The following is a 144,179-nucleotide window of genomic DNA, read 5'->3' on the forward strand; positions in this document are numbered from 1 at the left end:
ATACTGAATAAGCAGTCGCGGACAGACGACTAGGAGTGGTCCTCCAGCTTGGGGATGTGGGTAAGGCTAACAACCTCATCCTGTAAAATAAGGCACTTCTTCAGAAATATTCACAAAAGCCTCGGACAAGGACTGATAACTTGGCACGACCTCAGCAAAAGAAAATGGACATGAGTTTCGATACCTAGATAGTATTATTAGTAATGGTATGAAATTTGAACATGAAATAAAAGCAAGGATACGAAAGGCGAAAGAAGTGTTAAATACTATTTTGTGGGACCTTGAATAAAGAGTTGTGAAAGAGACTCATAAAATGCTTCGTGTGAAGTGTTGTATTGTATGGGTAAGAAACACGGACATTACACAAAAATGATGAAAAACAACTTGAAGCTTTGAAAATGGAGGTGTGGAGAAGAATAAAGCGAATTAGCTGGGTCGAGCAGAAAACGAATGAAAGGGTGTTAGAAATAGTGGAGAAGAAAATAACAATTTTAGGTATTATTAAGAAGAGGAAGAGAAGCTGGTTAGGACATTGGCTAAGAAGAAACGGTATCATGAAGGACCTTTTGAAAGGTATTGTGGAAGGAAAGAGACGGAGGAAACGAAGGAGAATACAATTAATGGACGATACCAAAACAGAGAAATCGTATGTGAAGACGAAGAGCTTAGCGGAAGACCGTGGTGTATGGAAGTTTCTCAGTCGCAGCAAGTGACCTGCCAATAATGGCAGAATACCTATTATATATATACACACGAGGGCTATTGCGAAAGTCATGGCAACTATTTTTTTCTCGAAAATGGTAAAGAATTTTAAAAATTCTGAAATATTCAAATGGAAGATTAGTTCATATGTAAACATTACATGTATTGAGATGGATGAATACACACACCACTATAAAGAAAGCACGAGAAAAAAAGACGAAAAAAGTTTTGTCGTTCCAAAAGTGTTTCTGTCAATTGCAACTGTACACTATAGTCAGAGCCGTAGTTAAGGGCGTTGGCTCCGGGCGCTGATAGCAAGGAGGCGCCGAACGAGCAAGAAGAAAGAAAAGATGTCGGAAAAGAGTAAACGATGCGGCGCCTTTTTTTAAGTCAATATTATTGTCGGCTTGAAAAGAAATACATTTGTTAATTTTTTTTTTTTTTTTTTTTTTTTTACTCTCTATGCGAAAGTTATTCATTGCGATTTGTTAATGACGATGTGATACACAAGGTGTCAAGTAATGGCGTATAGTGTACGCAGGAGCGTTTTCAAAATCTGAAATGGGCAAAGTCTGAAATAAATGTTCAGCGTTGTGATGGTGATGAGTTTGCTTAGTTAATAATGGTTTTCTACCCAATCGGATAAATCACGATGGTGACAATGAAGATATGAACATGAGAAGAATGAAGAGAGACACGCAAGCTGCTGTTTGCAGGGGAATGTTAAAAATGAAATGGAATAATATATTCGAAATCGTATAGCAGAAGCTAAAATAGTCAGAACTTAACCCAATGAATTTCATCTCTTTCAAACACTAATCACTACCAGTGATCTTTTTTTATTCCATTGACATATGAAATGCTTCCAATTTAAAGGAATTTATTAGGATCACTTCTTCATCAACTAGTTGTATCGCCAGGATGTTTTTCTGTGCAAATGTATCAGTTGTGCTCTGTTTTTATTTATCTACATACATACAAAACATAAACCTTCTGAATTTGCGTTATATTTCACAAAATATTTTTTACCTTAAAAGAACTAACTCGATGGTCTATAGAACCCGGAGGTTCAATGTTGCGTTCTTAAAACATCTCCAATGATTTCTGTCCTTACCCAACTGAATCCAGTTTCTACTTTGTATGCCTATTTCTGCCAGATCCATCGTAATATTGTCTTCCCATGGGCGCCTAGGACATTTTTTGATTGGATTTCCAGTCAAAATTTTGAAAGTGTTCCTACTTTCTTTCATTCACGCTACATGACTATTACGTTTTGTTCAGGAATTTGGTATTATTACTTGTGATTGATGAAAGTATATTTTTCAAAAAAGAAAAAGAAAGAAAGAAAGGAAAATAACGTAATGTTAACTTATAATAACTTGTGTAATTTATGCCGGTATTCTTGAGTGTCTTAGAACATGTTGATTCCCGTTTTCCTTGCAAAGATATCTATTAAATGCTGCTAGTCAGAATTCGTGTGATTCAATACTGCTGTTACGGAAAATTTTCAGGAAGTGAAGAATTTAAAATGAATGATACTTTTCATGGAATTTTCAGTTGGGAAAAAATATGGAAACGAAAGAATTGCAGTATTTGTATCGTTAGCAATTCATGCGTTTTGACCCATTTAAACTTAATTTCTTTCCTCCCATTTTCCTATGCTTCGGGAAGCCACTAAGCAGTAAATTCGAGTTTCATACATTTGAGAAAAATTACTTTAAAGGCTTACTATTTTCTATATTGGATGATTATTAGAATAATTATTAAATTCAAAACTTCTAAATTATGGGATAACGTATTTTTAAAGAAAAGAGTTATTTTTTTAAGAGAAAAGTTATTGCTAACACAGATTTTCTATTTACTCAATTATTACTTGTTGAATGTTAATTATTTTCTATATACAATATTCGGATTTGTTATAATAAAAATTTTCACTTCTTCGAAAATTCTTTTTGACTTCACAAGTAGTCGTAGAAGTTTAGTAATTTTATTAGAGGTAAAATAATTTCTCTTTTGAATATAAGAATAAGCCTTGTCCAGCAATGAACCACCCACTTCGGTCGTAATTATTCTCAGTCGTGGGGGAGTGGAATTTTCCTTCTCTCTCCTTTTATAATTCTATATTATAAAGGGGGAGGTGGGTTGAGGTCCCTTCCCACGGGGCTGTGGATAGTGGGGGCAATTTAAAGGTTATATATGTGTCGTCTACACGTTACATAGTCTAATTGTAGATTGCTGGTTTTGTACAAAATAGTTGTCGGCAATTATGTAACTAAGGGGGAGGGGGAAACGGGGCTTATGCCACGGCCGCCAGATTGTGGGGGGGGGGGGGCAAAACTGGGCAAATATTTATTTTCACTATAAGGCAAGGGAAGGAAATTTAGCGAACGAAAGATCATTAAAAAAATACCTCAGAAACTTAACAGGATAACAACGACTCTCCAAACTTATGATCATCTCTATAGAGCGTAAATTAGTTTCAATGCTATCTTTTAAGGACATTGTAAAACTTTCTGCATCCAAAAGAGCCCGTAAAGTTAAATTTTAGTTCCAGCTTTTTATGTTTTCATTTAACTTACATCGATTTAAGAAATTTGCAAAATGTTCGAGTATAATACTTGAGACAACAGTTTGACTGTTTGTCATGATTAAATATTATATTCTAAATTGTGAAGGCACATAAATATTTCCTGCTTGCTTAAACATATTGGGCCTTATGCAGAGATGTTTTGAAGTGTTATTAGAGCCATATTAAAGAGTTCGACTAACGTATGTTTCCTGCAGTAGTCAGGCTTTTAGTATTACTCTAATCACATGTCAAAACGACTCTGCATAAGGCGGATTAAAACAAATTACACATTAAAGTGAACACACACACACAGAGAGAGAGAGAGAGAGAAAGACAAAAATAGAAAGTCGTTTGGGATACGACTATGTGTAAACAATAGAAACTTGTCTAATTTTTTCTTGCAAACAGTCGTATCTTGAGTTACGGCAGCACGAGAAAAGTTTAATTATCTACAATTGAGATACGACGAGCATCAAATTGCTTATTCCACAGTTACATTTAGGAATTTAGATACGGCTATTAAAGATAATTATAGAGCTCCTAAAGAGGAATTCGGGGCTAGCGTTAACTCAAAAATCGATTTTTTTAAAGATACGACACTTTGCAAACAAAGGGACGATATGTCAACCTTCCACGTCATCGAACTCCGAATTTCGAGATCCTCCTTCCCAAGTCTTGCTACCACCACCACTATGTCCTCCATCTGCAAGACGTGGTGGATGTATCAGAGTTGTTGTTTAAATTTTTGACATGGTTCAGACGCAACGAAAGAAGCAAACACTCGTTCCAGTCATGCGAATGATGATCAACTTGAGAGTAATTATGCCTCTTGCGTTCTTTCTGGTATAAAATTTATTGAAGATTGAAGCGGTGAGAAATGGATCCAATACGTACAGTGTTTTGAGTGGTGACATGAAACATGCACTGGATTAGATATTGTTGAGCGTTATGTTTGTGATTTGTGTAAAGAATAGATAACATATTGCTCAGCTCGAGATAGCTCAGTAGTGCTCAAATAATTCTAAATTGTTAATTGTTCTGACATAAAAGTGGATAAAAAAAAGCGCGTAGTACATTTTTATTTTAGTTATTGTTCGTCTATTTTTATTAGTTATGTTTTTGAGATCCGAGAGTCCACTTTATCCGACCATTTTGGAAACGGGCGAAACTCGACATTTTTTATTTAACAAGGAATAACTGTAAAGTTAATACAACATAAGTGAAATTGTTGTGTTCAAACATTATACAAATAAACAAAGAATTGTTTTATTATAATATTATTCAATACATGTGTATATTGACAAATTTTTGTTTAAAAATAAAAATGGGGGTCCAAATTACCCGCACTTCCTCTATATTGAGAAACGTAACATTTTGGTATGCATTCAGGAGATGCAGATGAATCTGTAAACAGGAGTAATTGTGAGATTTAAGTGGTATGAGTCTCGTCATTATTAGTGTAAAAGTTGATGCAAAAGATTAACAATATGAATCAGAACATAAATTAGGACACTAATAATACAACTGAGAACATTAGTATTCTATCAGAGCAGGCACGTAGCCAGGGTTTCGTGAGGGGGCGGGGGTCCGTGACATGAAATACTGTGGTCATCACAACTCGGGCTCGATCATTCTAAACTATTTTACTGGAACATATATTGGTTCGTTCAGCCAGGATTTCGTAACGGGGGAGGGGGGGCGTGACATGAAATTCTGAATGCCCAGGAGCTCGATCAATCTAAACTACTTTACTATCAACATATATTGGTTTGTTAGGACAACAAAATGAAGATATGTTGGTAAGTATTTGGTCTAGGAATTAATTCGTGCGGTTGGTACGCACACATTGAAGCTGTAGTACAAACACAAAATACATAAATACCTTAAGAAAAATATTGTCCATCGCTAGCCACCACTTTCGCCCATCTGCCAGGCAATGTACGGATTCCGTGGCGAAAGAAGTCCTCATCCTTGGAAGCGATCCAGTCAGAGACCCATGTTTCGATATCTTCTGAAGAAGTAAACCGCTGTCCAATCAAATCGTTGTTCATGCAATCGAACAAGTAGTAGTCCGAAGGAGCAACGTCTGGTGAATACGGCGGGTGTTGTAAAACTTCCCATCCGACATTTTCTAAATAGGTTTTGACCGGTTTTGCGACATGTGGGCGAGCGTTATCATGTTGAACAATAAGTTTATCATGTCTGTTCTCCCATTCTGGTCGTGTTCTGGCCAGAGCTTGCTTCAAACGCATTAATTGTCGTCGATAACGTTCTCCATTCATAGTTTCACCCGGTTGCAGCAGCTCATAGTACACCACACCTTTCATATCCCACCATATGCACAGCATAACCTTTGCACAGTGAATATCTCGTTTTGGTTGTGATGGACCTGGTTCACCTGGTTTCACCCAGGCCTTTTTTCGTTTAGGGTTCTCGTAATGGATCCACTTCTCATCACCCGTAATAATTCGATGCAGAAACCCCTTTCTGCTCTGTCGTTGAAGCAGCAATTCGCAAATGGTTTTTCGTCTTTCAACGTCTCTGTCTTTCAATTCATGTGGAACCCAATGTGACATCTTTTGAATCATTCCCATGGTTTTCAAGCGTTTGGAGACTGTTGTTTGATCAACGCCTAATGCTGCTGCAAGTTGTTTCTGCGTTTGACACGAATCCTGCTCGAGCAATGCTGTCAATTCTTCGTCTTGAAATTTTTTTTGGCTGTCCAGCTCGCTCTTGGTCTGCCAAGCCGAAATCACTACTTCTAAACCGTGCAAACCACTTCTGACACGTTCGCTCAGCTAGAGCATGGTCACCATACACTTCCACCAAAATACGATGACTTTCAGTCGCACTTTTCTGCATGTTAAAGTAATGCAGCAGGACACCCCGCAAAAACACTTTATCAGGCACAAATTGCGCCATGTTCACTTAACTACAAACTGGTGTTGTTGACGCTTTAATCCACTGCCCTATACTACGAACGATACGCGATGACAGGGGTTTGCAACACATGTGTGGATACACGGAACTGTGGGACGCTCCGTTCGTTGCGCCATCTCTTGTCCACCCGCACGAATTAATTCCTAGACCAAATATTTTAATAACAAACTATGAAGAAATCTCGACTAAAATAATTAAAAAATGTATTGAAAAAGATTTTAGCAATATTAACATCCTTCCTCTGTTCATTCAAAAATAACAATTTTCCTTTCATTATGACCCCAACTATTATAAAAAGTATATATTCACTATTATAAATAGTACGTACTCAATAATGTCGTAAAATATTTTACATCTGCGTTCCTTTCTCTGTTGAATCAAATATTAACAGACTTTCTTTCCATATAAATTTTTGTTTTATTATTCCGTCAACTAATGTCTGTTCCAATGACAGGTTAAAGGAGCAGTAGAAAATTGTTTTTGAAATAACATGTTTGATACTGCAAGGATGCGATGACGAAAATTTATGATAAAAAATGTCCACGCTGTTACACAACGACACTTATGCTTTCGGAAGCTTGAAATTTCCCTGACTAGTAGCAGAAATTCTGGGAATTCCGCAACTTTTCAAGAAATTCTGAGAATTCCGTAACTTTTCTAGTAATTTCAAATTCCCTGACTCTTCCAAGTTATCTCGCTCACCTCGCCACCATGTACTTCAAGTAATGCAAATCTCTTCATAAGAAAGAGTAACCAAAAGCTTCCTGATTTTTAAAAGTTTTAAACGCGATCCTTCTTTTTCTCATTTCATTTTTTTCATCCTTCCTTATTTTCTGGGGCCGCGGTGGCTCAGTGGTAGAGCGTTCACCTCTGGTGCTTGGGGTCCCGGCTTCGATCCCAGCTCCCGCCAAGTGAACTTTGTGGTGGACAAACACCGTGTGCGTGGGTTTTCTCGGGGTTCTCCCGTTTCCTCCCACTTTCTTCATTCCACCGTTTCATTCATTACTCATCATCACCGTCTCCTTTAGCCTAACCGGCATAATCGTGGGACGTAAAACTCAAAGATTTCATTTCATTTTTTCCTTCCTTATTTTTTGATTTCTGGTCTCGAAGGGGGTCCGGACCCCTCCCTTGGCTACGTGCCTGATCAGAGTAAGTAAGGAGTGGAAATGATAAAGTTGATCGAATATGTCAGCAATATATAGGCCTAAGAAACAAAGAAAACATTGAAGCCAGGTGAATAGCAGCCAATGATGTATAATTGTTACGTTTTGATATATACACCGACCTTAATGCAACTATCTCACAATATTGGAAAACGTCTTTCGGTCAGACAGGAAAACTCTTCAAGTGTAAGGCACAAATGGGTTGGATTTCCTACGAGGTATCCCGTAACATTTTTCCGATGATAAATTCTAAGATATTTCCTAGGATTTATCTCATAGTGTATAGCAGGCCATAAGACAATTGCTACACTACTGAAAGAACTGTCCTTGACACTAGCAACCAATAACGTGGAAAAACAAGTTACTAACTGACCTTTTCCTACACAAACTCATTTTATTTAAGTTCTCTTTTCCTTGAGAAGTATTGCATACTTGACAGATAACAAAAGATTCTTCTAGTAAATGCTACACTACACTTTAATATGGTAAGGAAAGTCACTGGCCATGTTGCAAGATAATCTAGACCAGCGTTTCTCAACATGGGGGCCGGGACCCCTAGGAGGTCGCGAAGATAAGTGGAAGAGATAAATATAACTAGAATCTAATACCGGAATATTTTTTAAAATATTATTTTGAATTTTGTTCTGATAGGCATATTTTTATTTTTATATATTCTGTTAAAAACAACAAAAAATAGATCTATTAAACATTTTCAACAAGTGCAGAGTTGTTTAAAAATCAATTTAGATGAAAGAGGTACGATATGAAACTAATGAGAACTGCATATTGAAATACCAGGAAAATACGAATGCAACAAAACTTGCACATTAAAATACAATTAAAATTGAAAACTAGTGAGATACCTGAGCATGATGTGATTTCAGTAGTGTGGCAATGTCCGGTCCAATTTTCGTGACACACATTATCAAGTCATTTAAAATACTCAATAACTTTTTTTTTAACAACTATCAAGTTTTTTTTAACCAAAATCAGAAATCACTTTATTTTTTTAATCATATGACTCAAAATTAAGGGAGTATTATGAAGTATTAAAACTTTCAAACTGCCTCCATTTTGAAACAGTATGACGAATCTGATTCGATATTTGTAATTTGAATGAACTGACCAAATTTCGTTTTAATCCATTCGGTTTTAGGGAAGTTACTGTATGCACTATATACAAAAAATGGATTCTACTATTATAGAAATAGATGGATATCGTGAGATCTCCGCAATAAAAATCCCACACAAGCTTATGACAAACCAGAAATTATAAGGGGTCACTTGCAAGAAGATGTGATAAAATGGGGGTCGTGACAGGAGTTTGGTTGAGAACCACTGATCTAGACTCACATTCTCCACATTTACGAGCAATAAGCAGAGCCGCAGCTAGAGATTTCGGGTATTCCACCAAGTTCTGCGATATCATATGAAAATTCTATTAGAGGATCTGAATGAGACAGGATATTTTAAAAACTTTTATAGGGAAAGAAAGTCTGCATAAGGAAAGTAATGACAACGGTGAACTTTGGAACATCCAAAAACCTTATCGTGAAGAGTACAAAATTCCCACATCGTGACGTTCATAAATACACATGGGCTTCACAAGATGGAAGAACACACAACCAAATTGATCACGTATTAGTAGATAGAAGAAGATAGTCTACCATAATTGATGTTCGTTCGTTCAGAGCATCTGGCTGTGACACTGATTACTATCTGGTAGCCGCGATAACAAGAGAGAGAGAGAGATTATCGTTGAATAGAGAGAGGAGAACCAGGCGAGAAGGGGATACCGGATTTAAGTGTCATAGATTCTCGTTTTTAGGTTTTGAGAGCACTAATGTTGAGGATACTTGGGTTCAAATTAGGGATAGTATTAAAATTTCAACAAGAGAAAAATTGTGGCACGCGGAAATACGTAGGAACAAATCATGGTTCGATCAGGAATGCACAAACTAACGGAGAAGGGAAAATAGACAAAACTACTTTGGCTACAAAATCCGAACGATATAGGCCCTAATTACTCGTACACTAAATTTTGTTGACAATAGACGAGAAACTTCCAAAATATTTAGAAGAGAGAAACGCAACTTTTTGACAGCATAAATTAATGAACTTGAAGATAATAGTAAAATTAAAAATTCGAGACGTGTTCAAGGGTATCAACGAATTTAATAAAGGATATCAACCTCGCGCGTATATATTACAGAGACGGCGGAATAATTCTTACTCATACACATAGCATCTTGAATACATGGAAAGATCTCTTTGACGATTTGCTTAACACACAGCCAAAAACTAAAGTTCGTGGGGAAAAGAAAATGCACAAAAAGAAAAATGAAAAGAAAAGAACCATACATTTCAGACTCTAGCCGAACAGAAGTAGAAACTGCTGTAAATCAATTAAAGAAATACAAATCTCCGGGTGTAGACAAAATTCCGGCTTAGGTGATTTTAGCTAGAGGGGAAAATTGTGGAAGAAGTTACACACTCATTCTCCTTATCTGGAACAAGGAGGAATTCCGACAAAAGTGAAAAAGAATGAATCATTGTTTCAATTCACAAGAAAGGCGACAAAGCGGATTCTAATAATTTTCGAGGGATTTCTATTGTGTCAACATAAATCGTCTCAAACATTTTATTAACAAGATTAATCCCATACGCGGGTAAAATTATTCGTGTGCATTTAGATGAAATCAATCAACTATAGACTAGATATTTACCATTCGACAAATACTCGAAAAGAAATGGAAAAACAATACTCCGGTACATCAGTTATTTATTGATTTATAGAAAGGCTTACGATTGTGTTAGAAGATAAATTAATACAACATTCTTGCAGAATTTGGAATACCTAAAAAGCTAGTTAAATTAATTAAGATGTGTTTAAACGAATCCCAAAGTAAAATCTGAGTAGGAAAATCCTTGTCCACGAGCTTCCTCGTCGAAGATGGCTTGAAACAAGGAGATGCGTTGTCGAGATTATTATTCAACCTTATTCTGGAGTACGCTATAAGGAAAATCAAAGATAGAAACCAGGGCCTAGAGCTGAATGGTATTCAGCAGGTTATGGCGTATGCTGATGCTGTAAATCTGATAGGGGATGATAGGAGAACAATAGAAAAACATGTAGAGACATTATTAAATGTTTTCAGGTTTAGAAGTAAATGCAGACAAAACTAAATACATTGAAGGTTGCTGGGGTTGTAATATTGCAAATGATGGATGCGTCCAAGTATCAAATAATATTTTGGATAAAGTGGATATTTTCAAGTATCTACGATCAATATGATCAGACCAAAATCATATCCACGAAGAAATTAAATGTCGACTGAACGCAGGGAATTCGTGTTGTTATTTAGTTCAAAATCGTTTGTCGTCCCGAATTCTGTCGAGGAATTTGAAGGTTAAAATATATAGAAGGGTAATCATGCCTATTGTTCTGTATTGTTGCGAAACATGGTTGCTTACTTTAAGGGAAGAACGGCAATTGGGAATGGCGGAAACTTCATAGCGAGGTACGAGGTACTGCATAATCTACACTCTTTACCAAACATTGTTGGAGTAATCACATCTAAGAGGTTCAGGTGGGCAAGTCATGTTGCGAGAATGAAAGTAGGAATACTTTCAACGTTTTGACTGGAAATCCAAACGGAAAATGTCCATTAGGAAGACCTAGACGCTGATGAGAGGATAGTATTAAGAGGATATAGGAGAAATAGGAATGCAAAGTACGTAGAAACTCGATTCAATTGGGTAAGGACAAAGCCATTGGAGAGGTTTTATGAGAGCGGCATTGAACCTCCAGGTTCTATAGGCCATAGAGTTAGTTCTTTTACGGTAAAATATATTTAGTGAAATATAACGGAAATCCGGAAGTAGATAGATTTTCACAGAAAATATATCCTGGCGATACAACTAGTTGATCAAGAAGTGATTCCAATAAATTCCTTCAAATTGAAAGCATTTCATATGGCAATGAAATGAAAAAAAAAAAAAAAAACATCACTAGTAGTGATTAGTCTTTGAAAAAGACGAAGAAGAGGGTGTTGCAACTTCCCTCATTTCTTTCCAACGGTATAAGCTAAGATACCAGTTTGTGTTAGTAAATTTAATTCAATTCCGTTTTGTACCTGTCCCCTAGCCCTTAATGATGACGTCAGCACTGTGATGGTTGGACATTGAATTTGCGTGTGATCCTTAATCCTTTACATGTTCATCCCTTCGATTCTGCTTCGCTCAGAGCTAGAGTACTTAAAACTACATACAGGATTTGGCTCGTTTTGGCTGTAGTGAAGAAAAGTAATCATAAAAACATGTAGCATGTTTTATTCTATAGCATTCTATTGCAAATTCATGTTTTAATTAAATTCTCAAACGCTGGTTATCACAACTCACAGTTCCAGGGGTGTGAATTAACATTCAGGGAGAGTTCATGCCCTGGCCCCGTCTGGCAACAGGTCTGATGCTCCTCCGCAATATAAACCCGGAACCTGGTGAACGGTGTCCTTGCCTTCTAGCCTTCACGACTACCGAGGTCGGCAGTCATCTAGTTTTTAGTATTCAGATAGAAACCACCTATCATTCATGTTTATATGGGGCGTTATAATAATAATAATAATAATAATAATAATAATAATAATAATAATAATAATAATAATAATAATAATAATAATAATAATAATAATAATAATAATAATAAGTTGTACTAGTAGTAGTTGTATCATTGATAAAATTATATTGTTTGTGTAGGACACTTGAGGAGAGTACTTGAAACTGCACACAAGATTTACTCGTTTTGTCTCGACTCGACTCGAAATTCGACCCGAATTCGAATCAAGTTGAAGGAAATTTTTCGAGCCGAGTTCTCAAGTCGAGCTCAAATATGTCTGTTTCGAGTCGAGTCGAGTTTCGAAGAAAACTCGCTCCAACTCTCTCGTGCCCATCTCTAATCTCTTATATCATATAGGTAAGCCAATGTCTAATTCATTTTATTTATTTATTTTTACTATTTCTTCCGGTATCTTGTATTATTACGCCAAGTTACTTTTATGGTGCCATTCTGTATAATGTTATATTACGACAAGGATCTTATAAAATATAGGATCTGCCCTTACAACTAAATCTTGAAGCCATACGTCACAGTTTCGCCACCTCTACTCTGCCCACTCCGCCCAATAAGATCGCAGTGTTTTGAGCCAACAATCATGGCGGAAACGAAAGTAGCCAATCAGACGATGGTAGAAACGAGAGTAGCCAATCAGACTTAGCGATGCTTGGTTGTTTTTTGGTTTCATTGATTTAATAGGATGAAGATACATATGGGCAGATCCTCTATTTTATAACATCTTTGTATTACGAGTCATGCTATATCACGTGACTTAGGGGCAGTGGCGTAGTAATAGGGTAGGCATTGCCTACGGGCGCAGGGCGTTTCGGTATATAAGGGGGCGCCCCAGGTTTTTAATAAAAAGGAAGCAAATTATATAAATGGTGCCCCAAGTTTTCGCGGTCTTCATTAACGAATATGGTAAGAATAAAAATTCCAGCTCACTTTGCTTACAGTTTATTACATTTGCGTATCAAATTATTGGCATTACTGAAAGCTTGTCGAGGTTATATCACCGTATGATTAAGAAATTAATCCTTCTGTATTAATACGATATCTCTCCTATATAACATGTACTGAACTTACTAACTTTAAATTAAATTCCCTTTCGCAACAGGCTTTCAGCAATGATACAAATGCTATGACAAATAAGATCTGGATTAAAACAAGTTAAAAAGTGTTGCCATGAGGCACAGTACAATTGCCACGTACTGCGGCTACAGATGCAGGTGTCAAACACAAGCACCAATCGTCAGGAAACTGCCCGGGACGCCAACGTACGGGGGCGCCCAAATGAGCAGACCAAAATAAATTTTCGATCGTATTTTCTTATACCGCTGTAATAAAGTGTAAAATATAGGCTAAGACTAGGTGGGAGGGAGGCGAAACAAAGACATTTTTGCCGGGTGAAAATTTTGCCTTCTTCCGCTCCTGATATTAAGATGATGTAATAATGTTAAATGGATGAGGAGAATACTGACCTATCTAGGCTCGAAACTCAACATTGTTGGAAAGTAATACTTAGCTGATCTTTTCAAATACCGATTGCAATATTACTTACAATATTTTTGTAGACGTGATTATATATATTTTTTTTCAGTTAGCGAATTTTTAGACCTCTTTTAGTGGAAAGAAAATCTCATGTTAGCATTACTGCCCAAAGGTAGTGAAATGCAGGATGTCGTGGCGCGTGGGCATAAGTTACAGATGGTCATGCATTGGCCTATTCAATGGCTGAGGGGGCGCCACTAGGGATTTTGTCTAGGGGCGCCAAAGGCCACTGGCGTCTCTGGCATGTAAAATTGGGGGGCATCGAAGAAAGTGATTAAAATGGTGCTACCTAGCCCAACCTATTTATTATCTTCGGTTCCATTTGTTACCTTTCTGCTTACCTTCACAGATCCCCTAAGGTATATCAAGAACTCTGATATTCCAAATAAATATGATTATTATTTATTTATTTATTATTCTGTCGTTAGTAAATAAATTAAATTAGAATTAAATATTGTTTATTCTGTACTTCAAAATATTGGGGGGACGGGACCCCCTCGTCTCCCCCGCCATAGACGCCTATGCCAAAGGCCATTGTTACGCCACTGCTTAGGGCATGTAGTAGACGGTATGCGGGAGTATACGGCGTATGATATACCCATCCCATAATTCTATACTTCAGTGTGTACTTGCATAAACGGATGTAATGTTGGATATATGTATGGATATAAGCCACATTTTTGAAAACGGTAAAGCCTATATCTACCAGAAATTCTAGCAATATAGGCCTATGATTGTTTAGTTCCAATGATGATTTCGGGAAGTTGTCTAAACAAAAACGTCCACGGAGCCAAGAAATTATTCGGGGCATTTCTCTGTTCATCCTCAACCTTGGTTACCAATATTTTTGCATTAATACTTTCACCCCATTCTTATGCAAATTTCGTCGCCCTCTCCGGTGAATATTTTCTGAAACCACCACTGCTTAGGGGTTTTGACATTTTTTGGTGCCACAAGTCGTCAATCAGCAAGAAATATTTCACTTTTTTCAGTAAGTTATGTCCAATTTCCCTCCTTTCCTCTCCAACATTGATATGTTTTTAAAATATATGGAGGATTATTTGGTGTGTTTCATTAAATTTATTTTCTAAGCAAAATCTTAGCTCGGTTTCAGTGGATATCCTGTTAGAGTGAAGTATGAAGATTGCATTTTTGACATCCCGGGCCACATCCGTAATGCATTTGGCAACATTTGAGGATTTCAACGTGTGAGTGTACGTTGTACATAATAATTACTGTAACGCCAACTACCGCAGTTTATGTTGAGTGGATGCAAACCGTTACGGAATGAGATCCCGTTCTGCGGTAATTAGTTGGAAGACCTACCTTGCAACACTGTGTGTATCTGGCTATACTAATGCGCGGCATGAAAGTTGAAAAGCGAATTGTTTGTGACAAAATAGTAACATGAAGATGGAAGTGTTTACTTTTCGTAATTCCTTAAAGAAAGCTATGCGCAGTGTTTAGTTTTTATAGTTTCTTAGCTTTTCCTGTAAGAAGAGGATTAATACTAACTATGATATTTTCAGGAAATAGAGTAAATGGATGTTTGATTGTGTTTGTGTCCGATGTAGTGTACTGGATTGACGGAGAAACAAGTAGTTACCTTTCTCATGGTTAAAAGATGTTTTCCAATATATCATTTTTATAATAAAATGGAAATGCACTTTTATATCTTGATACGGAAGAGTGAGAAAAATTAGCTTTTAATACTAATCAAATCAAATGTGTAAATCGTGAAGTGATAGCTTTCTTCTACCTTTAAAAATGGCAGCTACAAATGCAAATGTGGAAGAAATTGATTTCGGTATCAAAGAACTGTTGGTTCGTCTTGATCCGCTTATTCGAACTGCCGGGTCAATTCATAACATGGAAGGCATGTTGCAGTATCTGGAAGATGTAGATGAGGCTTTTCCGTATTATACTTTGATACGTTGGATTCGCAATATTATTCGGTCGAAATTGGAAAGTTTTGTAGAAAGTGAGGTAGGATCAATACAAAACGTAACAGTAGACAATTGGAGGCGGATTGCTCATGAGGTTTTTCATAAGATAGTAGAATCTCCAGAAATGATTTCCCTCATGGAAAAAATCAGGAATAACATTGAGCCTTCAGTTCAAAATTTGCTTTCAAATTTTGAAGAGGAGGTGCTTCAGGATTTCCGTATAGGTAATAGCGCTTTAGATACACCCAGATGTCAAACAAATCTGAGCTTATCCAGCGATGGAGAATTATCTATGGATGATTCGTGGAATCAAAATAATTTCATTATGCTTCAGCCAGAACAGTATGAAGAACTTGCTGAGGACATTGCAGGGCATAAACCGCAGAGGTACCGAATTGAAGCACTTCATTTACTACTGACGACTCACATGTCGGACGCCGTTTCGAGCACAAGTTGGCCTCAGATTCGGAGAGGTTTACGGGAAGCATTGTGTGAAGACAACACTGTTTTATTTTCTTTAAGTTTGAGGGTTCATGCGAAGCTAGCTATGTCATCTTCGCATGTTGCTATTAAAGAAGGTTTCCTCAACCTTTTGGAAAGTTTAACAGTTCAGTATCTTTCGAGGAAACTTCAAAATTATTTGCCTAATTTTAACAATGGCATTGATACATCTAAACCTGCGCATCAGAGGCTGGTGAGGATTACTCATCTCATATTGGAGTGCCAGAAAGAAATGCCCAAAAACTGGGTCAGATACACCGAAAGGCGCGTTGAAGAAATGATTGAGAATTTAGTGGATCTGTTAGCAATGCATACATACGAAGGTTGGTCAAAGGGCAAGATTTTGTATCCGTTTCAGTTGTTGGCAGTCTTAGATCCCGTCGCGAGTTGGAGTAAGCATTGGTTACACGGTACATATAGTCGAACGTTGCTACTAACTATGTTCTCCAAAACGTCGGCCCTTATGAAGTATTGCGTGGAAGAAGTATTCGCGTGGATTTACTCGTTCTCGCCAGAAGAATGTGATTTTCTGAAAGACCGGTTGCAAATTGTAAATAGCGACGATAATATTTCAGTGTCCGGTGAGGTTGTGAGGTACAGCATCTTCCTTCACTGTATGAACATTGTATGTCAGCTAATGCGTTATGAGAAAGGAAGGAAGCTGTTCCCCGTTACAGTTCCGTCCAGAGATGAGCCAGTGACCGTGCATCACGTGATGGTCGCCCTTGTAGAGTTCTTGAATAAGTTTGCTTGTGAGCCGAAATGCCAGGGACCTGTTAAAATGGTGACAAACGCGGTTTGTTACGTTCTCCAGCAGAGCCAAGCGGTAGGAATTCTTGTGAGTGAACGATCACTAATCACAGCGATTATGCAACCTATTCTGGAGGCCAATTCTAGTCTTTGCGAAGAACCAGCAGCAAGTGGTGACATGAAGGAGTTGTTGCCAGCTATTCAGAATCATACTGTCGAGTTTTTGGACATTTTGGTGAACTCTGAGAGCGGACTGAATTGTTTGTTGTTCAACACGAGGCGTAAAAGCAGCTCAAAAGTGAGGGATCAAGGCCCGTCGAGTATGGCGAAGTCCGTCGCGGATTTTGTGGCCGTTCTCTTGCAGAATTACGCGCACGCGAATCTTCGGATTATGAAGGCTCTTCTGAGTATTTGTTCTAAGTTAAGCGCTGATCACGAAGGCTACGCGGCGATCGAGCCCTCTCTTTTCTTCTCGGCAGTTGCCAGCATCTACAGGCAGCTAAAAGGCAGCATGAGTTTAAGCGTTTATTCATCATACAGTCAGCCATTGGTCTATAACACTTCACAGGAAATCCAAAGACAAAACACTATCTTCAAGTATATTCTTTCGTGTTTTGGAGGCATGCTACGGACTCCCAAGGGACTATACGCTGTCGAGAGGGAAGGTATTCTTCTTGATATATTTATGGACATATTTCAGCTACCGTCCGTTCCGTGGAAAAGTTCAGATCTTCGGTTGGTGTTGATGCTGTCAAGCACTTTGGAAAACGGAGCGAAGGCAATCGAGGAGGACGGACTTCTGATGGAGGAGCTCCTCAACCTCTGGAAGACCTGCGAGAAGGATGATCACATCAGGTTGCTGTCCGAGAGGGAGCAATACGATTCGCTGCGAGAAGTTCTTCAGGTTGTTGCAGCCATGGGTTCTACGTTAAAAGGTAAGACCTGCACTTGTTCAGTATTAATTATGTGTTAGATGTTTTCCGTCTACGTAAATAAGTTTCTTAAACACCAATTCTCTACTGTGAAGTAACATGTATTTTAATTTTTCGAGAGGTACCCTCATTCATATTCTGCGCGCTATATTTTCCTTGTAGGATATTTTCAATATATTTTCCAAGACATTTTCGATCGTGTGTATCGAAACCTCCTACAGCACTAAAAAGAGGAAAAACAAAATACAGTGTTGCGTCTAAATATTTATTAATGTAAAAAATTTCAATATGAATTCCTCATTTTCCTCAGCGACTGATTTGTTACATAAGAGACCCTACTGTTTTAATCAAATCTCATGGTTCCATTAGATAATGGAAAACGTTGTTGGCCCCATAGCAAAACATGTTGCGATCTGCGATCTGATCGCAGAAAATATGCCGCGCTTGTGCAGAAAAGTTTCCAAAGAGAGAGGGGAAAAAAAATAGCCAACAGAAAAAAGTATAAAGACATGCCTGCTATGTGTAGATGTCTTAAATGCACGGACGACTCCCATAAATATAGTTTGAACTGTTTTTTACGTCGCGTAAAGCGTACTTTTAACAAATACAAGTGTTTCTTGTGTAGGTAATTTTTGCAGAATCTGCAGTATTCTGAACCAGGTCTCTCGATTGCTTTGACGCATCTTTTTATCTTTCCGTATTTTGGGCTAGACTTTTCACTTCTCTAACTTTTGTTTCCTTTTTGCATCAAAACATCCAATATATTTCAAAGAAACATTTTCTTGTAGTCCTTATATCTGGAGAAATACATATAGTGTAGCTAAACCCGAACTATCACTTAACTTCATTTTATTTAATGGTAGGACAAAAAAGAAGTGTATGAATACCAAAAATTGGTTTAGGGTCCGTTCAAAAATTTTGTGCCCCTGCTGATCCAAAAACTAATTGCTCGCCAAGATCGCAGTATTTTGATGCTTTTTTTTTTTTTTGGATCATTCCTAAATTTCTTGTATTATTTGGTCCGTGGCCTTCTTCCAGGTATTTTCCCTCCATGGCTGATAATGTATCAAATCATCTTAACTTGTCTTTGAAATATTCTTCCATGCACTTCTTTTTTGTCCTACCATTTCTAGTACTTTTTCATTTGATACCTTATTCGCCCATCCCCATTTAATTTTCATCATTGTTCTATAGCACCATATTCAAAGGGTTCCGTTTTCCCCTTTCTTCTAGTGTCTGCGTCACTCTCCATACATCACATTCTGGAAACAAAATATATAAACCATACCATGGTAGTTAGTTCATAACAAAAATATAATAGCTCCAAATACACTAATGTTCCTGTTCCAACATATTATAATGATTTCTATTGTATTGTGAAAAGTTTTACAGGCCATTTAATTATGCTTACGGGTAACATGTTGACAAAACTATATCTTTCTATTAAACATTACGTCAGTAGATAGTTTCTAATAACTAAAGCTAGGAACCTTAGGTGCAAAATTTTGGAAAAAGGCGCAAATTTCAAATGTAAATATTCATACAGACAGTTCCAAAACTATCTGCATCGTACATAAGGATTAGAGACACCGAAGTATTAGAGTGAGGCCGCGCTAAGAAGAACTCTGACAACTCTCACGTGCGATCAAGCGCGATTGCCACACTTACCTTCTGTAACAATCAGGCTTGGCAAAAACCATGGTTTTTATTAAAAAAAAACAAACAAAAAACCAGGTTTTTTGGTTTAAATAATTTGCTCTATGCATTTATATCACATATGGACAGAAATAAGTTTGTTTCGCCTTGGTGTTATTATGCAACAAGCGGGTTATGCTGGAAGGGGTCACATACGCTTAAAGCGGAATCCAACCGCTTCTCGGCTTACATCCAAGGGAAACTGTCCTTCATTTGGACTCGAAACCGGGACTAATTGGCCACAACTGCAATACGTCTGCCGACTCACTCACGGACTCCTGATAAAAATACGTTGTACTGATCTTTACATACTTGTTAATATAACTATCAAGAGTCATTTCAGAAGGACAAAAAGATAAATAGTTGCAGAAATGAAACCATTATACAGATTTACATATGGACAATTTCAAAATACTGTAGAGTACAAAAGAACTAATTTAGTCCAAGTTAGTTCACTACGACTTTTATTATTCCAAGTTAAAGAAATACGACGACTTAATTTGCGTATCAGTACGAAAAGTGAATAAAAATACAAATTATTCAAGTCCACTTTGACCCATTTATACATAAATAGATAACAAAGATACTTCGGATTTCAATAAATGCCTCTCGTGCGGTTTGTATGACGCCCCCTCCCCCCAAAAAAGTACGGCATTTCGATGTGTTTTATCAATAGAAAACATTATTAGAACGAAACAATATTTAGAATTTTTCTTTGATTGCAACTGCATAATAACAATAATAAACTATAAAAAAAATCACATAAGAAACATTCATAAACTTATAAAAATAATATAAGTTGCTTTTGTAGTATAATTCCTTTGAGTAATGAATGAGGAATTTAGATCTGAATATAATATGAATAATATACGTGAGTGAAACGTGATAACCCACAAATGTGGGTCCATCAAGATTTTACGAACACTTACACTTTTACGAACATTTTTCGCTTTTTGGTTTAAACCAGTTGGTTTTTTTGAAAAAAAAACAGCTGGTTTAAATCACCTTGGTTTAAACCAGGCAACCCTGGTAACAAGGGGCTCTTTTTGTGGGAAATGAATCACTTATCTATAACAACAAAAATATTTAACATTATGCCTGACGAAAGTATCAGTCAAAAGAACACAAACAAATTAGTATATCGTTGAGATTGTTTACAAAACCGTAAAGAAAACAATTGTTACTTCTAAACACATAGGGCCTTATGCAGAGTCGTTTGACGTATGATTAGCGTCATACTAAAGGCCTGACTGCTGCATTGAAACATAGGTTAGTCGAACTCTTGAGTATGATATCGAGCTTCTGGCTAAGCAGTTTGCATACGCCTTTGACGTGGGAAACCCAGGTTCGATTCCCGGCGGGAGCTCATGTGGTTCGGATTCCACGTTAATCAATAGATCCACGTCTCTTATAGTCTCGCTGCTGAAAGAGACGTTAAACTCAAAATCAACTCAACTCTTTAGTATGACACTAAACACGCGTCAGAATGACTGCGTAAGGCTCATATGATTTTTTTTTTTTTTTTTAATTGAAAACTACTTAGGCTATAGAATGACAATTGTAGACAGTTTGATGCCGTTTATTGTAGAAATGTTACGCTTTTTTCCTAGCGTAGGTAAAGTTTTCGTCGGTTCAGCGAGGTCTTTCTGACACTTCTGTTTTGTTATTCTTTTCACAGTTGCAGGGCTGATGTGTAAAGCTGAAGCTACTCTTTCAATCACTTTATTCAATGGCGATGAGGACCGTTATTATGTTCTTTTTCGAAATATTCCCTAAGATTAAACACGAATTCCTGTGCCTGACTTGTCAAGGGCACCCCATTTCTGCACTTCTTACGCACTTCAGACATTGTGTTCATAAACACAAACACACACACACATACTAAATTTATATGTTAGGTGTATGTGAATAATACGAATACAAATGATGTTCCACTGATAAAAAAGAACGATTACACCACAATATGATAGCACAAAAAATCAAAACAACATGACAACACAAAAACTTTCACAGTAAGGAGTAGGTATAAATGCGACAACACTGTTCTGTTAGCATGGAAACAACCTAGTGTTTCCAAATGTATTTTTGTGGGTCTAAACGTATCCTCCCCTTCATATTCACTTTTTTTAAGTCTTCTACGAAAAGACAAGCATACCTGGATCATGTTCGTTACTTTCCAACTACTCAATTTCTAAATCAGTCTTTATGAAAAGGTCATTATAACAGTCTCTGTAATCTATAAACTATGTGTATTTTTAACGATGTCAACAAATTTCCTACAAAGACCATTAGAAATCCTGTAAATTTCAGCTTGACATTTGAAATCAAGGGTCATTGTCCTTGAACTACAGAACAGCCGTATACAGACACACTCTCTACAAATGTCTACCCTCTTCGCTTTCAATTCCACGAAAACCTACTCCCTGCGGCGACAGGGGGGTGGGCCGGTTGTTATTCTATGCAACACCACTTCTATTTCCGTAGCAATCTCGCCAAAGGACAGAGTCGTATCAATAAGTGGAAAAAGAAAAAAAAAATCATTATTGTAGCAATAGCGTTAGGTCTAGTGGAACTACGTTTTACTGGAATGTTGAGAAGTAAAGTGAAGTACGATTATTTTTAAAATGAATATTTCTAAATATTTCAACTTATAATTTGATTCAATCAGTGATAAAGTAATTCGATTCCTTCATCGTTCTATCAAGTGGTCGCTTTGATTCTTGTTGCTATGACAGTTCGCAACACTGTCGTCAACTTAGACGATGTTAGATCTGTCAAAGCTCAGATTATGATGGCCTTAGAATAGAAATATACATCCCAGAACACAATATGGTTAAAGATACAAGTCCAGAAAACTCAAAGCTGGTAACAGTTCAATGAAATTCACAAATCTGGAAAACTGTTAAAACAGGTAACATTTTAATGAAATGAAATAATTCAGTTTAACGTCTCACGCTTATACCCTTTACTCTAAGGGAGACAAATAATTAAGTCAAGTGAATGATAATGGAAGAATTAGTGGAAGAAGAATGCGGGGGGGGGGGGAAACAGGAATACCCGAGAAAACCCACGGGCACGATGTTGTCCACCACAAACGTTACTTAGTCGTAAGGTTGGCTGGTTTAAACCAGCTGATTTTTTTTTCTTTCAAAAAAACCAACTGGTTTAAACCAAAACCGAAAAATGTTGGAAAAAGTGTAAATTTTCGTAAAATCACATTTGTAGGTTATCACGTTTCACTCCCATATATTATTCGTATTATAATATATAGACCTAGTTTCCGGATTCCACGTTAATCAGTAGGTCCACGTCTCATATAGCCTCGCTGCTGAAAGGGACACTAAATTACAATCAACTCAACTCAACCATTCATTACTCAAAGACATTATACTACAAAAGCAGCTTTGCTTTTTTTGTAAGTTTATGAATGTTTCTTCTGTGGTGTTTTTGTAGTTTATTATTATTGTTATGCAGTTGCAATCAAAGAAAAAATCTAAATATTGTTTCTTTTTAATAATGTTTACTATTGATAAAATACATCCAAATACCGTACTTTTTTGGGGGGCAGGGAGGGGTCATATAAACTCCATGAAGGCATTTATTGTAATCAGAAGTATCTATTTACGTATAAATGGGTCAGAGGGAGCACTAGTATGGTTTCTTGTAACAAATTTCCTGATGAAGGCGTCTTTTATTGTAATACTTCCTGTAATAGCGGTCATTGGTGATATGTCAAATGGTTGTATGTTATTTTGCAGGAGTGAAGGCTCTGTTACTGGAGAAGGAGGGGAGTGAAGAGACTCTGATCGAGATGCAACATGGCCCTTCCAATCTTCCAGAGCTCCTGGATTACACGCTCACGTTCTGTGCAGAGGAAAGATACAGCCACGTGATTGATGTCCAGACTATTCATTACGTTGGACTCCTTGTGTTAAGAATTTTGACCACGTTCATGGATGTGAGTCTGTATTTGGAGAACAGATTTCAGTTGCAGGTAAGTGAACGGGCATCATTTTATTTCTTTTAAATACCAAATATACAAGAATGGATGTGAGTAGTAATAACCAATAAAGAGGGACCGTTTGTTAACTAATACTCACCTATAATAATGTGCCCTGGGAGTCTTGATAGGATTGTTACAGTCCTAGTATAATTTTGGCAACCAATCCTGTTACTTTCAACAGCTAGTTAGTAATAGAGAGCTTCGGCTTCACAAATATTATTTTACATTTTATTCAACTTAGTCCTTCATCCACACAAAACAGTACAATAAGCAATAAGTTAAATTTTAGTAAACACTACATACATTTACTCGCAAGTAGGAGTAACAATATAAACGCCGTCTGCAGTGTACTCTTAACACGCATTCCATACAGTAATGTTCATTTTTTTATTATAGTATTTATTATGGTAATATTAAGTTTCACTAATTAAGTGTTAATTATATAAGAAATACATTATGCAAGTAAACCAGAAATCATTGTGAAATGATCCAATCAACATTTAGAATTATGGAAAGAATAGCATACAATGATAACAAAAATAATTATTCAGTATAATTCGAATATAAGTTGTTATTTAAATACTTAGGAAAAATTGCTGTTGGCCGTGTGGAAATTTCACTCGATACCTGCTTTGTGTTCAGCAGCAATTGGAAGAAGCGTCTGCAAATGTGCATTACTAAGCAGGGACATGTGGAAACATTATTTAACAGGTAAACATAACTCTCAGTTGCCAATAACTTTTCAGCAACATAAGTTACATGAAATCTGATTGCTTATTTGACATTCTGAGAAAATTCCAGCCGATTGTTATATTTCACATTACCTGAGAGCGAGTGAAATGTTAAATATTATTCTGTCTCTTCCTGCAGACTTTGTGAGGAATAGTCTTTATAATTGCTGTTCACACTTTTCATGAAATTAAAATGTAGTTGCGACAAAATCCAGGTTTATTATTGAAATCACCAGATTCAAATGTAAGACTGAATTATTTGCTTTGTATTTCTTACAATTAACTATGTGCAATTCCTTTATTTAACCTTCGGTCGCTCGTGTGTAGTGACGTTTAGGATTTTGATTTCTGGGCTTGCTCCATCTATGGCCATTTAGCCCGTCATATTTTGAGGGATGACGTCTGTCGGCGAGCACACTATCCGGGAAAAGGGAAAGAAACGGACCAGCTCTCGTGCAGCAGCGTTTTTAGTAATTACTGCAACGTACGGTCACTAACGAGGCTAGTGCTGTCTGTTGTATTAATAGTTAACTAGAGTAAACCTAGCGGTCCGGCCAATTTAATCCAAAGCATTAGGATTAGGTACGTATTGTTCTGAGAAAGGAGTGTAAATGCTGCCATCCTCAGTTGATATAAGTTTAAAAGTGCTTATGTTAGTGCGTCGTTTTTTTACTCTGTTCTGGTACATTTTCAATAAACTCTACCACCTTCATTAGTCACTAAATCTTCGTGCAATTAAGGATGGGGAATAATATTTTTACGAAGTTTCGCTGACAGATGAAGATGATACTGTTCATCAAAACCGTACTGTAACACTGATGTACTGTTACACCGTACCGTACTGTAAAGGCACTTTTATACTTCTTTTAATAACGTACTCCTAGATTGTTGATAATCAGTGTATTGCGCATATTATACTATATGTTTAATATGTCTAGGCCAGGGGTTCTCAAACTTTTTCATCTCCGTACCACCTTACATACCATCAATGACATGCCTTCCACATGTGGAGAAACCCTAGTCTACGCCAACTAGGGCCAGAGGCAGTGATGATTTCAGGGGGTGGCCCTGGGGGACATTCTTCCTCGGAGATACGAAATTACTCCCAGAACGTTTCTCCGATCTTGCTCCACGTGGTGATCAACATCTTTCACTGTATTAATTCCACCCTCTATGTATTGAAAGTATCCCTGGGAGAAAGGAATCTGTAATGAATACTGGTTTGAGCTATAAACACTTAAAAGTATACACATGTAACTCTATGAAATTGGAATTTCTCAAAAGCTGACTAGGTACCAATCAATTAGAGAATGAAGGTGGTAACGGAAACGTTAAAAAGAAAAAAGAAGTTAGAAGTGGAATCTCAATTCAAGTACATTATGATGATGATCATCTACTCTCTTCTTGTTCTGTGAAAGTCAAGAAAGAAACAAGGTGCTTTGCGCAAAATTAGGAACGGAACAAAATGATTTCCTGCCGGATGAAATACATTTACCGGCCAGATTCGACCCGTGGGCCGTTATTTGGCCAAGAACAGACGAACGACAGTTGAGTGTAAAAAGTAATCGAAGATTTTGTTTGAAATTATATTTTTTGTTGCGGAGTTGAGAGGAAATAACTTTGATGTAAGACAAATCTTTCATTTTCAAAACAGCTTAGCACTCATTCATACAATGTTATGCAGCGAATATATTACTGGCATTTCTGCCTTTAAAACTATTAATATTTCCATTCGTTTTCATTAATTCATTGAACATTGTACGAATAATTCTGATATAGCTCCTAGCTCGTAAATAAGTCTTTTACAATAATGTGGGCTTATCTTGCTCTATAATTACTAATAGATGCTATAAGGTACGTCTTAATATAGAACAATGGACTTGCCTTAGTACATTGTTTTACCTTGCTCTGTTTGAAATAATGTATTTTAAATTCATGTGAATCAAGGAAAGGGAGAGTGAAAAATAATACTATGTAGGTTCTAGTCCAGGAATAATCACGTATAATTTGCAGTTTAGTTTTGTGTTTTTATTTTGTTTTTTTTTTTGTTTTTGTTTTTTTTTTTTTTTTTCAGGAGTACCTTTTAAAGCTGCAAGAGGAGAATTGTGCATCAGATGAAAACTCTCCCATTATAATCGACGAGTGCAGTCTTTTGAGGAACCAGATTCTAGTAAGCACTTACACCGTTGGAGGAGCATGTGAGAGGATCATTCCAGGATTGTCCATCTCAGAGGAGGACGACAAGCCCTCCTTCCCCTTCCCACTGTTCTCTGCCTATCCAGTGCCTAAAGAGTATTATCCAATTAATCCGATTCGAGGAACACCCAAGCGACAGGTGGAGCTGGTGAAGTTCTTGACGGAGACAAGGCACGGTCTCCATGATGGCAACTGGCTTACTCACTGCAGGAAAACTTTTAAAACTACGTTGTTATCCAGCAATGAGGAAATGAAGGTAAATCTATATCTTTTATTAAGCTTCGAGCAGGCATGTATTACGCCATTTGAGCATTTCGTCCATATAGTGTACTATTGTATAAATTACACATGGAATATATCTCAAAATACAAATATTATTGTAATATATTCGAGAGATTCTAAACTCTCTAATAGTTAGTGCCAAGGAAACTTGAATAATATTGTTTGAACCACACCTGACGCAAGTTAAAATAATAATAATAATAATAATAATAATAATAATAATAATAATAATAATAATAATAATAATAATAATTCTCAAGCTTCAAGAGGAAAGAGGAGGAAGGGAAGATTGCGTAAAGGAACCATCTCTGATAAATAAAAAAAATCTTGATGTGGAAGAGTGTAAGGAAGCTACAGTCCTTCCACTAAAGTAATGCTACAGAGTAGATTATTAGTTGAATATCGATGACTTTTTTTTTTATCGCACGAATGATGGTATGTTTTGCTGGAGAACCGGTACGTTTTGGCGTCCCGTTTTTTTTTTTTTTTTTGAAGGGGGGGGGGGCAGGAGGCAGATGATGTAAATCCGGGTCTTTCCCGGCCAAACCGGGATATCTAGGATTCCTAGCTATGTATAAGTTCAGAAATAAAAGTGTGGATGATGAGTTCCGAAATGAAAAGAAGGAAAAAATCCAAGTAGTGTTAACTAACATATAGTGGATATTTATTTCAAGTAAACTTTACGAAAGTGATGGTGTTAGTGTTAGTAACTATTATAATAATTCGTTATAGCGATGGAATTTGCATAGGTTTGTGTAACACTTGTTACACATAAGAGAATAACCGCCACAAGAATTACGTAATTTTTACTGCGTAAATTTGTACTTCCGCTTCCAATCTCCTCTGAAGGACATCAAGAGTTCCTGTGTGACTATGTGGTTAGAGTACATGTCTTTAGCGCGGTAGACCACGGTTTGACTCCCGGTAGGAGCTCATGTGGTTCGAATCCCACGTTAAGCTGTAGGTCCATGTCTCATATAGCCTCCTTGCTGAAAGGGATGTTATACTGTAATCACTAGGGTTCGAAGTTGAAGAACTAAAAAGGACCTAAAAACTGAAAAAAAAAGATGTAAAAATAAGACCCAATTTAATTAGAATTACATATTTAATGAATATAATGGTCGAGAAATACAAGCTTCTAGTAGGTTAACGGTCTGTCCTTCCACAAACTGAAGTACAAACTAAGAAAACTTCCCCATCTTCTCTCCCTCTTGCTGGAAACATTGTTACCCCTCCTTATCTGACTTGTGATTATTACAAATCTGGTCTTATCAGTCCAGTCGTTGAAGAATGTCTTATATTTTAAACTTAGTTTACTAAAGAAAAGGTGTTTAAGAGGTGGTGGAGATTCGAGTTAATGGCCAGTAAATTTATTGTCGAAAGATGAAGTGCAGAAATAAACGTTAAGACCTATGAAAAGCTTAAAAAAGACCAATAAACAAAACAAAACAAAACAAAAAAAAAAAAAAGCCAAATAAAATCTACCATTTTCTGCACTACAGTGATTCAGAATGAACTTATGTTAAGGCTCGTCTTCGGGCACTTGTAAAAAACAGATTGTTTTTTCCTCAACTTCCGGGCCCTACTAATGAGCAAAAATCAAGTACATCATAGTTTTTGCGAAGAGAGTGGTGGGCAGATACAAATGCGGAGAAAAAGTGGCAGAGAATTTGCATTGTTAAGCCGTTAAAAAATTTAAACTTCAATTTTGATGTTGTGTATATTATAACAGACCAAACTCCTTCACGCCCAGTTTTGCTTGTACTTGAATTTGTGCCGTAGTTCTGTAATGCAGCCTCCTTGGATGGAGAAGGCCCTGATGAGGGTGCTCCTTGGATGATCGTAATGAAGGTTTGGACACCCACTAAATACATTAACTATAAAGGCAGGTTTATTGAGGCACACGTGGATAGTAAAATGAAATATTTCATTTTAATGTCCCATGGTTATGCCCTTTAGGTAAAAGGAGACCATGATTAAGACAAGCGAATGACGATGAAAGAATTGGTGGAATGAGAATGTGCTAGGAAACTATAGTACCCCGAGAACAGACACGATGTTTACTTTTCCGGGGATCAAACCATGGACTCCACGCACCAGAGGTAAGTTCTCTATCACTGAGCCACCATGGGTAGCAAAGTAGATATAGGTAACATATACAGGGTGGTAAGTAACTCCACCGACAAACTTTGGGAGGCGATTCCTTATACGAAATGAAAGAAAAACGTTCTAATAAACATGGGTCGAAAAATGCCTCTTTTCAGAGTTATGATCCATTGAAAATTCGAAAAATCATTTTTCAAAACTCCCTAACTATAGGACCTATCCCAAGCGGTTTAAGGAATTACACAGGAACTGGTATACGCTCTATCTAAATATCAATGTTTCAGAATTCACCGGTACCAGCGAAACGAATGCATCATTAGTACTTAAAGGAGTATTCCTATACTTCAACTTCCTTTTCACTGTTACTTTCACCGATAACGGAAGATGGTAAAACATGGATATTTAGATAGAGTACATACTAGTTCCTGTGTAATTCCTGCAACCGCTTGGGATAGGTCCTATAGTTTCTAAGTTAGGGAGTTTTGAAAAATGATTTTTCAAGTTTTAAATGGATCATAACTCTGAAAGGAGACATTTTTCGGCCCATGTTTATTAGAACGTTTTTCTTTCATTTCGCATAAGGAATCGTCTCGCAAAGTTTGTCGGTGGAGTTACCTACCACCCTGTATATGCAAAATAAGGTCTCCTTCATCTAATTTGACGTAAGAAGTAAAAATGACAATTACAATGTAATGTATTCTAATATTATTTTGTACTTCATTGTAGGTTCATGTTCTTGTGGATCTGATAGAGCAAGTCCAGCGAGCAGGGAGTACTTTATGCGATGAGAAAGGATTCCCAAGTCTTTGTTGGCCAAATGCGGAAGAATCGGACAAAGTTGTGTTGTTTCCTGAAGATCTTTTAGGGATTAAATTGGTCGTGCGGTAAGTACGTCAGCAAACCGTTAATATTATTGAATACAACGTTTGTAAATGTTAAAACATGTTATCAGTTGATAAAGCCATACAGCTCCATAAGTAAAGACGAAAAGCGGCGCTAATCTAGTTATTTGAGACTTTGATATTAAAAAAAAAAAAAAAAAAAAAAAAAAAAGTTTGCGAATATTTTACATGCCTGTACGTAATTTTCTTACTAATAGTCAATAACAACAGTCGTATATATTAATTTTATTTGTTTATTTATTTATTTATTTATTATTATTATTATTTTTTTTTTTTTTTTTACGAAAAGAAGTCGTCTCAGCATGCATGATTCGAACTCAACATTTCCCGATTATCAAGTGAAGAGACTAGTTATTTTAAATTGTTTTGTAGCTATGGGTGTGAAGTTGATAATTTTATTTTGATTTGGAAACTGTTCGTGCAAGTCAGTGAAATAGGCCAACACTGAACAGTAAGTTAAAGGATATTAAAGTAGACACTCTTTAGTTCGACTGGACCCGGACGTGCCGGATTATCGAACGTCAAATATGGTTTTACAAAAAATAAATTACTCAAGATAAAAATGCAAACGATTAAAACATGTATTTTATGTTTTTAGTAAGTATTCTCAGACTGTCATCCAGGTGAAGATATTGATATCCAATATCTGCTGCATTTCCGTGGCTGATAGACCGAGAAGACTTACCGGCATAAATCATGTCGCCAGGAATAATTCAGTTCGCTCTTCATGTATTTTATGTGTTTGTGCCCATTCCGAAAATATGCAAACGATATAAATATTTTACAAAATATTTCTAATTCTGGCAACTGCGGGTTTAAAATATTTTTCTTTATAATTCAATGAAATTCAAATGTTAAATATATTTTTTTTATTGGAATATTCTTGTATTAATAAAAGAAGATAGTAATACAGTACAATGATATTTATAACAAGTTGTAATAAGCTGCTCTATGACAACAAAAATTCACATGAACGTTGCTTTTTAAACTAGTCTCTAATGTTATGTTAGCTTCCGTGATTAAAATCTTTTCAATAAATGTTATTACTGTGTAAGTTTCTCAGACTTGTAGTTTTGTGGGAATACTTTAAAAAAAAAAAAAAAAAAAAAAAAAAAAAAAAAAAAAAAAAAAAAAAAAAAAGCAGCTCGATTGTTGTCGGATTCCAGAATGTCCTGAACCATAGAATACCGGCTAAAGAGCGTCTACTGTATTTGGATCTTAGGGTGCTGCCGTTGAGTGGTACGACAGTAAGCCTGTTGTGCATAACATTGCGAATTTGATTCTATACTATATGTATCTTCCCGATGAGGGAACACCTTTCTCTCTTTGTGTGCTTGTTCTTCCTTCTGCCTGTTCTTCACCATCGGTTGTTTTATGTGACCACTAGCTTATGAACTATTACTCGACATCACAATTTCCACTGTATCAAGGTAAGCTTTAACATCAATGAACACGAAATGCTTCGACGGGAAGTTGAAAGTATTAGGGACCACCATTACGACAGTTCCGTTGTGTTCAGAGCAACGCGTGCTGCCTCTAGGCTTAACTTTTCCTACATAGGACATACTAGAAATCAGAACATACCTGAGAATTCTATTGAGAGCATGTCCTCTACGGAAACAGTTGTACTCCCATTGCACGTTGATGAAACATGCATATTTGGATGGCTTCTTTTATACTGATACAGACCATCACTTTACGGTTTGTCGAATTCAAAATAGTGCATGTTAAAATTTATCTTTACCACGATTTTGGGCATTTGTAGCTCTCAAACTATGCACTTTTTCCCAGAGGTCCATATGAACTTTTTCTCTTATTTTGCGGATCACTTCTTACAGTTTACAGTTTGCCGGTACAGTTTATTAACAGTCATATATATAATGAAGGTACGGAAATTCACAGATCTCATGCAAATACGTAAACTAGTTCCAGAGAGAATTATATTTTCTCAGCCTCGAAACGTCCGATACATATGCATATTTTAAAAATTTCTGTCAAGAAAAAAATATATGGATTACTATGGAAAGAAGGATGACATAAAATGTGATACTAGTAGTACATGTTCGAAATGGTGTCAATGATGATAGAAACGCACCTTTGATAGGTGGCATAAGGGGTATCACTTTAAATAGTGAAAATGTTGCCTGCTTGAAACTAAGTTTTCAATCTGAGATGCCAGCATTCAAGAAATGCGTGGCTTTGTCCTGTGATGAATATTCCACTTGTTCGCTGTTTCCCATTTCGATGGTTGAGACTTGGCGAACTGGTTGCCTGGAATACATTTTCTGAGGAATCTTACAAACTTCCTTTATTTGGTTTTAACTATTCTGATACGTACTCTTGTTAATTGTTTCAGATACGGAGTGCAGTTAAAACTTCTTCAGTCAATCCCACAGAATCATGAAAATCTCGCTCAATTGTTGAGATCCACCTACGCTTTCTTGTCTGTGAAGGGAGAAGAATTCACTGGATTTGACTGGTTCGTCGCAACAGTGTTCTTACTGTGTTCTGGTAATATTGATAGGTAAGTGATGCACATAGGTCCATAGCGGAATTTACAAGCTTGAATTCTTAAGTTTAAAAGTAAAAACATTTACGAACGCAATGTCCATTCCACAACTTCTTAGGTGATGCCCATACCAGTTTCTTAATTTTTTTTCTATACTCTAAACTACTGTTCATGTGTATTCAACAGTTTCGCGAAACAAAGAAGGAAGTTACTTTTAACCAGGGTGGAAAAAAATCATGATTTTTATTATTATTATTATTTAAATCAAATCTTTCTCCTCGTATAATACAAGTCACGAACTGAAGAAAGAACATTAGGAATTAGTATTAAATGTTAATTATGCCATTTAAGTGAAAGTATTGGGGTTGAATTTTGAATTAATACCCAATCGTTAACCTATTTCAATCCCAAACAATGTTTCTTAAGCATTAAGGAAAAAACGTACAGCAACGTTTATCAACATGACACTTTTCTTTTCACGAAAGTTACTGGTATTTGGCAGGGGCATATTATTAAAAGATCGGAACTAGCTAGCGGCACGAAATACATATAAAGTACATAAATTTCACTTAAAATTAACTCTATGGCCTATAGAACCCGGAGGTTCAATGCCGCGATCACAAAAGCTCTCTATTGACTTCTTAGCCAACTGGATCCAGCTTCTACTTTGTATTCCTATTTCTGCGAGATCATCTTAAGATTGTCCTCCCATCTACGCCTAGGTCTTCCTAATGGTCGTTTTCCGATTGGTCTTCCAGTTAAGATTTTGAAATCGTTCCTACTTTCTTCCATCCTGGCTATATGACCTGCCCACTTGGCCTCCTAGACTTGATGACCCTAACAATGTTTGGTAAACCGTATAAATTATGCAGTTCCTCGTTATGAAGTTTCCACCATTCCCGTTCGTCTTGGGTCTGAATATTCGGTTCAGGACTTTGTTCTCAAATACTTTCAGTCTATGCTCTTTCCTCATAGTAAGCGACCACGTTTCGCAACCATACAGAACAACAGGCGTGATTATCGTTTTATATATTTTAAGCTTTAAATTCCTCGACAGAATTCTGAACGACAAGAGATTTTGGACTGAATAATAACACGAATTTCCTGCTTTTAGTCGACATTTAATTTCTTTGTGAATATGATTTGCGTCTGTTAATATTGATCCTAGATATTTGAAAGTATCCACTTTATCAAAGGTATTATTCGATATTTTAACGCATCCAAAATTTGCTGGATCGTAATACTACTTCTATGTATTTAGTACATAAATTACGCCTCAAGTTTTATATTATTATAATTATTTTATTTTTTATTATTTATTTATTTATTTATTTATTTATTTATTTATTTATTTTTTTTTTGAGAGGGGATCTGGCCTCTCTAAATACGCCCCTATTATCTGGAAACAAACAAATAGTCGTGGACACAAAAGAATTTTCATCTTAAATGTCCAAGGTGATTCACCCGTTGGAATAGTTAACGATTTAAAAACCCTATGTTACGAAGAGAAGAAAGCAGGATTCGCCCGTTACCCGTTCAAAACGGGATTTTTCCTAATCATCCTCTGCATGACACTCGTTGTCATACTGTGCTTACATACATTTGAGTCTCATTGTTTTATGATTATTATCTTCCATGATCGAAAGAACAGAACAGAAATGGGTTTTTACTTATCTTTACTTTAAACTATTTTATTTCGGACTTTGATTTAAATCAACGATTTTTATTTTTAAAAAATCAAGTGGTTTAAATCTTGATTAAAATCGTGATTTAAATCAATCCACCCTGCTTTTAACATAAAGAAATTTTTCCCCAGGCGAAAAAACAGACTCAAGTCATACAGGTGCGTGAAAAACCTTAAAATTGGCACATTGTTTTACGCCTGGAACCCATGAGTATTGCCTGTTCCTCGGTTGTTTTAGTAGAAATACATTTGCAAAAAAGTCCTTTTCGCATGTTCATGGGACACACAGTCAAAACATTATCGCCTGTAAGGAAGGGCGAAGCCAGAGAATGCTGAGCAGACTCCATCGCCCCCACCCAAAATATTATTAATTTCATACTGTTGTCAAAATATTGGCTGAGTGCCAGAGTAGCTTAAGTATCAACAGCAATAAGCTTTGTATGGGACCGCGGTGGTTCAGTAGTAGTGTGTTCACCTCTGGTGCATGGGGTCCTAGGTTCTATCCCAGCTCGCGCCAAGTGAACTTAATGGTTGACAAACACTGATGCGTGGGTTTTCTCGGGGTTCTCCTACTTTCTTCATTCCACCATTTCATTCATTTCCGTCTTCTTTAGCCTAGCCGGCATAATCGTGGGACGTAAAACTTAAAGGTTTCATTTCATTTCATTGCAATAAGATTTGTATAGTTATTAATAAATATGTGTACTAAGTTCGACCATATACCTGTTGATAACTTGGCTAATCTGGCACTCAACCGGTCAAATAATAATATCGTGGATTTCATTAATATAAATAAGGTTTTAACTTGTTAAACAGCAGCCCAGTCCCCCTTTGATCTACCAACTAATATTGTCCCAGTACAGAATCAAATTTTACAAAAACCTTTAGACTACAGTGAAGTTTGCAGGCAAATATCGTCAAATCTCATTAGTATCAAGAATATTGCAGAAGTTTCATGCATATAAGCAGTCACCCCCCACCCCCCACACACGCACTGTAATCTGCCTTTGCAAGCTATAAGTACAAGCAATGCACAGTGCATGTTTATAACTCCTCTCCATAGGGGAACGGTCTGAACGGAAATGACCTTTCCCATACGATGTTTGTCCATAACAAAATTAACTTGGCGCGAGCCGGGATCGAACTAATGATCCCCACGCACCCAGAGCGCTCTACCACTGAGCCACCGTAACCTCCTTGATATCTCGGAATCCCTACTTTGAAGTTACATTGTATTTTGTGAGGGAACAATGTCATCTTGTATTCTTTGCCGAGTCTACTCAGAGGAATAATGGGCTTCTTACCTCAAGGTTGCATTTTATCTTTCCTAACTTTTCATATGTACTTTGGATTGTTGTCAGCCGGATATATAACCGAAAATATGTATTTCCGTAAAATCTTGTGAATTTAAAGTAGAAAACACCCCTACTGAGTGAATACATAAAGTATGCTGTGGTGAAGAATACAAGTTCTGACAAATTGAATTATCTTTTTATTCAGCGCTCAGAAGATTTTAAGAAAGTGCATTTATTTGTTTTATATTACTTATTATATATAAGAAGCGAAAGTACACATAAGAAATTAAAAAAAAAAAAAAAAAAAAAAGAGTAGCAAGTTTTACTAAGAAGTGTAACTCCTTTATTTATCCATGCAGTGTCGGCAAATAGTAAAGATGACATTGATTCATGTAAGTTTATAGAGGGTTTCGAAGCCACTGAGGAAGGCAAGAGAATTTGTTGAAACTGTACCGACATTTCAAAGAGTAAAATACATTCAGAAATATATTTTTCTAAATATTAAGTGTGAATCAGGTTTGAGGATTAACCCTTGTAATGAGTATATAACATATCCTGATACACGCACATACACCATCTATTAAAATATTCTAGAAAATATATATTTACTTGAAAATAAAGTTCTTTTTCTTTCTTTCTCATTTCTTGGTAATATTAGCAACAGGCAATGCATTATTGCAAATGGGGGACAATATAGGGATTATTGACGTCATTTAAAGTTCACCCCTGAAACTCTCACGTATTTTGTAAGAGAGTGGCAGTATTTTGTTCTTTTGCTTGGCAAACAAAGGAGGAGGGGGCGGATTTTCGTCAGTGTATCGGGCAGGGTTCTTACAATATTACTTTCATCATTTTTCCTGACTTTTCCTTGATTTCCAGGTACAAGACCAACCATTTTCCCTGACCCACGACATTTAATAAGATAATGGTGTACTCATGATGAATGCCTGTAAGAGCAAAATAAAGGTTTGGGTCATTGGTTTTCAACCTGTGTGCTGCGAAAGATCAGCTGTTGGACACCCTTCTTCTTCTCATTGAGTAGCCGTAACTTATGAATTCTTGAAAAAATATCAGCAAATTACTTCTCTTAATTTCGAAGAAAATAAGACGCACTCCTAAAAATTTAGTAAACAAACGAAAAAAAAAACAATACTTTAATGGAACTTTTCAACATTTCTTTGAATTGAATAAAATGAGAAAATGAAACAATAAGTTAAACTTTTTAAAATAGTGTTTAAATGTATATGCAATTGTAAGAATGTAAATTGAGAAATTTTGACAACTACTACTGATTTACCCCGAATCCTATACCTCTATATTCGTTGGGGCTTTCAGATTACTTTTAACTTTTAGATCTACCAGGGTGGATTGATTTAAATCAGTCTGATTTAAATCACGATTTAAATCACTTGATTTTTTAAATAAAAATCGCTGATTTAAATCAAATTCCGAAATAAAATAATTTAAAGTGAAAATAAGTAAAAATCCCGTTTCTGTTGTATTAGTTCGGTTATGGAAGTTAATAATTATGATACAATGAGACTCAAATGTACAGTATGTACAGCATAGTATGAAAACGTGTCATGCACAGGATGATTAGGGGAAATCCCGTTTTGAACGGGCAACGGAGCAATACTGCTTTCTTTTCTTCGTAACAATGGGTTTGGGTTTTTAAATCGTTAACTATTCCAACGGGGAAATCACCATCGACATTTGAGACGAAAATTGTTTCGCGTGCGCGTCTGCTTGTTTGTTCCCAGATAATAGGGCGTATATAGAGGGGTCCTATCCCCTCTCCGATTTTTTTTTTAAAGATTTATAATTTTAGGTGAAATTTATGTATTTCGTGCCTCAAGCTAGTTTCAATTTTTTAAAAAATATGCCCCTACCAAATATCAGTAACTTTTATGAAAAAAAGTGACATTTTCATAAATGTTTCTATACTTTTTCCTTAATGCTTAACCTTTTAAATTATATTACCTATTTTTATCCTATTAAAAATTGAATCTTCATTATTCGATTAAAAAAGTACCAATGAACCTTTTTACTTCGTTTTTTTTTCCAAGACTGACGGCACTGTAGAATATGTTACATATGCTTTCACGCCTTTCTGCGTCGAGACATAGTGTGTGATGATATCATAAATTTAAAAAGATATTTTTTTTATGCCTATTATTATTATTTTTCGGCTGGCTTACAGTTTGCATTCAAAAGACTGAAATTTTGCACACTCGTTCAGTGCACCCCTTAGTATTTTTCAGATGTTTTCAGATCTCTGCGTGAAAACAGGGAGGCCCAGAGGAAAAATGTAAATAATAATAATAATAATAATAATAATAATAATAATAATAATAATAATAATAATAATAATAATAAAATAAAAAAAGCTTTTTCCGTAATTCAGATGGAGACATATGAATGGTACCGTTTGAAACGCTGTTCTATTCTGAAGAGAATGACGTACACACAATGATCCTAGGATAAATAGGGATGTTTCAGGAAACTGTTGCCTGAGATCCTGTTTTATAAGGGAACCTGGGGATTTGGGGGATATTTTTCGCGGGCTTACATTTGCACCTAGAAGATTGAAATTTTGCACATTTATTCAATGCACCCCTTAGTATTTCCCAGTTCATTTTGAGATATGTGCGTTAACACAAGGGAGTCCAGAGGGGATCAAAATTTAAAAAAAAAAAAGTCAGAAAAAACATTTTCTCTCAAAATTTCCCGCTTCAGGGGCATGATAGGGAAATCTGAATGTTACCGTTTCAAAAGCTGTTCTATTCTAAAGAGAGTGATGTATGCACCATGATCCTAGGATAAATAGGGATGATGATGTAGCTGCTTGACTGAAAGTCTATAATTTTCCTTTTAAAAAAGCCATAATTTAAAAGGGTTAAGAAACAATGATTGGGATTAACAGAGGTTAACAATTGGGGATTAATTCAAAATTCTATCCTAATACTTTCACTTAAATGGCATAATTAGCATTTAATACTAATTCCTAATGCTTTTTCTTCAGTTCGCGACTTGTAATTTACGAGGAGAAAGATTTGATTTAAATCAAAAAAATCGATTTAAATAAAAAAAATCAACAAAAATGATTTTTTTTTAAAAAAAATCATGATTTTTTTCCACCCTGAGATCTACAAATAGTAACTTAATTGCCGTTATGATAAAGTGAAGATTTTTTTCTTTCACAATATCTTCAATAAATTTAAAATAACAGTAAACAATTCTTCATATAAGAGAGGGGGCCATAAGTTTTTCGGCCTGAAACTTAGTTTAAAAATGGTTCTAGTTCCAATGCCACAGATTCTAAAAATGTACGTTTAGCAGGCATAAGAGGATCGTGAACACCTGATTTCACTTTGTTCACGGTGCAATTTTGGGGAAGTTCAGTATCAGGACTTTCAATAAAACCTTTCACATTTTCAAATATTTTTAAAGCTCTTTCTACACAATCAATAGTTTCCGCCCATCGAACTTCACAAAAGTTTTTGGAAAACAATTTCTTCTGAATTTTCACTGTTCTTACAAAATGAAACAAACACTCCTCTTCGGGCTGGTGATACACTGAATAAGTGATAAAGACTTCGTAAAAACTTGTTGAGGTTTCATTCAACCATTAAATGTCCGCTTAAAAGAGCATCGAGTAGCACATGCAAACCACAGGATCCAATTTGTAGAAGTTTGGTTTCACTTCCCTGTATCTATATTTCAGTTTGTAGAGAAGTTAGAAACTTCCAGTTGACATTGAGTCCATCCATGCTTATTTGAACTCTTGGTCAAATCAAAACCCTTAGGGGAAGCTTCTTTAAATTTCAAAGTTACCCTATATAAAAAACAAGGAGTCAAGTACCTTGTTGTAACACTATTCAGTTGGATCAAAAAATCGCACATGCAGGTCCATTTGACCTTTCCCAGCAATTTTGTTAAACGACTCGTCAAATGCAACAACAAAATATTCACAATTTTCCAAGCTGGTTGTAAGTTTTTTTTTTTTTTTTTTTTTTTCCTGCATAAATGAGGCAATACCATAACATATAGTGTAGCTACATTTAACAGGCCCCCTGTGAAAATTGTTACTGTCTAGAAACAGTCTGAATATGAAAGCCATTGTTTTTACACGAATTGTAACTATCTTTGCAGTTGAAAATATATATATATATTACTTAAAAATATTACAAATTACTACCTGAATTCAGGATATGATATATTAAATCTTCGATCCATGCTCCAAGTTATGTACAAAAATGTTCCTAAAATGCTTCCTGAAAGGAAATGCTAACAATACTATCTGTTAGGGTACACTGGAGCATGTTTTGTCCTCAGTTTTCTTCATTGGACATCGGGATTTAAATTTTATCATATATTCTTTAAAAAAAAAAAAAAAAAAAAAAGTTTACAGTTTATTACAGTGTGAAAAAGTATTGAGTAGTAGCAAATTACCCTCATTTACTTAACAAAACTTCTACACCATTATGTTCCCAACAGAAAGAAATGCCACCTTTTATAATGAAGTGTAACAAATCAAAATATCTTCATAAATTACTTTCTTAATATTAGAAATAATGTTGTGGACAACGATACATGAAGTATTAACTATTTTACTTAACAAGTTTACATACTATAAATATAACTCTTGAAACTCAACGAAAATCATTTATTTGTAGTGCCTCTTTCGACAAATAATGGCTGGATTATTGGCTTATTTTAACAAATAGGTAAAACGGATAGTTTCATTTCCTGAGAAAAAGCCCCAATTATCCTTGATTTCCAGGTTAGCCAGGTTAAGCACCATTTTCCCTGACATTTGCCCGTCGGTTCATTTTCCCTGGCTTTTCCCTGCTCTCCAGATTTGTAAGAACCCTGATTAGTTCATACATAAATATTAAAAAATAACCTTATACTTTCTCCTTTACTTTTAACTTGTGGGTTTTTAAAAGGATATTTTAGTTAAGTAGCTATAGCTCCCATACTATTTACACGAGCAACACAAAAGGTGCCATGCATGTGCGTGTTTAATATACGTGGAAAGCGAACCTTGGGATAATTCGAAGTGTTTTCTGTTATATATATATTTCATCAAATTTTGCATTGTTAAACGGGATACGGAAATCATTTTGCCCCTCGTATCTATTAAGGATATCACAATGAAATTAGGCACACACTTGAGCTATATCTCTCAGTATTTTTCATGGTACATTGTGTTTGTGTACTCTTAGTTGGAGCTGTTCCAAAGGGCGCAAAATTTCCAGAATGAATATTGTGGAAGGGAATTTCTGGAATAATACCAAATTTCTCTTTCCACGTTCGTCAAACACGCGTGCGCATGGTACTTTGTGAAAGTTTGTCTGGTTTTGAAGAAAATGTACGAACCGTGTTGCTCGTGCGAATAGTGCTGAAGCCGTATCTAAGTAATTAAAAGCCTTAAATTTCCTTTTAGAAAGCCTCACTTTAAAAGGGATAAATGTAATACAGTGCTTATGTAAATAGATTATATCTGCGATTCAATATGGAATGTAGTAGACAGGCTGTTTCCTGTGTTGTAACCTGAACACAAGAAAGCCATTGCAGATTTAAAAAATGAATTTATTTGTTTCCAATAATAGGTGTGAATGGCAATCAACAATAAGATCACATACAGTATTGTAAAGGTTATTTGCTGTCTTCTGAATTGCTTACCAAAAATTAAAATCATATATAAAGACACGATTTTGTGATTAATAAGAATTCGTAATTTCGTTATAAAAATGTGCGTAAAGCGGGATAAAATCGATGAATAAAAATTTAATGTAAGAACACTATTTTCCTTGGCAATTATAATTAGTTAGCTTTTATTTCACCTTAATTTCCACTCATCAATCATCATGACATGAACTTATACATGACTATATTAAACAATATTTGAGTTTTTAAAAAATGACACAAATCTTGACTTATGCAAATAACACGTAAGCATTGTTTCAGTGTTTTCTGGTGTTAAATTTGTTCTTTTATCGGTATGTCATTGTAAGAAGAGAGAGCCCCCTCCACATCAACATTCAAAATTGATATGTACCATTAGTTGGAGACACTTTCCAGCGAGGGGGGCGCGGTGGCTCAGTGGTAGAGCGTTCACCTCCGGTGCTTGGGGTCCCTGGTTCGATCCCAGCTCGCGCCGTATGGACTTTGTGGTGGACAAACACCGTGCTCGTGGGTTTTCTCTGGGTTCTCCCGTTTCCTCCCACTTTCTTCATTCTATCATTTCATTCATTTCTCATCATCACCGTCTCCTTTAGCCTAACCGGCATAAGCGTGGGACGTAAAACTCAAAGATTTTATTTCATTTACTTTCCAGCAATTTCTGAATGCTCATCTAACATACCCCGTAACACTGCGTCCACACTATGCACTTCACCAGTAAATACCGTTTGAAGCTCATTCTGCATGTAAAATTTCAAAAATTCACGGTGGTCTATTTTCTCAAAAATGGGGAATTTCGTGGAATATCGAGACTTGTTTCAAATTTCGCGCTTAATCGCAAGCGTTATATAGCCTTAAAAAAAAAAAAAAAAAAAAAAAAAAAAATTAGGTTCACAACACTTTCATACAAAACTGATACATTTCGCGTTTTCATGTGTCACCAAAAAATCGTGTCACTAATCATACACATTAACGAAGTGTTCCCTTCAAGCACTTTCGCTAAACTTCATCAAATGAAAGGAGAGAGAGAAAAATAAATACTTAAAAAAATAAGTAGCTGTCAAAGGTCCAGTTAGCCTTTGATCTCCATCTTGATCTCCATATAGTGCTTTGTTTTCTAATAATTCGTTCATTCTTCATTCTCGCTTCTCCTATTGTTCCAACTCCACTTCCGTACAGATATACCGTGTTTTCCTGAAAATAAGACCTAAACAGAAAATAAACCCTAGCATAACTTTTCAGATTGCTCTACTTCAAGAATAAGCCCTACCTCAAACCTTTGATCAAAATTTATAATGCTCGTTTCTCTCTAAGCACGATACTAACGGTTAAGCTTCCAGTTGATAGGTATAGTCTTCCAGAAAATGAACCCTAATCCTTCTTTTGGAATATATATTTTCGGAGAAGCATGATAGCTGCTAATCAGTCTGACAATGATTCTTGTCCAGGAAGGAAATATAAAGGAGACAGTTCTGCAGTATGGTGTGTGATCTTGTTGTTCATCACAATTTTGTATTCCGTGGGAAACACTCAACATACCAATTTTTACAACGTTTCATACATAAAATGTAAATGATTTCATTTGCAGCGACTGCTTGTGTGCATAGTTCACTACTGCAAAACAATCTAAAGCGTACGTTGTTTTTAGGTGTCGAGGTTTCCTGCAGAAGATCGTGGGTGTATCTGTGATCCCTTATTTGTGGTGTAAGCTGGGAGAAGCTGTGAATAAGGAAAGGGGTCAGGTGATGGGCGAGTTACTCGCTGTTGTCGGCCATCAAGTGGAGCACGTGCTTTCCATTGAAGTCCCACAGGTCTTCAATGCTTTTCAGGTAAACATTTCTACTCTGTTCTTTTTGTTCAAATTATATATTTCAGTGTAGATAATAGAAGAGTAACAAAGAAGAATGAAAAGAAATAACATTTTGCTTCTTCTAGAAAGCTCAGAGTAAAGTAAAAGAAAATATAAGGTATTTTATTTTATTTTATTTTATTTTTTTTATTTTTCAGATTTTTAATCCGTGTTTTCATCACTGGATAATTACTTCCGTTGAAATTTCGCAGTTTGTGTTTTGCAAATGAGAATCGTAATTTTAATTTTCGTGCTGATGGAGTTTTCTCTCTTTTCATTTTCACTTAAAATCAACCGTTTCGCAATAGTGTAATGAAGTGTTTCTCAAACTGTGGTCTTCGGACCACAATAAGTCCTCAATGTATGTTCTTGTGCTGCTCTTTCATTGAATATTTAGTCCAAAACAGACAAAGGAGGTAAAATTCACTTGATTAAATTTTTGTTTTAAAGTTAAAACATTCAGTTTATTTATTTTCGATATTTTAACATTGTTATTTGATACTGTTATTTGATACATAATATGCTTTCATAAATAAGTTGATTAGGTGATGAATTGACTCTGCACAGTTAGTTATAAAAGAAAGGCCTCTTCTAATAATTTTCCAGGAGGTAATGTACTTAAAATAGAAGCTATATTACTTCATTGAACTAATACTGATACACACAAGAAGTGAAAGTTGCTGACTGGACCGGGACTCGAACCTGGGACCTCCGGCATACCGTTTCGATGAGTTAACCACTACGCCACCCAGTCCACTTCCCTCAGCAACCATCCACTCTCTGTGTTGCGGTCGGTGCTCACATGTGTGTTATAGAATTTACACCTATAGGGGATTCTTGTGTGGAAAAAAAGAGATTGTTTCCTACTTTCATTAGTATATAATGCTGATACGTTGTAAAAGAAAAACATTACCCAGATTGATTAGATTATACAAATAATAGATTATAATTTAAAAAGGTAAATATACAAATTCTCATGGGTCATGTTGATGAATTATTAGAAAATATCTTTGAAAGTTTTTTGAAGTGTGTATGTTTTCATTTATTAATAGTGTATAAAGTTAACAGAATGTTAATTAATAAAAGTGATCCCCAGCTGAATAAAGTTTGAGTAACGCTGACACAATGAATTTCCTCCGTACGAAAAGATAACTTATTATTCTTCAATCTGTAGCGTTTGCTTTAAGATCACTTACATTATTCGTTTTAAATAGAATCTTCCTGTGCCTCTCAAATACAATGAATGAAATAAGGAATTGTTTAAAGAAAAAAATCAGTGGTTACTTAATGCTTGTACTTCCATTACTGGTGGTCATTGAAAGCACGGAGGAGGAAACGTGCACATTGATCATAGTATTCATAATATTAAAGCAAGTGTCTAAGTAAAATCAAATTATAATCACAAAACATTTGACTCAGAAAATGTGCAGGTATATTGTAAAGTATGAATTCCATATGATTCATTTGAAAATTCTCTGTAACAAATATTTAGTAAAAGTGTCACAGGTAAATAGAGACTTGTAAGTTGATACTTACGCAAATTGTTGCTCTCACTTTTAATTTCAATTCTTTTATATTATTTGTATCACATAGTTCTCCCCTGCAATTTAAATCTAGGGGGAAAAGCAAAAGAAATGTGAAAAGAATAAGAAAGACCTGCCTAGCTGTGGAAGAGGAGTGCAGTAATACTGTAGCTAATGTGGTTGCTGAGGTTCTTTTGTCTACTGTTCATTCTAGATTATATCATAGGCAATCAAAACAAACTTTCCATCTCCCCACTTCTTTGTCATTGCAGGACGATAAAAGAAGTCGCTGATCTCTACAGGGAGAGTACTTTTTTTCTTTTTTTTTTTTTTTTTAAATATACTACCGTATAAAATTAAATTTTTCTGCAATTTACTTGTACCTGCATTGGTATTCCTTTTAGCCACTAACAAATTACTATTTTTAATTTTTGCTTTTAAAAGAACTCTTCATTTATTATTTATGTACTATAAAGGTTTGACTTTAGCCATATTTTTTAAAATTGAGTTTCTAAAAATAAGAAAACATTTGTTATGAAGTTCACTTCCATGATTCACTTTAAAGAGTCGGAAGAGGTTGTGAATCAAATCAATCGCGTTCAAATTCTACCTTTTTCTTTCTTTCTTTTTTCTGTGAGAACATTTATTTAAAAGAGGGCCGAGCGAAGCACGTGTTGTTTTCTTAGCATTTCAAGTTTGTCGTTATCGTGTTAGCACTGTGATACTTTTCCCATGCAAATTGTATTTCTCTTGGATTCCATAGTAATATGAATTAATTGTATTAATACAGTGAGTACCAATTCAACTCCCAACGCTGCCGTCGTTTGCAACTCATTTCACAACTCCGACTTCTTTGTGGTGGACAAATACTGTGTGTGTGGGTTTTCTCGGGGTTCTCCGGTTTCCTCCCACTGTCATCATTCCACCATTTCATTCATTTCTCATAATCACCGTCTCCTTTAGCCTAACCGGCATAATCGTGAGACGTAAAACTCAAAAGATTTCATTTCATTTCATTTACAATCCCGACTACTAAGAAAGCAAGAACTGTTGATTTAAATTCACCAACTGACAGACTCTATGGCCTATGGAAACCGGAGGTTCGATGCCGCATACACAAAAGCTTCCCACTGATTTCTATCCTTAGCCAACTGGATCCAGTTTCTACTTTGTATTCCTATTTCTGCGAGATCATGTTAATATTGTTCTCCCATCTGCGCCTAGACATTCCTAATGGAAATTTTGTTATTGGGTTTCCATTTGAAACCCTGAAAGTGTTCCTACTTCCTTCCATTCTGGGTAAATGACCTGCTCACCTGAGCCTTCTAGACTTGATGACCCTAATAATGTTTTTTAAACCGTGTACATTACGTAGTTCGTCGTTATGAAGTTTCCGCCATTCCCCATTCCCGTTCTTCTTTGGTCCGAATATTCGTCTCAGGATTTTATTCTCAAATACTTCTAGTGTGCGTTCTTTCCTCAGAGGAAGCGATCGTGTTTCGCAACCCATTTAAATTCACTAATTATACTAAAAGATGCATTTCTTATTTCACTAATACAGGTAAATTTAATAAAGCATTTTAAACTATGTAGAGCTATTATGGAAATTCGAGTTAAATCTTTAGATGTATTTATATAGATTCTGTCTCCGCGCTTGGAAAGAGGAACACCAAAATTCACGTGTATCAGACTACATGCATCAGCGTGATGCGGAAGGAGAGGGAACCTTGTTTTCATCTGCTGTTACCTTATCTGGAATTAACTATAGTGATGGTATGTCTCACGCTGGAATAGAGTGGCAGAGGTATAGGAACATAAGAAAAGGTTTTAATACATTTTTTGCAATATTGTTAACTTCCGTCATCACGGCTTCAGGGAGAAGTGAGATGCTGGAATTAAAAAAGGAGTGACATGGAAATAAACGTTAAAGGCACCAAAAGAATGCTAATTGGAACAAAGCTGTCGGTATCGAATATAGAAGTAGACGGGAAGAAGTAGGATAGGTGACTAGTTTTCTGTATTTGGTTAATATTGTTAGTGAAGACATAAAGTGCGAATGTATGAAATAAAAGCAAGGATAGGAATGGCGAACCAAGCGTTTTCGGTAAAGAAAATTACATTTTGTGGAACTTTGAATAAAGAATTAAGAGACTCATAAAGCGTTTCGTTTTCATTTGCTTGATTAGAGTTTAGTGTCCGTTTCAGCAGTGAGGTTATATGAGACTTGGACTTATAGCTTAACGTGAGATTCGAATCACATGAGCTCCCACCAGAAATCGAACCTGGGTCTCCCGCGTCATAGACGCGAATGCTAACCATATAGCCGAGAAGGAGCTTTGGAAATGTTTCGTGTGGGGCTTTGTATTGTATAGGACAGAAAACAGACACTACGCAAAAACAACGAAAAAAGACTGGAGGCTTTCGAAATGTAGGTATGGAGAAGAATGGGAAGAATTAGTTGGGTCGAGCGGAATACAACTGAGCGAAGTGTTACGAATAGTAGGGTAGAAAACTATTTTGGAAATAATTAAAAATAGGAAAATAGAGATTGGAACACTGGTCGAGAAAGAACTATATCCTGAGAGACATAGAGAGTAAGTTGTTTGTTTATTAAAGATGAGCGTTTCTTTTCGGCACGCGGGTTATGTGAAACGTGGATTTACATTTTGAGGTTTAATCGAAACAATCATAATGTGTTGAGTGTCCTTCAACCGGGAATTGAATCCGAGACCACGCGTGCTATCCACTGGATTACCGGTGAGGGCAAAGGAAAGAGTGAGAAGGATGATTAATTCTCAATATTGTCAGGTAATTGGTGAAATTCCTGTGTGTGTTCCAGTTTCAGCTTTTACAGTTTGATTTAACAAAATATTTGAAATTACTTTGATAACGAATCTTGTGTTACATGTGTTGTGGTTAAATCTGAAAAAAAAAATGTCTGATTTTCTTTCGTGTAGAGCTGTGGAGTGTCCATTACCGTATTGTGCCAGCAGTGGTTGAGACAGTGTTTGTGGAATGTGTTAGATTGGCCTCAGATCACCCACTTCATGGCTCTGGCCGTGCTTCATGAACCGGACTACATTGTCTACTACTGTGTCAGCCTTGTGAAACATCTCCAAGCGACCGTCCTCCAAGCAGCTAGCAATAAGAATTTATGGGAGTGCTTGAAGGTTAGTCTCGAGAAGCAACCTCTTGTCATTTTTATTCATTATACTAACTTATACAATAAGGATATTCAGCATACAGAAAAACATTTATTCAGTTCAAAATATTTCACTATATTCCATTGAGCCTTTGCGTTTGAAAGTAAGAACAAATAAAGTCTTTCTTTAAAAAGTAAATTGGTTCTGCCTAAAACTGTAGTGACATGAACTCATTTGTTTCCAGTTTACTGAGAATCACGCATTAGGTAGGCAATCATTGTATATGATACATCGTCAAGTGCATATGATGAAGTATACATGATGCAATCTGAGTTCTATTTTTTTTTTTTAAGGAGATTAAATCTGTTTTTGAGTCAAAGTAGTGGTATAAGTTTATAGTAGTAGTCATCGGTGGCTAGACCGACTGCTCCTCCCCCCTCCCTTTTCCCTGTAGAATTCTCTCCAATGATGTTTTTTTTTTTTTTTTTTCGGATTGATGCTGTTTTTTACATTCTGATGATATTCACAAATATTACATATTTTCTGTTCTTAAGATTCAAGTGATATAAAATCATCATCATCATCATAATTTTTTCCTTCAACAGCTCATAAATTTAGTTTTTCACCGTTTTTAATATACACTTGTAAATTATTTTCTTTTCTCCGTAAAAAGAGAAAAGTACGTATTGATATAGGCATTAAATTCATAAGCAATGGCTGAGTGCACTGCTTGTTCAAACGAGCAATATGTATATTATTAATATTTTAGTTTAATAAAATGAAGAAGCGAAATCTTGAAATAAAATAGTTCAAGGATCGTTTAATATACGCTTGGAAGGAATATTTCTGGTTTAAACTGGTTGCAGTGCCGATCATGTTCCGTTTCTATTATTATTATATCTATTATATATTATTTCTATTAATATAATAATAATAATTATTTCCTTTCTTACTTACTCCCAGAAAAGTATCATGCACAATATTTTATGCATTAAATATGGAAGCGGTAAAAATTTCGTCATATGTTTGAATTGTTACCTACTTCATTTAAAAATTTCTTGCTATTGAAAGCGTATAACAGTTGTGGATGGATAGGGTTCCGTTAGTGACCATAGAACGTGGAAAGCAAGGCTTCAGTGGGGCGTTAAAAACCCTTCCATACCCGGGGTCTGCGAGACCGTTATCACCGCCACTGTGGTAGCTACTTTGAGGTCATCAAATACAATGGGTTAAAGAAAAAAAACAAAAAGCCAGATATGAAGTCATAATTTTAAAATTATATTTTTAGTACTTAAGTTCGTACTAAAGATGATGTGTATGTAATACTTGACAGAAATGGTAAATCAAGCTTTGTAATCTGTAAAAATGGCAAATGAAGTTCCTTTTCTTCTGTAAATGCCCTTAGGATGCAAAATAATAAAATAGCGTTACACTAGCTGAACCTACGCTCTCTATACAGCGCATCATTCATATATGAGCATGAGTCACCTTGTTATTCCTCACATCTGTACATGTCCCTTTACAGACACAAGTGAAAGACATCTTGATAAAAATTGGCAAGAGATACCATAAAGGGGAGATTTTGTCGATGACTTTTTCAGTATCTCGCACCGTTTGCAAAATTTGAGCCTACTTCCGGTTCGAGTTTTTAATTCATATATGATCAGGGTTTTCTTTCTTCTTGCATGCAGTGTGTAATAAGCAAAAACATTACACACACAATTAATTATAATGTCAGTGATATATGGTACTCATTGGGCAAAACACTCCAAACAATAAAGATTCAACTTACTGTTAGAGTGGAGAAATGGCTATCCTTCGTGTCTCACTATCATTTGGCCATGAAATAAACACCTGAGAAGTATGCAACCCCTGTATACTACTATGTGGTGTTGGAATGTATAGTGTGTAGGAAATGATGCTTTAGTTTTTTTCTTTTTTCATTTCAACACTTTCAGTGTACCCGTAAAAATGTAATAAAAGTGGACAATCTACACAAAATTTGCAATCGATCAGTGAAAACGTCATCTTTCTAGAGCCTGTAGTTTCCGAGATCTCATTGTCGAAAGGATTGGCCACAAACATATAAACATCCACAAACGTATAGCTTAAAAGAACTCCAAAGATGGCAGCACAATTCATTTGCATTGATTTTGCAGAAGGCTTATTAAAATACAAAGGCTTTGAACAATAATTTAAAAGAATAAACTATGGAAAAGATCTCTTTTAAGTAATTTATTTAAAGTACACATACTTTAAAATATTTGTCTTTGTTATAAACGTGAAATCACAAATAACCGTAAATCAAAGGGATGAAATTAAAAGTTATAGGTTGGAGCTCAGGCGCTTTTGTTGGTTTTGTAGCATTTTAATATATAGATCATTATATCTTACCTTTATAATTAAGATTAAATCCGAAATATAAGATGGCCCACAAACTAGTTGGCAACATTGTACAGTATTTTGTAATGTAAATTTGAAATACAAACGAAAAGTTTGTTAGTTAACATGTTTGGATTCCAAACTAGCAATAGAGATAGTGCTCGAGTATGTAAGATATGCCTACGAAAGGTATTCAAAGTGACTTCTATTCTGTTAGATGCAAAGTTCAGATCTTCGCAACAGTTAAGCAAAAAAATTTGTCAGAAATTTTCACAGAGTGTGGGTTTCCAAATTCAGGTTGATTTCGTCCCTTGAAATGTTTTACATCATGAATTTTTAGGGAGTTTTTTCTGAATATCTTCGCGGGAAAATGGTGTAATGTTTGGAAAATGATCCTCGAGCAATTCAAGATCATGATTAGAGGCACGAGTTTTTCGCAATGCGCGATAAAACGAAATGCGTCAGAATTAAGTAATTTTCACTTTCTTGACGTTTTATGATTTTCTATATGTATTTTCATTGGTTTCCATTGCGCGATAAAACGTGAAATTGACAGCTTTGCGCGAAATTTCTAACAATACGAGATATAACGCGAAATTTTAAAAATACGTTTTCATTACTTTAAAAACTCTAGTTTTCCGCTGGCGGAACGGTAAAACGTGTCATGAACTGTGCATTTGGGTGATTAGGACACGACTACAGAGAACATGTTGCTCATTAGCTATCACCATCGCAGCTGGATGGGGAGTTCCAAAGTGATTATTGATTAAAGTTTGTTGTACATGCACTTACATATGTGTAGCTTCCAACAAGCAATGTCAATTGTGAATTTTTCAAGTATGGACTGATGATAAGTGACAAACGTGCAACAATGAAGGAGGAAAATGTGGAAACATGTAACATGCTGATGTTTAATTCTTAAATGCGACTTATGCCTATGTGTTTTTAGAAAACAGCAAAACTTCCGTACTCATAGTAACTTTAGTTACTTATTTTCCGCAGTTTGATTTGAAAAAAATATACATTTCTATCAATGAAATTGACATTGTCAAGTGAAATATTCAGTGTATTTTGTTTTTAGCTAATTAATGGTTTATGTTTATAGCGATCTATGAATAAAAAGGAACAATTGTATAAATGACAGGGAATTCTTGTCCACAAGAGATACTAAAGGCGAAACAGTATTTGGAAAATTCGACAAAACGCGAAATATGATAAACGAAACGCGAAATTTTCAAATTCTTAGTGCGAAAAATTCGTGCCCCTAATCATCATCATATTGATTATGGCCATGCTTCTACTACATTTGCAGCACAAACAGACGCTGTTCTTTGTTGTCAACGAACATAAGTACTAACAGGGGAAGGGGGGCTCACATAAACAATAACTTACCTCACACGAGTGTTTCATCACTGGTAGTGTGGAACGAAGTATGGGAGCTACTGCTCTAGTCGAGTAGCTACTATGCGGGTCAAACTAGAGTCTAATAAATGCTAGTGACAGGGTGTCTATCGGTCACGAAAGTATTTGGAAAATTTTGCTCTATAAAACGTCAAAGTTCACCACCAAAAATGTCTATGCTCGGCTTTAGACGCTACCAAATCGCAAGCAAAGTCGTTTTAATCGCATTCGGCCTAATTCGCACCCGAATTCGCTCTTGAAAATATTAGGAAATTTTATGATTTGGTAAAGAAAAGGTCACGAAAAAGTCACGAAATTTCATTTTGGAATTTTAGTAGACACCCTGTAGTGTCAGCTGGCTGATATTTGGGGCACATATTGAAGAAAGTATATTTACTCATATTTTCTGAGTTAAATTCTAGAACTTTATTTTTATGTGAGGTAAATTCCATTTTAAGAAACGGAGGAAAAATACTATTGTAAGTTATTGTCAGGATGTTTGTAATTGAAGATTTAGTATGTTTTACACTTATCGAAGAAATTTTTGTTCAAGAAATATAGTGTTAGTATTTAATAATCTTTTGTCAACATAGTTATGCGATCCTTTTTCTCAGGTGAATCAAGTGAAGAAGTTCCATGTGGAAGAATATTTACCTTTTATGGAAAAGCTTTCGAAGAAGTATCGACAGAGCATCCTCCAAGATATGCTGTCGCATCAAGCCAAAGACAAATGGACATATGAGCTACGAAACACATAATACGGCAGCTATTGTATTTGTTGCTGTGATCTCACTATGAACGTTTGTGATATGATTTTCTGTGTTTGAGCCAAATACGTTATTGACTGTTAAGTTGTTTTTTTTAAACTAGAACAGTGTTACCAATGTACACATAAAAAATGCATTTATTGTTAAACAGTTACATTTGCAATGAACAGTTTCATTTCAGAATGTTCGTAACCTACTCTGATACTAAGACTACCTTCTTTTCTTCTTCTTCTTGTTGTCTTAGCCCTTTCCAGTGGTGTAGTGGCAAACGTGTGCGCCTTTGGTGGACGTAGTCTCGGGTTCGATTCCCGGTGGAAGGGCACAAAAATTTAATTTCACAATCATTAGTTCCCTTAATTTAAAAGGCATAATTGTGGGATGTTACCCTAAAAAACACTGATTTTAATTGTTTTGAAATGTATTTGAGATTCAACAGGAATCTTAAGTTAGGGAATACGGTTGTTTAGTGGTACAGTGCTTACCTTTGCTACGAATGGTCTCTGGTTCGATCCTAGGCCATGAGAGTTTGTTGTAGACACCGTGAGTTTTGTAGGAGTTCTTCCGTTTCCCCCACCAACTCTCTTATAATCATTGATGCTCCGTTTTTGGCTTAAAGGAGAAAAGTCGAAGCTGAAGAAGTAACTATAGTGCTGCCAAAATGTCTTGAGCCGTGGCAAAAATGCGAACTAAAGCTCATCCTCGGCATACCCACGCGTTGAGCCAGTAAGGGTTCAGCTGTTGCTAAGCGAGAGATCCTTAGCGAAAGAGAGTGGAATTCCTTCAGTCGACAGCAGCGCTCAGAACGGAAGACTAGTTGTCAACTCAATGTGGTATATCTATAATTATAATTTGTAGTTGCACGGATCCAATTTCAGTAAAGTAAGTCATACACTCAAAAACTGTTGTGAGTTCCGTTCCCACTTTTCCTTGCATGTTTGAAAATATTCCAGAGATGGAAGTACGTCTTCGCGTAATTTTCTAGTCAATGCAAAATGATACTGAGTAACCTACTTAGTGTTTTTCAGCTGATAACTACTTATTAAATGGATAGAAAACATTTCAAAATATACGTACACAGCATTTACCTTTGTGTGTTTTTGTTGTGATGATCAACTTCGTCTTAACCCTTTAGCGCGCAGCTTTGCATATATGTAAAGTTTACTTTGAAATTGTATTGCACCGCGTAGTTTCTAGTTCGGTCATAGAAAAGGAGCTTTGCGTATCAGCTAACATGTCCTTTCACTAATGAAGTTCTGAATTTCCCGCTAGATGTCATAGCCAGTGTTGGTCTCTTTGTATTACTTGCTGCACGCGGAGTTGTCATATTGTCATCTTTGAGCTTGCTTTGCTCGTTTAGGTGAACACCTTTTGAACTGTTGATTTTTTCTATGTTAGACAGAAGTGTAATGAGTGCAAGTATGCTGACATTCCTCACGTTTTATTGGTTCTATCTAGTTTTAATGGACTTTGCATATGCGAACGCGTAACTTTGCATACACCCTATGTGCAAACTCTAAAATATCCCATAGACCACACATTATTTGCATTAGCTGTTTTTTTAAAAAAATCCTTTGTTTCCTACACAAAACCCACTCCAAATAAAAAATTAAAAAAAATCAGTTTGATCGGAAAAAAGGGTGCGTTAAACGGTTAAATTCTACTGTATATCCCGGCATAATGCATAACTGTTCTTCTTCAGGTGGTTTTCTAAGCCAAATTTGAGGATGTTGGATTATTCACGTTCTAATGTGTAGCACTTCAGTAGCAATAGCCAATTTGTAACTTCGGTATTTCACCAAACGAGAAAAGCACTGTAGCAAATTTTATTTAAACTATTCGCTGAGCAAAACAATACGTGCCTGATGAAGCAAAAATGGATGGTTGGTTTTACAATAAATGTTTTGTTCAACGAATAGTTTCAATCAAATTTAAATCTATAGAAACCAAAGCTTGTACAATGGAAAATATTATTTTATCAAAATATTTTGTCTATTTCCTATCCTCTATAAATATGACAAAAGTGTTGTTTTTATCCAATATAAGCCAATTTCTTTTTCAGGTTATTTTTACTCGTCATCTAGTAAATTATCGGAAGTTCGATCGAACTCATAATTTACTTTGACAACGGGTAACGTATCGGCAGCTCAGACTATTTCTGAATTTGATGAAGCACTGTTTTTTACATATGAGCGCGGTGGCTCAGTGGTAAAGCGTTCACCTCTGGTGCATGAGGTCCTTGGTTAGATCCCAGCTTGCGCCAAGTGAGCTTTGTGGTGGACAAACCTCGTGTGCGTGGGTTTTCTCGGGATTCTCTCGTTTCCTTCCACTTTCTTCATTCGATCTTTTTTTTTTTCATTTCTCATCAACACCGTCTCTTTTAGCCTAGTCGGCATAACCGTGGGACGTAAAGTTTAAAGATTCATTTCGTTTTTTGGTTTCTACATAATTATTCAGAGAAATTTTACAATTACGTTTTGATTTACTTATGTTTAGAAAATCCGGAATCAAAATTGGCTGGACTGGTGAGCATCTTCAACTGTAATTCATTACACGTAAGTTGATACGCAAAAAACACAAACTTCCCTACACTCAGTTTACGTTGCAAAAGGGAAAAACAAGTCATTCATCATGTTAGGTAGGGGAAGTTGTTTAAGATACAGTATCCTGTCAAATCGGAATTACCACCTCGTTATTGCTTATCTTTTTTTAGCAATTATCGACAACTGATACAAATAACTATAGTCAATTTTTTATTATTATTTAAGTACTAAAGATTTGACTTTAGTCCTATTTGTAAATTCATTTACTATAAATAACAAATCAAGTTAATTTCCATGATTCTTCTATTTAACATTTGGAAAAATTCCTTTAGCAAAGAGATAATTTGTAATCGAAAGCACATGACTAAGAAGATACGAAGGATATTCAATTTAGGTGAATTAAATGTCTATGACAAAATGCAATAAGAATTTGTTTAGCGTAATATCATCAAAACGACACCTAAGAGAAACGAATCGCAGAAGGATCTACAACAAAGTTCATAGATTACGCATTTCAATGTTTTTTTGCTTATTTCTGTTCATCTGAAGAAACTTAACCCTTTTTAATCCCACTGTTCCCAAGTGGGAACAATTTATTTTTATCAATTTTTGTCTGTAAATTATTTGTTGTGGATTTATTTCGTTTTTTTTTACAATAAGGACCTGCTACCAGCCCATATGCTACTACTAAAACCCTCTTGAGCTCCTTTGTGGCTAAACGGTTAGCGTACAGCCTTTGGCGTGGGAGACCCGGGTTCCATTCCTGGCGGAAGTTCATGTGGTTCGGATTCCACGTTAATTGGTAGGACCACGTCTCATATAGCCTCGCTGCTGAAAGGGACGATAAACTAAAATCAATAATACTAAAATCCTCAAAATATATTAAATGAGGTCAGAATCAATAAGTTTAGAAAAATTAAGAAATTCTGACGCAAAAATAACTTGGGATTAAATGGGTTAATAACATTTTATCTACGTTAGTGGCACAGATTGAATCACATCTTAGGGAGTGAACTAAGTTTCTTAGGAACGTGCAGGCACATACATAGGAATAACTAAGAGGAATACTCGTAGCAAAGGACATATTAAAGATTCTCAAAATTAAAACAGCTAATTGTGATTTGTACAGACATTTATTGAAAAGTGAAGGTACAAAATATAAAGTATTGGTATTGCAGAACGCAAAGTCACGCAAAGAAAAAACAAGCATCGGTGTCATCTGTATACCATATGAAGTAGTTTAGTTTCTGTCCTGATATTTTAGATTAATGTTGAAACCGGGAGTTCTTGTACTTCCAGTTTTAGTAGAGATGGAATATATTCTTGTGACAATGTAACGACCGTGGTTTAAACCGGAAGTGGTTCATTTGAATAGAGGGTCAAGAGAGAAGATGGTGTGTATTCTTAGAATGCTAAATCGATTCCAAAAACCTGCTGATCGTTATTTGTTAACTTCTTTTTGTTCTATGTGGACCAATATTGAAACCGGAGGTTGTAGTGAATGTCTATCACTTCCAATTTTACTAGAGAGTTAAAAATGTATAAGAAATGTATTGTTGGGATGTTTAATTGATAACACAAAAACACTTCTCGCTATCCATTACTGTTTTTGCTCTATAGTGATCAGCGTTGAAACCGGAAATGGTTGATTTGTATACCACTTCCGGTTTGAATCTCACCTCCATCAAGGAACTTTATTTCTAACTTCTGACCCTCTCCACCCTGTCCAAAATTGATCCTGATATTTCAAGTAGTTCTCGAGATGTTTGTCTCTTGGACGAATGGACAGACACAGACAGACAGGGTAAATATATAACAAAAGAGTTTTCATAAATCCAACTCTTTCAGAATTAAAATTTCAAATCCGAAGTACCATCTTCATGTATGGAGATTCCTAATCGTCAAAGTCTACAATTGTTTTCATCTATATAAACCAATAGTTTGTGGCAACATTATTTCCTGCAGTTCAAACAAGTTTAAAATCGCGGGTTGGCGAAACCATAACAACATGTGAAGATACTCTTGTCCGATAATAAGGGTAATCGTTTGTTTTCCAAGAAATATATAGAAGACAAAGACATTCTTAATTTTCAGTTATAAACGAACTGGGGCTTTTGTGAATGAAACATTGTTAGGGTCATCAAGTCAAGGAGGCTCAGGTGAGCAGGTGATGTAGTCAGGATGGAAGAAAGTAGGAACGCTTTCAAAGTCTAAACTGGAAGAGCAATCGGAAAATGACCATTAGGAAGACCTAGGCGTAGATGGGAGGTCAACATTAAGATGGATCCCGCAGAAAGAAGAATACAAAGTAGAAACTGGATCCATTGCCTAAGGATAGAAGTAAATGGAGAGGAGACCTTTTGTGAACGTGGCATTGAACCTCCGCGTTCCATAAGCCATAGAGCGAGTAAGTTAGTTAAACGAACTCAGGAAGGTGAGAACGTAATGTAATATTGGTAAACGGAAGATCCTTTAAATTCTCATTTTCATAATGTGTACCAAATTATGATATTAGAATAATTAATTAGTTTTAATGGTAGTATATAACGCAAAAAACTCAGTCTGATATATTACACAATATATAGAAATCTGCTCTAATCTGGAATCTATTCAGCAGAATCTTAACAGTAATACACTTACTTTTCTTAAAGCTTTAGAAATTTGAGTACAATGAAGACAAAATGTGTGTCAAATGATTCAGTTAATGAAAATAAGCTTTACTCTAGTGTTCGGTTCTACGTACAACTAAGCAACGACGCAAAGTTATTCATTATATATATATATAATGTCTATGGAATTGACACTAGTAATCGATTATTCACAATTAATTACAATGATGATTATGGAAGTGAGAGCCGGAACTTCAGAGACGAACGTTGACAGTTGCTTCGTAGCATGCCAGCATTCTTCCCAGTTTCGAAGGTACAACGCGAATTTTAAATTGTCCGCTTGCAAAATGTCTCGGAAGACCTCGAGGCATTCGGGGAACGTTGTATAGAATTCTTGGAAGCTTGTAGGTTCCCTAGAAAGAGAAAAAAAGTAAAATAAGTTAATCGGCTGAAGAGCTTTGAACGTCTTGTCTTTTACCTTTAAGCTCTTATTATCCGTAGATGAGTAGGCGTCGGCATCAGTGGCGGATCTAGAATAGTGCTGTCGAGATCGGTTTTTGAAAAAAGTGAAATTTCATAAAACCGAAGTGTCGGTTTTGAAAACCGCTTTTGCGGTTTTGGTTTCCAAAATCACATTTGCGGTTTCGGTTTTGAAAATCGTATTTGCGGTTTTCGGTTTTCCGAAAACCGGTTTTCTCAAAAGCCGAAAACCACAAATGTCACAAAAATTCGACAGCAGTAGTCTAGAAGGTAAATGCTGGGGAGGAGCAGCCAGACTCCAGACAATGATAGATATATCATGACTTAAATAAACTTTCAAAAATATCTATAAATAATAGCTTGAATATTTTTGCCAATCTAATAACTGAGAGGCATAGATTATATCCGCTAAGAGACCTATCTCATTTTTCAACTTTTTCAGGAACCAAGTTTAAAGAATTTATCATACTTAATTCCATTGTGTTCTTTTAACATTTATTATCTCCTTCGTCTCAGGTATATCAAGAAATTACTTCCAAAGTCATGTGATGAATTTGTTATAAGTTTTTACATAAGTCAGTATTTCACCCACTTTTAATTTTAAAAATGAGATACGCCCATTTGTCAGACATACTGTATATAATGCTTGTAAGCTCTAAATCAAATACAAGATATGTTTACAACAGACTAAAATACTATATCTCGTATGTCTAACCATTCTTACGAAGCTTTTCTAAAACCCGTCTCCGATTTTACGAAACACCATTCAGTGAAGTATTAAGAAACAAATGGGAATAAATGTTAAAAGTGGAAACCTTTTTCGGATACACTAGTAAGCAGTTTAGATAGATTTTTACATTCCGCGAAAATTTATTCAGCGGCGTATCTAAAAAGATAGCGGGGTAACATGAACTAGATCTTAGAAGGGGTTCTAAGAATTTTAATGAAAGATAGGTTTGTTCCATCCAAAATAGGTAAGACTTTCTCCGGAGGGCTACTCTGTTTGAAATTTTCTGCTCAGTCGCAGCAGAAGCATGCCGGAACACTACCTTATACTGTATAAACTTACGTCGTTTCCCTTCCGAATCATTTCTTCGGAAATTATGTCAAGAAGGATCATTTCTATCAACACGAAACAAACGCTATGGAAGTTTGCTCCTGGCAAAAAAGAATGCCTTTTCCGCTTGAATAGGTAAATATTTCAAGAAACATAAGTGTGATTGTAACGATTACGGAAAGGTTGAGAAGCGAGATATTTCATAAACTGTTTTAAGTCAAATAAAATTTAAATTTTGGTTTGGTTTCTATCGTCATTCGAAAAAAATTCGAGGTAGGGGGAGGGAGTTATCCCTGCAAGGAACAAAAATTTTCTTTTCCACGGAGGATAGATTTTTGTCACGGGGTAAATCTTGGCATTCTTCCCACCAATTCATACACTGGAATTTGCTGTATATACTAAGGGCCTATTTCTCAAAACTACCAGTCTTGTAATAATAGTGTGAAACTCTTAGAAGCTATTGGTAACAAAGATTCACAACGTAAGCGAATTATTTTGTGTACTATTTTATTAATTAAATTATTATAGAGAAATAATATTAATAAGTATTTATGTGAAATTTATACATTTTATTTTCATTACCAAATAGATTTTTTGAGGGCGCATCGGACATTTGCCTGGTGGGCCAGAGCCTACGTTAACTGTAGGTCTTATCGTTCGCAACCCCCTTAAAACTGGTGTAATGTGGGCCGTGGGGCCGTTGCCACAGCAACCACTGTTGCCATAACAACGAATCCTGTCGCTGCGCGTCAATCTACAACTGATTGAGAAAAAAAAAATCTGCAACAAAAGTGATGCACAGAAATAAGTCGTGAGTGGGAACCCTTCACCCCTGGTGGGGATGTTCATGAAGCTATCAGCTTATGCCTAATTACATTGGAATATAATTTCCATTTCTTAATTTCGAACATACTAGGTTCGATCGACACGAGAAAACTTTTTATCGGACTTCTAAAGAAAATAAAATAAAATAAATAAATACATGACCGTGTTTATTACATATAGAATTCCCAGTCACGACCCCCCTTCCAGTTTTATTAAAAAATAGAAGAAGAAGATGAAGAAAAGAAAAAAGAAGATAGAAGAGGAAAGATGTAAAGTAAGAAGGTGATAAAGGGGAAGCTGTTACTAGATATTTTAAGGAATATGGTAAAGGAAAGTGAATAATTATCTAATTGTGATCATTTCCAATAGCTATTAGGTGAATATCTGGTATTAACGTGATCAACAGTAGACACATGTTAACTCATACATCCCCGACCTAGCTCCATCTGACCCCAACTACCAAATTATCCCAATCTAGCTCGGAGATAGATGAGAAAGTTTAATTTTACCGTTTTTTCAATATTTCCAGAAGTTCTAGACTAATATTCAATATTTAAAAAATGAACGACGAAGTTGATGGCATGTTAGAAACGACCATAAAAAAAAAAAATCAGAGTATCACATATGTGTCGAAGATTTTGACTTTCACAGTTCTCTCATGATGATCATTCGTTCAGGCTACTTCAGTCCTTTTTACTTCCTTCATAGAGCCAACTTAAGTTAGTATTAACATTCAATGAGTTCAATTGATAACTACCAATAATTATAATAAGTCACATATGTATGACAAGATAATTGGTGCACTTAATACTAAACCTACATTTCACTCACACACACATTCATACAGGACAATGTATACTTCGGGTTGTATTTGGTTGAATTAAACTAACCTAACTACAATGCTATAGACATTTATTACATTTCAATAGAAGAAGATGTAGTTTGACATAACAGAGAAAAAATTTAATACATGAAAAGAATGTTTCATAAACATGCACAGAAATTCGCTACTTTCAACAAGATCAAATAACACATTTCTCTTTTTATATATATATATTTTAAAAGTTGGATTACATGAAAAAGAATTAAAACCAAAGACGAGACAAGAAAAAAATTCAAGAGTCAATATATATTTAAAACTCAGTGCAATGAATATATATCATTGCAGGAAAAGAAAAAAAATAATTGGTTAATCATTAAAAAAAAAAAAACTTTAGTAATATTTTATTGAGTCTTTGTCTCAATAGGAGACGTATCGACAGTTTTATGAGTCTTTGTTCTCACGTCGATAATAGCTCCCTTTTTTTTTTTCAACTCTCTTTACGCACTGTGGTTTGTGTCCATGAGAGTATTCAATTGTTTTTATTTTAACTATAGACAACTAATTGCTTCATATCACATATATGTATATCTATATTTCTCATTTCGTCACTCGACGCACTTTATCTAAAATTTCAAAGTTTGTCAATATTAAGGAAAACTTATCAAATCCAGTCACAGATATTGGGAACATATTTCCATATTCCGGTATTCACATTAACTTATTAAACAGATTTCAGTTCGTTGAATTTAAGATCACTAAATTTTTCCCTAGTATAGATCTTATAGTCAAAAAATTCTAGATACTGAATAGTTTGGTGTCCGACCGTAGGGGAAGGATTTGTTCCATGTTTTACTGATGGAAAAAGTCGTTGGAGGGGCGCACTGTTTCGTAGGTTGCTAATTTCACTCGCAAAGTAAATTTGGGTAAGGATTAGGGTTATTCTTATTTATCTTACGACCCGCTACTTGTTTTATTCACATGCAGTATTTAACATTATATTCCACTTTAATAGTTACAGAAATTAATAACAACTCAACAAAAAGTAATTTATGACAATTTACGCGGTAATACTATATATCACAAATAGTTGGTTAATACCGGGTGTCAAAAATCTATGGCAACCTAACGAGACCAGGGTAAATATCGAGCCCATTACATACATACTCGCATATATATATATATATATATATATTCATATTAATCAATACAATAACTTTCACTTTAATATCTATCTTAATATTTCGTCGACGTTTAAATTCTACATAACCGTTCATATTCGACAAGTATTCATATTTTATAAATATTTATATTTATTTGGCTCAAAGACAAAACAAAAACCCTGACTATCAAAATTCACCTTTTTCCTTCATAAGGTTGCAACATTGTATTTTATATGTATAAACCCGATAATCAATAATCATTTTCAATTTACTAAAGATCCGCGTATATGAAAAAAAAATGTTGGTGTTATTTAATAAGTTGACATAAGAAGTGGAAAATGCAACAAATAGAGCAGGCACGTAACTTTTAAAACTATGTAAGTACATATATAGATGTATATACAAAAAAAAATCAATGTTATTCGAAACTAGTGGGCCCAAACTATTAATACATACACACTATATGACCAATCAATAGAAATAAAAACCAGAAATCAGTAATCAATTGATATAAGTTGTATGATCAATGAATAACAAAGGTCTCTAGGAATCTAAAAGCATAGTGTACCTTCCCATCAATTTCTCCCGTGGTGGATTGAATATCGCGGAAATGGTCCTGAGTTGTGCTGCAATACCTCCACGAATTGCATCCCTCGATGTCTCAGTTAGTACATACGATTGAAATAAGTTATATGAATATTGTACGTTTTCATGAGTTTCAGAAACCAGGGGGGGGGAAGGTTAAAAATTTTTTAAAAAAAAACTCGAAGTAATAATGACACAGAGAGAGAGATAGAAAAGAAGGAAGACGAAGAATAGGGGCGCCAAAGACTTAAGTGGGAAATAACTAACGCTACAAAGACAGAAGTCGAATTTCACTCTCAACAAATCCTTAGCCAAAATATTATTAAAATGCCAAAAGGGTGGTCTACTCAAATACGTAGACTCGATGAGCGCCCTGCTGCCAAGGAGCAAGTCTGTGTCTTGTAAATAATAACTTCACAAGTTATTGCTTGTAAAATTATTATCTAGTAACCGTATCCGGCCCAAACCAACAGGGTCCCGAAAATCGTCCGGAAGGTTGGAGTAGGCGTTAATCTAGGATTTCAAAGAAAAGAAAAAAAAATCATCCGACCACTTGGAAACTAGAAGATTCCAGAATAGTAATGAAATTAGAGTAATAGCTAAGATATCCCTAATTAGTGATTTGCCAAAATTAAAAAAAAATTAAATAAACTGAATTTTGGATCGGTGATTTCAATAACCCAAACATCACCGATGGCTACCCCGCGCAGACATGCCACAGTCTGGGACGTCGTTAATTTCCCTCATCTAATTAAACTAAGAAAAGACATGAAAATACTTAAGGGGACTAGGGGTCGACGTCCGGGTACGCTAAATTTAGTAGCAGTTAATTTAATCGGATAGTCCGAACTGAGTTATATGAACACTGCACAATAAATAAATAAGGTAAGCAACAAAACAAAAAAAAATCTCGGAGAGGCTATGAATGTAAAAGGTACAACTGACCGAAACCTGTACTTTTCGATGATCACAGGAAATAGCAGTTGGTTTGCTTAATTATCATTTCTGTCAACCTTTAGAAGTAATTCCCATATGATACTACTCTATCTATTGAAAGGCTTAAGATCTGGGGCTGTTATTATGAGGTACATAAATGCAAAGTAACACACAATTCCCAACTATAATTTACTATCCAAGTAGCAAACTCGGTTGGATGAATGCACCGGTGTAGAAGTCTAAACGCGAGAGATATTTTTTTTTTCTTTCTTCGTAAACACACTCGTATTTTCACTATATAAAATTCACTAGGCCTATTCATTTAACTATAGGGGTCATCATCTCGTTCACATTATATATCATATTATTAACATTTCATTACATTCATTCATTATATACTAATTTTCGCACGAAATAATATTTTATAAACACCCTATTTCGTACATTTTCACGCAGGCCATACACATATTTACATTACGCAGTAATAAATATATATATATATATAACTATCACAATCTATCACGCTCAAACCACCACACGATCACATTCATCGAACCACGTACTCTTTATTTCGAAGCACCCAAATTGTATTTACTTTGCAGGTTTAAAAAAAAATCATACATGTATTTACGGAAAGTTAAATTGTCAACGATTAATCTATTTCTGATTTGTTGATAAAACTGAAGCAACAATGGAATTTTCTACAGCCACGGGAAAGAAAAAGAATTTAATACTACATTTTTAAACAAACAGTAACAGCATATGGGTTTTACTTCTATTAAGAAAATAGGTGTTCTTTATTTCAGCGGATTATTCATTTACTATTGGGCCTAGCAAACTGAAATTTTCAGTACAGTAAGATCTCATGCTATCTTATATGAAGGTATACTCATCCGAACCGAAAACCATGTCCACGGGAAGTAATTTGAGAATAAATGTCCAAAATCAAACAATCTAAATCACTAAGTCATGCGATGTCGTAATGTCAACAAACAATTGACTACCGAAAACTGACGCTATGGCGCTGTAGTGGAGGCATAATTTACCGTGTACTGAAATATATACTTGTACTCATTAATCAGAAGTTTAATATTTACTCTGGTTTATTTATGTTAGAAAAATGGTACTAAATTAAAGCATATTTATACACTGTCCAAATCGAAAATTCACACACTCACACAAACCTACTATCTACATACACCACTATTAGTATTATACATAAAGACAACTAACTAAACTAAACATGCACCATTTAGTTACATGCACGTTGACGAAAATAACCTAACACATTAGATTTAAAATACATTACTCCCTCGTCGATATATACAGTCGGCTCTATTTAATTTAAAGGGGGTCAAAAATGAGAAAGGTAACACTAGGTCTAATTGACCTGACCAATTGTTTACATAATGATTGCCAAAAATTGATGCCCGGGGGGCACCTTAACGAGGTTTATGGAGGGACCCTTCCCCTGAAAGGGGAAAAGGCCCTAAAACGAACAATAACTAACCCATTCCCCCGCTAGAACTGGTTCAATTTGGAAAAGGGGATAGGAGCCCTTTTAAGCTAACTTAAGCTGCCATTATTATTATTCACTTTACAACCATCAAACCTACGTACATGCGATTACTGAATAAATAATAGAAAGTCACATTTAATTAATACACGAACAACATGCACCAAACAGGTCGTAATTTCCCTAATCCCTACTTGAGTTTGAAATAAAAAAAAGTAAAGTCACTCTTTCACTGTTGTCTATTCTCGGTAGGCAGCAAACATGGCTTCCTAGCAAACAGAACTGGAATTTGTTATTTCACTGAATTGCAGCTTCTTTACCAAAATTTGCGGATTTTTCGGGCTCCTATTCTGTTGTAAATCTTTAACTATTGGATTACATTATATGTTACCTTAGTTGTCCTTGGAAATTGGAATTCTTCCCGAAAAATATGTAGCACAAAATTCACAAGCTGCTCCTTGTAGGGTGTCTTCGATTGTTCTGATAACATTGCGCCGAAAAAGCCAGAGGTAAGAGAATTCCTCCAATCAGAACGAAAACTTTAGCCGCGGAAATTACAAAGCAAATAGAAATTTGGCAAATCCAGATATAACCGGATCTGAAAGTGACTATGGACTAGTGAGAGGGGGTGAGGGAAAGATTAGGTACCTGGCCAAAATCTACATTGGTCTGAAATTAAGGAAATTTATATCCAATAACGGAACTATGTTCCGGTATGACGTCAGAATGATAAACCTTGTAACTATTCAAGTTATATATCCGTAAATGGGATTTACACTTAATCAAAATATAAATAAATATATTATACAGTGGGAATATGGTTACTAACAAAACCTTTGGGTTTATTATATTTAATTCGAAGTAAAGAGAGTAAATAAATTGTGTAACTAAACCGAAATTGAATTAAAAAAAATTACTAGGTACAGGGTGCGTAAAAAAAAATTGCCATTACTTTCAACTGTAATGGTATATTACAGTTTTCCCCGGCCCATTAACAAAATTTTGTTAGAATAACAAAATTTTGCTAATTGGGAATACTAACTAATGATGCTTGTTAAGTTAACACACTCATTCATCCCATTCAAACGTTACCAGTCACTCTAGGACAGTATATTATACCTACTTGGGGTATTGCGCAAGTAATTCACTACGTTTATCTTCTGTACAATTGAAAATCTTTAAATTTCGAAAATTGTGAGTTCCGATACTTTTTTTTTTTCAGTAGTGTTCATATAGCAATAGAACGGACAGAAGTTATAACTGAGAAATCGACAGAGACAATTCGTAAGGCTTCAGCCTTCGACTAGTATATCTGATGACATTAGGCCGCAGTTTCCCGTCTATCACTGCCATTTACTATTGTTCTAGGCTCACCGTTACCACGCACTTGCGAAGGGACTGAATTCTGGGGTCGATTTACATTATGGTTACTATTATTCTGACTATTACCGTTCTCCCCTCTTCCGTACGCCCTGTTAAAATTCCTCCTGGTGTTATCGCCCCTGTCCGGGTTCGATGCCATGTTGGTACGGTCATAGGGACGATAACTCCGGCGATTGTTGAACATGGGCCGATTCCTAAATAGTCGCTGGCCATTATTGTTGTTTTCTGAGCCATACCCACTAGGATAACGAGATCCAGCTTGGGTATAACTCAGGAAATCTGTCTGGCAACTTGCCGTTACCTTCGTCTTCGTCGGTTTTAGAATTTTTGCCTGTCGGGCGAAGTATCGTTTTGGTGGACCACCAACTTCCTTGCCGCACAAGGCAGCTAAACGTGAGGTGACCTCTCGCACCGTTTGGCACAAGTGGGACGCTATGGCCCGGGACTCATCGGGTGGAAGAGCGTTAACTATAATATCTACAAGTTCAGCCTGAGAGGGATGTTCAGCTATCTGATAATATAGTTCGATAATTTTCCAAGCATAGTCCAAGAGGGACCCATACTTGGAGCGATCATACCGGAGTGATTGTAAGTTTCTCTTTTGGAGCCGTTCGATGTGCTCATTACAATATTCTTCTTTAAAAAGAATCAAAAAATCACTAAACGTTCGGATTTGGTATTTAACCGAAGCAAACCATGCGCCCGAAGCGGCGATCAAACATTTTTCAACTATCTGCAGGCGTTCCCCATCAGTAAGTTTATACATGTCTAAATATTGCTGCAGTCTCCGCAGGAAAACTTGAGGTAACCCGTTAGTAATGTTCCCATCGAAAGTGGGAAAACGTTCAATATCCCGGAGGGAAACTTTAGAGCTCATACTATACGGGGCAGGAAAATAATCCAGTGGAATCAACGCGTTATCCTGAGCAGTTGGGGTTGTCACCGGATTTGCCACCGACGGAGTGGTCACTGAACTGAACGCTCCCATATGACCAAGAGAGGTTTTGTAATTTGTGTTGACCATGTAAGGTTCAAACTTAGGACCCACCACGGTAGTAACCGACGGTCCGGCACATCTCCTTTCCCCTCCTGGCAGCACGCTGTACGATTGTACCATTCCAAAGGTAGAGTGAGCATTTACGCTAGTGACTGTTGTAGTCACAACACTCGACTGCATCGGTACATCAAAATTACTCAACCATGATTTCGAGGTTGGCTGATGCGGGGGGCAATACATTGCTGTGTCCCGTGCATCAGGCAACACTTGACTCTTACCCGGGAGGACGTTACTTCTTTCTGGGAGAATTTTCCCTGGAGAATCGCCATCAGGAAAAGGATAGGAGATATCAGGCTTGGCGATTTGCAATTTAGTAATATTCCCCTTAATACCGTCTACTTCGGTTTGAATTCGACTAATTCTTTGGTCAACCGACTCTAGTTTAGATTCTATTGATAGGTCGGATATTACAACATTCAATCTACTTATTTCAGCCTGCTGCTGTTCAACTTTTTGTTCGATGTCACCAAATCTTTTGTTTGTACTCTCAAACCTTATATCTATTTCGTTGAATTTCTTATTTGTTTCGTCTCTGAGCTGCTCGGTGGACTGTTGGGCCCGGTATCTAACCTGCTCCAGTTCAGTAGATGTTTGCTCTTTCAATTTGCTCATCGAAGAAGCAAAGTCCAAACAGATCTGGTCAATTTTATTGTTTAATACCTCGAATCGAGCGTCGGTCTCTCGTTTCGAGGTATCAAACTTCTCATTTATTTCACGTCTCATTTCTGCATTCTCACGCCTCATTTCTGTATTATTTTGTTCCATGTTAGTGAATCTTTCGTTCATCATCTCCATCATCTGGCGAATTAATACAGACGCGTCAGACCCTCCAGATGACATTCCTTCCTTCGGGTTTGCCGTCTGATCCCGAGAATCACTTTGATTTCCACTCTTTTCCTCATCGTCGAGGTCAGATATCTCCGCTGGAGATATTTGGCCTCGGTCCTTTTCACAGTCCTCACAATATTTTTCTATTTCGCCGGTTTGAACTTTTTCTGCATTTTCAGCAGTATCGTCCAAATTGGAACAAGCAAAGTGGATCCATTTTAGTCCACAACCGGTACATCTTATAAGTCTCCGCGGGGCGCGAGATCTTTTCTCTTTTTCGTTTAATGTGCATTGAGTGCACGTGACATCACACTCGTCCTGTGACACAACCTTTTTTGTTGCCATAGTTTTGAGACACTTTACACTTTATAAAAGACAAGATATATATATCAGAAATACACATATACTATAAAATACTTATTCGCTATCCAGACAAGTATTATTCATAAATTAAAGGACTCCCATTCTCTTTCCTTCCTTGAGACCCTTCTAGCGTTTAGTTCTATTTTAGAAAAATTTTGACACTCCTTCTCTTTTTCCCCCTTAGAAAAGGAAACAAAAATGACAAAGTAGCCAACAACTCTACTTGTTTCACTTGACTATAAAATTTCTCGTATTAATTTCAATGTTGTAATCAATTCAACATGCCTTCAACCTCACTCTTTAACATTCTTAAAAAATTTCAAATCTATCGGTCGCCATTTAAACGGAGATCCGTTGCCATGGGAACAAGCGTTGCCATGACAACCATTCTTGTCGCGGTTCACCAATTCAAACTGATTGGCATGATAACTGGTATTATTCAATAAGCATTTTCAGATCCGTTACCACAGCAAACATGCGTTACCATGGCAACAATCCTGTCACGGTCGCCATTCTAAAACTGGTGTAATGTGGGCCGTGGGGCCGTTGCCACAGCAACCACTGTTGCCATAACAACGAATCCTGTCGCTGCGCGTCAATCTACAACTGATTGAGAAAAAAAATCTGCAACAAAAGTGATGCACAGAAATAAGTCGTGAGTGGGAACCCTTCACCCCTGGTGGGGATGTTCATGAAGCTATCAGCTTATGCCTAATTACATTGGAATATAATTTCCATTTCTTAATTTCGAACATACTAGGTTCGATCGACACGAGAAAACTTTTTATCGGACTTCTAAAGAAAATAAAATAAAATAAATAAATACATGACCGTGTTTATTACATATAGAATTCCCAGTCACGACCCCCCTTCCAGTTTTATTAAAAAATAGAAGAAGAAGATGAAGAAAAGAAAAAAGAAGATAGAAGAGGAAAGATGTAAAGTAAGAAGGTGATAAAGGGGAAGCTGTTACTAGATATTTTAAGGAATATGGTAAAGGAAAGTGAATAATTATCTAATTGTGATCATTTCCAATAGCTATTAGGTGAATATCTGGTATTAACGTGATCAACAGTAGACACATGTTAACTCATACATCCCCGACCTAGCTCCATCTGACCCCAACTACCAAATTATCCCAATCTAGCTCGGAGATAGATGAGAAAGTTTAATTTTACCGTTTTTCAATATTTCCAGAAGTTCTAGACTAATATTCAATATTTAAAAAATGAACGACGAAGTTGATGGCATGTTAGAAACGACCATAAAAAAAAAATCAGAGTATCACATATGTGTCGAAGATTTTGACTTTCACAGTTCTCTCATGATGATCATTCGTTCAGGCTACTTCAGTCCTTTTTACTTCCTTCATAGAGCCAACTTAAGTTAGTATTAACATTCAATGAGTTCAATTGATAACTACCAATAATTATAATAAGTCACATATGTATGACAAGATAATTGGTGCACTTAATACTAAACCTACATTTCACTCACACACACATTCATACAGGACAATGTATACTTCGGGTTGTATTTGGTTGAATTAAACTAACCTAACTACAATGCTATAGACATTTATTACATTTCAATAGAAGAAGATGTAGTTTGACATAACAGAGAAAAAATTTAATACATGAAAAGAATGTTTCATAAACATGCACAGAAATTCGCTACTTTCAACAAGATCAAATAACACATTTCTCTTTTTATATATATATATTTTAAAAGTTGGATTACATGAAAAAGAATTAAAACCAAAGACGAGACAAGAAAAAAATTCAAGAGTCAATATATATTTAAAACTCAGTGCAATGAATATATATCATTGCAGGAAAAGAAAAAAAATAATTGGTTAATCATTAAAAAAAAACTTTAGTAATATTTTATTGAGTCTTTGTCTCAATAGGAGACGTATCGACAGTTTTATGAGTCTTTGTTCTCACGTCGATAATAGCTCCCTTTTTTTTTCAACTCTCTTTACGCACTGTGGTTTGTGTCCATGAGAGTATTCAATTGTTTTTATTTTAACTATAGACAACTAATTGCTTCATATCACATATATGTATATCTATATTTCTCATTTCGTCACTCGACGCACTTTATCTAAAATTTCAAAGTTTGTCAATATTAAGGAAAACTTATCAAATCCAGTCACAGATATTGGGAACATATTTCCATATTCCGGTATTCACATTAACTTATTAAACAGATTTCAGTTCGTTGAATTTAAGATCACTAAATTTTTCCCTAGTATAGATCTTGTAGTCAAAAAATTCTAGATACTGAATAGTTTGGTGTCCGACCGTAGGGGAAGGATTTGTTCCATGTTTTACTGATGGAAAAAGTCGTTGGAGGGGCGCACTGTTTCGTAGGTTGCTAATTTCACTCGCAAAGTAAATTTGGGTAAGGATTAGGGTTATTCTTATTTATCTTACGACCCGCTACTTGTTTTATTCACATGCAGTATTTAACATTATATTCCACTTTAATAGTTACAGAAATTAATAACAACTCAACAAAAAGTAATTTATGACAATTTACGCGGTAATACTATATATCACAAATAGTTGGTTAATACCGGGTGTCAAAAATCTATGGCAACCTAACGAGACCAGGGTAAATATCGAGCCCATTACATACATACTCGCATATATATATATATATATATATATATATATATATATATATATATTCATATTAATCAATACAATAACTTTCACTTTAATATCTATCTTAATATTTCGTCGACGTTTAAATTCTACATAACCGTTCATATTCGACAAGTATTCATATTTTATAAATATTTATATTTATTTGGCTCAAAGACAAAACAAAAACCCTATCAAAATTCACCTTTTTCCTTCATAAGGTTGCAACATTGTATTTTATATGTATAAACCCGATAATCAATAATCATTTTCAATTTACTAAAGATCCGCGTATATGAAAAAAAAATGTTGGTGTTATTTAATAAGTTGACATAAGAAGTGGAAAATGCAACAAATAGAGCAGGCACGTAACTTTTAAAACTATGTAAGTACATATATAGATGTATATACAAAAAAAATATCAATGTTATTCGAAACTAGTGGGCCCAAACTATTAATACATACACACTATATGACCAATCAATAGAAATAAAAACCAGAAATCAGTAATCAATTGATATAAGTTGTATGATCAATGAATAACAAAGGTCTCTAGGAATCTAAAAGCATAGTGTACCTTCCCATCAATTTCTCCCGTGGTGGATTGAATATCGCGGAAATGGTCCTGAGTTGTGCTGCAATACCTCCACGAATTGCATCCCTCGATGTCTCAGTTAGTACATACGATTGAAATAAGTTATATGAATATTGTACGTTTTCATGAGTTTCAGAAACCAGGGGGGGGAAGGTTAAAAATTTTTTAAAAAAAAACTCGAAGTAATAATGACACAGAGAGAGAGATAGAAAAGAAGGAAGACGAAGAATAGGGGCGCCAAAGACTTAAGTGGGAAATAACTAACGCTACAAAGACAGAAGTCGAATTTCACTCTCAACAAATCCTTAGCCAAAATATTATTAAAATGCCAAAAGGGTGGTCTACTCAAATACGTAGACTCGATGAGCGCCCTGCTGCCAAGGAGCAAGTCTGTGTCTTGTAAATAATAACTTCACAAGTTATTGCTTGTAAAATTATTATCTAGTAACCGTATCCGGCCCAAACCAACAGGGTCCCGAAAATCGTCCGGAAGGTTGGAGTAGGCGTTAATCTAGGATTTCAAAGAAAAGAAAAAAAAATCATCCGACCACTTGGAAACTAGAAGATTCCAGAATAGTAATGAAATTAGAGTAATAGCTAAGATATCCCTAATTAGTGATTTGCCAAAATTAAAAAAAAATTAAATAAACTGAATTTTGGATCGGTGATTTCAATAACCCAAACATCACCGATGGCTACCCCGCGCAGACATGCCACAGTCTGGGACGTCGTTAATTTCCCTCATCTAATTAAACTAAGAAAAGACATGAAAATACTTAAGGGGACTAGGGGTCGACGTCCGGGTACGCTAAATTTAGTAGCAGTTAATTTAATCGGATAGTCCGAACTGAGTTATATGAACACTGCACAATAAATAAATAAGGTAAGCAACAAAACAAAAAAAAATCTCGGAGAGGCTATGAATGTAAAAGGTACAACTGACCGAAACCTGTACTTTTCGATGATCACAGGAAATAGCAGTTGGTTTGCTTAATTATCATTTCTGTCAACCTTTAGAAGTAATTCCCATATGATACTACTCTATCTATTGAAAGGCTTAAGATCTGGGGCTGTTATTATGAGGTACATAAATGCAAAGTAACACACAATTCCCAACTATAATTTACTATCCAAGTAGCAAACTCGGTTGGATGAATGCACCGGTGTAGAAGTCTAAACGCGAGAGATATTTTTTTTTTCTTTCTTCGTAAACACACTCGTATTTTCACTATATAAAATTCACTAGGCCTATTCATTTAACTATAGGGGTCATCATCTCGTTCACATTATATATCATATTATTAACATTTCATTACATTCATTCATTATATACTAATTTTCGCACGAAATAATATTTTATAAACACCCTATTTCGTACATTTTCACGCAGGCCATACACATATTTACATTACGCAGTAATAAATATATATATATATAACTATCACAATCTATCACGCTCAAACCACCACACGATCACATTCATCGAACCACGTACTCTTTATTTCGAAGCACCCAAATTGTATTTACTTTGCAGGTTTAAAAAAAAAATCATACATGTATTTACGGAAAGTTAAATTGTCAACGATTAATCTATTTCTGATTTGTTGATAAAACTGAAGCAACAATGGAATTTTCTACAGCCACGGGAAAGAAAAAGAATTTAATACTACATTTTTAAACAAACAGTAACAGCATATGGGTTTTACTTCTATTAAGAAAATAGGTGTTCTTTATTTCAGCGGATTATTCATTTACTATTGGGCCTAGCAAACTGAAATTTTCAGTACAGTAAGATCTCATGCTATCTTATATGAAGGTATACTCATCCGAACCGAAAACCATGTCCACGGGAAGTAATTTGAGAATAAATGTCCAAAATCAAACAATCTAAATCACTAAGTCATGCGATGTCGTAATGTCAACAAACAATTGACTACCGAAAACTGACGCTATGGCGCTGTAGTGGAGGCATAATTTACCGTGTACTGAAATATATACTTGTACTCATTAATCAGAAGTTTAATATTTACTCTGGTTTATTTATGTTAGAAAAATGGTACTAAATTAAAGCATATTTATACACTGTCCAAATCGAAAATTCACACACTCACACAAACCTACTAACTACATACACCACTATTAGTATTATACATAAAGACAACTAACTAAACTAAACATGCACCATTTAGTTACATGCACGTTGACGAAAATAACCTAACACATTAGATTTAAAATACATTACTCCCTCGTCGATATATACAGTCGGCTCTATTTAATTTAAAGGGGGTCAAAAATGAGAAAGGTAACACTAGGTCTAATTGACCTGACCAATTGTTTACATAATGATTGCCAAAAATTGATGCCCGGGGGGCACCTTAACGAGGTTTATGGAGGGACCCTTCCCCTGAAAGGGGAAAAGGCCCTAAAACGAACAATAACTAACCCATTCCCCCGCTAGAACTGGTTCAATTTGGAAAAGGGGATAGGAGCCCTTTTAAGCTAACTTAAGCTGCCATTATTATTATTCACTTTACAACCATCAAACCTACGTACATGCGATTACTGAATAAATAATAGAAAGTCACATTTAATTAATACACGAACAACATGCACCAAACAGGTCGTAATTTCCCTAATCCCTACTTGAGTTTGAAATAAAAAAAAGTAAAGTCACTCTTTCACTGTTGTCTATTCTCGATAGGCAGCAAACATGGCTTCCTAGCAAACAGAACTGGAATTTGTTATTTCACTGAATTGCAGCTTCTTTACCAAAATTTGCGGATTTTTCGGGCTCCTATTCTGTTGTAAATCTTTAACTATTGGATTACATTATATGTTACCTTAGTTGTCCTTGGAAATTGGAATTCTTCCCGAAAAATATGTAGCACAAAATTCACAAGCTGCTCCTTGTAGGGTGTCTTCGATTGTTCTGATAACATTGCGCCGAAAAAGCCAGAGGTAAGAGAATTCCTCCAATCAGAACGAAAACTTTAGCCGCGGAAATTACAAAGCAAATAGAAATTTGGCAAATCCAGATATAACCGGATCTGAAAGTGACTATGGACTAGTGAGAGGGGGTGAGGGAAAGATTAGGTACCTGGCCAAAATCTACATTGGTCTGAAATTAAGGAAATTTATATCCAATAACGGAACTATGTTCCGGTATGACGTCAGAATGATAAACCTTGTAACTATTCAAGTTATATATCCGTAAATGGGATTTACACTTAATCAAAATATAAATAAATATATTATACAGTGGGAATATGGTTACTAACAAAACCTTTGGGTTTATTATATTTAATTCGAAGTAAAGAGAGTAAATAAATTGTGTAACTAAACCGAAATTGAATTAAAAAAAATTACTAGGTACAGGGTGCGTAAAAAAAAAAATTGCCATTACTTTCAACTGTAATGGTATATTACACCCTAACGTCTCTCTGCGAGCACAAATGCAAATTTGTCAGTATAAAAAGCCAAATATATATATACAGTGAAACTTCAATTATCCAGATTGGTGAGTTTTGCACATAATCCGGGACAATTACGAAAACCATTAAAATAAGTTGTTATAAGATTTAAAAAAATATATACAAAAATCGTTTTTGTTTAGTGAAAAAATTAGATCTAATATACAATAAAAATAGTATCACTTTACTACTTTTTTCTTAATACACAAAATTTTAGTTAAAGCGTATTTAAAGGAACACTCTTAACCAAGGGCGCCGATTTCTCTGTAAATTTTTTTTGGGGGGGGCATTTAGATGCAGAAGGTATATATATATAAGTATGTATGAGGATTTTAAGACAAATTGCATTCAAATTATGCCAAATATTCTATATTCATAAATACAATAGGAGGTCCCCCCCCAGGATCAGCGCCCTTGCTCTTAACCCATTGATAACAGCACGTTTTCCCTTTGTTCCCAATGTACTTTGTAGGAAGCGATAACATTCAAAATAATTCCACCAAATTTAAGATCGATATTCAAACTTTGTCCAAAATCGAACTGAATCGTTAATCAGAAAATTATCCATACGCATTATCTACCCATCAATATATATATATATATATATATATATATATATATATATATATATAACGTCATTATTTGAAGTATATTTCTGAAGAGTAAAATTAAGTGTTGTCATCACTAAATGAAACACAATAATAAAACTGTATGGATCATTCTCTAATTAATTGAATTTATATTTGTGCAAAGTTTGATTATTAATCTGTTGAATTTGATTGAATTATTTGGAATAAAAAACGAAATGTTGAAGTGTTACCTCCAACGGTTATAGGCTACAGGCTAGGCTAAAGAAGACGGTGATGATGAGAAATAAATTGTGGAGTGAATAAAGTGGAAGGAAACTTGAGATCGCGGAGAAAAACATGCACACGGTGTTTATCCACAAAGCTCACTTGGCGAGAGCTAGGGTCCAACCAAGGACCTCATGCACCAGAGATGAACCCTCTATCGCTGAGCCACTGTGGCCCTTATTTGGATTATTGTCGCTCCGTTGAGGAAACGTACTGCCATTTATTGAAAATAGTCGAGCCTTTACACTCAGCTTAAATATAAATTTTAGCGTTAGTTTGAACAGGATTTTCAGCGAAATTTTTGCGAACAAATAAGTACAGCTCGCACTTTAGTCAGTTATTTTTTTCTTTCTTTTGAAACGTAATTTTTTATTTCCTTGTATCCGTTCGGATTAGTTGGCTATTTGGGAGGCTGGAGTTTGGATAAATGGAGTTACTGTATTCATGGGTGCGCGAAGGGAAGGGCAGGGTGGGACCCCAGCCCCCCTCTGGCTCACGAAAATGTATTAAATTTCTTAAGATTTTCTTAATACAAATAAAAAAATACCAAACGTAATATAGTAACCGGGGATTTGAGCCCCCCCCCTGCTACCACAACCACCATGTCTTCCATCTGTAACACGTGGTGGACGTGTCAGAGCTACGAGGTCTGCATGTGTTGTTACGTCCAGCCCTTTCAAACAACAAGTTTTAGCAACATCAACTAAACGTTTAAGATCAATTCGTCCGTTGAATTTTGGACATAGTTCAGACGCAACGAAAGAAGCAAACACTCGTTCCACTCATGCGAATGATGATCAACTTTCCGTTCTCTTGCGATTGTGGTATAAAATTTAGTGAAGATTGTGGTGGTGAGAAATGGGTCCAGTGCGTACAGTGTTTTGAGTGGTGGCATGAAACATGCACTGGATTAGATATTGTTGAGCGTTATGTTGATTTGTGTAAAGAATAAATAACATATTGCTCAGCTCGGGATAGCTAATTGGTGCTCAAATAGTTCTGAATTGTTAATTGTTCTGACATAAAAGTGAATGAACAGCGCGTAGTACATTTTTATTTTAGTTATTGTTCGTCTATTTTTATTACTTATGTTTTTGTGATCCGGGATTCCACTTTATCCGACCATTTTGGAAACGGGAGAAACTCGCCATTTTTTATGTAACAAGGAATAACTGTAAAGTTAATACAACGTAAGTGAAATTGTTGTGTTCAAACATTATACAAATAAACAAAGAATTGTTTTATTGTAATATTATTCAATACATGTGTATATCGACAAATTTTTGTTTAAAAATAAAAATGGGGTCCAAATTACCCCACACGTTAATAAAATACACATTTTATGTATAAAGGTATTTAGATACAGTGTTTCTTCCAGACATGTTTTTGGGGGGCCAGTGCCCCCCGGAGGAGACCAAAATAATACGTCTATAATGTAATAATAAATAGAATAGTACCAGCAGTGCCCCCCGGAACATTTTTCCTGAAAGAACTACTGTTTAGATATATATTAGATGCCATATAACATATATTCAAACCCCAAAACACGGCAACATGTTCATAAAAAAGTGCACTGTTCATAAAAAAAAAAGCTAAACACGTACAGGGCTCCATCAAACCTAAATGCCGCATTGTCGTTGCCCTCTTGCCAACCATACATTGGCATTATCGTATATAGCATTCAGACTTAAATTATCGTATACCACGACAGATTATTCTATGGTTGGCAAGCTTCATTGTATCCCTGAATGTGAATTTTGTCCTAAAGTAGTCATTTTACAGATAACTTAGAATATTTTCTTTTTTTACAAATCATTTTAAAAAAAGTAAATCTTTAAAAATCATTTTCAAAGAAGTAGCTATGAGATAAATAAATAAAGAAAAAAAATAATCCTTACTATAGGTAGAGGGCAGGCACAAGGTACTTGCTGTCCAGTCGTTGAGGGGCACATGATGCTTCCATTGAGAATCTTCCTCCGGCAGATGTCGTGGTAGACGCAGGAGCCAATGCCGTTGTCATAGCAGGGAACAGGAAGCCACGAGGTCCCTCCAAATGGAAGATCCACACGCTTCTTCATTTGCACGTCTACCTGTGGACAGAGGTCAAATTAAAAGAAGGAAAATGAATATTTATATAAGTGTAAAGTGCATAATAAACTTTTCAGTGGCATACACATGGCGGAATATTCAAGCACCCAAAGTAAGGGATGAATTCAGCGGGTAGCCCGGGGGGAATCTCCTCCCGAAGAAAATTCATTCCTCCCCGGAGAACTCCCAAAATTTCAGTCACAAACTGTAGAAATTACTTCATCCAATTACACTGTTCAACAACGAAAATGTAAATTGAACAAAATCAGCTAATTCTTATTGATTTTGTGGTGTTGATCACGAATTTGAAAGTTATTTTCGAATATTAGCTCTACTTTTCGTTTTACAGGCATGTCTAATAATAATGCTTTAAAAATAAATATATTCGCTTCGTTTGGGGTAAAATGTTACACTGATCCGGCAACACTGGAGAAACTATATGAACGACGCTTGGTTTCATTGTGTTCCTTATCTCAGTAGTGTTCTGCTATTGTTAGAAAAGACAGGTTTAGTGCAGTTATCAGCGTTTTGGGTGTGACGCTTTTCTGTAGTGCAGGACATAAAAATACAACTACAAGTACGCAAAAATACTGATGTTTCGAATGTATATTTTTAAATAGTTGTCGGAACTATTTCAAGTGACATTTTGAGGATTTCAATAGACAAAAATGCCGCGAAATTGTGTAAACAGTGCGGATAGCTTCTGCTACGTGTGTGGGGAAGTGACATTTTCCTCACAAAAGCAGACTATAACACCACTAATAAGAAAAGCCTATCAATATTACTTTGGTTGTAAAATTGGAGACCAAGATAAATCTTGGGCACCCCACATTGTGTGTAACACTTGTGCCAGCAATCTAAGAAATTGGATTAATGGGAAGGGGCGCTCATGCCTTTTGCAGTGCCCATGATTTGGAGGGAGCCAAGCGACCACATCAGAGACTTATTTTTGTATGGTTCCTTCCGTCAAGAAGGGAATTTCCACGAAGAAGCGGGCCTTGATCTATCTTAACATTCCTTCTGCAATGCGCCCTGTTCTACATGGAGAAGGACTACCTGTTCCTGACCCACCTAAAGAATACGATATTTTTTCTGATGATGATCAAGTAGTTGAAGCTCCTGAATCAAGTACTTCGAAGGACCCTACGTTTGTTGTAGAAGAACCTCCATGTGAACCACATAGACTTACTCAAGAGGAACTAAGTGATCTAATCAGAGACCTCTCGAAAAGCAAAGCCGAAATTTTAGCGTTACGCTTAAAGCAATGGAATTTATTGCAGGAAAAAGTAAATATTTCAATGTATCGGAATAGGGAGAAGATGTTCACTTCATTTTTTACTATGGAAGACACACTGTATGGAGGCATGTACAGATGTAAATGGTCTCATGAGGGCACTTAAAATTAATTACGAACCTACGGAGTGGAGGCTCTTTATAGATTCGTCCAAGGTGAGTTTAAAGGCAGTGTTTTTACATATTGGAAATGAACTTCCTTCAATTCCTGTAGGTTACGCAGTTCATATGAAGGAATCTTATGAAAACTAGAAACGTTTACTTCAAGCCATTAAATATTACGATTTTCAGTGGCTCATTTGTGGTGACCTTAAAGTAATAGCACTGTTGCTAGGTATGCAGTTAGGGTATACAAAGTATTGTTGCTTTATATGTGAATGGGACAGTAGAGATCGTGGATCGCATTACCGCAAAAGTGATTGGAGTACCAGAGAAACTCTTCAGCCGGGAGTGAAAAATGTGCAGCATGAACCACTGGTAGATCTAACCGAATTTTGCTTCCCCCTCTACATATTAAATTAGGTCTTATGAAAAGTTTTGTTAAGAGCATGAACCAAGAGGATGAGGCCTATAAGTACCTAAGAGGACAATTCCCTCGATTAAGTGATGCCAAAGTTAAAGAGGGTGTTTTCATAGGACCACAGATTAGGCAACTATTCAAAGATCACAAGTTCGACGAAATTCTCCAAGGTGAGGAGAAAGCTGCATGGGAAAGCTTGAAGACTGTTTGTTCACAGTTCTTGGGAAGACACCGAGCAACAAATTACAAACAACTGGTAGCAAAGTTGTTATTATGGTACGAAAATCTTGGTTGCAATATGTCTCTGAAACTCCACTTTCTTCATTCACATCTACACTTCTTTCCCGAAGATTGTGGAGCAGTAAGTGACGAACATGGTGAGCGTTTCCATCAAGATATTGCAGCCATGGAGGAGAGATATGAGGGAAAGTGGAGTTCTAACATATTGGCCGACTACTGTTGGACTATTGCAAGGGATGCTCCAGATGTAACCTACAAAAGGCAAGCCAAGTAAAGACGCTCAAAATAAAATAAACACAATCCTGTACAAGGGATCACTTGAAACTTTTGTCTACATTGCAGTGTAGTTCTTGCACAAAAAGGTATTTGTACATATTTTTCATGTTTTGATGTTAATACTGATTTTTATTACGGAATTGTTAATGTTTAACTTGACCACGGTTACTTTATTTTCTGTATCGCTGTGAAACTGGTATTTGCGCAATTTTGAAACAGGAAGTACAAGGGTATAGAAAGCTATAGGTTAGGGTACTTCTTAACTCCGAAGCTTATCACATCACAGTGAAATAGATAAAAAAAAGTGAAATGTAGGTTTTTACAAGGATTTTGCTTAAATGTTCTATAAATATTAATACATTTGTATATATACAGCTACTGTTGTACAAGGGCGTTTTTTTCACAACCTGAGCTAAGAAAATTCTTCTCTTATCATTTCCTTTCATATTATGCTTAAATGAATATAAAAATCGCAATTTCAAAGAATTTACATACTTTTGATCAAAATTTGTTGAACAGTGTTATTTGCTTTCTTTCCGTGCACGTGCAAACGAAATCTGATCTACAGCTTAATCCGATCCGATGGATCTACAGCTTAATATGGAATCCGAGCTACATGAACTCTCGCTGAGAATCGAACCCGGGTCGTCTGCTCCAAAGGTGAGTAGGATATCCACATAGCCAGGAGAGAGCTCGATAGTCAGCCCTTTCATTACCTCGCGACACGCATTGTGAATACATTCAACTAGACGTCATCAAAAGTCAGTAAAATCAATCGAGTTTCTTTCAAAGAAAAGGGAAGCTATCAGTATAAACCAAAGATAACGTAAAGAATGGACGTGCTATGCTAATGACAAGCAGCAATATCACGTACACATGATGTGAAGGAATTTGGTTTGTTTGGGATAACACTCATTTCCTCAATTAATATTCCAATATCCCCTCATACTAGTAAACAACACCTCGTGCTTTCAAGCAACCGACGGATGCCATCCCCGAGAGAACACGAAGAGGACTCCTACAACCCCTCCACCTCCAAAACTAGGTATAAAACCGGTCACTTCGAGCCAGACAACATCAGTCTATAAACAAAACTTTTCGTGCAACTTGCAAAACCAGTAATCACAGAACTGGAAACAGCAACTGTCCATCCAGACCAAAGGCCATCAACCAACAGAGAATTAGAAACATCACCTTCGAAACAGAAACACAACCAAACAACTCTTCTCGCCCTTCTCAGAGCCAGCACAGCAAAAGTCAACAATAAATTCGTCCAGATAGGGACCAACAACAACAAACAAGTGTAACAGAAGATTCCATCAAGAAAGTAATAGAAGCAGCAACCAACTACATAATAACATGGCTTACAACCGTATTAACTACTACAGGACATCTTCACATCACGAAATTAATATATGCACAAAAAATCAAGAAGAAAACAGCTGCTCCTAACACAGCAAGCATTCGAAGCACTCCGGAAGTACAGGGTGCGGCACGTAAAACCGGCCCGTCGTAATATTCTGGTATATTGTGTTTTTGGCAACACTTAAATAATCTACCTTCCTACCAAGAGATGGCGTGTCGAGATCGGGTCGACTTACGTGACCTGCAGCAGTCACGTGCAGCCGCAGCCAGCGAAACTTGTCGAAACCAGTTGAGAAAAAGGCCTCGTTGTGTTAAGCCGGGTGAGTGTCAGTGTGTGATAATGCCGTATTCGATACCCGAGTGTGTTGCCATTGTTGAAGGGTTCATTCTCACTGGATCTTTTGTGAAAACAAAGAATTTGTTTCGGGAGAAATTTCCAGGACGTTCTGTGCCAGCAAAAAGCACCATTCAGGAATTGATTGAAAAATGGCGGCGTACAGGATCGGTTCAAAATGCTCCCAGGAACAGACGACCATCTGTTTGCACACCTGAATTAAAGATGCAGGTGGAGGAGATAATGACAAGTAGTCCTCGAAAGTCAACCAGAAGATTGAGTCAACAGGTTCATGCGAGTGAGAGAAGTTGCAGACGTGTTTTAAGGGGACTGAAGTTAAAACCGTACCGGATAAGTGTTGTGCAAGAACTGAAGGAGCCTGACCTGCAGAAGAGGGCGCATTTCTGTTCATGGCTGTTGAGCAATGTTGCCAGTGGTTTCTTGGATCCACTAATGCTCATCATGAGTGACGAGGCGTGGTTCCACCTGTCTGGGTACGTAAATTCCCAAAACAACCGGTATTGGTCGACAGAAAATCCACACGCAATCCACCAGGTACCCTTGCATGATGAGAAGATTGGTGTTTGGTGTGCCATTTCCGCCACACGCGTTATTGGGCCCATATACTTTGAGACGATAGTGAACAGTGACGTGTATATGGGAATCCTGGAGGAGTTTTATACACACTTGATCGAAGAGGAGCGTCAGTTATGTTACTTTCAGCAGGACGGTGCAACATGCCACACATCAGCTGCATCATTGTCCCTTGTGCATGAGATGTTTACACCAGAGAGGACAATCAGCAAAGGCTTGTGGCCTCCTCGGTCACCAGACTTGTCCACGTGTGACTTTTACTTATGGGGACTGTTAAAGGGAAGAGTATACGAAACAAATCCACACACAATTGAAGAACTCAAGACCAGGGTCCAGGATGTCACCTATAGCATTACAACATAAGAACTGACAAGGGTATATATGAATCTCCTCAATCGTGCTAACATATGTGTTGAAGTGGGCGGAGGTCACTTTCAGCACCTGCTGTGAAGGCTGCTGTGAAGGTGAGTAGTCATATTCAATACATTACATTTCATTTATGTGTTGTAGTTAATCATATTCAATACATTACATTTCATTTTATGTGTTCACTTTACGGGCCGGTTTTACGTGCCGCACCTACATTCTCAACATACACGCAGTAGTAGCAGCGGAGGAAGTAGCCGATGAGGACTCAAGCACAGATAATGGACTATGAGAAGGATAAATTGCATGTTAAAAAATAACAAAACACCTCCCCAACAACACAGGTTAGTTTACGCTAACATATTCAGATAGGTTCTTACAATTTAAATTATCAAATAAATCAATAATTTATTATTGCAGACATTTTTACATGGATTTTTGTCACCCTTCTCATGTGGTTTTGCTATATAAATATTATTGCACGCAGCATGACCGATGCAGTTTTTTCCTGGTTTCCAGGTTTTTTATTCCTCTATCAAAACATAATAAAATCTTCTTTCGCGCTTTTCTATCTTCTATTTTACCATTCTTTCTTTCTATCTTACACTTTAACTACAGATAGGCCTACGCGTGTAAATGTCTACCGAATAGATAGAAACCGCGATACACACCCACCGACAGCAGCTTTAGCTTACTAATTGTATGGAGGAGAGGCATGTAGAATGTTGATTGATGCCTTACTCACTGTCCAGGGTGCGGGATTTCCCGAGGGGCGTCCTTATTTTTAACTTTTCTGTTTCTGTTTCAGAAAACATCAGTTATCAACTGGTCACACCCTACCTATGTTTCCAAGATGTACTGGGCGGGAGATACTCCTCTACCCTTACTTCTGACCTGTATCTCATTTGTCTCCGCGCTGCATCGGGTAGAAGATATTAGTCTACCTCAGAGCTGCATCGGGCGAGAGATTCCTTTACACTCAGTCCCAGCTGCAACGGATAGGGTTGTTCCTAACCAACAACACCTAAATCTCCGAGCTTCTATGGACAGAAGATCCAACTTACAGAGGGAAGAACTATTAGAGAAATTATTTATTTGTAATCTAGTGTGTAACATACATAGAAACTTTTATAATAAAAAGGTCAGGGGAAAAACACCTGTGCTATTACTATACTGGATATTACAATGTTGAAAACCGGATCTGGTAGTAGTTTTCTATCACTTCCGGTTTTAGTAGATATACTTAAGTGGAGATGGGACATTTAATTGATTGCAGAAAACCGATTCTAGCTATCTATTACGTTTTCACACTATAGTCAAGAACGTTAAAACCGGAAATAGTTGATTTCTGCCATTTCCGGGTTCAATACGGGATTAAGAGAGAAGATAAGACGTCCTCTTACAAAGCCGCTTCTATGTACGAGTAAATTGATATTGAAAATGGATTTATGTCATTTCCGATGTTATTAGACAGTTGATCGTGAAGAAGAAATATGTTCTTGAGACACTTAAGTGATTGAAGGAAATCATATCGATTAAGGCTTTTGTTCTATAGTAATTAATGTTAAAATTGGAAATGGTTAATTCTACTCTTCCGGTGAATGGATCACTTCCATCATAAAGTCGTTTCCTAACTTTTGATGCTCTACATCTGGGCAAAAATTATTTCTCCCGGACGGACAGACACACGGACAGAAAGGGTAAATATGCCAGAAGTTTTAGTAAGTCAAACTCTTAAATAACTTATGATGATGGAAATTCTTAACCCTTAAGCAGAGAGGATGAATGGTTAGTTTCAGCAAATATATTCACCATGTTGGATTAAGATAGAATAATGTTTACAGAAGTTATTAGGGAAGCTTATTTTCTTATCATATTATGTACAGACGGTTGTTTGGGTTATACACTACCGATTTTCAAAGTGCAATCACCTTCCGAGAAGCCGTGCTGCCACTGCCAGTGGTGCTCTACAGAATCATCAACTTCTGGACTATTGCCCAACATCTCAATTTCCATTGCAACCAACTACGTTGGAGCACAACTATAGGTATTGCATCTCATTCCTCGCTCCAATTTTTTTCATAGGCAATAAGAGCAATATTTTGCAAAGAGTCCAAGTAACCGAAGATCAATTGGACTGTTCTTAGGAATGTTAACACTAATGTTATGAAAGAGAATAGCAGGAATTTCCATTTCTTACTTCGTCTCATGATAAAATCGAAGGCGATAAGTGAACGCTTTCTCCATGTGGGTCCGCACTGGTTCTTGCTGGTTCCGTAGGAACGAGGGAAGTCTTTCCGATAGACTGGGATGATGATGCATTCCTAGAAGTATGGAGCAGTCAGCTTTACGTTTTTGTTCATTTTACGTACCCCCACTTCTTCAATTTTTATCACTTTCTCCCTTCCCCTACGATTTTCGTCATTTTGTTCCAAGTACAGCAATGTGGCGCTCGTGGAGATTGAAAACAAGCGGAGGTTTCAACTGGCAACGGACGCACCAGCCTCTAAGCTGTGTCACGTTCGTGTTGTGGATTCTTCTGGACTGGCAGATTACGAATTTTATGAAACACCTTAGACTGCGTTTTCTTTGATTATCTTGAATGGTTACCATTTGTTGGCAAATGTTTATGCATGCGAACGATAACTTTTGCTGTTATAACTCGATAGTTAAACATTTTCCCGACACTGTTTCAGTATTCACTAGTACAAAAAATTGCGGGGAAGGAGAGCCATATGTACCTTCCCAATAATAGGCCACTTTCGGCGGAACTCGGGCACGCCAAATTGGTCGGATATTAACCGAAAAACCATCTGCGTATATATATAAGCGAACTTCTAAATACGAAGTGAATTATCTCCATTTTCTTTGACCGATTTCTTCCCAGCAAAGTGAATGATCGACAACTGTTAAAATGAATTTACAATATATATACACAAAATCAAGCCATCTTTTAAAAACACACTTATACCAGATTTGTATCACATTTTGTATGTACCAATTTGTATCACGAGGTTGATTTTTTTTTCCTTTTGTGCCAGCATTCTGGACAGATTTTAACCTTTAGGAACAGGCTTATTTCGTAAGCTTGGATGAAGACACCAAATTTGATTAAAACCATTAAAAATGTTTTAATAGATAGGAGATCGGTTCAATTATCACCCTCTTTATTGTTCCGAAATAAGCATAAGAAATACAATTTGAGACGATATGGGTAATTAATAAATATTGTACTTACTCTAATAGGCCCTTCTACTACTTCCCTTACTTCGAGTTCCACTGCCATTTGGGCCTTCCCTGGCATTCGCAGAGGGTTTGGGGTCAACTCAATGTTTCGGATGATGATAGGGTCAAGTGGTGTGCCACAATGAGACCAACTGACCCCTGCGCTGCCGGGTGAAACTGATCTCTGAAAAAAGTAACCACTATTAGTCTATTACGAAGTATTGTTTTCCAAAACTCTTGGCTACGTTATGAAAATGTCATCAAAAATTTGTCATTGAATTCAGTATTTTAATAAATAAGAGCCTCTATAAAATATAAACAGTTTTAGCGCTATTGACGTTTTAAGATTGTTTTAAACTTCTTAGCTATAAGTAGAAAACGTGTTAAAGTAAGACTCTGTTCTTTCACATGTCTGTCTTTTTGTCACCAAATATTAGAGGAAAACTATTAGTTGCAGTGTACACTACGTGAGGGAGTTTGGCTTGGTTTTTGTGTAAATCTAAATTTTAAATATAGCATTTTATCCCAAATTAAATGCAGTACTCTCTAAGATGAATTAACATTAGAAAATAGAAGATATTTAAATGTCTATATTTGTCGAGTAGAAATTCATTTACTTTCATTTTAGAGCTGTATTTCAGGGGCACAGAGGCGCACCCAGGGTGCGTACCCCCAAAACTTCCTAACTCAACATACATTTGTATACCTTCTTAATAAAACTAGACTTGTTTAACAGGGAAATGATTGGCGTAGGATGAATATTTGATCTTACACTTCATCTGTACTCTTTCTCTTATAAAAAATAATCTAGTTCTAATTTTTTTTCTGAAAATATAGAAGGAAGTATTTTACAGTTACTTATCATACACAGAATAATATTCGTTTAGTACTACATAGATGTAATGGCTTGTAATATTGGATTTCCCCTACAGCTTAGACTCAACAGAAATTTCTGGATGCGCACCTGCACTAACAGATAATTATTTTGCTACCTGAGCACTATAATAACCCGCTAACCTCAATAGTACTGCGAGAAGTCTATAAAGCAGGGACACTATCCATAATTACTTAAATAGAAAATGAAATCTTTCAGTTTCACGTCCCATGGTTATGTCGTGTAGGCTAAATGAGAGGGGGATGATGAAGTGGAGGAATGAAGAAAGTGGAAGAATCCCGTGAAAACCGACGTACACAGTATTTGTCCAGCACAAAGTTCACTTGGCGTGAAAGGGGATCGAACCGGGGACGCCACGCACCAGAGGTAAATGCCCTACCAATGAGCCACAGCTGCCTCTACTTAAATACAGATATATGTAGAAGAGACCTTTCATTGTTCATATCTAGAACGAACTGGGAACTCCATCCCTATCTTTAGACCCCGTACATCTTGACCATAATTAAGGGTAATCCCTCAATAGCTCTTCAAATTGTGTCTCTCGTACGAACACACGGAAAGACAGAAAAGAGCTTCCACTACTAAACTAAACGTTGTTAATTAGTTATAACATAAGATGGTCTAAAATATTGATAAACGCAACGAAACTGGCCACGGTTAAAGTTCAGGCTGAACTTAATTCTGGAGCTGAAACTAAATTAATAAATAAAAATAAACTGTACTCTCGCTATAATCTCAGATGTATCATCATTATAGCTATTCTGCATTGCTGGCAGGTAACTTTCCATAACTGAGAAGCTTCCATGCTCCACGGCCCTCCGCTAAGCTTCGTTTTCACGTATAATTTTTCTGTTTTGATATCGTCCATTAATTAATCTCCTTCGCCATCTCCCTCTCTTTCCTGCCACCATGCAATCTAGAACGTCCCTCATCCATAGTTCCTTCTTAGCCAATGTCACAACTAGTTTCTCTTCACCTTCTTAATAATATTTAAAATTACCCTTGTTCCTCCATTTATAACACCATCTCATTCGTTTTCTGTTCGACCCAGCTAATTCACTCCATTCTTCTCCACACCTACATTTTCAAAGCTTCAAGTCGTTTTCATAATTTCTTCATAATGTCCATGTTTCTGACCCCTAAAGTACAATACTCCACACGAAGCATTTTATGACTCTTTTTCCCAACTCTTTCTTCAAGGACTCACTAAATAGTATTTTCTTTCTTCCAAAGGGTTCTTTCGCCTTTCGCATATTTCATTTTATTTCATATTCATATTTCATATCATTACTAATAATACTATCTAGGTATCGAAAACTAGACACCTTTTTTCTTCCCTCCTACTTCTATATTTGACACCGACCCCTTCGTTCCAATCACCATGGCTTTTGTCTTTCTAACATTTATCTCAATCCCATATTTTTTAGAGCCTTTCCTTAGCTTTTCTAACATCATATTGATTTTCTCTTCAGATTCTGCAACAAGCGCCATACCATCTGCAAATCGTATACACCTAATCACTCTACTTCCTACTGAAAAATGCTGTTTTCATTTTGTAGGCCCTTCTTCACTATCTCTTCTAAACAGATATTAAATTATGTAAGCGAAAGAAGCATCCCTGTCGAATTTTCCTTCCAATTGCAGTCTTCTCTCTCATTTTCTCCCCTATCCCAACACTTAGTTGTTGGTCCATATTGTCACGGTACGCCAAAATTCAGTAATAGTTTTAAAAATCAAAATTCATTCATTTTTATTAATTGGCTAAAAGGAAAATTGAAGTATTGTTTATAAATTAACTTGTAGTGAGAAATTAATTATGTTGCAGACAGACAGATTATAACACCAGATTACATAGTGCTTATGATTGTTGTTTTCATTAAGTAACAGACACGAGTCTGCAAGTGTCACAAGAATATAAACAAATACTGAAGCAACAAAAAAAAATGTAAACTCTGTATAAATTTGTGTTCACAATAACACATTATCAAAATTAGGTAAAATTGTGAAAATCGCAGACGTAAACTGTCTGGAGTTTTTGGTCAATGAGAGAAAATGCAGAAACTGCGGTTTCAGCACAGAGATGTATAAACTGCAGAATTTGGAAAAGAGAAACAACAAATTCGTCATAATGAAAATTAACATAAAAAGGTGATGTCGGACTGAATAGGGATCAGTCCCAGAGAATCCGTTAGGAGATCAGTTCTTGGAAACCCATCTGTAGAACAACAGCGAGTTCCAGTGGAAATTCATCCACTGTGTGGGACATCGACGACGAACTCCATGTCCAGGAGTTCGACTCCAGTATACATCGAAGGTATGTAGTAATGCATCTCTGTTACTCTCAAATTGACTGAATCGCCAACAGCTTTATTAATGTGATCAAGCTATTTTACTTAAATCGACATCACAACATCCTACACCTAACTCTACTAAAAGTAAAAGATAATAAATGCATAATTAAAGTTAAATGCCTAGATTATAATTATTTAATCTTCTTCGCATATTAATTATTGATATAGTTGACAAAGGCTCTCGCGAGGGGATTGAAAATATATAAGTTCCTTGAGTCTTCGATCTTTCCATTCCAACCCAACTTTCTTTAGAACTTCCAACAATAATTCCCAATTCACGTGGTTAAAATCCTTTTCTAGATGAATAAAAACCACATACACCTCTTTCCTTTTTTCTATAGGGTCTAAACCTTCCACTGATCACTCTTAATGATTCAATTGAATCTCTTGTACCCTTATCTCTCCTGAACCCGAACTGTTTCCCCTCAACTTTTTGATTTGTTCTTCAACACAACATTCTGTTCACAATTCAAAGCAAAATTTTTTGTGCATGAGATATCATACTAATAGTTCTATAATCTTCAATCTCTTGGGGCTTGATTTCTAAACCATCGATATCATGATCGTCTTCAGGAAGCCTTTTTGGCCACTCTGCTGTTCCATATACGTATTTCATTACACAGTCGGAACAATTTTTTTTTCTGCCCTTGTCTACCATCTTCTTAATGAATTCGATTGGCATATTATCTATCCCGATTACCTTTCCATACCTAATCTCGAATATAACTTTTTCAAACTCATCCCAAAGAAATGAAATCTTTAAGTTTTACGTCCCATGGTTATGCCGGTGAGGCTAAAGGAGACGGTGATTATGAGAGAGATGAGTGAAATGGTGGAATGAAGAAAGTGGGAGGAAACGGGAGAGTACTAAATCCTTTATCATTCTCGCCTACTTTATTTTCTACATTTATCTACTATACAGGATGTTTCAAAACAACACCGACATCGTTTGGGAGGTGATTCCTGACACCAAGATAAGACGAAAAGTATAGACCAACCTGGGTGTGCTTTCTTTCGGAGTCATAGGCTACCAAAAACATGAAAAAATGAAGTTTAAAGGTCCATAGCTTCAATACTATATGAGCTACCGTAGTCGGGTCATGATTTCACTTAGGAACTAATACGTACGCTATCCAAAAATATACGTTTTAGAATCCTAAGGTACTCACGCAACAATTTTTATAGAGGCAGTTTGGCTAGAGACATATAATTTGAAATACTCACTAACTACCTCTATAAAACTTGTTGTGGAAGTACCGCAGGATTCTGAAACATGGATAGATCCTATTCTAGTTTCTAAGTGAAGTCTTGACCCAACTACGGTAGGTCTCTTGATATTAGATCTATGGACCTTTAAAGTGCATTTTGTCATGTTTTCGGCAGCCTATAACTCTGAAAAGCGGCACCCAGGTTAGTCTATACTTTTTGTCTTATTTTGGTGTCAGGAATCACCTCCCAAACATTGTCGGTGTTGTTTTGAAACACCCTGTATAGTAAAAAATCTACATTGTTTACTAACAGATTGAAATGAAATGAAATGTTTGAGTTTTACGTGCCACGATTATGCTGGTTAGGCTAAAGGAAACGGTTATTATGATAAATGAATAAAATGGTGGAATGAAGAAAGTGAGAGGAAACGGGAGAATCCCAAGAAAATCCACGCACACGGTGTTTGTCCACCACAAAGTTCACTTGGCGGGATCAGGGTTTGAACCCGGGACCCCATGCACTACTAACAGATTGAACTGAACATTGTTTGTCTTTTCCTAACACAAAAATGTTGTGAGTTAAATTGGTAAAACTTACCTTTATGTTTGTTGTAGATTGTTCCGAGAATAGAGAGAGAACGTGATCTTGTAGTAAATCCAAGGCGTCCCAGCCGTCGACCATCTTCAGGAAAACGCATGTGAAAACAATCAAAATTACCTTCATTGCAACCAAATTCTCACAGCAATATTTGAAACGAAAAATGTCACAGCTCTGCACACTATACTTTCTCCAGATGAAGGGATGAAAGAACTGTCTTCGGAAGCACACAGTAATGAACCCAAAAGGAAATTTCACCATTAAAAAAAAAAGTTTATCTTTATTGGTTCTTCTCAAATATATTGTGATTAAGAAAAAAAAAAAAAAAAAAACTATTTCCACGATGGAGCCAGAAGTCGGTCACCTCCTAAATTCTTTACACTTTTTCCTGTTTTAAAAAAGTTTTTTTTTTTTTCATTTCGTTGTCTATGCTTGACTACAGACAAAATTTTTCTCACCCTTTCGACTTTCTTTCAACTGGAATTTCTTTCCTGTCAACAGAAGCTTATTTTTTTTTTTTTTTTGGTTTAAAGGTGACCTCAAGGTCATGGTTGAGGTATTCCAGCTCTCTTTCGTTTTTCTCCATCTTTCCGGATGAAAAGGAAAAGTAATGACCTAATTTGGTCAGACAAGAACCAAGGGTTGTGCTTTAAACTACGTTTTTTTTTCCCTGATGACTTCTGAAAAAAAGAGGACCGCATTTTAATGTCCCTTTTTCTCTTATCGTTATTGTTTTGTTTTACGGATGTTTTATGTTTCGGAAAAACCACTGAACTTTTAAGTTCTGTCTCAAGTCACGTCACAAATATGAACGAACAGCTTTCTATGGGATTAATAATTCATTGAAAAGCACTAAAAGGATAGGAATGGTTGAGCTTTTATAAAACACAGAACACTACGTTTAAGTGAAACAATGCTATACTTTAAGGGTTTTCGCCATGCGTCCCAGATATTGTTGTATTTTAATGTTTGTCGTCTCGATTCGCCTCTAGTTCTCGAGTTAAAAGGAGAAATTTCAGGAGTGTCGTGGATAAGTGTTGGGAATAATTACGGACACAATGTGTTACGGAGTACTTGCACATGCCTCAGTATTGAATGTTTGTTGTTAGTTAAGATTCTGTGCAAACAAATCATAATGAATAATGAATTACAGGAAGTGCTTGTATGTTCCCTCTTTGATGGTCTCTCTTATTATGTAAATAGATATCTGGAGATTTAGTTGGGTCAAAATTGGTAACGGAAGCTGTTATGTGAAACATAGAAGTATAGAAAAGTAAATATTTCAATATGTTGGTCATTGTAGGGACGCGGAGTGAAGGATCATACTCTCTTGTACGAAAAGCTTTCTCAATTTCTGAGTGTTGATTCATAATTAGTGGCACAGTTACAGTTTATATATTCACTCTCAAATCTAATATTTCGCTTAAGGTTAGTGTAAAGGGACAATTTTTGCCGATACATGGCACTACAGTCTTCGTATCTTTCCCATGTATTTTTTACCTTTCACGAAAATTTACAATTTCTCTTACAAATTTCAACCTAGAGACTTCAAATTTTTAGAGAAGGAACTTCATAACCTATTAAAGGGAACAATCCGTGCCGATTTTTTTATTTAGAATTTTCTTCACAGTTAAAACAATTCCATTGTTAAAAGTTTGGGTATCCATTTCAACAATCAAGCCATTTCAACAATGAAGAAAATTCTAAATAAAAAATCGGCACGGATTGTTCCCTTTAATAGGTTATGAAGTTCCTTCTCTAAAAATTTGAAGTCTCTGTTTTGAAATTTGAAAGAGAAATTGTAAATTTTCGTGAAAGGTAAAAAATAGGCCTACATGGGAAAGATACGAAGACTGTAGTGCCATCTATCGGCAAAACTTGTCCCTTTAAACCAACCTTAAGGCTTAATTCTCTCTGTCTCTTTCTTAAATTTTCTACTGATAAGCACTAGTTCAACCAGGTCTTAAGCAGGGGCGGATCCAGGACGGACTTCTGGGGGAGCGGTGGGTTGTAATATTGCTTGTTAAAGCTACTTTTAAGAGCTCCAAACTCTGGAATGGGTTGTATTTATATATATATAAAGTAAGAAATTTTTCTCTTCTTGGGGAGGGGCAATTGCCCCAATCGCCCCCCCTGGATTGGCCACTGGTCTTAAGTCTCAAACACTGTTTTACTGTTAAATGTTTCATAGTATAAAATTTATAAATTAAAGTAATTGTACGAACGCAATGAATAGAATTTAGCGAAGTTTAAAAATTCGCGATATACTCCAATAATAAATACGGTTTGAATGTTGTTGTATCAGAGTTGTAGACCTCTCGTTACTCGGAAGAATTCTCATTTCTTTTAGATGGAATTAAAAAAAAAATAATGGTCTACATTTTGTAGATACATTTACAAAACGAGGCAAGATCACAACAATTTTTCGAGAATGGAAATTAGAGAAAATCAATACAAAAGCTGAAATGAAATCTTTAAGTTTTACGTCCCACAGTCACGGGTAAAAGTGAGGGAGAACGCGGGGAGATGCCGTCCCTCCACCTCTAAAAGTATGTACGGCGTCCTCCCCAATTCCTATAAAGTTACAATGGACAAAAATAGGCAGGGGGACGGTGTGACGTCATGCCGCTACCTACCACCCCCTTACCTTTTCAGATCCACTTTTACCCCTGCCCACGGTTATGTCGGTTACGAGACAGTGATGATGAGAAATGAATGAAATGGTGGAATGAAGAAAGTGGGAGAAAGCGAGAGAATCACGAGAAAACACACGAGCACGGTGTTTGTCCACCACAGAGTCCACGCGAAAATCAATACGAGACTAGACGAGATTTCTACAAAGAATTGACAAATCCCCACGCTTGGATAATTTTTTTAAATTTTGCTTTTATACTAATTTAATGATGCCGACTCCAATGAAGTTATTTTCAAACACATCCGTCCGTGGAGTCAAGAGAAAAACTACCTGAAAGTTGGAATATATATATTTATTTATATCCCAAATTTGAAATCATTTTATAGGCATTGCATCGACTCCTAAGTTTAAAAATAATTCTATTCGATTAAGCGTCTTCAAATTAGATGACAATTGCAATTAAAAATGTATCTGAGCGGGTGGATATGTTACGAGTGCTATAATCGTTAGATCTTTACAAGACAACACAATAAAATTTTCTTTCTCTTCTCGACCCGTCTTGTGACAACAGTATAGCCAGTTATTTACTTACTGAAAGACAACAAAAGAAGCTAAGTCAAATCAAGATCTCAAAATCCTATAACAGCGCATCCAGGCCTTTCTTATAGGTCAAATATTTTATGATGTCACCAAGATTGCATCCTCAATTTCTGTATTCTATGAAAGCAGATATATCCAAAGTCAGTCTCGGGTGTGCTCGCTACCATCAATTGGGAGTTCAAGCCGCACTGATGCTAGCGAGCATGAGCCCAGTGAGCGACAAACTCCTCGGGGCAGTGTCGTCAAGCCCCAACGAGGTTAGTGAATGGGAGATCGCTTTATGCGACTGTCATTGATATTATTGAGATTGAGCCCCATTTCCGTTAGCAATGTGGTTTCTGTAATTACCTTTTTGTTCTTATCCACTTCTCTACAAATACATTCTATTAATATTCATATACCATCTCTTTCTATTATTAAGGAGGCACGGTGGGTTAGTGGTGGAATACTTGCCTGTGGTACGTGGGGTTCCTCCTTCGGTACCCGGCCAAGTAACGTTATAATGGACAACAACGTGTCCATGGGTTTCCCCATTTCCTTCCACATCCCCATTCCACCAATTCTTCCATCATCATTCACTTCCTTTAATCATCTTTGACTTATAGTAATCCATACATAATAATAATAATAATAATAATAATAATAATAATAATAATAATAATAATAATAATAATAATAATAATAATAATAATAATAATAATAATAATAAAGCGAATTCTGTATAAGAAAAAATGTAATATAAATAATTAGTAATGGAATGCAAAATGCGTCTACCGACTTCTCAGTCTATTTTCGAGTACAAAGCAATACATACACTGGAATCAGGGGGCGGATCCAGGGGGGGGCGATCGGCACGATTGCCCACCTCAGAAGATTAATTTTTTTAAAATTTTATATATAAATAAAACCCATCTTAGAGTTTGGAGCTCTTAAAAGTAGCTGTAAGTAGCAGTACTACAACCTACCGCCCCTCCAGAAGTCCGTCCTGGATCCGCCCCTGACTGGAATAGATAGATAGATACAATTTAGAAGTAGGAGAGACCGGGGACAATTGTAACAAATTTTACATTTTATTTTTTTTCCTCACACGTTTATACTCCAATAACTCTTAAAATTATACAGTGTCTTAAGTGAAGCTTTATTGCTTCATTCAATTTTTTTTTTTCATACATGACAATTTCTAATATAGAAAGTTACGAAGCATTTTATGGCAACAGATGTTACAAATGTCCCTGTGCTCGGGTCAATTGTAACAGAGGTTTGGAACAATTGTAACATGATACTTTCAATGAAAAGTACAATATATATGGCATTGTAAAACAATATATATGATTAAATAATGCTTATACTACTAATAATAATACTGATAGGTTTAACAATGGATGGGGACACAAACTAAAAGTATAGACTGCATCCTCAAATTTAAAAGTAGACCTATTTAAAAGTATACAACTTGCACGCGTCAACAAGATGCACGAATGATGAGTTACTTGTTACCGGTACCGTGCCTTATTAGCTCCAAATAACTTTTCTTCGGCCTAACTTAAACATGGACAAGCAAGCCAAGGTTAAAATATTACGTAACATAAAAATTGAAGTCATTGACATAACAATAGCGTTTGGCGTCCTAGGCAAAATTCATAGTGGCGCTCCATACCCTTAATATGCCCAAGCGCACTGCGCCCCTAGGCAATGCCTACCCTGCCTACCCTATTGTTATACCACTGTTTCAAGTCCTAATGATATTCTATTAATAGACACCCACACTGCATTTGTAACCCCTATACATATCCCTGACACAACGACGCGAACAGAGAATGCGCGCGCTACTGTGCACGTATTAAGTAAAACAAGTGAAAAGTTGTATTGTTGATTATTTCAGATGAATCAGAAAGAGAGTCTATTTGACAAATGAGTCTTTAAAAACTTATAGGCTATTTAAATACATCACAAGGAAGGAACATATTGAAATGTTAGCCTATTCTGACAGAACATCGAAAAGCAGTGATCCGCAGTCAGCCACAAACGTTTGTGAGGGTTTATAAAGAAGTTACGGGAGGCTCCATAATGAAATATGGAGTGAAAGTCTTTTCTTTCCCTATAGTATCCATAATGATATACACTAAGACCGCCAAGGATTTTTCGGGGGTTGGTTCCTCCCTACGTACTTGTGACCACAGAAAAGCATACTTAATACGTACATTGTTTTATTAATTACATCAATTGTATTATCTTCGGTCATGTCTAGTTTATTTTCATAATGGTTCAGTACAACTTAGTCAGAGACGATTGTAACGTGTTACAATCGACCCTGATCTCAATGTTACATTTGTACCCGTTCAACGGTCAGTGATAAATAACATGATTTCTCATAATTACTTTGAGTCAAACCATCAGACACAATATCCACGTTGTCAAGGAAAGAACATACATTACACACGCACAGGGTATTTGTTTACAATAAACTTATATCTATCAAGAGAAAATAAAAACAAGTTAGTTAAAAATTTACTTACCTCTGTCAAAATCACGTTTCTCTTTCTCCAGTCTTTCACACTTTATTAACGACGCTCCTTTTTTTTTTTTTTTTTTTTTGTCTCCCACATACGCCTTGCATGACTGAGTCCAATGACACGTACAAATGTTATTTCGAAACTCACTTTTACAAGTAATGGCCAATGTTACAATTGACCCACGTTACAATTGTCCCCGGTCTCCCCTACAATATTCAGAACAATAGATAACATAATTGCGCTTTTAGCAGCACAATAAACAAAAAAACGTTTGTAGTTTTTAATTTATGATATTTCTCTCAACAATTCCTTAATACCTTTTAAGGTTCCGTATTTATTTATTTATTTATTTATTTATTAAATTTATTCTTTTGTCCAATCTTATGTGGCGACGTCGCCTACGCTTCCCTTCAAAATTTAAAATTCGTCTTTCCTACAGCTAGTCGCAGTTTTTAGACACTTCACCAAACAGGAGAGCACGAGGCACGATACGTCAGTGGTAAAGCGCTTACCTCTGGCGCGTGGGGTCCGGGTTTGATTCTCGACCAAGTAAGTTTGTGGTGGACAACGTCGTGTCCGTGGATTTTCTCAGGTACTTCTGTTTACATGCACATTCTCATTCCACCAATTCTACCATCATCATTCAGTTGCATTAATCATCCGTCTCCCTTAGAATAAAGCGAATAGTCATGGGGCATTACACTCAAAGATTTCATTTTCACTTCATGAAATAGTACACATAAGGATTTGACTTACCCACTAATTAACTGTGTCTACGGTTTCATCCTTCAACAGCACTATTATTTCAACTGTTGTTACGCTACAAGTTCTACCATAACGGGAGCATGGGGATGTTAATAACGGGTATGCTCATCCAATGGTTTACAAAATAATCAAGATTCCTCTAAACGCTTTCCTGATGTGTTACATCTTCAATAATGCCAAAGAACCTCCCACATCGTCTGCTAGGAAGAATGCTAGCGCAGAACAAATTTTTTTTTACGCAGAATCTCACCTCAGGAACTTATTTCTAGTCATTTGTGAGTCGTAATTTCTGAACCTGTCTCCACAAGCACGGGTTAATATGGAAATTACATCCACTAATATGGAAACAGTGTTCCTAGAGGTATTGTGGCTTGCTCGAAATCTAGTTTGATTATTTTCGAATTCCAGGGATTAATATTATTCTTCCCCAAACTAAAAAATCTCTGATACGTCTAACTATCCTTTGCTGGTCACAGGCCGAAAATTAAAGCAACAATTATTGTCTCGAAGCTATTTGGAATATCTGAGTATATCGTACACAGTAAAAAATGGTTATGTTAATTCAACTCAATTTTAACACAGGGCAGCGGTTCCAGCGTGACTACCACTATGCGGTGTTAGTTCAACACATACCCCACGATGTTGGCGTTTAACACAGGGGTGTGTGTGTTACATCTTTAATACACAACCGGTGTTGAGCCGTGCCGTAAGCGCTAATGAACCACAAAATTACTCCCTCAAATTATGTTAAATCGCCTATATGCGTAATGTGTTCACATTATGATGAGTCTAAAAAAAAGACACTTTAAACAAGTAAAAAACCTACTCTAGTGGCAGGGGGAGGGCACGAACCACCGACCTTTCGATTACTAGCTGCGTGCAACGGAGGCGACGAAGAAAATGTCGCTTGTAGAGGGATAAATGGTTGAAGTCTTTTGAATTTGGCTAATCAGAGTGCTCCTTTAAGCCGCGTATATTCGACGATAACCGTTCGTGATAAGATAAAATCTGCTCGCCATGTAGACCTAATTTTATAGCAAAATGACGACTGTCTATTTACTTTATTTTATAGTTGTTCCATATTCACTTTCAAATGATCGGCGACAGTTGCCATCTAATAAAGTTGATGCGTTTGTTGCTTCTAGTACACAATCCCTTAGAAACAGAAGGAATAAATGCATCAAATGTGGGAGATGAATTTAGAACACCTAAATGACACATGGCTAGCACATCTTGTGCTGTTAGGGTTTCTTCAGAAACATTATGTAAAACAATTGAAAACACATCGCGCAGTTTGTATTTTGAAATTTTGTTAATCGTGTTAACACATAGGCATGTCGTTGAAATAACACAATGATTTTTTACAGTGTATATAATTGGTTACGCCGATTACAACAAATGTTCAGTCCATTACGTTCAAGCATGGCAGGTAAGTTAGTACGTATTTACAGTCTTAGCACTAGTTTCTCATTTTTACATTACTTATGTAGCAACCTTAAAAGATCGATTCAGTTTGCTTTCACCGATAATATGTTAAATATCAATATCTGAAGTATCATACCTTAAACACTGTGGCTCTGGTATATGGTGACAGTTGATTTCTACATGAATGGTTTCATAAGCGTATGTATAGTACAGAAATAACCATAGAAGTAATCATTTCAAACAGTTTACTTCACTCCCTTACTCTATTAAGATTGTTTGTTATTCCTAATGTTAAGTATCTGATTTATTAATAGGCCATTAAGCCCATTTTAGGTTAAATGAAGACTAGATACCTAAAATGGCGGACACAATTATTCTTTCTATCATACTGTATGAGATAAATGGTTAGTTAAAACGGAAGCTAGGAGAAACGATGACAGACGGGTGTAAATAAACGTTCTTTCTTGAATTTAGGAATTTTTTATTTAAAGAATTGTGATACATTCAAGGAATAGAATGTGTTTACTGCTTTCCCGTATATTCTAGTTGGAAGGAGCCAACGATACACCCGAGCTGTTTCCGCCTGTTCTTCAGTATTACCAGTAACTCATAATCTCCTTCCATCATCTTGTAATATTTAGGGTTGATTGATGTTAATTCCATTTCGTAATTATTTATCTTGTAAAGGCCCTGCAATAAACAAACAAACAAAAACGACTAAAAACAAACATTTTAAACAATATTCAACAATATTGATAACGTTTAATAAGAGAGAGGGAGAGAAGGAAAAGAAAATGTGTCTCAAGGTGAGACATATACCCGAGGATAAGAGATGGCGCTGTAAACCAGTGTTGCCAATTTGGGGGAAAAGTCGCTAAATCTAGGGGATTCGATTTCCAGGATAGAGACAAAAAAATTTTTCCGATTAGCAACTTTTTTTGGTGATTTTGAAATAACGATTTGGCGACTTACTTACAAATCTAGCGACTTTTGCGCTGCGAACAACTTGTCATAAAATCAGTAGGGGAAGGCGTTGTACCTGTGAACACTTTTAGAGTCTTCGAAATTTTGGTGCTAATATTCAGCACTTTTTTCCCAATTTTTGTCGTATATTTGAAGTGTCATTTCTTTGCTATCGGATAGAATGATTTTTAAACGTGTTACATAATTACAATAGCTTTTATAAGATAAAATAAGAACAAATCCGTTTTGTTCACAGGTACATTATGGTCGTGTACCGTTGAACAGACCCTCTTGTACCTTTGAACAGTGATAATTACATTGTTTCTGCGGCAATAATATAAAAAGGAGCCACAAATGTTAACAGTTATAAATTGCAACAAAAGGTTTAGCTATAAATAGCTCCCCAGAGTTAAAATTTTATTAATTAAATTAAAAATTGAAGAGAAGTTCTAACAAAAACTTGTGAACAATAAAGTTGAGCACATACAACTCTTAACATTATGTTATATAATAAGGGAATATATAGAAACTACTTAAAATTATAATTAATAAATTTATATCCTAACCTAACCTATATAAAATATATAAATTGTTTTAACTACTTACATTGTGTAGCTTTAAACAGTATTATTTATCGTTCAAAGGTACACGATGCATTAATGTTCATAGGTACAAGAGGGTCACCATTACGAAAAAAGTTCTCCACTGGCTTAAATATTGAACAGAAGTTAAAACTAAAAATATTACTGTATTCACCAATGATTCTACCCCAAGTTTGGACAATAAAATATCACAAGTTGCGAAAACCGAAGAGCACAAAATTCAAAAGGTAACTACAAAAAAATCTTCATTTTGGGGGTGAAAAAATTAAAAGGAACATTACTCGACACAACACTCAGCAAACAACAGTCAAACGCGTTTGTAGTGCTTTTTTTCATTTAATATTTCAAATGAATTTTAATCACTGCACCTAGATAGCTCTGAATTCGAGAAAAGCACAGGTGTTCAAAAGTACATTGTTTCAAAGGTACATTGTTTCAAAGGTACAACGCCTTCCCCTACTATTAACTCCAATCAGTTCAAATATATGTTTATTTTTCTTTTGCTTATTTGAATCAGTGCAGATGTTGACGAACTGGGAAAGTATGTAACATTTATCTCTATATTCCTGCTTTGATTGCTATTCTCTCTTACCTTCTAATGGGGACGAACTACAGCTTTTAATGTCCTTTAGTTTACAGAGCTTCTGTTTAGCCCTTAGGAGCTCTTGGCTTTTTGGGCTATTTTTGAGACTTTCAGTCAAGCAGCTACTGAATCGTCACTATTTATCCTAGGATCATGGTTCATACCTCATTCTCTTCAGAATAGAGCTGGCTTTCAAATGGTACCACTTGCATGCTCATACCATATACCAGAAGCGGGAAAAAATGTCAAAATGAAAATTTCGGAGGGAAGAATTTTTTTCTCGAACTTTGGCCCTCCTGGACCCCCCCTGTGTGATCGTAGCCATCTAAAAAAAATCTGATAAATAGTACTTGGTATACTGAATGTGTGTGCCAAATTTCAAGTTTCTATCTTGAATAGTAATGGCGGGAGAATTTTTATCAGAAATTCCCACAATGCCCCAAATCACCATAAAACACTATGATCTCAGGGAAAAAATTCCTGAGACATCCCTAATTACCCTAGGACTATAATCCGCCAATCATTCTCTTCAGAATAGAACTGTCTTTCAGGCGGTACCATTCACATGTCTCCATCATGTATCTAAGGCGGGAAATTCCTGAAAAAAAAAGGGATTTTTTGGGCAAAATTTCCCTTTTTTCAACTTTTGCCTCTCTGGACCCCCCTGTTTTTACGCAGAAATCGAAAAAAAACTTCTGGTAAATACTGCTCGGTGGACTGAATGTTTGTGCAAAATTTCAATCTTCTACGTGAAAAAATAGGCCCGCCAGAAAAAAATTTCCCTACCATTCCCCACTTTTACCCTATACAGAAGTATATTTGGATAAAAATTCACTGAGACGGCCCTAATTACCCTAGAATAATAATTCGACCGTCGTTCTCTTCAGAATGGAACGGCCTTTCAGACGGTATGACTCACGTGGTCCTATCGTGTATGTGAGGCGGGAAAATGACGAAAAACTGGATTTTTGGGGTAAAAGTATCCCTTTTTTTAACCCTTTGCCCCTCTGGTTCCCCCCCTGTTTTAACACTGACATCGGAACAAAAAATCTGGTAAATACTACTCGGTGGACTGAATGTTTGTGCAAAATTTCAATCTTCTACGTTCAAAAACAAGCCCGCCAAAAATATATATACCGACAATGCCCCATTTTTCCCTATATAGAAGTATATTTTTCAAAAAATCCCTGAGACATCCCTAATTACCCTAGAATAATAATGCGACCGTCATTCTCTTCAGAATGGAACGACCTTTCAGACGGTATGACTCACGTGGTCCTATTATGTATGTGAGGCGGGAAAATGACGACAAACTGGATTTTTGAGGTAAAATATCCCTTTTTTACCCCTCTGGTTCTTCCCCCCTTGTTTTAGCACTGACATCGGAACAAAAAATCTGGTAAATACTACTCGGTGGACTGAATGTTTGTGTAAAATTTCAATCTTCTACGTTCAAAAATAAGCCCGCCAAAAAATAATGAACATAATCTTAAAAAGGGAAAAAATACATTTTAAGATTATGACGTCATCACCTCCCACGTCTGGACGCAGGACGGTCTGAAGCCATACGTAATGTCTTCTACAATGTCTCTGGACTTGAAAAAAAAACCCGGACGAAAAAGCTCAAATAGAAGAGAAATAACGCAACGTACCATGAAAAACGCGTATGGTACAAAATGTACCATAAGATCCCCAAAGGGTTAGAGGCACAAATAATACATTACCGATAGCAAATATATTATCTGCAGAAGCGTGAGTACACCTTTTAGACCAAGACTTTTTCTAGACCTTCAATTTTGCTCGTTTTTCTAAATTCATTTTTGATTTTGTTGAAGGAAAATTGATCATAAATATATAAAAGTGAAATTATTGTTAGTTATATATGAGTCTTTGAGCCTTTCATATACGTTCTTGTAGCGTAGATAGTACTATGGCTGGAATTGATCACGTATCTTATACACACACACACCGACAAACAAACACACACACACACACACACACACACATATATATATATATATATATATATATATATATATATATATATATATATAAGAGGCAAAATTCCACGAAAAATTTTTTAGCGACTCTTCACCCAAAATTGGAGTCATTTCAGCTCCAATTTAGCGACTTTTTGTATCAACTTGTTGGCAACACTGCTGTAAGCACTAAGTATTGGGGAACTTTGCTCTTATTTTTTATTCAATTTTTACTATTTACAATTCATTACTTTGGACAATTTTATTATTTGTTACAATTTTCATATACTATATTTCATTTTCAATATGTTCATGCGCTGCCTATCCTTCTTTATTATTACATTAATAGTGTGATGATTTTATTTAAAACAGGCAAATTCGGCCATCTTGGCTCGTGCCATTTTAGTACATTTTCTTATTTCAAACAATTTATAATTAAAACAAATATAGTGACGTAGTCCACAAGGCCCTAAGGCTGGGACATCCATTATAAATCTCCCGTAAGGGAGGTAACTGAAAGAAAGGGAGAAAAAAAGATATATACCCTATCAATCAATAGATGAAATTCACTGCAAGACTGTCAGTGTAAATTCCTATGCGTAAGTTTCTAGTAAATCAGAATAGATTATTTTTTTTGTTTTATTTATTTATTTTTATTTTACGAACATAATTCCAGACACAGCTGAACGCCAGTTTACACTAGAATATCTGATAAATCTAAGAGATGATCACATAATGCAATAATAATAATAATAATAATAATAATAATAATAATAATAATAATAATAATAATAATAATAATAATAATAATAATAATAATAATAATAATAACGTAAGCATATAGTAATAATATTAATACTAAGTTAACTTAGAATATTAATCATAAAACCAGTTGTAAAATGATTTGAACGAGTCCATTGTCTATAGGCATAGAACTTATTGATTTTTATAATTAATAACTAAAAGACTGTTTCCTACCTTCTTCAAGGGGCAGGAACATTTTGAGGTATCATTGAATAAAGGGCATTCCATATGTTCCTGAAGGTTTGAACACACATCTTGGTATTTGCATGTACCCATTCTCTCGACACAAGGCGTTCTCGATTCATCCTTCCATACCGTTACGTCCATCTAGAAACACAATAACAGGGATATTAATAAATTATGATGAATGTCATTAAAGGTATCTAAATGCAATTACATTCTAAATTTACAAGTGAATTTTACAGCAGAATCATCATGGAATGTGTAGTTCCTTAATTCAAATCCAAGGTTACATAGAAGGACGCGTACTTTATGGTGGCGGCGATGGTTGTCATGCACAGGATAAGTCATTCATCTGGAAAAACTCTTGTAACTTGTATACTAATAAACGAAAATGCTGACATTTGCACAATGAAATTATCGATAGAAAGACACCATTGGACATGCTCCACCAGTGTGTGTCGTATATCCAGCAGAAAGTTTTAACTAACTAACTATGGCCTATGGAACCCGGAGGTTCAATGCCGCGTTCACAAAAGCTCTCCACTGACTTCTATCCTTAGCTAACTGCATCCAGTTTCTACTTTGTATTCCAATCTCTGCGAGATCCATCTTAATATTGTCCTCCCATCTGCGCCTAGGTCTTCCTAATGGTCGTTTTCCGTTTGGTCTTCCAGTTAAGACTTTGAAAGCGTTTCTACTTTCTTTCATTCTAGCTACATGACCTGCCCACCTAAGCCTCCTAGACTTGACGACCCTAACAATTTTGGGTAAACCATATAAATTATGTAGTTCCTCGTTATGAAGTTTCCGCCATTCCCCATTCCCGTTCCTCTTAGGTCCGAATATTCGTCTCAGGATTTTGTTCTCAAATACTTTCAGTCTATGTTCTTCCCTCAGAGTAAGTGACCATGTTTCGTAGGCATACAGAACAACAGGCATGATTATTGTTTTGTATATTTTAAGCTTCGAATTCCTCGACAGAATTCGCGACGACAAGAGATTTTGAACCGAACAGTAACACGAATTCCCTGCTTTAGCAGAAAGTTTTATTTTCACAAATGACACTACGTCAGATTGTTACATATTTTAAATCTATATTGTAATATCCTTGACGTGGTTATATTTATAAACAAGATCATGTGCTCTTCCAGTAGAAGTTGCCACATGAAACAGGCGACAAGAACCTTCATCACCAGTTGGTCATGTGATGCAAGAGAAACAGCAGCGTGACTGCTGCTCAGGAAAAGGCATAAAACTCCAAGCGTCATCTCAAACGACCTTAGTTTTGGCTGGTCAACACCCCTCTTTAGCTTGCCTGGAGCTTTGAAACATCTTAACCTAACCCAAGCCTCCTAGCTTGCGTGGATTTCTGAGAGATTCCTAATCGCAACCACCCAGCTTGCATAGAGCTTCGTGTTTTTCCACCCCGCTGAGCTTGCCTGGTGTTTTGCGGAACTCCAACCTCTCTTTGCTCGCCTGGAGCACAGAGAAATCCTAGCCCACTTCCACTTAGCTTGCGTGGAGCTTTGTGAGGATCCTTCTTTTCGCTGTCTGGGCGTTGGAACACCTACTTACTCTAATTAATTAGTGAGTTCTGTATTGATCTTAGTGATTTTGTGTTATGTTGTTTTAGAACAGAAACTTTTATAGTAAAAGTTGTGGGGGAAAATCGAATGTGTGTGTGTATGTGTGTGTGTGTGTGTGTGTGTGTGTGTGTGAATTGCTCTACCTTCTAACTAAATAGATAATTTTACAATACATTACACGAAAAAAAAGTATTAGGAATTAAGGACGATACAGTATGACAAACATCCAAACTACGGACGCCTCTACAAGAGTAATAACGCAAGAGAGACGAACGGTGTCAGTGCATATTTAAAGTAAATTAGTGTTAATTAAATTCACCATATTTAAGAATATTTTGATATATTTTGAATAAACAGAGAAAAAACTTACGAGAAATTAAACATTTATCTGTTAACAAAATACTTTATTTCAAGAAACAGGTTACATGAATATCACATGTACTCACTTCAATAGATTTTCAATAGACGTAGGAATCATAATGATATTTATAGTAACTTGTATCTTGTGTATTTTCCTACTCTCTTTGTTTCTCTGTTCAATGGTGTAAGACACTTTGCGTCAATAAATAATTTAAATTTTCTGTTAAGTAAAAAATAACTAAATTTTCTAAGAACCGTGTCGCCACGTTTGGCCTAATCCTCGTTTCGCCTAACCAATTATCTGACACTTTTATGACAGATAAATGATAAGATTTGTGTCCGCCATTTTAGGCGAAAAAAGGATCCTCGTTTGGCCTAATCCTCGTTACGCCTAAAATGGCGGACAATAAGAAAAATCGTGGAAATTCAACTAGAGGGAAATTATATAAGATAAAATTCCCTAGTATATAAAGAATTAAGAAATGCAAAATATATAGATTAATATTATATTAACTATTTTCGAGGAGTTGGAATTACCAAAACTCCTTTATGTATTTACTAGGACCATGGATATATACGAATATATATGAGTAGGCGAATAGCAAAACCCGTTAAATTCACATTTTAAAATTTGTGACAAATCGAGAAAAACTGTTTAAACACGTCATAATTGTAAAATAACATTAGAAACTAGAGAACATTAAAAAAATAAGAATAATGTGAGTGTTGGTCTGTCGAAAGCTGTATAATCACACTAGTCTGTGAATTGCGTTATTGAAGAAAATAGTTTGGATTTAACAGGTTTTGCGTACGTAAATGGAAATAATAGCTTTTGCATCTGGACGAGCGGCCATTTTTGTTGAGGCTCAAGATACAAAACCTATCAAAAAGAAAGGAAGTCAGAGTCAGAAATCAGTATTATGTCTACTAAAATATTGGGGGGATATATTATCAACTATACATTGCACAAGATTGGAACAATTAGGTAATTTTGTTCTAAATTGAAAAAAAAAATGGATCCAAATGTGCAAAAAATTGAATTATGTAACCTCCTTTCCATCATCATCTAGTAAATGGAAATCCATATCGTCGTCGTCCTCTGGTGCATCACCATTTTCTCGGTTTTCTATTCCTCAGAAACCTCTTTGTAAAACGTGAGCTTTGAGCTGCTTTCAATCGTCAAACCCTTCGTAACTACAAGCGGAGTTAATTATACCTATCCGTATACAATTCTAAACTGAATGACTATATTTTGGAAGAGTTTGTAACCTTTTATGGACTAACATAGGGTGAATATTAATTTGCCAAATATTCCAATATATGAATTTGAAATATAGCAAAACAAAATGTGCAAATGTTGAGTTTGAGCAAAACAGTGGCAGAAAGAGAATCAGAAACGGTAAATAAGTGGCAAAATTTTTTAAGATGTTGTACCAGAAGTATGTTACAATTTTGAATGATAATTGACACGAGACATTTTAAGAAAGAGGTTCTGCTGAAGCTGAAGAGACCGTTTAGAGAAGAACCTAATCCGACAATGTTCTGTTCAAAGTAAAGAGTTACCCTGAAATACAAAACAAACGACTTTTAACCATAGATAGTCCACTCACCTTGTCTTTTTGGCTTTATTTCGTTTCCAGTTTTTCATGTGTCTTGTACGTTTTCTAGACAATTTTGGTGTTGTCTGATAACAAAATTATGATCATCGCTGCTTAGAGTATCGTTTTCTTTTGATTTTGCGTGCATTTGTCTAGTAATTATTAAAGAAAAGCAAATAAGCACAGAAAAGTTTCACGAACAGTTAGGTTAAGACGTATAGTGTCTTCATTTTCAGTCCAGGGTGCGCGGTGGCTCAGTAGTAGAGCGTTCGCCTCCGGTACTTGAGGTCCCTGGTTCGATCCCAGCTCGCGCCATGTGGACTTTGTGGTGGACAAACACCGTGCTCGTGGGTTTTCTCGGGGTTCTCCCGTTTCCTCCCACCTTCTTCATTCCACTATTCAATTCATTTATCATCACCGTCTCCTTTGGCCTAACCGGCATAATGTGGGACGTAAAACTAAAGATTTCATTTTCCTTTTTTTCAATTTTCAGTTTAAAAAAAATAATAATGAAAGCACACACTTCAAATTCTGCCAAATAAAATTTCGAATGATTTACGAAGAGTTGCAATAAATATTCAGGTTACTAAACTAATCCTATACAGTACGAAACCTCAAATTGTTTGAAATATGGAATTAACCGGGTTTGATTCTGCTTTTCTCATGAGGTTATTTGCAGATTTGGGATTTAACAGATTATGAAACTGAATATGGAAGAGGGATTTAACTGTTTTTGCATCTGTTGCCATGATGGATTTAACAAGTTTTGGTAATTGGCACATATTTCAATCTCAATTTTCAACTAGTTAAAATGGCTTTTTCTACTGAATACTATTTGAAAAGAATAGCTTTCCAACTAAGGTTTCCAGACCAACCACTATCTCATTTTTTTTTTAAGTGAATTTAACGGGTTTTGCCATTGGCCTACTCATATATCCTATATATATCGACACGTTCTCTAACGATCCAAACGATTTATGGTATGGATTCCAAATCTTAAGAATAGATTTCTTCTCAGCTTGAGTCTTCTATTAAAGTAAGAACTAGTACAACTTTCGGTTTCAATATTGATTCCTAAATATTAAAAGTCGTATAGTAAATAATGAGAAATCGTTTTTGATGAGAATTCAGCTTCCGATAAACAGGTTGCATGTCTCACATTATCACTCTATTCCTGCCGTAAGTTATAGATATATTTCCGGTTTCAATATTGAATCTGCATAATTTGGAAATCTACAGTAATTTAATAATGTAAAAAGAAACTCACATGTAAGAGAACAAGGTATAAATGTTTTCATAACTTTGCTTACTGCACCGAACACCGTAAACCTTAGCCAAGACGGACACCCAACTGAATAAGGGGTTCAGCCTAGGGTGACCAAATCGCCAACTAGAAAAAACGGGACATCTTTTATTTCTGGATAGATTGCTTCCCTAAATATATATATATATATATATATATATATAGCTTATCCGTTCTCTCTTTCTGTATCTCTCACAAAAAAAGACAAATTTATACTTTTTCGTTTTAAAACCTATTGAAAAGGTCGTGGAATTAATTAGATAAGTAACTATCAGCAGCTAACAAAAAATGAAATATTTGAAAACATTACTAAAAATATATGAGCGCTCAAATTTGTCACTGACGGGATTTATAATTACTCTCAGCATCGGATTCCAAATCCTTTTATTTGCATTTTCTTACTTTTAAACATTATATCATTTACAACTAGTTTTGTTTTTTACTTTCACTTTTATAGTTCTATACTTCTGGTCACCTTTCTTAAATGGAAGTATGTTACATCTTAGTAGAGATGCAAAAAAGCCGGCTTTTTTGAATCGATGGTTTTTTTCACATAAAAAGCCGGCTTTTTTGGGAAAAAAACGAGAATTTTGGAAATTTTGGCTTTTTTCAACTTCATGATTTTTCTATCTAAATAGCTTTCTTATAGTATATTCTATAGTTAGATAAGAATTCCATGACCTGAATGTGATATTTCGCTCTGAAATTCACCATCAAGATGGATGGAGCACATGTTTTACGAATTAAAGCTAACATGAAGAATGTAGTATTTGAGGGTAATTTTAGAGGCTATTTAACTTTATTTTAACTTTTGAGTTATCGACATCTTTTTTCTTCTCTAGTTTGTCATCCATGTTTCATTTCTAAGAGCTTTTAGTACTCTAGCTTCTAGCGCAAAAGTTAAACTTGCCCGTTTTTCTATTTATCCGTCAAAGCGTACGTTTTTCAATATATGTCAAACCGTACTTCCACATTTCTGTTATACTGTAGCTGTGAAGTGATTTAGCAATAATTTTCCGGACACAACCTTGAATACCAATTTATACAAATAATCAGTAGCGGATTTAGAAAAGTACTTTAGGAGGGTTTTTTCTGATTGTTTCGTTTCCTAAAAAGTCCTAATTTTATTTGGGAAGTTTATGAGTACAGGCATAACTAATATTTCGTTTCGTTTATATGTTTAGCAATAATCTTCCGGATACAACTTTAAAAATCATTTTATACTGAGAATCAGTGGCGGATTTAGAAAAGTATTTTGGGAAGGGTTTCTTACTAATGTTTAGTTTTTTTAAACATTCGTAATTTTTATTTGACGGGAGCTTAAAGTTTATGAGTAAAGGCATAAATAATAGATATTTCGTTTGTTGCAGACATTTCGTAACTTTGGGGAACGGGCTTCAGTCCGAAAGACCGCCCCCCTAACCTTCGCAAAACCGTCACTGCTGGTAATTAGTAATAATAACGATTTAAAAACAATAAAAAAGGAAGTCGCCCAACTCACAGTACACGCACTATTTCTACATTCACAGATGGAATGAAGAAAAGCTTTGACAGAATGGTCGAATGCTGGTTGAATCCCGGACTTCCCAATAGAAGCGCAAAAGCTAATCACTCAGTCATGTTTGTTGTGCAGTTGTATTTAGCTTAACTTAAATATATTCCGTAGTCTTTTTTGGGAAGGGGGAGTTCCGTAATGATATGTTGAATCCCTCTTGTTAAAAATTCAGAAAACTTGAGGATTGGGTAAACTGTGATGATGGTTCTATAAAACTTAACTGTAGAATTTCAAGAATATACAGAACCAAAAGCTCTAGATGTGCAGTCTTTAAGTGTATCATATAAATCTAAGTATTTCTCTTATGTTTTATTTTAATTTTATTTTGTTTCAAAAAGAGGGTATGGAATATTTTGAAGTAAAAATACTACATACTATTTTGCTAGTTATTTGTGTATTCTTTAAAAAGAAGTGTTTACTTTTAGGGTTGGCTGATTTACACCAACTTTTTTTTTTTTAATAACTGGTTTAAACCACAAAAATAAAGAGAATGAAAAATGCGAATCGTGTGAACTTCATGGTAACGTTTCCAGATATCAAACCACCTGCAATAGTTTTATTTCCATTTCACCTTTTAATCAAGGTGTCCCATGTTCAATTCTCGGTCGAACCACAATCCTTCTTTCATGCGTAACCCAAGTAGCGGTTTAGGGGCCGCGGTGGCTCAGTGGTAGAGCGTTCACCTCTGGTGCTAGGGGTCTCGGGTTCAAATCCTGCTCCCGCCAAGTGAACTTTGTGGTGGACAAACACCGTGTGCGTGGATTTTCTCGGGGTTCTCCCGTTTCCTCCCACTTTCTTCATTCCACCATTTCATTCATTACTCATCATCACCGTCTCCTTTAGCCTAACCGGCATAACCGTGGGACGTAAAACTCAAAAATTTCATTTCATTTTTCCAAGTAGCGGTTCGGATGTCAGTTTAAGCGAAAGTCTTCTCCTTGATAACCTCGGTATTTCGTAAGGATGTTAAGCCTAAATATACGAAACAAACCAAATTGTATATTTCTACATGCCTAAATGCGTGTTGTTTTATAAAGAAGCCAATATTGCTTGAATATATTGATAGAAATTGGCAAAATTTATCGATTGCCTACGTAGCTTCCAACATTAGCTTGGATTGGACTTTCAATGATATCTACGTACCGGTACTAAATTTGTAATTTAATACCTCAGATTTAGCGTACTGATTATGGTACGTTGACCTTTAAATTTTACATGCAAAGCAATAACAGGATTTTCCCGTTATTGTCTTACATTTCAAGTAATGACGGGATTTTCCCAATGGCTAGGGCGGGAGATTCTCAACTTAAGAAATTTACTGACCGCACTTCTTTAAGCTTATGGGAGTTCTTCCGGCATAACCCCGCTGTTGTATAATAACATCAAGGCGAAACAAACTTAGGCTATTTCTGTGAATATGTAATATAAATACATAAAGCAAAAAATCTAAGTCAAAAAAGCCTGGTTTAAACAAAAAAAGCCTGGTTTAAACCAAAAAAGCCTGGTTTAAACATCCCCCAAAAAACGGGTTTTTGGCATTTTCAAAAACAACCACGGTTCTTGCCAATTCTGCTTACTTTTGTATATAGGAGGTTAAAAAATTCTTATTATATACATTGGTTAATCCTGTGGAATTCATAATGTAAATATGTTGAAGAAAAATTGTTTGAAATATTTTTTTCGAAATTCATAGTTTATTTTCGATGTTTTATATTATTATCAGCATCAACCAATAATTAAATGATTTTTTGTGTTATAGAGAAGCGATACAAAGTCTGTTTTATCAATTTAAAGCAGTATTTTGAAAAAAGCCCAAAATTTCCGAAGCAAAAAAGCAAAGCAGAAAAAACCGAGTTTTTTCCAAAAAAGCCGTTTTTTTTCCGAGCCCTTGCATCTCTACATCTTAGTCAAATCACGGAAACACTGTACTGTACTGATGACAGCGCCTCAATCTTCCACCGCCCGAAACAGAGAGTAAAAACTGGTTACATTTGTTCTCCATAAGACTTTCAGCCCCTTGCACTGTGGTCTGCGGAGCGGGGAGGCCTAGGAGGGAAAACAGTGCAGCCACCACATCCTATATTGCAAACGTCCTAATGACGTTCCTCAGTAATTAGACATATTCCAATATAATCACATAGCTTAGAAACTAATAATATAAATTAGGAAATTTTAGCGATTCGAAAGGTCTTTTGTACCCAATGTACGTAAATAGGGACGTTTTGGCGTCCCGGGAGAAGTTTTCGGGACACCGGGAATGGTAGTAAAAAAACGGGACAATCCCGTTTCTACGGGACGGTTGGTCACCCTAGTTCAGCCGGATAGTTAGTAGACAACGTTCGCTTCATTGTAGGGACTTCAGAAGCCGATAACCCACGAGGTTACTACTTCTTATTATATATCACTACGGTTAATGTTTTATACTGGCAACAGAATGCCGTGACTGGACCATAAAAACGAGTAGCATGGTGCGATGCAGGGCTGGCAAAAACCGTTTAAAAAAAAAGAAAAGAAAAAAGAAAGAAAGAAACAATAAACCCCTTTTTTGTTTTTTACCCGGTATTTTTTGAGTTTAAACCAGGTTTTTTGTTTAAATAATTTGCTGTATGTATTTATATCACATATGGAGAGAAATAAGTTTGTTTCATCTTGGTGTTATTATGCAACAACCGGGTTATGCTGGAAGAGGTCACATAAGCTTAAAGCGGAATCAAACCGCTTCTCGGCTTACATCCGAGAGAAATTGTCCTCCATTTGAACCCGAAACCGGGACTAATTGAAAGAAGAACTAATTTAGTCCAAGTTAGTCCATTACGACTTTTATTAGTCCAAGATAGAGAAATACAACGAGAAGAAGAATAAATAGACTTAATTTGCATATCTGTCAGAAAAGTGAATAAAGATACGAATTATTTGAGTCCACTTGGGCTCTGACCCATTTATACATAAATAAATACCAAAGATACTTCTGATTTCAATAAATACCTCTCGTGGAATTTGTATGAGCCCTCCTTTCCCCAAAAAACTACAGCATTTCGATGTATTTTATCAATAGTAAACATTATTAAAACGAAACAATATTTAGAATTTTTCTTTGATTGAAATTGCATAACAATAATAAAAAACTATAAAAAAATCACAAAGGAAGCATTCATAAACTTATTTAAAAAATACAAAAGTTGCTTTTGTAGTATAATCTTTTTTAGTAATGAATGGGAAATATAGGTCTGAATATAATACGAATAATATACGGGAGTGAAACGTGATAACCCATAAATGTATGTTCAAGATTTTACGAACACTTACACTTTTACGAACATTTTTCGTTTTTTTGGTTTTAACCAGCTTTTTTTTTTTTTTTTTTTTTTTTTTAACAGCTGGTTTAAACCAGCAAACCCTGGTGCGATGAATCTCGATTTCAATCTCATCACGCTGATAGTGATCTATAATTTGGTGCCAGCCCAACGAAATCACGTCAGGTTGGAATTGTACAAGATAACAGAGGCCATGTTGATTTATAGTGTTTTTCTGTAAGCAATGTTTTGGACCTTTGGTACCTACTATTCACCCTTATTGTATCGAAGTACGAAGATCACCAGAGTCAACTATATCTTTATTTCTGTCATACGAGTGGAAATGGAGTGTACCAGCAGGATAACCAGATCGTAACAGATCCCGGTTGGCCATCATCTGTTTGGAGGAGCATTCAAATTCTTCCTGCTGAAACAACCACCGAGAAGCCCGGATTTTAATCTCATTGTGCATCTCAGAGACTTATGCTATGGACATTCCCCATAGTATGTGAAACGAGTGGAAATTCAACTCAAAAGTTGTAATTTCAAAAGTAAGAATAAGAAATGAAATATATTTTTCATCTTTCTTTGTCAGTAACACATTGAGATGTTTGAATTGTGGAATTATCCAAAGAGCAATTTGTCAGCGGACGATTTGTCACAAATCACTCATTACGATCACAGTTGTCCATTGTTAAGTTATGAGCAAATTTAAGGATCTTTTGTTAGATCTAGCTCAAAATAGTTACAAATTTCATACGAATTGTAATTACAATAGAATCACAATCGGATGTCTTATAATGCATTAACGTTTCAAAAAAGCGTTGAAACTGGAATGAAATCGTCTGAAAGATTAGCAAAACCTACAATAAAATAACTTTAGCATCTACATAAGAAGAAACACACAAACTATATTTCCTTTAACGTACCGATTAGCAGTACCATTTGACAATATCAGATATTTGGAAACAAACTGCAAACTAAAAGTTACTTTTGAACAGCACTCACCTTTAAACAAAATTAATAACAGATGTAACTTTATGTGTTTCTCTCATCTCAAATATAGTCACTATACACCCTGTGGGGGCATTAATATTCTCAAAATGGAACGGAAAAATAACTGTACAATTGTCGAAATATTTTTCCGAAAGCAAATAGTCCTATTACAAATTAGTTATGGGAAAACTAATTTGTATTTCTCAGTTCTTCGCATAGTAGGGAATATTTTTGTTTTCGAAAAATATCCCTCCAGTTTTATCTCCACGATTTTTTTATAGTCCACCATTTTAGGCCAAACGAGGATTAGGCCAAACGAGTATCCTTATTTCGCCTAAAATGGCGGACATAAAGCTTATCTTTTATCTGTCATAAAAGTGTCAGATAATTGGCTAGGCGAAACGAGGATTAGGCCAAACGATGCAAGATCCTAAGAACATACAGGGTGGCCACAACCCGTTACCCTTTCATAAATGCTAATGTAAGTTTTCCCGTAACTCCTTGATAAATGCTAAAATGTTTTTCATTGTTTCAGATAGAGTGAACGATATCTGATACTTCCAGTTACAATATTGAAGAACATGTTATTGCAAGTCGTTGCGTGCATGAGAGAAATCACACAGGCTATGGGAGTTCATAAAGGGCATCGTGGCACAAAACCGTTACGATACCACTGCCGAATTGACAGAAGCTGTGAAACAAGCTTTTACTGAAGCTTCATCGGCAATGCTCCGCAAAATGCTGCACAGAACCTCGCGGCGTATTATCATTTGCTATGAGTATGACGGTCGACACAATGATCCTTTGGACACTTAATGATTCCTATCTTAATAAAATTCCTCGAAAGCATTGTTGTTAATGTCATTTACTTCTTTCCGTGTAGTTATTTATGAACGTTTAGGTTATGATGGTTTATGTTACTTATTTTCAGTGGTAATAGGACTTTTAGTACTGCGGATTAGCTAACCTATTGTGCACTTTTTGATAAAAGCACCAAATTTGGCACAGAGGTAGACAGATATAACATGAACAAATTTGGATGTGGAGCCATCGGCCAACTGACCCCTGGCGGCCGTGGTAGCCATTTTTCAAAATGGCCGCCATTGGACACCCGAAAGACAACATGAATTAGATAAAGTTTGTTGCTGAATGTTTTAGTGAATGTTTTGAATAAAAACTTGTCGTCTTGTAAGATATACAGGCGCAACATCTACAACAGTAATACATAACCCTTTCATTCCCATTGCATAACTATAGATACGACCACAATTTTGGAAAAATTATAAAAAAAACTTTCCCGGAGTGTCACTTGAGATACGATATTATCGGAGTGTAAATTTTGCTGCTTTTATCAGAAAGTGCATAATATGTTGAAATATCCAGCTAAATACCGGACTGTTTTAAACAATCACTAATTTGAGCTAGCTTTGAAATTTCGAAAGATGCTGCTTTTTAATACTAATTTACATATTTACTCATTCTTCTTTCTGTTTCCAGAACAATGTCGAATGTCTTCAATTCGTGAAGCCTCGTGGTGAAGAAGCAGAAACAGTACAGTCTAACTTTGGCGGAACAGCAAGAACAGAGGCAGACTGGTTATGCTTCATACCTGTATGTCAAGAAGTGAAGCAAGAATCGCTAATATGTCCATCCAGGAATACACGTAAAGACAAGGGGAGCAGCTACAGCATTCTCGCAGGATATCTGAAAAGGTTCAATGACCTGGAGCTTCTCCCGAAATCATTTCTTTTTAGCCGACTAGATGAAGGAAGTGGCGTTGAAGCAGCATTATTTGCAAACAATGCACGATACCATAAAACCTGCATGCTGAAGTATAACAAAACGAAGTTAGAGAGAGCAGATAAGAGGCAGCTGAAAATAGGCGAAGATGACGAAGTACAGAAAGCTGCTGACCACAAGCGAAAATGCAGTCTGTCACGACAATCAAGTACTGAGCCTAAACAACGAGAAGTGAAATGTTTCTTTTGCGAAGAAATTACTGGTCGTGCCCCTTTTCATGTAGCTGCGATATTCATACTGGACTCACGTGTCAGGTCGTGTGCAATAATTTTGGGCGATATAAACCTACAGATGAAACTTAACGTTGGGGACATGATTGCACAGGATGCGAAGTACCACCGCAATTGTTTCGTGAATATGTAAAACCCCGTTCGGAAAATTAAGGAAATGTTTCGTAAAAGTTCAAATGATGAACAAGCAATAGAAGGGCTTGCCTTTGCACAACTTGTTGTGTTTATTGAAGAAGTTTTAGCGGAAGGCGAGACGGCTCCGGTTTTTAAACTTGCAGACCTGGGCCAGTTATATGTTTCGTGGATGGAACAAATGTTGGGAATCAAGTATGAAGGCAGAGTGCACACGACCCGTCTTAAACAGAGACTGCTTGATTACTTTCCTAACATGTGTGTACAGCATCAGATGCGCGATGTCCTGCTTGCATTTAATGAAGACCTTGGCGATGCCTTGGCAAAGGCTTGTGAACTGGATACAGATACTGATGCTGTTCATCTGGCGCGCGCTGCCCAAATTGTGCGACGCCACATCTCCGGAGATGACAATGTGTTTAACGAATTTCCTCCAGAATGTCAACAGGATTCCGCGCCATCCGTGTTGCTTGCCCTAGTCACTATGATCTTGGAAGGATCAAGTATCAAAGACCGTAGAGAAAGCACTACACTAGCATCACTATCAGCCAACTCCTCAAATTCAGTTGTGCGAAGCACCGAAGAGTCGACATAGGCAGTACGTCTCAACCAGTCCGGCACGCCACCACGCAGGAGACGCCACTTCCCATTTATATCGGACTCATGCTACATGCACACACTCGTAAAAGGGAGCTAGCCGACAAGTTGTCACACATGGGAATTTCTATTTCCTACGACCGAGTCCTGTCCCTCTCCGCACAGTTGGGGAACAGGGCCTGCCGCCTCTACCATCAGAAGTAAGTAGTCTGCCCTCCCAAGATGAGAGGCAAAGTTTTCACCACAGCCGCAGTAGACAACATTGACCATAATCCAAGTTCTACGACCTCAAAACAGTCATTTCATGGGACTGCTATTTCGCTGGTGCAACATCCTGCCTTCCATGGAGCCGGTGTTGACCGCTACATCAGTATCCTCGGAGGGTCGAACGAAAGAGGCCTCAAATCAGTTGACCAATTGCCACAATATTATACAGACGTTCCATCCATCATCAGCAGTATCAAGAACACGCAGGTACCGGTTACCAACGTGACATCCTTGAGAGGCAACAGCGGCCTAAAGCAACATATTGAAACAGAGTGTCTTTGGCTACAACACACCCAATTAGCCGTAAAAGGAAGTTTTCCATTAGAAAACACTTCATGGGCTGCATACCACACAAGTCTACAGTCCAGTAACACAAGTCGGGCTATTTGCCCCATTTTACTACTACTATTCTTCCTGGAGAGTGCCCACACCGTCGCTATGATCAAGCACTCTATGGATGTCGTCAGGAACGCAGTGGAATATCTTAACCCTGACCAGATTCCAGTGCTTACATTCGATCAACCGCTTTTTGCACTGGCAAAGCAAATCCAATGGAAATGGTCACATGTATACGGTGAAGAGAAGTTTGTCATCTTCTTCGGAGGTCTTCATATCGAGATGGCAGCGCTGAAAACCATTGGTGAGTTGTTGCGAGGAAGCGAATGGGTGCAAGCACTGGTTGAGGCAGAGACCACCAGTGCCGGGACTGCGGATTCCTTCCTGCGGGCATCACATGTCGCTCGAACCTGGAGAGCGCATCAAGTAACAGCAGCAGCTCTCTTCACCCTGCACCAGAACGCATACAACCACTACATTGACCAGTTGCGTGACGCCAGCACCAAGCAGCTTGAGTTCGCAGAGTGGTGCCAGCAAAAGGCGGAGACTTGCCCCAAGGTCCACTACTGGGCAACTGTACTGGAATTGGAACTGACGATCTTAGTGTACGTGTGCTCTCTGCACCAAGCATCGTTTGCTATGTACGTCGATGCCCTTAAAGAACTAGCAGTGTGGTTCCATGCCTTGGATCACACCAACTACGCGCGCTGGATTCCTGTGCATCTGCGAGATATGGCGGAACTTCCGACTAAACACCCTAAAATCGCCGATGAATTCCTCGCAGGGAATTTCACAGTCCCAAAAACGACTAGGCCGTTCTCCGCCATCCCTATCGATCAGGCCCACGAACAGAACATTGCAGCCATAAAAGGAGACGGTGCAGCAGGTCTGAATGACAATCCCAGCGCAATGCAACGGTAGATGGTGGCCGGACCAGAGGTTGCCAGGCTCATCGAAGAGTTCCAGGACTCTAACCAAGAACGATCAAAAGACACAAAGCATCATGACGAGACAGCGAGTGTGCAAACTGCTTTCCAAAAAGATGTACAGTCAATGATCAAAGTGATGGAAGACTTTGGGAATCCATTTGAAGAGGATAGTCAAGATCTGTTGGTACTTGACACCAAGGAGATCGCGCCATGTCGAGCTGTAGACGACCTCCGTCGTGTATATAAAGTGGGACAAGTGCAGTTTGACAAATTTGTCAAGGAACGCCTGGTGGAGAGAATGAAACCTATACATGATCCTATCAAAAGAAACAATATCAAAATATTTGGTCAGCCTACAACAAAAACTCAAGCAAAGGACAAGCAGCAAATGAAATCCCTCAGAAACGACGTGAAACTCTTCTCTCGTCTGTATATCGGATGCCAGAACCGGGATGGAAATCTAGACGAATTCTTCAAACATGAAAAACAAGCTTTCCCTCCTGCACGGACGGCGGTGGCATCCAGTTTGTTGTAAAGAGTGATCTTTTAGTTGTCTAGAAGACTTCAGTCAGCCTAGGTCTGAAGTTCCTCCAACAAGCTGCATTGTCCTAGATGGAGCAATCATCATTCAGTTGCTGAAGCCTGCTACGGCAAAATCCTTCTAAGAATATGCCCAGCAAGTTTTTGTGCCTCATATACTCTCAAAATTTCATTAAGCCACGCGACTGGACCTGGTGTGGGACCGCTACATAAGAAACTCGTTGAAAGGTGCAGCAAGTGCCAAGCGGGGAAAAGGGGTGAGAAAACGAGTGGTTAGTAATTGAAGTATACCCGGGAACTTGGTCAGCTTCCTGAGAGTCGACGAAAACAAGGCAGAGCTGTTCATCTTCCTCTCTGACATCCTCTACGACTCATTCCAGCTTGAAGATAAGGAGTTGCTCATCACTAAAGGAGATGATGTCTTGAGAAAGTCAGCGTTTTTGGATACTTCAGCCCTGGCACCTTGCAACCACGAAGAGCCCGATACCCATATTATGTTGCATGCCGCCCACGCTGCTCACAATGGTCACAAGAAGATCCTCATCTGCACAGTAGACACTGATATTGTTGTCCTGGCGGTGGCTCTGGCACGCACCTTGAATGAGGAAACTGAAGTGTGGGTATCCTTCGGCTCGGGGAAGACTTTCCGCTGTTCGGCAGCCCATGAAATTGCTCGGGCTCTGGGTCCTGAAAAAACTCAGGCACTACCAATGTTTCATGCTTTGACGGGCTGCGTCACGGTCTCCTGCTTCGTCGGACGTGGAAAGAAGACAGCATGGACAGTGGTTTCTGAGCTCACGCAGACGCTCACTCTTCTCTCCACTGCACCAGATAGTATTAATGAAGACGCCATACATATAATTGAAAGGTTCATCATACTGCTTTATGACAGAACAAGCACAGAAACGGACATTGACAAGGCACGTCGCAAACTGTTTGCAAAGAAAAACAACGTCCAGCTGATCCCACCGACAAGAGCACCCCTGGAGCATCACGTCCGAAGAGCAGTATATCAGGGCGGACATATCTGGGGTCAGACCATGGTTCCTGCACCAACACTGCCATCACCAACCAACTGGAGTTGGATCAAGATCAGCGGCGTGTATGAACCTCTATGGACAATGCAACCTGAAGCATCCAAGATCTGCTGGGAGCTCGTCTCTTGCAAATGCCGACTGCATGAAAAAGTGCAAGTGCAAAAAGGTCAGTCTGGAATGCACATCACTGTGTGCTTGCGACGGGGAATGCTCTGAAATGTAAAATTATGAACTAAATATATATAACTTACAAATTATCTGGCATACTTTTCTTCTAAACATCTATTAAAACCTTCAGCAACAAACTTTATCTAACTTCTGTTGTCTTTCGTGTGTCCAATGGCGGCGATATTGAAAAATGGCCACCACGGCCGCCAGGAGTCAGTTGGCCGATGGCTCCACATCCAAATTTGTTCATCTTACATCTGTATAGCTCTGTGCCAAATTTGGTGCTTTTATCAAAAAGTGCACAATATGTTGAAATATCCTAGCTAAACTGCCGCACTATTTCTGACCACCCTGTAGTTAATGTATACAGTTCTTTCTGTCATGTAAACGCTTTACGAAACGCTGTTCCTTGGCTCAGCTAGTTCTTACGCTCTGAAAATGCCTTTAAGATTTTCGCATGCTTAGTACGTACCTGAACTCAGTGCATTTGTACGGACATTGATTACAGTTTTAATTATTTATTTATTTATTTTTGGTCTTGTTTTGTTGGGTATCACCTCCCGAAGCTTGCTTTTCTTTTCTACCAGGTTGTATAATTCTTTTTCGAGGATGCGACGTAGCTGCGTGAGGAACAAATAAATAAATAAAATAAATAAAAAGTAAGTACTTACGTCTAGTGACTCTGGCAAAGCTTCGAGGACATCGGTGGAAGCTGAGATGGAAAACTTTCCATCGTCTGTTCTGGTCAGCGAGAGATTCTGGAACCTTGCTTTGCTGTAGAAGCCTCCGCAGTCTCTCAGACGAGGATTGTGCAGAACCACAGGAATCTACGAAATAAATATGGTTAGTTAATTAAACATAGGAGATGTTGATATTCTTTAATGTAATGGTAGAACTAATAGGAAGAAGTTTCTACAGTTTTTAAACAATATATATATAAATTATCAGAACAATTGAGTGTTTTTGAATTTATTTCCCACACATTGCGGTCAGACAGTCTATTTGTTTTGTTACAGTTTTTTTTCCCACAGAAATCGTGGGATAACAAAACTAACTGAGATGATTGTTTCCTAAGCATGAAAACAAAAGTAATGCCGCTGTCATTTATTGTTCGGTTTCAGTAAGGTTTGGAACACTGATACAAGGGATGTATGAGAACCGTGACAGCTAGATATTTATGAAAATTGATACACTGACTACTTATGGATCGCTAATTATCGTAGTGATAGCCACTCGGTGCGGAAATGCCTTTTTTATCCGCTGTGTATAATACAGGGTTTTTCATAAAGTCTGGACGGATTTAATTCGCTTATAATTTACATATTGAAATCAAATAAAGTGCAAACGGTAGCGGAAGGATTAACTTTTTACCTGTAATCTGCACCAGCTCAGTTCATTCACCGCCACACCTCCAACTGGTGCCTCATCTGAGAACATGATGGCTGAAAGGAGAACGTCGCCATATTCCAACTGCTTGAGCATGGCGTCACAGAAGTTGAACCGGATGTCCAAATCTTCATCATGCAGATCCTGGACTATCTTGATTTTGTAACCTTTGGCCTTGATCGTCTTCTTGGCTATCTTAAACACGGTTGTCTGTGGAATTCCGAGTTCCATGGACCGTCTAGGAATCGACTTCTGTGGGCTGTTGATGATGCTTTCCCTTACCCTGCTCACTGTTGCAGGCGATGTTGGCGGCCTCCCACTTCGAGGACGGTCCAGGACGCTTCCTGTCTCCAAGAACTTAGCATGCCACTTTCGGATTGCACTCTCAGTCGGGCCGGCTTTTTGAACTCTTTGGTTAACTTTCGACACGCCAGAATTGGTGATTTTAGCTCTGCGTACCACAGAACACATTGCGCTTTCTCTTTCACCGACGCCATCTCTGATACGGTGAAAAAAATAGTCTTCTCAGAGGAGTTTTTCATTTATAATTTCTTTAAAAGACACACACACCAATACAGCTTACAACTAACTTTTAACAGTCAACATTAAAACAACAATGAAAACAACAATGGATGGAATTTGGTAAGAAACTGACCTTTGCCCTCCCTCTCCCTCTCTCAACGTGTTCAGAGTTGCCGCTTATCTAACAGTGTTGCCAAGTAAAAATTTAATCCTTCCGCTACCGTTTGCACTTTATTTGATTTCATTATGAGCATTTTTATGAAAATTATAAGCAAATTAAACCCGTCCAGAATTTATGAAAACCCTGTATATATACCAAGCAGTAACCGGATGAGGCTGTGTAGAGTTATACCCCAAAAACACCGGAAAAATGCAGAAAATGAAAAATGTGTGCAGGTAACGTGATAGCTACGGGAGGGAGACACGTGGCCAAAAATACGACAGTAGTGTTACACAAGCAGTGTTGCCATCCCAACACAAACTTATAGTTTATCAAATATAACCTATATTATTTTATGACATTAAAACAATTAGTATAAAACGTGAAAGAAAATAAGCAAAAGATGGGTCATCAGTGTTGCCAAATAAGAGAGATATGAGTCTGTAAATTCGAGAAATTATAGGGCCCGTACACTGAAACGAACAAATGTACAACAACAAAACTGGACAAGGAACAAATGTACAGTAGGGACTAAACCACAGCATGCAGTGACTAACGGGCTTGATATGTCATATCGAGTGTGCGGCTAGGATGAAAAATGTACATATTTTGCCATATTATCTATGACTTTTCTGTTGTATGTATTGACGTATTATGTTAAAGTATCTTGCGCCTGTCTATTACTGGTAACTTGAATGTAGTGTTCTGTCTTCATCGTTGTCTCATGCTAACGTTTCCTATACTCTCGACTGACACCTATCACATGTCATTAATCTTTGCGGATTCATTATGATGTACTTTCTTGTTGCAGATTGTTTGCCTTTCTTGCTACAGTTTTTCTGTACTCTTTTCAGGCGCTACGTCATCGTTTCTGTGGTTTGGAAAGGATGCAGGATTTTATAGTGTTGCATTCCCAAGACAGATCGTTTTATAACTCTCAGGAACGGTTCAAGATATCGATTCCACACAAACGCCATTTGAATTTCTGCGCTACAGGAATACTTGCTGTTCACAATTTCCCATTATGTCACATGGGCCTTCTTCTTTCTACGGTTACTCTAACATGTCTACTTTTTGAGTGAATTCTGTATCAAGCCCGTTAGTCACTGGATGCTGTTCATGCTGTGGTTTACTGCCTACTGTGCATTTGTTCCTTCTGCAGTCTTGTTGTTGTACATTTGTTCGTTTCTCTGTACAGACCCCATAATTTCTCAAATTTACAGCCTCATATCTCCCTTATTTGGCAACATTGATAACCGATCTTTTCCATATTTTCTTTCACGTTTTATATTAATTGTTTTAATGCCATAAATGATATAGGTTATATTTGAAAAACTATAAGTTTGTGTTGGGATGGCAACACTGCTTGTGAGACACTACTGGCGTATTCTTGGTCCCACGTGTCTCCCTCCTGTAAGTGTCAGGTTGAGTGCACACATTTTTCATTTTCTGCATTTTTCCAGTGTTTTTGGGGTATAACTCGACACAGCCTTACCCGGTCACTGCTTGGTACATATATTATACGTAGCGGGTAAACAAGGCATTTCTGCACCGACTGACTATCACCACAATGATTAGCGACCCACAATTACTCAGTGTATCAATTTTCATAAATATCTAGCTGTCACGGTTCGCATACGTCCCTTGTCAGTAATATTTACGAGCGAGTCATGATGTCTACGATACGCAGCGAGCAGCTGTTTCCAAAGCTGCTATTCAACACTGCACATTTCAGCTTCTTTCCCATCCAACCTATTCTCCAGCCTTGGCCCCAAGTAACTTTTTTCTTCCTCCAGAAACTAAAGAAGCATTTGCATAGTTCACGTTACACAGACGATGGTGACTTTACGTCAATCGCCATCGCTATCGAAAAAATGATTGGCGGACCACACTAATATCTTAATTCGATCTTGCAGACCTGTGGTTCTAAATTTTTTTTGAACCTACACTGAGAAAAAAATGTAGGTGGCTTACTTTAAAAAAAAAACTTACATGTGTAATTCCTGTAGTTTTTGGACTTATCGTACAGCAGATGTATAACTGAAAACACATGTTTTATAATACTTTCTGTATAAGTGTTCCATCTATAGGTACTTTCTGTATGAAACAATGTAGGAGGTCAGGATCTCACATATAGCTAATGGACGTATATAACATATAGCTGACGAAGGTCCATAAGTATATGCATGTGATATACGGGAAACTGTTAGATGTCAGACATCCTACAACGGCATGATGTAGCATCTAAGGGCAGTGACTATGTAGCATACGGATAACGTATGCTCCGTACTGATTTCTATAGTAAGCAAGAGGATACCGTATATTTGTACAATATACCGCTGTCCGAAGAACGGATTTTTCTCTGTGTAGTGGCCCTTGGATGAATGCGTATATCCTGAGGGTCCACGTTCTCTTAACCTACTTCGCCCACGCACAAGACTGAGCGTAAGATTTGGTGAAGCAGTGTAATAACCAGAAAAAGGCTTCAATTCTTCAAATCAGCCTTTAAAGTGTATATAATTTGCCTTACATTAGTCATGTTTTCCCTTATATCCCAATTCCTGCAAATGTACTTTTTTGCGTTTCTTTTCTTTAACATAAGTTGCCATCGTCAGTTCTCAAAAGAAGGGGACCAATGAGCACTTCTTTGACCGAGTCTTTTTAACGGAATCTAAATACGCATAAGAAATCACCCTATTATTATAACTATCAGGCACGTACACACAAATTTACTTCAGGAGAAGTTTAAAGCTTGGGGGGGGGGGGAGTGAAATTCAATATGAAATATATTTCAGTATAACGTCCCACGTTTATGCCCTTAAGTTAAGGGAGACGATTATGCCCTTAAGTTAAGGGAGACGATTATGCCCTTAAGTTAAGGGAGACGATTATGCCTTTAAGCTAAGGGAGACGATTATGCCCTTAAGTTAAGGGAGACGATTATGCCTTTAAGCTAAGGGAGACGATTATGCCCTTAAGTTAAGGGAGACGATTATGCCTTTAAGCTAAGGGAGACGATTATGCCCTTAAGCTAAGGGAGACGATTATGCCCTTAAGCTAAGGGAGACGATTATGCCCTTAAGCTAAGGGAGACGATTATGCCTTTAAGCTAAGGGAGACGATTATGCCCTTAAGCTAAGGGAGACGATTATGCCTTTAAGCTAAGGGAGACGATTATGCCCTTAAGTTAAGGGAGACGATTATGCCTTTAAGCTAAGGGAGACGATTATGCCCTTAAGTTAAGGGAGACGATTATGCCTTTAAGCTAAGGGAGACGATTATGCCCTTAAGCTAAGGGAGACGATTATGCCCTTAAGCTAAGGGAGACGATTATGCCCTTAAGCTAAGGGAAACGATTATGCCTTTAAGCTAAGGGAGACGATTATGCCCTTAAGCTAAGGGAAACGATTATGCCCTTAAGCTAAGGGAGACGATTATACCTTTAAGCTAAGGGAGACGATTATGCCCTTAAGCTAAGGGAGACGATTATGCCTTTAAGCTAAGGGAGACGATTATGCCCTTAAGTTAAGGGAGACGATTATGCCTTTAAGTTAAGGGAGACGATTATGCCCTTAAGCTAAGGGAGACGATTATGCCCTTAAGTTAAGGGAGACGATTATGCCCTTAAGCTAAGGGAGACGATTATGCCCTTAAGTTAAGGGAGACGATTATGCCCTTAAGCTAAGGGAGACGATTATGCCCTTAAGCTAAGGGAGACGATTATGCCCTTAAGCTAAGGGAGACGATTATGCCTTTAAGCTAAGGGAGACGATTATGCCTTTAAGCTAAGGGAGACGATTATGCCCTTAAGCTAAGGGAAACGATTATGCCTTTAAGCTAAGGGAGACGATTATGCCTTTAAGCTGAGGGAGACGATTATGCCTTTAAGCTAAGGGAGACGATTATGCCCTTAAGCTAAGGGAGACGATTATGCCTTTAGCTAAGGGAGACGATTATGCCCTTAAGCTAAGGGGAACGATTATGCCCTTAAGCTAAGGGAGACGATTATGCCTTTAAGCTAAGGGAGACTATTATTAATTTAAGCGAATGATGGTGAAAGCATTGGTGGAATGAGAAAGTGGGAGGAAAGGGGAATATCCTGTGGAAACTCACGGAAACAATATTGTCCACCACAAACTTATTTGGCAGGGGATTAGGGATGCGCACGAGACAAGATTTGTGGCTGTCTTGTCTCGAAAATGTGCTGTAAAAGTGATGTCTCGACTCGAAAAATATATATTTCTCTATTGGAAGATCCGTGTCTTGAGTCGAATTGTGTCAGGAAATCCTGTCTCGACTCGTCTCGTGCGCATCCCTACAGGAGATCGAACCAGGGACCTCACATATCAGAGGTAAGCGCCCTGCCACTGAGTGACTGTATCCCCTTGAAATGAGAATAAATCATATTAAAATTTGTAAACTTTCTCCTAAGTTTAGAGTAATTCACAGAAAAGTCGTCTAAACATTTAATGATTCTAAAGTGCATAATTGCTTTCGTACAGTAATAAGAGAAAACATTCTAACAGATTGTGAATCTCAAACGGCCCCTAAATAGTCTATCGGCTCCTAATCGCCCCATTTTGGAAACAAGAACGCCTCCTGGGGGAGGGTAACGCCGACTTTGAGAACCATTGCTGTAGAGTTTAGAATGCTTGTAGGCCATGAATCTTTAAGCAGAGTGAATGACACGAAATCGTTGATTGTGATAATTGTCTCCGCTTTGGTTCGCAAAAAAAAAAAAAAAAAAAAACCTCTATGTGGATTGTCAGGGCTACGATTGCTCAGTAGTAGAACGCTTACCTAGTGCATGGGGTCCCTGGCTCAATTCCCGAGCAATTAAGTTTGTGGTGGACAATATCGTACGTATGGTACTCCTGTTTACTACCACATTATTATTCCACAAATTATTCCATTAGCTTTAATCATCTGTCTCCCTTAGCCTAACAGACGTTAGACTGAAAGATATCTATAAAGGTAACCAAGAAAGTTCTGTCGCTTTTTCACCCACCACCTTCCAACATCGATATGTCATCTAAGACAGTAGTTCTCGAAGTGTCTTAACCAAGAACTACTTTTCCAGTCACTAAAAAGAAAACAGTTAGAAATTATATATCCGTTTGTAAATTTAAATGTTTTCTTACTTTACTAAATTGCAATATTTGATGCTTTTCCGTACTACTTACTTATGTGAGCAAACCTTTTCTGCTATTTGCAGTATTAAAACCTTCAAGTGAAATCGGACCTAAGATTGATGATAACGAAACTTATTCCAGATTTCAATCAAATTATGGAGAAACAGAAAGAATTTCATTCCTCACATTAGTGACCCCACTTTTGAGATCATTGTTTAAAAAGCCATTGATTTTCAGTCTTGAAAGTTACTGCATTTTCAATTGAAATTTCGTTCGCTAGGAAATAATCATGTTTCTTTAGAATAAATTACTTATTTCATTATTTTTCTTGATCTTTTTCTTCTCAGTGGTAATTCTAGTTAGTATATTTTTAATATCATGTTAAATTTCAGATTGCATTGCAAGGATGGTACGCAGATCACCTTCTGAATGAACAAGGGGTCCACGTTGTCGAAAAGTTTGAGAACCTCTGACCTAAGACATACCTGGAAGATCACAAATAGTCCCCATCAGCAACCACGACCTTCTGCCAACGTTCTAGAAGGCCATGGATTCCATCCCAGTAGAACTTGGTCGGCAGTGAAGCGAAGAAGTTATCAAGTGCATTTTCTACCTCTACTAGGGATTTCAACTGGCGTCCTCTAAGGTGATTTCTAAGGAATGGAACACGTGATAATCGGACGGTGCAATGTCTGAGGAGTATAGCAGATGAAATAGTGTTTCCCATCCAAGACGTGGAATGGTGTCCTGAGTTATCCTAGCCACGTGGGGCTTAGCATTGTCCTGTAACAATAGGACGCCATTCAAAAGTGCTGGCTGCACAGTCTTAATTTTTGCTTAAACACGGGTCAATTGTTGACAATACATAGTTTCATTGATGTTCTGACCAGCTGGTAGCAATTCCAGATGCACGATGCCGCAACCAGTGCACCAAACACACACGAGAGCCTTCTTCTGGCGCAGTGTTGGTTTCCGCTGTTTTGGAACTGGTTTATGGGATGCTAAACAATGATGACGGCATCGTGGAACTTCGTACAGGACCCACTTCTCATCACATGTCAACATCCTCTCCACAAATGGCTCCTTCCTGAGACGAGACAGTAAGGGAACACAGGTGTCTGCCCGCGTTGCCTTCTGGTCCGGGGTCAAATTATGTGTGACACATCGATCCAACTTGTAGTGCTTCCCAATATGACGAAGGTGCTGCCGAATGGTTTCTTCACTAACACCGAATTGTAGCCCCAGTTTCTCACATGTCTGGCAACTGTTCAGCTCAATTGCTGCCTGAAGATCTTCATTATATACATGTGTTGGTCTTCCGTCACGTGGTGCGCCTTCGAGTGTTTTGTCACCGTCCTTAAACTTGTTAAACCACCGCTGCACTGTCCGCGTAGTAGAGACCTGCACGGGCCGAATGTTTCGGCCCGAGCCCAATCCAGCCCGAATGTACCTAGGCCCGGCCCCGAAAAGTTTTGGAGATTTTCGGCCCGAGCCCTATCCGGACCGATAAGTATTTTAAAATTCTTGGCCCAAGCCCGGCCCGGGCCCGATAAATTTTAAAAGTTTCATTTTGTAACATTTTTCGCGGGCGCACTTCTTCAACATTTGCCTTTATTCTAATTATCGTTTAACGAAAGTCAATAATTATTAAAGAATTGCAATTAATCGGCCCGCCCAAGCCCGGCCCGTGCAGGTCTCTACCGCGTAGTCACAACACCCTTACCAAAGCCTGGCATACTTTGCACTCCACTGGAGTGGCGTTTGACCCAGTTTGAACTCGTACAGCATACACGCCCTTATGACGCTCTCTGGAGGTCCCACGTCCACTTTGTCCTTACGCAAGTTCATGGTGTAACTGGACTGCCACAATCAGGTAGTTTGATATATCCACATCAACAACTGACTTTTGCCTTATCTCCATTGGCATTCAACTCACGGTGTGAGGGCCAATTGAACACAGACCTCCACAAAAAGCGACAGAACTTTCTTGGTTACCTTTATAGATTGTTATCATCGATGAAAAAAAAGGAGAAGTTGGTGCAAAGAATATGGTGGATATGGAACCTATTTCATTCAATTATAATTTTCTTTTCTTCCTAGGCCCTGGAAACGGACCAGATGATCCTGACTACGTGTGGAACAAAATCTATACTTTTTCTTTCCCGTGGTTCCTAATAAATATCGCTTGAGCCACAATATATATAAAAGAACATTAAAACGTAAATATTATTTATTTATTTTACCTTCATTTAGTGTTCAGGATACAAACTTTTAATTCCTTTAACATCAATAGCTCTGAGGACTTCCTAATCTTCTACCTATCATCTTTCTATTTATTTCAAGACTGTAACTAAGGGGAAAAAAATACAATTTCCTTTTCTTCCTTTTTTCTATACAAAATCTGCTCCGTTATTGCACCTCTGATCTTATTCCTAAGACCAGTACAGATAGATAATAATACAACTATCTAAAAAAATGCTCATAATAATGAAATATACAACATACCGTTGTACGGTACGTGTACAATGCTTAAATTATTATGTAATCTGTACCAATGATTAAGGAATAAATAAAAGTCTTACCTTTTGTAATGAATCACTGATACACATCAGGAAGCTAAGAAGAAGCCAAAGGTTTGACGTCATTCTAACAGATCCGATAATCTCTCTTTTAAGCTTTTGGGACAAAATACGTTTCATGCGAAAGCAGTCCATCCTTCCGTGGAGGTTGAACATTTCAGTTATTCTTTATGAGTTGTTGGAATGCCTCATGCGTGACTCGCTTACATTAATAACAAAACACGAAACAGGAAAATATGCAGAACATACGCAATGGACAGAGAATATTGCACTGTGGGTAGAATGGAACGGTATTATTTTTTATATTTATAATTTCCTCTCTTCACATCCACTGACATTGAATGTGATGGCTGCGATGCGCAGTTTCTCACTTTTCGTTCGTATTATTATTATTATTATTATTATTATTATTATTATTATTATTAAAAAAAGAATCTTTTCATTTTGGTGGTCTGTGCGTCATGGTAATTCATAATAACAAACAGTCATACGCTTATAGATGTCTCTACCTCCATTATCGCTGGCTAGCTAAATATTTAAATAAACATGTATTGTCTACAAGAAAGTCATTGAATAATTGTGTAACTATTGGGTGGTAGGTAGCTAAATTAAAAATAATATTAATGACTGCCAAGGTGATTTGAGGGTACTGATCCCAGGAGACCATAAATTTCATCGTACCTTTGGCTCGATTATGGATAGTTATATCACATTTTTGTCGCTATATTTTGTTTCTCCCGAAAATGTACCAATGGGATCCGAGCACCTTATGTGATTCTCATGGTCTCACAGTAATTTGTGATAATGAGCATAATATATGATGCTCAAGAACCTGAATAGGTTAGTAATTTGTGATATCGAGCATGAGTATCATATATGGTGCTCATGGCCCCAGAGAAAAATAAGATGAGCACCACATATGGTGCTCATAGCAGTCAACCTGTTAAATGTAAACAGCCAGAGCTTTTTTAAGTGCACACGAGTTTAATCTATATCATCGTACAAGACGCAGACGATTCGGGGAGAATAAATCATCATCACCATCATAGGTACTCTGCTATTATTCACAACCGACGAGAGGGTGGGGGAGCCGGGCTTTTCTTTCGGGACCCGGATTGCTGAAGGGCCCGGCGAATACAGAAAATAACAGTAGTATTGGCCCCACTTTGCCTAACTTTTTGGCCCCTGGGTCCCTGCCTCAGGACCCATGGTCCCTGGCCGGGGTCAATGACCTAGGGGTACCTAGGACCACCCCCTAAATTTTGGCAGGGGTACATAGGACCACCCCCCCAGGACCCATGGTCCCTGGCCCGTGTCAATGACCTAGGGGTACTTAGGACCACCCCTCTAGATTTTGGCAGGGGTACATAGGACCACCCCTTAAATTTTGGAAATTGCCAAATCTAAAAATTGGGTGTGGTAGCCTAGGACCACAGTATGTACCTCTATCAGTATTGGGTGTCTATGTCGTTCCCTTTTATGAGTAAAAAATTGCCAAAAATTCAAATTTCGGGGGATTTTGACCTAATTTATCCCCTTTGATGAGGTATTATTATCCTATATGGTTATATGGGCATATACAGGGATTCATTACCTTTCATAAGACATGGGTATATTGGTGCACCTCTTGAAATTTTTGGGAGGTGTACCTTGGCCCACCCCTTCAATTTTTGGAAATTGCCCAATTTAAACATTTTGGTACAATAGTATAGAACCCTAGTATGTATTACTGTAAATTTGGGTGGTCCACTTCGTTCCCTTTTTAGGGGTACAAAATTGCCAAAATTTTAGTACAACCACATGTTTGGGTTTTGGCTCATTTTATTCCCTTGGATGAGGTCCTATTACCTTATATAGTTATATGGGTGTATACAGGTGTTTATTTTCTATTGTAAGACATAGGTACATTTGTGCACCCCGGCAGGAGTGCCTTGGCCCACCCCTTAAATTTTGGAAATTGACCAATTTAAACATTTGGTATAATAGTATAAAACCCTAATATAGATCACTATAAATTTCGGTGGTCCACTTCGTTCCCTTTTAGGGGTACAAAATTGTCAAATTTTTAGTACAACCACATGTTTGGGTTTTTGGCTCATTTTATTCCCTTGGATGAGGTCCTATTACCTTATATAGTTATATGGGTGTATACAGGTGTTTATTTTCTATTGTAAGACATAGGTACATTTGTGCACCCCGGCAGGAGTGCCTTGGCCCACCCCTTAAATTTTGGAAATTGCCCAATTTAAACATTTGGTATAATAGTATAAAACCCTAATATATATTACTACAAAATTTCGGTGGTCTATCTCGTTTCCTTCCAGGGGTACAAAATTGCCAAAATATAAACGTAAGCAATACGTTGTATCACGTGTTTGGGTTTTGACCTAATTCATTTCCTTGGATGAGATCCTATTACCTTATATGGTTATATGGCCATGTATAGGAGTCCATTTCCTATTATGAAACATGAGTACATATGTGCAACCCCGGGAATGGTACCTTGGCCCGCCCCTTAAGTTTTAGAAATTGCCAAATTTAAACATTTGGTATCATAGTACTGGACCCTAATATATATATATATATATTACTACAAAATTTGGGTGGTCCACCTCGTTCCCTTTTAGGGGGCATTTTGTTCCGCTTTAGGAGTGAACCTTGCAATCGTCCCGAGTTTGATTCTTGGAAATGTTGAGTTTAACGTCCCCGCGAAAACGGTGAGAAATGATAGGACGAAACATGAACTTACTTGACTGAGGATTGAAGCAGTGACCTCATACACTAGAGACAATCGCTGAGCCATCGTACACGTGTGTTGATTACTATGCAATGGTCCCGAGTTTGATTCTTGGTGTTAGTTTCAGGAAATGTTATCGTCCCACTTGAAACGATGATGAGAAATGAGAAAACATCATAAACTTACTTGCTTGCGGATTGAAGCAGAGATCTCACATATTTGAGCCACTATGGCCCATTGAGAAGTTCAGTTTGTTGATTACTATGTCATGGTCCCGAGTTCGATTTTTGTGTTAGTTTAAGAAATGTTGAGTTTAACGTCCCCTTGAAACGATGATGAAAAATGATAGGAGGAAACATGAACTTACTTCGTTGTGGATTGAAGCGCTGAGCCGCCGTACTCCATTCAGTGCGAACAGTTTCGCGTATGAAAAGAAGACGAGCAGATTATGTTACATTACACATTTCAGTGCGAGCAGTTTATACTAGGTTTATGTTTCATATAGAAAGATAGAAGATCTGCGTTGTCATCTTTTTTACTTCGTGTGCAACTTTGACCTTGAAGAAAACCTTGTTGACTCAGTGCAAAGCATTGACGTATACACATAATCTTATTGTTTAGTTGGCTGTATTTAGAGATGAATCAGACATGTAAGGTTGCTGGTTCGAATCTAGTTGTGTTCGCTGTAACTCAGTGCCTGAGCGATACTTACCGAAATTTTTCCAGTGTTGCCAACACTATCAGAATGAATCGATTCATTTAGTCGGAGCAGTTTCGTGACGAAAACTGATTTTTGTTTTGCACACAAAAATTTTTCTGAAACAGAATTTTGTTTGTACATAAAAATTTTTCTGAAACAGAATTTTGTTTGTACATAAAAAGTTTTCTGAAACAGTTTTTGTTTTGTACACACAAAAAATTTCTGAAACAGAATTTCGTTTTCGTACACAAAAATTTTTCTGAAAACATTTTTTTTTCGTACACAAAAATTTTCTGAATCAGTTTTTTTTTCGTACACAAAAAATTTTCTGAAACAAAAATTTAGTTTGTTTTTTTTCGTAAAACATTGATTTATTTTACCGGTAAACTGATTCAGAAAAAGAAATTGAAATCGCAGTACAGGAAAAAGAATTTGATTTTAGGATGTGAAATAAAAACACAGAATCATGTTTTTGTACATTTATTTTTAGCATGTGAAAATGAATACAGAATTTCTTTTTTCTTCAAAGGAAGACGTGTCCGTGATGGGTACAAATTCTGTAAAGAGAAAATAAAACATATGAATATACATGGTAATATTTATTTTGTTTCCTGTGAAAGAAGAAAAACAGATTATTAACATCGAACTAACTGATCAAGAGAGAGTGAGGTGAGAAAAGAAACGCAAATGTGACGTACCTGAATTCCTTTTTTTTCTCCACGGGTTTCTGCAAGGTGATGTCATCTGAGTTTTGTTTTCCGCTCGTGCATCGTTGAAGCATGTCCCGTGTTGCGTTGATTCTTTGCCCCGTCTTTGGGAGGTGATGTTGGTGGGATTAGGGAAAAATATGGCTGTTATTCTGTTCTGGCTTTTTTATACCCATAGGGCAATGTCTCGTATGTGTCTGGTATTAATCGGCGTTTTTTATAGTTGAAACTGTACTTCTTTTCTTCAGGTTTTGTGACAAGATGATGATCGTGGGTTCTGTAAATTTTGTGCGGCGTGCTAATGGAGATTTTTTCACTCGATTGATTTATGATCATTTGCTCCAGACTGTTAAAATTTAGCTTTTGACTTGCAGTATAATTGAGTGTGAATCCACGAATTTTGCATACATAACTGGTTGATTTCGTGTCGGGGTTGTAGATTTCCAAGGCGTACTGTTTTGGGCCACCAGACACGAATTTTTTAATGTATGCTTTTGGTCCAATTGATTCCAGTTCATTTGACATTGAACCAAGAAATACTTCTGGTTCTATTGTGGGCTGTGATGGTCGCTGCGTGAATATTACGGAATCTGTATCGAAATATAGTACTCTTTCTTGCAGCAGTTCTAAATATTTGTAGAGTTCCAGACGAGCTTGACACGTTGTAAATGCTCCAAGGACAACATTAGCATTGTGATTTTGTACTGGAACATCATCTTCATACTGCCAATAAAGGTATAACATCGAATCGTTAACAGGTAAAATTTGGTTGACTTTTATATCTGGAGCAGTTAATTTCTGATACAGTTCTTTGGGGTCGTTAATGATGGTCGTTTGGCTGAAATTGTCTCTTATAGCGAGTCGTCCCCAGAAGGCATTCAAACAGAGTTTTGCAAGACTACGACGTGCTGAATTTGTCATTATATTTGCTGCATCTAAAGTTATGCCTTCCCGTTGTTGTACCACTTGAATATACTGCTGCTTTTCTTCTTCGGTGACGCAATTGGCAGGCCATCCAGAAGCTTCCAGCTTAGATTTCAAAAATGTGTTAATGTATTCGCTGAATAATCCGCCAGTCTTGGTTTCTGGATCATATACGGTGATGTCGTAATCCCAAATTTCGTAAATTTCAATGACTTGATACCCAAGTTCAATGGCTTTTTGAATTTCATAGGACACCCATGTTCCTGTTAGGCTTCGTTCACTGTCCGAATGTGTACATTCAGAATCTTGATTTAATGCTGTGGCACAGGCAGCACAAAGTGGAAACAACAACTTCTTATTTGAACGAAATGGCAGCACTGGATGAAACACATTTCTGCTAGGCAAGATCTTCAACTTGACCAATCCGTTGACAGTTTGAATGTCGGGCATTTCTGGATCTCCCTGTAGATATATTCGTGGATGCCCTATTGGATACCGTCCACATTTATTCACATAAGGATACAGGGAGACGATATCCAAGAATTTTATTTCTTCGCCTTCATTTTCATTTGCGACGTGGTACAATTTAATGGCATTAACACGGCCACCATAGAAGCTGTCTCTTGGATTTAATGGTGTCTTATTAGTATAAGGATGTGTGCTTAAAGAAGAGGCCAATGCTGGATTGGATTTTAACACTTGACGAAATTCACATTCCCACATTTCATGTACTTTATATCCCATGGATCGTAATAACTTCATTTTACGCTGTGTTCTCTCGTAGCGATAGTTCATTGTTTCTTCGGAGTTCTCATAAATGGGTTGATCACGGCCTGTAGGGACACATAGAGGACAGCCGTGGAATCTGCACCCTTCAAATTCATACACGTGTTTCTCTTTAGTGTCAGGATCTTTGTAGTAACCGTCCAGATGAAAACCAGCAACATAAACTTCTTTTCCTCTCGCAGCATGTTGAATTGAATGACCCTCTTTTTCCTCCATGTAGGCAAGCCACTACAAAGCAATCCGTGACTGATTGTTTCTGTGACGGTATCCACGTGCAGGGAGAATGCTAATAGTATTAGGTTTTAAGAAATTTCGTCGAAATACTAAATTGCACGCACTCGCCAAAGTGATAGCCTCCAGGAAAGGATTGACGTGAGTTTCTTGTTCAAAAGTGGTCATGAAAGATATACAAGCCAATCGAAGTACGTTGACGTCCTGGATACAATAGTTCACCAATTCTTTTTGGAAAATAAACGTATCGTTCTGGTGTTCGTTATACCATGTCATGAATTTTTCTCGTTCATCCACTTTCATTTCATCTGCACCATAATAATGGATGTCCGGTAATTTTCCCACATACGTTTGATTTGCAGCAGTATTAAAAAAGTGTGGAAAATATCCTTTGGTCGCTGGTAAATGAAATGCCTTGGATAATTTACTTAAAGCCATTGGCATGAAATTTAAGGAGTCAATAAACGATAAGTGATTCACTTTCATGCTTAAAATTTTTGCTCCGTTCAAGATCAAAGTAGGTTTCAATTCATGTTCTTCCACTAAAGATTTAAGAATAAAATGACCATCATATCCCTTACAGTTATGTGCCAAAGATACAATAAGTTTGATGTTGGGTCGTGGTTGACGTAAATACGCAAGAAAGGCATTGATCGGATCATCTTGAAAAATATGTTCTCGCTGTCCACAAACTTCACACGGATGATGTATATCCTCATCTTGAACACAGTTGTAACATACTTGTTGGGCCACCAGTAAATTGGGCTTATGAATGAATGTGTCTTCATCGAAGAAAGTATCCTGTGTGGCTTCGATATCATAGAAGACAATCATAGCTTTCTTGGCATGTAACACTGATGGAACTCCAGGTTTTAATTGAGTCGTATCAGGCTTCATGTAGCATTGGTGGGTAGACGTAACGTGTTTACGGCACACATTACAAAAATAATCTGTACAATCATGTTTTCTTTCCCCTGTATGGACAAACGAATAAATGCGTAGACATTTGGCACACTGTTTCACCATCTTGCATATTGGCTGGCCTTTATGATATGGTACAGTTAGATGATTTGTATAACATGTTTCACCATAAAATTCACGATTGCATTCTAGGCACTGCTTCTCCGTATTGATCTTACTGCATGGCGGTTTCTGCAAACATTTCTCGCACATGGCCGAACAGTTCTTGACGTGTCTATTAAGATGATCATATTTTTTGTGGCATGCAGCACAATAGTACTTAGTAGAAAAAACGGCTGTTAATGACGTGATGATGTCATAATGTGAATTGATGCACATTAAATTGATTGGAATCTTGTCTTCGCCACCCGGTCCTTCATACAGAATATCTTCTCCGGAAAAGCTGGTGTATACGGTAAGTTTATAATTTGTCAAGTAGCGTTGCAATTGTCGTAATTCTTCCACGGATCCCCCATGATCTAAATTCACTGATGATCTGGACAAAAGTTCATGTACGGCTGGAATAACAACACACTTGCTCTGGTTGTGATATTGTCTGTACAGTTTCTTGTTCGTATCCTTATATTTCTTTAGGCCAATAGCAATCACAATTGCATACGCTAAACATTTCTTGTCGGTGTTTTTTACTCGTAGAATGCCTTTCTTGCACTTTAATAATTCGTCGTTTGATAAAAGACCTCGACGCATTCTTCCAAATCCACGGGGCACATCCACATGATGAAAATGGACAATGAACGGTTCGTTCATGAGAAAACTATCGTTACTTTGAAGGATGCGATCAAAGGAAGCCCATAAAGTCTCCAGTGTCAAATTACTTGCATGCCGGAAAGATAAATAAAATGGCTTGTTCTTCTCATCGTGGGATAAAATCGATAATCCAACCATCGATGATTCGTCGACGTTTTCCAATAAGTAATCCAACATCTGTTGAAAGGAGGCCTGAACCCACTCCACAATATCGGTGCCACTGGTCGGAGCATTAATTTGAATTTCCAGCATTCGTCCTTCAAGATTAAAACGCCGATAATGTCTATTGATTTCTCGCAAGACAGTAAAGCCAGAAGTAGCCATATTCAAATAGGGAAAAAAGGTAAGGTAAGCAAAAAAGGAATAGGCAAAGAAAACAAATATCTAAAACGAGAGAGAAAAAAAAAGCACGAATTAAAAATGAATTCAGAGATCACTACGTTATCAAAATGACTACACGATTAATCCTAAAAGAATGATCATATCTCAAATAGTTTTACTGTTAAAATTTTTATTGTCGTCATACTGGAAATCAAACCCGGGACCAACATGTAAATGACCTAAGTTTCTGTAGTGATAAAAAAGAATGAATGAAATTGTTTTTCTAACTGTGCTGAAAGAATCATTGTAGTAAGCATTTTTCCTCTGACACTGAACTTTAAAACATATGACGAACATGAAACGAAAACAAAATCTCATGCGCTTGCTTTTCTCGAGCTAAGGCAAGAAAGACTCGAATTCGTTTCTCGGCGGGAGATCAGATCCCACATTAAACTGCAAGTCCACGTCTCACGTTGTAGGGAACAAATTCGTGCGTAGTTTCTTTGTTTACTTTCAGAAACTGAGCTAAGTGGTTAGCGTTACGCAACTCTGGCCCGGGTTCAACACCCAGTATGCGCTCAAATTCAACATTAAGCTGTATTCCTAGCACCCCACTACTGAAGGGACGCTAAACCAAAATCAACAATTTTCTCGCGCCTACTTCTAATGTGCGGGATTCCTAATTCGATCCCCGGTCAAGTTATTCTTCCATTTGCTAAATATTTCATGTTAAAATAAAAACAGTGATAACAATGTTATCCTTATGCAAAAGCACTCCATTGATATTAAGAAAACGCGGTTGATACTTACCTCAAATTCAAGGAACGGAGTAAAGTCACGCTGACACAAGAGGTACACCTACGTTCATTCAAGATCTTCGTGGAAGTAGAACTTCAAAAATGAAATTAAGAATTTTATTTAGGTCTGAAACGGTTCAACTATAAAGTGACAACACTATCAGCCAATCAGAAACGAGGAAAATGAATCAATGACATCACGGAGAACCAATGAAAACACAGCTTTCATCATGTATCATGAGCCGAAACGTGATGTAAGAAGCAATCTGATTGGTTGTGACATTATTCACGTTTTTTCTCCTTACACATCAATCGTTACGACATCTAGTATCGCAATTTTGATAATGACATCATACCGTTGACTCGTTAGTTTCTTACGACATTCAAATTACCACATCTAAAATGTGATTCATTTTTCTTAAACTTGATTGAAAAAATGTAACACTCATCGATATGTTACGAAACTGTCTTTGACATAAATGTAAAGTTGAGCTTTAAAAGTCCGTCAGCTGAGAAAAAAATGCTGATGTAGTATAAGCAGATTCTGCAATTTCACAATAACAAGCTTCTATGCGTAACAACGAGCAGAAATGTGTAGTAATGTAACATAATCTGTTCATGTTCTTTTTCATACGCAAAAATTGCTTGCACTGAAATTGGCATGGTGCCTCAGCGTTTTTTTTTCTGATGTGTGAGGTCTCTGCTTCAATCCGCAAGCAAGTAAGTTTATGATGTTTTCTCATTTCTCATCATCGTTTCAAGTGGGACGATAACATTTCCTGAAACTAACACCAAGAATCAAACTCGGGACCATTGCATAGTAATCAACACACGTGTACGATGGCTCAGCGATTGTCTCTAGTGTATGAGGTCACTGCTTCAATCCTCAGTCAAGTAAGTTCATGTTTCGTCCTATCATTTCTCACCGTTTTCGCGGGGACGTTAAACTCAACATTTCCAAGAATCAAACTCGGGACGATTGCAAGGTTCACTCCTAAAGCGGAACAAAATGCCCCCTAAAAGGGAACGAGGTGGACCACCCAAATTTTGTAGTAATATATATATATATATTAGGGTCCAGTACTATGATACCAAATGTTTAAATTTGACAATTTCTAAAACTTAAGGGGCGGGCCAAGGTACCATTCCCGGGGTTGCACATATGTACTCATGTTTCATAATAGGGAATGGACTCCTATACATGGCCATATAACCATATAAGGTAATAGGATCTCATCCAAGGAAATGAATTAGGTCAAAACCCAAACACGTGATACAACGTATTGCTTACGTTTATATTTTGGCAATTTTGTACCCCTGGAAGGAAACGAGATAGACCACCAAAATTTTGTAGTAATATATATTAGGGTTTTATACTATTATACCAAATGTTTAAATTGGGCAATTTCCAAAATTTAAGGGGTGGGCCAAGGCACTCCTGCCGGGGTGCACAAATGTACCTATGTCTTACAATAGAAAATAAACACCTGTATACACCCATATAACTATATAAGGTAATAGGACCTCATCCAAGGGAATAAAATGAGCCAAAAACCCAAACATGTGGTTGTACTAAAATTTTGACAATTTTGTACCCCTAAAAGGGAACGAAGTGGACCACCGAAATTTATAGTGATCTATATTAGGGTTTTATACTATTATACCAAATGTTTAAATTGGTCAATTTCCAAAATTTAAGGGGTGGGCCAAGGCACTCCTGCCGGGGTGCACAAATGTACCTATGTCTTACAATAGAAAATAAACACCTGTATACACCCATATAACTATATAAGGTAATAGGACCTCATCCAAGGGAATAAAATGAGCCAAAACCCAAACATGTGGTTGTACTAAAATTTTGGCAATTTTGTACCCCTAAAAAGGGAACGAAGTGGACCACCCAAATTTACAGTAATACATACTAGGGTTCTATACTATTGTACCAAAATGTTTAAATTGGGCAATTTCCAAAAATTGAAGGGGTGGGCCAAGGTACACCTCCCAAAAATTTCAAGAGGTGCACCAATATACCCATGTCTTATGAAAGGTAATGAATCCCTGTATATGCCCATATAACCATATAGGATAATAATACCTCATCAAAGGGGATAAATTAGGTCAAAAACCCCCGAAATTTGAATTTTTGGCAATTTTTTACTCATAAAAGGGAACGACATAGACACCCAATACTGATAGAGGTACATACTGTGGTCCTAGGCTACCACACCCAATTTTTAGATTTGGCAATTTCCAAAATTTAAGGGGTGGTCCTATGTACCCCTGCCAAAATCTAGAGGGGTGGTCCTAAGTACCCCTAGGTCATTGACACGGGCCAGGGACCATGGGTCCTGGGGGGTGGTCCTATGTACCCCTGCCAAAATTTAGGGGGTGGTCCTAGGTACCCCTAGGTCATTGACCCCGGCCAGGGACCATGGGTCCTGAGGCAGGGACCCAGGGGCCAAAAAGTTAGGCAAAGTGGGGCCAATACTACTATAACTCTTGTGCTAAACAGAAAACTGCTACAAATATTTGCCGTACTTTTAAAAACAGGTTTACCTCGATATGTTTAATGCTTATTTGTTTCTTATGTTTGAATGTTAGGTTGTTTATTAGTTCTTGATTCTTTTGCTATATGTGTGCATAAAACAGAAAAATATACTTTCAATCACTTCCTCTGTCAAAAGAAAATATTTTCCTTCTGAGAAAGATCTGATCTAAGGGATCTGAAAGAGATCAAACTGAGTGCTTAAACTCTGTATGACATAAACGGACTGAAAGTTATCTAAACACGTTTGAGTGTATACTTACGTCATCAATATGGTTTAAAATAATGACCGGCATCAACTAAATTAAAGTTGTCTTGCAAGCAGGGGCGGATCCAGGACCGACTTCTGGGGGGGGGTTGTCATACTGCTACTTTTAAGGGCTCCAAACTTTGGGATGGGTTTTATTTATATATATCAAATAAGAAAGTTTCCTCTTCCGAGTGGGGTGGCGATTGCTCCAATCGCCCCCCCTGGATCCGCCCCTGCTTGCATGCAAGAGAAATAACTTTGTATGTCGAAGTTGACAATATCACAAGTTTGATAGATCTAATACTACTACGCAGTAAATGGCAAAACATTTTACAAGAATGTAAACTTATAAACATAAATCTAATAACAACTTCAGATTTTCCAGAAAAGCGCATAATGAAGAAACGTTTAGTAGACGAAACTATTGAAGAACAAGAAAGAAAGAACCCCGAAGAAATTTTCAGTCATTTTTTAAAAAATATTATTCTGGATTGTGTTACAGTCAACCTTAAATACCGCCATACATGATCTAAACATGAAATTGCATTTCTTGTGGAAGTATCCAGCGTTCAGCAATAATGAACTTGAGAAAAATGTAACAACGTTGTTAGAATTATACACCGATGATGTATCAGATGACGTCACTAATGCGATAGTTTATCTACAAGAGATTTAATGTACCAAGTTCAGTGATGGTCTGAAACCATTTCAGTTGCTCAACACAATTCTTGACCAAAACCTACTCAACATGCTTGCAAAATGTTTTCCCATTTACTGCGTAGTAGTATTAGTTCTTCTATCAAACTTGTGATATTGTCAACTTCGACATCCAAAGTAATTTCTCTTGCTTGCAAGACAACTTTAATTTAGTTGATGGCTGTCAGTATTTTAAACCATATTGATGACGTAAGTATACACTCAAACGTGTTTAGGTAACTTTCAGTTCCGTTTATGTCATGCAGAGTTTAAGCACTCAGTTTGAGCTCTTTCAGATCCCTCAGATCAGGTCTTTCTCAGAAGGAAAATATTTTCTTTTGATAGAGAAGTGATTCAAAGTATGTATATTTTCCGAATGTTACTATTGCTCTTCGTATTTTTTTGTACTTTACCAGAGACTGAAAGATCGTTCAATGCACTTGCAAGAGTAAAGAATGTCCTTCGATTTTTATCGATAAATCAACAAAGATTATGCGACTTGAAAATCTTATAATGCAGTCTACTTTAGTCCGTCAGCTAAACTTTAGTGATATCATAGATACATTTTCTAGCAGGAAAACAAGAAATGCTGTTTTGCAAATTACGAAGTGTATCTCTAGTAATGTAATTATGTAGTATAAGTATTTAATGTAATTAGTATAATGTAACTAGTAAATATATGGGATATAGTTTGACACCTTTTAAATACCGATCCCGATGATAACTCAACCCCAGGGCCCGAGTTGGCTCTCGACGGGCCTGCCATTATTGGCAGGTCACTTCCCGTAACTGGGAAGCTTCCATACTGCCCTGTCTTTCGCTAACCTCTTCGTCTTCACGTACCATTTTTCTGTTTTGACATCGTCCATTAATTGTAATCTCCTTCGCCACCTCCCCCTCTTTTCTGCTACCATACCCTTTAAAACGTCAGTCATAATACTGTTCCTTCTTAGCCAATGTCCCAACCAGTTTTTCTTGTTAATATCTAAAATTGTTCTTATCTCCCCCACTATTTCTACGACCCTCTGATTCGTTTTCCCTTCGACCCAACTAATGCTCTCCATTCTTCTTCATACCCATATTTCGAAAACTTCCAGTTGGTTTTCAGGCTAGATCCTGGGGAACGTAATACACTGTGAGCATCATATTCACTGATAGACTGTGCAATCGCTAATTGCACCGCATTGCAATCTGATCATGGTTTCGGTGCCTAGGCGCTATTAACCTCGATATTGCATAAGAACAGAAAGCACAAGAATTGAAATCTCGGTAATAATCAGGGGTGGACT

At 36.8% G+C, this 144,179-nt stretch overlaps 3 protein-coding genes across 4 annotated transcripts; 1 reads left to right on the forward strand and 2 right to left on the reverse strand.

Moving 5' to 3' along the window:
• The first annotated feature begins 14,834 nt into the window (after positions 1–14,834).
• Positions 14,835–51,988, forward strand: LOC145669477 (protein broad-minded-like). The gene is made up of 8 exons (XM_081737652.1): positions 14,835–17,672; positions 23,123–23,358; positions 26,173–26,550; positions 29,409–29,566; positions 31,941–32,108; positions 42,409–42,589; positions 47,090–47,302; positions 51,673–51,988. The coding sequence occupies exons 1-8, from the start codon at positions 15,308–15,310 to the stop codon at positions 51,814–51,816; spliced, it is 3,843 nt and encodes a 1,280-aa protein (XP_081593778.1). The 5' UTR covers positions 14,835–15,307; the 3' UTR covers positions 51,817–51,988.
• A 3,491-nt stretch (positions 51,989–55,479) lies between these two features.
• On the reverse strand, positions 55,480–91,352 carry LOC145669478 (ganglioside GM2 activator-like). Its single transcript, XM_081737653.1, has 4 exons — positions 90,911–91,352; positions 85,872–86,042; positions 77,456–77,647; positions 55,480–57,387 (listed from the first exon to the last, which is right to left on the reverse strand). Exons 1-4 carry the CDS (start codon positions 91,169–91,171, stop codon positions 57,229–57,231), a joined length of 783 nt encoding a protein of 260 aa, XP_081593779.1. The 5' UTR covers positions 91,172–91,352; the 3' UTR covers positions 55,480–57,228.
• Positions 91,353–99,319: 7,967 nt separating this feature from the next.
• On the reverse strand, positions 99,320–130,724 carry LOC145670546 (ganglioside GM2 activator-like). 2 transcript variants are annotated; one of them, XM_081739350.1, is made up of 4 exons: positions 130,472–130,724; positions 121,361–121,516; positions 103,954–104,106; positions 99,320–99,538 (listed from the first exon to the last, which is right to left on the reverse strand). In XM_081739350.1, exons 1-4 carry the CDS (start codon positions 130,622–130,624, stop codon positions 99,371–99,373), a joined length of 630 nt encoding a protein of 209 aa, XP_081595476.1. In that variant the 5' UTR covers positions 130,625–130,724; the 3' UTR covers positions 99,320–99,370. The 2 variants fall into 2 exon arrangements, with proteins under 2 accessions (XP_081595476.1, XP_081595477.1); XM_081739351.1 differs by lacking the exon at positions 130,472–130,724 and adding an exon at positions 130,133–130,236.
• Positions 130,725–144,179: the final 13,455 nt, after the last annotated feature.

Source organism: Thermobia domestica, chromosome 14 (genome assembly GCF_964235325.1).
Source record: "Thermobia domestica chromosome 14, izTheDome1.hap1.1, whole genome shotgun sequence".
NCBI lineage: Eukaryota > Metazoa > Arthropoda > Insecta > Zygentoma > Lepismatidae > Thermobia > Thermobia domestica.

Bases quoted from the DNA above. Each gene is read 5' to 3' on its own strand.
- LOC145669478 (XM_081737653.1), bottom strand. From the start codon at position 91,171: ATGGTGAAATTTCCTTTTGGGTTCATTACTGTGTGCTTCCGAAGACAG. The intron at 77,648-85,871 runs GTAAGTACAATA...CTCTGTCCACAG, and splicing joins TAGTAGAAGGGCCTATTAGA to GTAGACGTGCAAATGAAGAA. The intron at 57,388-77,455 runs GTAAGGATTATT...TTCTCTTTCTAG, and splicing joins GTGCCTGCCCTCTACCTATA to GGAACCTACAAGCTTCCAAG.
- LOC145670546 (XM_081739350.1), bottom strand. From the start codon at position 130,624: ATGTTCAACCTCCACGGAAGGATGGACTGCTTTCGCATGAAACGTATT. The intron at 121,517-130,471 runs GTAAGACTTTTA...TTTATTTCGTAG, and splicing joins TCAGTGATTCATTACAAAAG to ATTCCTGTGGTTCTGCACAA. The intron at 99,539-103,953 runs GTAGGAAACAGT...TGTTTATTGCAG, and splicing joins GTTCCTGCCCCTTGAAGAAG to GGCCTTTACAAGATAAATAA.
- LOC145669477 (XM_081737652.1), top strand. From the start codon at position 15,308: ATGGCAGCTACAAATGCAAATGTGGAAGAAATTGATTTCGGTATCAAA. The intron at 23,359-26,172 runs GTAAGTGAACGG...TTTTTTTTTCAG, and splicing joins AGAACAGATTTCAGTTGCAG to GAGTACCTTTTAAAGCTGCA. The intron at 47,303-51,672 runs GTTAGTCTCGAG...CCTTTTTCTCAG, and splicing joins ATTTATGGGAGTGCTTGAAG to GTGAATCAAGTGAAGAAGTT.